At 39.2% G+C, this 123,132-nt stretch overlaps 2 protein-coding genes across 5 annotated transcripts; one reads left to right on the top strand and one right to left on the bottom strand.

Annotated features, from left to right (window-relative positions):
* Window positions 1-2,533: 2,533 nt before the first annotated feature.
* Window positions 2,534-67,353, bottom strand: ARPC4 (binding protein). 3 transcript variants are annotated; one of them, XM_010248933.2, is made up of 9 exons: window positions 67,206-67,353; window positions 67,042-67,085; window positions 66,647-66,712; window positions 65,390-65,442; window positions 61,723-61,750; window positions 45,878-45,952; window positions 24,373-24,477; window positions 13,126-13,215; window positions 2,534-2,886 (listed from the first exon to the last, which is right to left on the bottom strand). In XM_010248933.2, the coding sequence occupies exons 2-9, from the start codon at window positions 67,042-67,044 to the stop codon at window positions 2,797-2,799; spliced, it is 510 nt and encodes a 169-aa protein (XP_010247235.1). In that variant the 5' UTR covers window positions 67,045-67,085; window positions 67,206-67,353; the 3' UTR covers window positions 2,534-2,796. The 3 variants fall into 3 exon arrangements, 1 of the variants encoding a protein (XP_010247235.1); XR_016081453.1 differs by lacking the exons at window positions 2,534-2,886; window positions 45,878-45,952; window positions 61,723-61,750; ... (2 more) ...; window positions 67,042-67,085; window positions 67,206-67,353 and adding an exon at window positions 38,461-45,871 and having other exon boundaries at window positions 13,185-13,215; XR_016081454.1 differs by lacking the exons at window positions 2,534-2,886; window positions 13,126-13,215; window positions 24,373-24,477; ... (4 more) ...; window positions 67,042-67,085; window positions 67,206-67,353 and adding exons at window positions 33,728-33,764; window positions 33,999-34,096; window positions 38,461-45,871.
* A 38,208-nt stretch (window positions 67,354-105,561) lies between these two features.
* Window positions 105,562-112,764, top strand: LOC104590317 (RPM1-interacting protein 4-like). 2 transcript variants are annotated; one of them, XM_010248934.3, is made up of 4 exons: window positions 105,562-105,903; window positions 108,702-109,238; window positions 112,155-112,346; window positions 112,445-112,764. In XM_010248934.3, the coding sequence occupies exons 1-4, from the start codon at window positions 105,898-105,900 to the stop codon at window positions 112,475-112,477; spliced, it is 768 nt and encodes a 255-aa protein (XP_010247236.2). In that variant the 5' UTR covers window positions 105,562-105,897; the 3' UTR covers window positions 112,478-112,764. The 2 variants fall into 2 exon arrangements, with proteins under 2 accessions (XP_010247236.2, XP_088752907.1); XM_088896781.1 differs by lacking the exon at window positions 105,562-105,903 and adding an exon at window positions 106,165-106,304.
* Window positions 112,765-123,132: the final 10,368 nt, after the last annotated feature.

Here is a 123,132-nt window from a genome sequence, read left to right as displayed (position 1 = left end):
ACATAAGACGACTTTCACTGATTTTCTGTTATATAGTGAATTATTGATCACTTCGCAGCATAATGCATATTTTATTGATATTGGCCTTTTATTATTTATTGTATCATGAAATAACATGATTTTTATTGGTTTCCTTACATGCAATATATTGTTAATCTCTTTATGGTATAATACATTTTTAATAGTTGTTTTTTATTATTAATCGGATCATGGGATAACATGATTTTTACTGATTTTTCGGTATATAGTGGATTAATGATTGCATTATGGGATAACACATACTTTATTGATAGTTGTCTTTTATCATTAATCGCATCACAATATAACACAATGAATTATTTATCGCATCGCAATATATCACAAATTTTATCAATGATTGCTCTTCATTTTTAATCGCATCATAACAAAACATGATTTTCAGGAACGTAATTGATTGTTAATCGCATTGATAATTGCCTTTTATTATTAATCACATTATAGTATAACATGATTTTAGATGATTTTTTGACATACAATGGGTTGTTAATTGCATCACAGCATAACACATTTTATCGATATCTTTTATTGTCGATTAGGGGCGTATCGAGCGAATCGATACCTTTTTCTTTTTTTTTTTACTTTTTTTCTTTACTTTTTTCAAAACCGGTTCAGAGGGCCCGTTTAGGACTCCACCTCTTGAACCGATTAGACCCCGATACACCCACTATAGGGGCATATCGGAGGGATCCCGAATGATACGTATCGATCGATACGAGCCGATACTTTGAACCTTGGTGGCAACATTATTTATTGATCAATACCACTATAACAAACACCCCCAAGATTGCCAAGCGTGATTATAGTAGAATCTTCCACTAATAACTCTATGCAGTTCTTGCCATTGTCAAGCTTATCAAAATAATATAATGCATGAATTGTAACAATATGCTTTCATCATTTTGTTTACTACTTGTTTTTTTTTGTTGTTTACTAGTTACTTTGTATTAATTTTCTATTTGTTATTTTATGATTGTATCCGAGCATCACAAATTAATATTCAACTTGTACAAACCAATGCTCCATAATACAAACTGATATATGCACACACACACACATACATCGTAATTGGTCAAAATGAATGACATGTAGGGGTGTTCACAATTCGGTTAACTGAACAGTAGGGTGATTTTTTGGATCGAACCGATTTATTCGGTTTTTACATTTAATCGAACCAATGCAATCGGTTAACCGACTGACCGGTTAACTAGTGGACCGATTAACCACTGTTTGGTTTTTCGATTTTTTTTATGCTCTTAAAATAAATAAAAAAAGAAACTACAAGATAGAGAGAGTGGGAGACTGAGAGAATATTGCCGAAGCAAGAGGGGTCGCCTCTGATGTCGGAGGGCAGAGTGCCGAAGGCTGTTGGCGTCGGTCCATTGGGGAAGAACGAAGAGAATTGGGAGAGTGGGAGTCAAAGAGTGAGAATCCGAAAGAGAGAGTCAGCTGTTGTGGAAGCTAGAAGGATCGCCATTTGCTAGTGTTGCCAAAGGAGGGATCGCCGAAGGCCGTCGATGACTTGATCAGAGCGTCAAAGGCAGTCGCCCATTGGTCCATTGGGGAAGAACTAGGACTGGGAGAGACCAGAGAGTGGGAGTCTGAGAGAGACAGAGAGTGAGAGTCGAGAGAGCTCAGAGAGAGAGAGAGAGAGGAAAAGATTAACAAAGGAGATGGCTGTTTGGCTTCACCAGTCTAGCTGCCAGTTTACCACTGCCAAACTGGCAAACTGAAAATCTAATAAATGGCATCAAATGCAACCTAAAAAGTCTCAGTTCGCATTTATTAGATTTTCAAAAATAAAACAAATATATATTGTATATATCAGTCAGTTTGATTAACCGTTTTTTTAAATGGTTAACCAAAACTGAATCAAAACTGTCAGTTTGAAAATGTCAAACTGAAACCGAACCAACCGATTCGGTTAACCGATTTTTCAATTCGATTTTGGTTGGTTTTTTCGATTGGTTCAGTTTTTCGGTTTTTTTTTTGCTCACCCCTAATGACATGTGCTTAAGTTTTGACTTTCAAAGCCAATTTTATCAAAATTTTCTTATTAATATTATATCAATGAAAAATTAAAAGAGAAATAACTAATTGATCATTAAAATTAGTATTTTTTTTATTTAAGCCATATTTTAATCGCTACCATTTCCCAACATTTCCTTAGCTACCACTTCACATAAACTATTAAAACATATACATAGTTTTAATATGTGTATGTACCTTGTTTATATTTATTTGATACTAGATTTATTGATGTATTTTTGGGTTTTATTTAAGTTTCCTTAGCCCTTAGGCTATGTTTGGTTTGAAGGAAAAGGTAGGGAAAAGAAGGGAAAGGTAAGGAAACTCATACAAGGTTTGTAAAGGTTTCCCTACCTTTCCTTTCCTTTCCCTACCTTTTCCTTCAAACCAAACACAGCGTTAGGGTACCCATGCACACCTTACCTTTTCCACTGTATCCATGCATGTCCAAAGTATATTCCAATACATCTCTTAGAAATTTCCTTTCCAACACTTTTTGCATTTCAATACTTTAAAACTTGAATAGCCTACCCAAAATAAAAGTTAAAAAAAAAAACCATGAATACATCAACATGAGATAAATAACAACATATTCAAAAAATGTTGAATTGGGAAAATAATCCCTGAGATTTAAGGGTTGAGATGTTTATCTCCTCTTTACAGCTTCCTAGTTGACGCTGTTAACAGACGAATACCGTTGCTAATCCACACTGAGATTTGATCTTTTGGGTATCAGATGAACTGCTTTAAGAACTCTGTTGCCACAAGTCTTCCCCGTGTATTAACAGACAACTTCAACTCACTTATCTCTTTATCAATATCCTGCATTTTGGTAGATATATTTGTGAATCATTTATAGCAAGAAAAAATAATAATAGCAGATTAAATAACAAAACAACAGTAATAATTGCACAAGGACATCAAGAGCAGAAAAAATTTTTAGAGGGAAATCTATAAAGCATTAAGCATCTTTTTTTCTCTCTAAACACTATACATTAAGCATCTTTTCAACTCAGAAATCTCTAGGAGACTTGGTAAACCACACTAGCCTTCAAGAGCAGCAGCATATTGCATTCTATATCTTCTATCGAGTTTCATTGGATGTAAGAACCCTCCAAACCTAGACTACCAGATGATATTCAAATTGATGCTCAAAAGAGTAATGGTGCTCCTCTACATAGTGAGGATGCCATATTCTGCAAACCATCAAATTTTACCTTCTTCCCATGGGGAAATGCCCCCATTATGTGTTTTGGACAGAAAATCTAGAAGCATGCTTTGTTGTAGTAACTCTTATCCTCATGAATTAATTTCCTGGTGCTGTTTTGCAACTAAAGAAATTCAAATAAGAGATTCCTCTTTCTTGCTCAATGCCTTGGTTAGCAAGGGCACAAGCCTCTTTATAAACATGAGAGAGAGAGAGAGAGAGAGAGAGAGATTTCCCACTAATTTCCTGAAGGTAACTACCCCTTGCATTCTGAACTACACCTTACACCTCTAGGTAGTGGAATGCCTTGTGTGATGCTTCATGGAGACTGTTAGGTTCCCCACTTATATTTATAATCAGCTAATAAAAGATAAAATTACATCAAAGCCCCTCATAGGGGAGCTGCAGCTGAACTAAATAATAAGGCCCATTTAAGCTCATTAAGAAAAGAAAGAACGTGGACAAGCATAATAACTTGTAGTTTCAACTTGACTACTCTGTCAACATTCCCCTCAAGTTGGGAATAGAGATGCCCATTCCCAACTTGGCAAGAGCACTTTGAAGCTTCAACAAAAGTACCCCTTTAGTGAACATATCTGCTAATTGTTGATCCATCTTCAATCTCCACACATACAGGGGACAAAGTTCACCAATCATCACTCTCTCACTAATAAAGAATCAAAAGTTCCTCCAAGCAATCCCTAACTCACCAAGCAAGGACTACAACCACAAAGTCTCAGATAAATCATGTACCAAGGATTTCAGCCTCTACACTAGAACGAGCAACAACTAACTACTTCTTGCTCTTCCAAAGACTAAGTTGCCTTCTACAAGAACACAGAAATCAGATGTGGACCTATTGTTATCAATTGAAACAACCCAGCCAACATTAGTAAACACCAAACTGACCAAGTAAGCAATATCTAGTTGAGTCATGCACAAGTATAAAAGTTGGCCAAGCAACCTATAATTCATACCCCAATCAGATAGTAACTCCCCCTCTAATACAAGATTAGGAGGACTGTACCTAATCTTGATTCTATCATGGGAAAGCTTCTTAGAGAAGAAACAAAAATGATTACTTAGTCTACCATTGATGGGAAGCATGAAACTGGTGCTGAAACTGTCCTTGATAACAAGTCCAAACTCAAAAAGGGCTTCTCTCGGGTTCAGTGTTAAGGAATTTGGCCACATGGGTTCCCACTGCAAAAACAAGAATACTTGTACCTACTGTAAACAACAAGGACACATTATCACTGAGTGTCCCACTTGGCCAACTAAGGGACACACATCAGCCCCAAAGAAGAATCAACACAAAGTCTATCAATCTACTCTTGAGGGTCTAGATGATATACCTGTTTCTTCCCAATCTTTAGCTAAGGGAGAATCCTCTGGTGTTTTGACTGAGGAATAGATGCAGCAATTGGTATCTACTGCATTTTTTTGTGTTTTCAGCCATTGGTTTGTCTGGTAAGTCATTACATCATTGTCCTAACCCAAGCCTTCTTTTGATAATTGATTTAGGTGCCTCTAATCATATGACAGGAGCATATTCTGGTCAGTCTCTTAAACCTTTATCCTTTACTAAACACATTGTTATAGCCAATGGTGAAGAACTTGAAATCATTGGATGAAATGATTTGACTTTGCCAACATATGCTAGTTCTCATTTTCATCTCCATAAAACCTTTTTTGTCCCAAAACTTACTACTAATAATATCTGTTAGTTAATTAGTTGATGATGGTAACATTGTCTGTTTTTCTTCTGATGGTTGTTTAACCTGGGACCGGCACATTGGGAGTTTGGGACAGTGAAGCGGGAGGGGCTTGGATGGCTATTTGCTTTGGAAGTTGGGAGGACAAAGACACTATCTACCTCACCTTGTTTGCTTTCTAATGCTTCTAATTCTGATATTGTTTGCAAAAATAATGAGTGGCATCTTTGGCATAGACGTCTTGGCCATCCTTATCCTAAGAAACTAGAGTTTTTATTTTGTGATGGTTGCCTATCTTTTAAAGCTACTACTTTTGCTAATGTTGATAAGTCTTGTATTACATGTTGCTTGAGTAAGAGTCATGTATTGACATTTCCTTCTGTTGCTGAACATTCTACTGTTCCTTTCAAGTTAATACATAGGTTACAAATATTTTGTTCTTTTCACTGATGACTGCATTCAATTCACTTCGATCTATATTTTGAGAAAGAAATCAGATGTGCTTCCCTTATTTATATTTTTTCAGGCTTCTGTTAAGAATCAGTTTAATGCTACCATTGGTACTTTATGTTTAGATTCAGGGGGGAATACTATGTGGGGAGTTTGGAGAGTTTCAAACATATTTAAAAGAACAAGGAATAGTTTCTCAAAGGTCATGCCCACGAACTCCACAACTTGATGGGGTTGCAGAGCGTAAGAACGAACATATTTTGAGTGTTGTGAGAACCCTTCTCCAAGATTGTCATGTTCCTACGGCTAGCATTGTTGTGTACTTAATCAACTTACTCCCATCTTTTGTTCTTCACAACATCTCACCCTTTCAATGCTTATTTCATTGTCCACTAGACTTCTCTTCACCTTCCACCTCATGAACACACTAAGCTATCTTCTCAATCTATCTTATGTGCTTTTATGGGATATAATTCAAAACATAAGGGGTTCCTTTGCTATGATGCCTCTTCACATCGCATTCGCATCTCTAGGAATGTTATCTTTCTTGAGAATGTTTCTTACTTCCATCATATTGCAAAACTTCCTACTACTTCTATCTCTGTTTTGCATTCCTTTGATATTGTAGGTGCTTCCATCTCATATCCATCTATTCCTGCACATCTCCGACTTTATGCAAGAAGGCAAGCTACCATGCCTAAGCCTATCCTCTCCTCTTCTTTGCCTCTAGTTGTTGGTCCAGCACATCTTTCCACTGACACCATTTGTGCTCCACCTCCTCCACCTTGTGATTCCTTACTATCATCTCCTCCCCCTTTACGTAGCTCATCTCGTTTTTCCTAGCCTCATGATCACTATGGTTTCCCTACAGACCATTGTTCCTTTTCTACAATTTTGTCCCCTACAAATATTCCCTAAACTTATAATAGGCAGTGGTTGTTCTGCATTAAAAAGAAGCTATGGATACTGAGATACAGACTCTCCTTGAAAATGATACATGGGAGCTAGTTCCTACCCCTCCAGATGCTTCAATTATCGACAGTAAAAGGGTTTATTCAGTGAAGTTGAATTCTAATGGTAGGTACAAGGCCCGTTTAGTGGCTTAGGGATATAAGCAAGAATATGGGATGGACTATGAAGAAACATTTGATCTCGTGGTGAAGATGATAATTGTCCTTCTGATTTTGGCTATTTTTGCTATTAAATAGTGGAACATTCACCAAATGGCTATCAAGAATTCCTTCAAGGCCAATTGAAGGAAATAGTCTATATGAAGCCTTCACCCAGTTACTGTGATGATCCTAATCTAGTCTGTCATCTCAAGAGATCCTTATATGGTCTTAAGCAAGTGCCACGAGCCTAGTTTGAAAGGTTCCACAATGTTATTACTGATGCTGAATTTTCTCATAGTCCTTATGACTATTTAGTATTCCTCATGAAGCGGCCTCAAGGTCTCACACTTTTTCTTTTGTATGTTGATGACATTCTTATTACGTGGTATGACACTGAAGGAATTACTCTTCTAAAAAATATTCTGTGCCAGTCTTGTAATATGAAGGATCTTGGAAACCTCACATTTTCTGGGGTTGGAAGTCTCTCGCCTTCCTGTGGATACTTTATAAATCACCAAAAGTATGCCACAGATCTTGTGAAACTTGTCGGTTTAATTGATGACAAACAAGTTGATACTCCTCTTGAGGTGAACCTCTACATGATGCTACACTATATAGACAACTTGTTTGCAGTCCCATTTACTATGACCAGACAAGACATTTCCTATACTGTCCAAGTTGTTAGCCAATTTGTCTCCTCTCCCAGACATCCTCACATGACAGTTCTACGGATCATTTGTTATATACGGGGTTCCTTATCTCATGGACTGTTTTTCCCTTTTTCATCCCCCTTCCACTTGACTGCATATGCTAATGCTTATTGGGCCAGATGCCCTAACACTAGAAGGTCCATAAATGGGCTGTGTGTTTTCCTAAGAGATTCGCTCATTTCATGGAAGTGTAAGAAGCAACAGCCTGTTTCAAAATCTTCCATAGAAGCTGAATATCGAGCTGTCATTTGTGTGCAATGAAATGATCTGGCTCCATGCCAACAATGTTAGTGCCATCAAGATTGCCTCTAATCCATTCTTCCATGAGCACACCAAACACATAGAGGTTGATTACCACTTCATTAGAGACCAATTTCTTGCATGGCACATATCTCTTCCTCGTGTCACCTCCAGTCTTCAGCTGGCTGACCTTTTCACTAAGGCTATGTCTCGGGCTTTCCAACAATTCTTAGTTGACAAACTAATGCTTACCTCTTGGCATTAGTTGGAAGGGGGGGGGGGGGGGGGGGCTGTAGAGAGTGTATATCATAGGCTTAGGAGTATGGCTATATATTGTATTATAAGTATTGTATCATATGCAAGGTTCAAAGTTTCGAAACAGTCTGATATGCCAAATTGGGTGTATCGGACTTTGTATTGACACTCTTTTATATTTTTTTTTTAGTTTTTTTTTCAAAATATGTTCAGGGGGTCAGTTGAAGGTCTGGTTACCCCCTGAAACAGGTTGTACCCCGAAACTCCTTACATTTCATGTATCGGTGACCCACCTTATGCTATGTATCGGCCGATATGTAACGAAATTTTGAACCTTGATCATATGTAATGTTTTTGGTTTTATCTCCTTGTAACTTATGGAGTGCAGATTTGTCCTTTCAGCCTGTTGTAACACTTCAATATAAATACAATTTCTTTCTTGGGCGTGGCTGACACACACCCAAAAACCCTATTCTTATCTCTTTCAAATGGTTTTGACATCTCTATCACCCATGAGGAGTATGGGAGGCTTCACCATTCTACTGGTACTGCCATTGCTACACTAGTGAAATCAGGTATAACATGCCTTGTTTCTAGTTCCAAACCTTCACACTAGGTAATTGATTATGGAGCCTCAGACCATATAACTAGCTACTAAAGAAGTTTGGTGTCAACCAATTCCTCCAAAAATTAAGGCTTTTTATTGGGAAGTGGCTTATGGGAAAGTTAACACTCTACCTACAAAAGAAGAGGTCGTTTCTATGTATTTCCCTGAACTGGTGCACTCTATGTAAATCAGATGGTGAATTTTGTTTCTTACTAATCTCTTGCTCTTTTGTTACAGATAATTGGAAATGGTTTTTCCCTTTGTTTGGGTGCAGGTGGAACATCCAATGGAGATTAAGAGGTTGTTTGATCCACTAGAGCAGTAGCGATTTGGACCTTATGGAAGAAAAGAAATGCTTGGATTTTCCAAGAGAAGCAGAGAAGCAAACAAGAAATTATGGATTGTGTTTTGACTAGAGTTATACATTGGCTACTAACTTTGGATCTCTTTAGACAATTCTCCTTTGATGATATTTGGAGGAACTGGTTACCAGTGGCTTCTAGTTCAGTACAAAAGACAAAAACAAGGTTGTTATGGGCACCTCCCAGTGAAGGATTTTTGAAATTAAATTTTGATGGAAGTAGCCAAGGCAATCCAGGTTCATTTGGAATTGGAGGAGTCATAAGAGATAGGGAAGGAAACCTGATAGCACTTTTTCCAGGACCGGTGGGGAATGGAGACTCTATAAGGGCTTAAATGTTTGAAGGCCTACAAGGTGTTCAGATTGCAAAAGGGATGAACTTGGAAAACCTGGTGATTGAAGGGGATTCCAAGGTGGTGGTGGGCTGGTTAAAAGAGACCCAAATTCAGTGATATTGTCTTATCAAGACGAAATGAAGAAATTCAAATGGTTAACTCAGCAGATGAGCTTAATTATACAATGGATGGGAAGGGAGGCAAATGCTATGGATGATTCATTAGCCAAATAAGGGGTAACTAGGGATCAATTGTTTTGGACTTAGTTGTAATTTTTGTGCTGTCTTTTCTTTATGAGTGAGGATATATCTCGTGCCTCCATTGGGGAAGCTTGTAACAGTTGTTTATCTTTTCTGGTTTAATAAAATTTTAAAGAATCTTTTACTTATCGAAAAAAATACATAAGAAAGGTGATATCACCCAAGGGAAGCATACCACACTCTTGAGACAAAACAACTCTACAAGAACAACAATTGGTATTGAATCAAAGCAATCAAAACCGAAGGCCCCACTAATAAAAGTGAAAAAACATTCCAGCTCTTTTCTCCAACTTCAGCAAAAACGAACTTCCTGGGCTTACCCAAAAAGAAGAATTACTCCTCCCCATCTAACTCATCCTCCTATCCCTCCCCTTCATCCCAAACCTCTCCCCCTTCCCCTGTTACATGGTCCTTCAACCAACTTTCTTTTCCTGAGCACTAGGCTTGTAATGGAATCCCCTAAACTCCAATTCAAACTTCTCTCATGAACTGTATGCCCTCTTCAGTCTTGGATGGTGAGTCCCCTTTTTTCTATCTTGTTTCCTTCTAATTCTTTCTCCCTTCCTCCTCGTGTGTTTGGTTGTGTGTTTTGTTCACAAACTAAGTTTGGGTCATAATAAACTTGATTCTAAAGCTATCAAATGTGCTTTCCTTGGTTACTCTTGTACTCAAAAAGGATACAAATGCTATGATCATGTCCTTCGAAAAGCTTTGGTTGCTCCAGATGTTACATTGTTTGAGAGGTTAACCTATTTTTCTGCGCATGAACGATCCCCGTCTATTCCTCTTCCCTCTAACTCCAATGATGTATTTATTCCCATACCCACTACTGATGAGCCTCTCCAACCATCGATTCACATAATGTTCTCCAATCATGATCGACAGCCAAAATCATCAATGGCATTTGATTCAACTCCAACTTTTGACCAACCAAAGTCTTTGCCATTGACAGATCCACCACCATCAAATCTTGATCTCCCTATTGCTATGTGTAAGGGTAAGTGTGTTTGCACATATTATCCTCTTTCCAATGTGTCTCATTTGCTCACTTATCTCCTTCATATCAGCAATTTATCTCTCTTTTGTCCTCTATTTCTCCACTGTGTTCTATTCAAGAAGTCATCTCATGTCTTTATTGGAAGAATGCAATAGATGAAGAATTCCATGTTCAATCCAACAATACTTGGGATCTTACTTCCTTACCTCTTGGGAAGTAAGCAACTGATTGTCAATGGGTCTATACAATTAAACAAAGTTAAGATGGAAGTATTGAACAATTCAAAGCCTAGCATTTTGCTAAGGGGTATACACAAACTTATGGCATGGTTCATTCAAAGGCTTTCTCACCAATGGCTAAAATAGGCTTTGTACAGGTATCATCTCCTTATCCGCTCATTTTAATTGGCCCTTATTTCATCTTGAGAAGGTGTATATGGAGCACATGGAATTAGTGAGTTGAAACAATTCCTACAACAATATTTTCAAATTAAGGATCTGGAAACCTTCAAGTACACTTTGGGAATTGAGGTAACCAAATCAAAGTGGGGAATATCTGTCTCAGTAAAAGAATGCTCTAAACAAGTTAGATGAAACTGGGTTGTTAGGATCCAAGCCAATAGAAACACCCATGATCTCAATAGATGACTGATAGTCAAGGGAAGCCATTAGAAGACCCTACAAGATATAAGAAACTAGTAGGCAAGTTGATCTACCTCACTATCACTAGGCTTGACATCTCCTTTAGTGTTGAAGTCTTCAACCAATTCATGCATGTGATTATGAGGGTGTTAGGGGGATGTTGAATCATCCAAAAGGTGCTTTAGGTTGTAGGTTGTTGTATAAGATAGGGGAAGATTTATCCTTAGAAGGGTATTTAGATGCAGATTATTGGATAGGGTCTCCAATGGACAAGAAGTCTACCATAGGTTAGTGTACCTTCTTGTGTGGGAACCTTGTCATGTGGAAAAGCAAAAAGCAGAGTGTGGTCGCTAGGAGTACTGTTGAAGCATAATATAAAGCAATGGCCCATGCTACCTATGAGTTGATTTGGTTGAAGCATCTTGTTCAAGAGACGAACATCCCAGTTTGTCAACCCATTAAATTGTTTTGTGACAACCAAGCTACAACACATATTACCTCCAACCCAATGTTTCATGAAAGAACTAAACATATTGAAGTTGATTGTCATTTTGTGAGAAAGAAAGTGACAAGTGGATATATTAATGTTAAAAGACCAAGTAGTTGATATCTTTACCAAAAGTTTGGGCCATTCAAGGATGGAGTATATTTGTAGCACACTAGAACTTCAATGCTCCAGCTTGAGGGGGATTTATTAAAGTTAGTCGACCAGGACATTCTTGTCATTTTTTAGTTGTTATTTTCTCCCCTGTAACAGTTTTACTTGTCTACGGGCATTGTTGTAACTTTATCTGTTAATGAATAGTAATACATACCTGATTGACAATAAAGGGAGTCTTGTTCGACTTCTCTTAGTTGTTCTCCCTTTTCTTCTTCTCTTCTTGCTTCCTACCTTTTTCTACGGCTCTTCCCTCCGTATCCCCTCTTTTTCTTCCTTTTCTTTTATCTTTTTTAGGTCAGCACCATATTAATCAACCAAGACATCACCACTTGTAGTTGAGTTCCGCATCCACTTGTATTTCAAACACCACTAGTCTCCATCTACTCCACTGGTATTTCAAACACCACCAAGAGTCAAGAGAAATACTCTTGGAGTCACCAAAGTCACAAAACCAAACACTATAATCCTCCCAATAAGGGTTTTAGCAACCCAGAGAAGTAGGAAGGAATGGGAGCAACAAAGAGTTCTTGTCAACTAACCTCAAAAACCTAGGATAAACCAATCCCAAGAATAAATAAAAAATCCTCCATACATAAGAAATTCAATGATAGCAACCCTGAGTAGGTTGAACAGAAAAACCCTAATCCAAGAAGAAAAGAAACACCCCAAAAACCATATTGATCTCACCAGAAATGCCTACCAGAAGCAATCAATCTCTTCTAGGTATAGTTTAGATCCAAATGAAAACTCAAACCTTGCCAGAAATCTATAGATGGAAGGTACCCTTCAAGACAACACCTTGGGCTATACTTATTTACCAAAAACTCCAGCAACCAGCCCTCAAAACAGGGATTGAGCAGCCCTCTCTAATTCATTATGCAGTTGACTTGTCTAGAGACTGCATATGAATTACCCACAAGGGAAAAGAATAGGAAGATAGTTTCAGCAAGGTAGAAAAGAGGGACAAGACAGAAGAACAAGAGAAAGAGAGGTTTGGAGAAGAATAGATCATTAGAACAGTTAGGTTCCCCACTAATATTTATACTCTTGGCTAATAAAAGATAAATGCATCAAAGCCCTTCATAGGGTGGCTGAAACTGAACTACTAAATATAACATAGAAATAATAAGGCCCATTCAGGCCTATTAAGAAAAGAAAGAACATAAAGTAATAACAGGCCCGATAACTTGTAATTTTGGCCTTGCTACTTTCTCAACACTGATAAAAACATCTTCCAATCTATAAGGAAAAAAAAAAACTAAAAGACGATAGAGAATTCAGTTTTTGAGTGCTTTCAGTAACACAACACAAGGCATAGATCAGGGAAGATGCCATGAGGCATAGCAAACACCCAAAAAGCTAAAAGTGAAGTATAAAAAAACCTCCTTTTTTAGTATGGAATGTAACATTATGGCTAAATTTTAATATGAGAACTAAAAGGAGCAACTGATCTAGAATTAGGAGTGAAATATCAAAGGAAAGCATATATGTAAGTGAATATAACACTTGCCTCCATGAACTGTACAATAAAATCTATGAGCTTGTTCTTTTGCATATCCTCACAATGATAGTTTGTGATAAGAAAGCTAATATCATACCCCTGCAAAGTGAAAAAACAATAAGAATAGTAAGACATTAAATTATTAAATAATTAGCATATATCATCTGTTAGGGGGTAGTTCAAACATTTTTGAACAAACAACCAAGGATTTAATTAGGTCTCAAATAAAGAGAAAACAAATGATACAGGAAACTTCAATTATAAAATAATTACATGGTCTTCATGAGTATCAACCAATTAACTGAAACTGGAATTTCTCATTGCTGCTTGGCTTTTTTTGGTTGATAACTAAACATTTAATGAACAAAGAATAATAGGAATACACAGGTCAACAACCTATGGAAGTGAAACCAAGCTGCTTACATAGCCATCAAGACTGAAGAAAGGAGAAGGAAAGAGGGAAAAAGAAACACCAACACATCTCGTACCAACTCCACGATACATACACACAAACAGCAAAAAGAATCAGCCACTAACGCAAACTCAGCCGTCCTAAAAAGGCGACCCACACTGATGTACACCTCATTAATATCCTTCCCACTTCTGTCCTTGGAAATTCACTCCCTTTCACTCCTTGTTTCATTGTCCACCAAATCCGTCCATGCTTCATGTCTTTAGTTGTGTCTGCTTTGTCCATCTCCCTCCCCATAAACACACAAAGCTAACAGCCTAATCAACTATCTATGCATTCATGGGATATAGTATGGAACACAAGGGATTTCCTGCACCATCCTTTTCTATTCTGCATCGTTTTGACTCTACAGGTGATCCTACTCTCAGTCCTCAGCAACTTTAGGTTTATTTCAGGAAGCATCCAGCTCAATGCCTATGCCACATCACTACTGTAAGTTCCTCCTCTCATCCTGTTGACTTGCCTTCACCTGTTCCTTTGCGTATTTCTCACTCACCTGACTGCTATGGCTTCTTTTCTAGCCATAAGCTCCATTTCTACTGTTTTGTCCTCTATAGACATTCCTAAGTCTTACAACTCTGCTGTAGCAGCTAAGCATTAGAAATATGCCATGGACTCAGAGGTTCAGGCCTTATTGAAGAATGATACTTGGGAACTTGTCTCTCCTCCTCCAGATGCCTCCATCGTCGGTAGCTGATGGGTTTACTTAGTGAAACTCAAATCAGATTGTACTCTATACAGATATAAGGTCTGCTTGGTTGCTCAAGGCTACAAGCAAGAATATGGGATTGACTATGATGAAACTTTTGCTACAGTGGCTAAAATGGCATATGTTCGTTTACTTTTGGCCATCACTGCTCTTAGACAATGGATAGTTCATCAGATAGATGTCAAGAATGCCTTCCTCCATAGGCATCACCACCTCCTGGATACTGTGATACTCCTCTCTTGGTGTGTAAACTGAAGAAAACATTATATGGTCATAAACAAGCTCCACGAACTTGAAGCTCCTCCTAGTATATGAAGGGTTGACTCTCCTCCTAGTATATGTTGATGATATCCTTATCACCGGAGATGACGTGAATGGTATTAGTAACTTGAAGCTCCTTCTTAGCAACTCCTTCAAAATGAAAGATCTTGGGCCGATCACGTATTTTCTTGGCCTTGAAATTCAGTGATGTCCTCAAAGCTATTTTGTCAACCAACAGAAATATGCCTCTAATTTAGTTCCACTAACTCGCTTAACTGACTCCAAACAAGTTGATACACCTCTAGAGCTTAACCGTAAGCTAAGAAAGGGTGAGGGTGAGCTCTTTCCTGATGCTAATTTATAAACTTTAGTTTTAAAATAAAAGTTTTGAAAAACCTATTATCTAATATTAAAATACATAAATATAACATGTAAAGCATACTCAAATGAGAATTTGAAAATAAAATCAAATATATATAACATCTTCAAGCATATAAAACCTACAATCTCTTTTTTTTCTCAATTGCATTACTTCAAGTAGCTAATGTGATGTAAAACATATTACATTCCTGATTCTACGAGCCGCCTTTGTACCATGCCCCTCAAGGCAAGCCCAAACAAGTCCATGTTAGGTCTTAAATTCTTAGTTCTCACACAAAAAATAATGATTTTATAGTTTTAATTGCTTTTTAAGAAGACATTTTATTAGGATGAATGAATGAACAACATTACCAAATAGGGAGTTCTCGAAGCAAAAAAAGTGCACTAGTTTCAAAAGGCATACACTAGGGCTGAGGTGCAAATGTGCCTAGGACTTAGGCGAGGCGCCTACCCTGGATCTCTTCACCAAAGCTATGACCAAAGCCCGGCATAATTTTCTTATGGACAAATTGATGCTTGTGCCCCAGCATTAGCTTAAGGGGGAGTTTAGAGAAGATGGAGGGTAGTTCTGTAATTTTACTCTCTTTATTGTAAACTAGTAGGTGTGTATATTAGTGTTCTGTCTTGTACAACATTGTACCTTTATTTCTTTTGCAAGGACAATCTTGTCCATTCTCTTATTAATATAAATTCATATTTTTTGGGTTGATTCAATCATACTAATCAACCCTAACAGATACGAAGTCTCTTGGCTTTCTCTTAGCCTTCTCTCTCTCTCTCACATTCTAACACATATAAACAATCTCCTTCAGCTGACCGTGAAGGAAGGCAATATTATGAAGGAACTTTTGCTCCAGTTCACTAAGAGAACTCAAACTACGGTGATCTTAGCGGCTAGAGCAAAAGTTTCTTTATTATCATTGCCATGCTCCTGACTATAACCCTATGCAACTAAGCGGGCCTTATATCAATCAAGGGATCCATTAGGTTTTAGCTTGATGGTATAAACCAAACAGTTTCCAACGATAGAACCATCTAAAGGTACAAGCACAAGATTCAAGTGTCATTCTCATGAAGAGCCTTAATCTTGGCATCCATGGCTTCTCTCTAATGAGGACTCCTAATGGCTTGCTGGTAAGATCAAGGGATATCTTTAGAGGATAAAACAACAGATAATGAAGCATGGCTAGTAAAGAAACCATAACGATTAGGAGGTTGAGAAAAACGAGTAGAACAACGAAGAGGAATGGAAGAATAAACAGGTAGAATAGAGGTATTTGAGGAAGATATATCACTTATAGGGAGATCAGGGGGCTAATGTGTTGAACCAGTAGGAAGGGGGGCACAATTGTAGGGTCTGGAACACATAGCCATTTGCGAGCGAAGACAAGAAGATCCTTCCCAATAGATGAGGGAGGAACATCCTCTTAATCAAAATTCTACAAAATAGAGATGGAAGGAGCAAAGAAATAAATATGTTGAAGAAACATAATTTTTCATGAAATCCGAATACGATGAACAGTGGGATCATAACATAAGAAGCCCTTGTGATTGGGATTGTACCCAACAAAGGCACACATAATAGACTGAGTAGTTAGTTTGGTATGTTCATGAGAAGGAAGATGCACAAAGCACACACAACCAAAAACATGCAAATTAAACAAGTCAGGAAGACAACCAAAGAGCTTCTAAAACAGAGATACATTAGCAAGGACAGAAGGACGATGGTTGATTAAATACACAATTGTACTGGCTACTTCCACCCAAAAGGAAGGTGGAGCATGGGATTCTTGTAGAAGTGTCCTCACAACAATAAGGACATGGTTATTCTTGCGTTCTACTACATTCTGTTGAGGAGTGTTTGGACAGCTATGTTGAGACTAAATGCCATAACTCCTCAAATAAGCCTAAAAGTCTCCATTAGTATATCCACCCATGAGTCTGAGTAGAAAATACATATATAAGCCTTGAATTGAACTCGTACCATAGCATGAAACAACTTGAGTGTTGGTAAAACTTCTGATTTGTGCCGCATGATGTAAATTCATGTGTACCTAGTACAATCGTCAATAAATAGTACAAAGTATTTGTATCCTAACCGTGAGGAAACAAAAGCAGACCAAACATCATTGTGTCTAATCTCAAAAGGTGAAGTGGCATGCTCAGATTTGTGAAAAAAAAGGTAAAATATGACTTTTGCCAAGGCAACAGACAATACAAGAAGCATCAAAAGTACAAATAGGAGGACTCTTGTTCATGATTAAAATCTTGTTCATGATCAAAAGTACAAATAAGAGGAATCTTGTTCATGACTCAAAACAAAACTATATTCAGAAGCAGTGTTTTAAAAGCACAAGGCGCAGAAGTCAATTTGCACTTGAGGCGCAAGGCACAAGGTGAGGCGCACGCCTTTTTGAAGCAAGGCACCAAAATAAAAAAATGCTAAAAAATCAAAAAGAAATGTCAAAAAAATTAAAAATATTCAAAAAAAAATATTAAACATAATATTAATAAAAAATATAAACTTAAATTTTAAAATAAATGTTTTAAAAAACCTATTATCTAAAATTAAAATACATAAACATAAGATGTAAAGCATATTTAAATGAGAATTTAAAAATAAAATCAAACATATAAAACATTTTCAAGCATGTAAAACCTCTAATCTCTCTTTTCACTCAATTGCATTACTTCAAGTAGCTAATGTAATGTAAAACATATTATATTCCTGATTCTACAAGCCGCCTTTGTGCCATGCCCCTCGAGGCAAGCCCAAACAAGTCTATGTTAGGTGTTAAATTCTTAGTTCTCACACAAAAAATAATAAATTTATAACATTCATTGCCTTTTAATAAGATATTTTATTGCAATGAATGAATGAACAACATTAGCAAATAGAAGGTTCTCGGAGTGTCAATTTTTCAAAAGGCGTGTGCCTTTTGAAAGGGCTACACCTAGAACCTAGGCGAGGTGCATACCCTAAAATGCTCCTCATCTGTGCGCCTAGGCACGCCTTTCAATCACTGTTTAGAAGAACTAAAATAAGACAAGGATGATGTTGGTGTAGATTTCTCAAATTCCAATGCAAACATATGGCCCAACCTACGTCTCTTTCACCTTCCCAATGTGTCAATCCTAGACCAAACAACCATTATGAGAAAAAGTGAGAACATTTCCTGCACCAACAAATTGACCAACAGAAATTAAATTGGTAGTAAGATTGGGAACAAGGAAGGCCTTTGAAAGAGGGAAGGACATAGTGGATGAAAGTTTTAGAGACAGGTCATTACTACCAATGATGCTTAGCTTTTCACCATAGTAGTAAATATGTGTTTATCATGGGTTTTAGTAAGGTGACTTGGGTGATCAAGATAGGCATCAATCATATGGTTGGTGGCACCAAAATCAATAACCCAAACATGTGAGGGTGAAGAACAATAGGTAAAGGACTTACCAAACAAGCCAATGGCAGAAAAAGCAGAGGGTACCAATTGCCGAATCTTTTATTCATCCATTGATACGAATTATTCACCTTTAACAATAGAATCACTCTTGGTAGTAGTCATGTCAGAAGCCTTGCCCTTTGTAACTTGATATATCTGTTGTTGATTCTTCCTTTGAGCACCCTTAGTTGGTCGAACAAGACAATCAAGAAGAATGTGATCAAGTTGTTTACAATAAGTGCACATAATTTTCTTTTTACAGTGAGAAGCAATATGACCAAATCCTTTAAACTCAAAACACTGAATTTTTTTAGAAGTCCTTAGTAGTCGGCTTCTTATTCCCATGTGCAACAAAAGCAGTATCAGTCCCAAAATCCCTTAATTTTCCTTTAACTCCTGCAGTAGTCAAAAGTTGGATCTCCTCTCTCAAGAGTTCCCCTATTATTGAGTTCAAATCTAGAAAGGTAGCACAACTTAGAATGTTAGACCTAATTCCCATACTCATGTCTAGGCCTCATGAGAAACCGATTCACCTTTCGTTTCTCAAAGTGTTTCTGAAGATACTTAGCACATTCAAGAGGATCGGAAGGATCAGTGTGTACTAACTCGTATTCAGCCCACAAGTCCAAAAATCTAGCATAATATTCTTGTGTTTTCCTATCTCCTTGACAATAAGCAAAGATTTTAGATTCAATTTGGTACTGCCTAGACATGTTAGACCAGTAATAGACCTTCTTCAAATAAGCATACATGTCAAAAGCAGTTCTCATTCTTCTCATGGGTACAGCAATATGAGTTTCAATGGAACTTAGAATCCAAGACACCAATTTTCCATTGTCAACTTTCCATTGCTGAGAAGCCTTTGCTTCAGCTTCCTCTGGCCTGGTAACTAAAATGGAACTTCCACAGACTGTAGTTAGTTCTATCGAACTTCACAAGTATGACATCAACCTTATCAGCTAGCTATCTAGGTTAACAGTTTCCAGTCCAGAATGATAACAGGAATGAGTCTGAGTAGGAGCAGTGAGATGCAATTCTTCGGATAAAACTGATTGGAAAGTCTTCTAAACACCAAAACAAGTGTCTAATAGCCAAATAAATGTGATTCTCAAAAATAATAATCCAAACAACTAGGTTTTAGGATTGACACTCCAAAATGGAAGGTTGCAAGCCTACGAAACTGAACAAGGGATCAAAACACTTCTAGAACGAAGTAAATCTTCAAACCAATCAAGGAACATCTAATGTAGGTCAAGGCGACACAAACTTTAGAGTACAAGGCTGAACACAACAGCCAAATGGAAGAAAACACACACAAACACACACACACACACACAAAAAAAAAAAAAACTCACCTGGTATGTTGCTTAGAAAAAGTGACCCCTCTTGTTCAGACAAAAACTCCCTCAGGAAAAATCCAATCTTCACAAAATTTTACAAGTGTAATAAAGAGGTTAGGGCGACCCAAAAATGCAAAATCTCAGCCCAAACAGATAAGCCAATTAAGAGAGAGAGCAAGAACACTGATTTGAAGGGCGTTTTCCCAGAAAAGTAGTTCACCTTGTACTTATCAAAACAGTCACGAAAAGAAACCTTTAGTAGCTCCAACAGGTCGATTTGGACACCCAAATCATAGTCTTAATAATCAAGAATGAAACCTTTCTCTGATACCATATCAACTAGAGAGTTCGAACAAGAGGAAGACAAATGGTTTCAGGGTGTCAATGTAACAGTCAACTCCCACCCCAAAGAGCCTCTATTAGATTAATAAAATATGTACAATTACAAAAATGCCCATAAAGGGCTAAAAGAGAAAGGAACAAATACAAAGGCTATAAATTACATAAGTAATGTACAAAAGGGACAATGGTACATCATTCTTAGACTCTCCACAGCTATTAGATCTCTATAAACATGGGCCTAGATTCAACTGAGAATTTTGGTCCTTATCAAAAACCCACTCCTGTTGAGACCGTGTGCCATTAAATTACTAGACTTTTTTGATCAATAACAACAGATTTCATTAAATAGGAATAAACTTACAAAGAAAAGGAGCTAAGGTATCTTAACTCCCCAGAAGTTGGGTATGCACCCAAACTGATACAAAAAACAATTACAACTGAGTCCAGAACCCAGAAACCCTATTCACCCCTTGCCTAGCTAATCCATCAGCCAAGGAGTTTGCATTTCTCTTTACCCAAATACACTGAACTTCCATCTTCTTGATCAGCCATTTGAATTTTCTCTTTTCATTGCTGTAGCTCCAAAGCTTAGAAGTGTCTTCTTTTAGCCAGTTCACTACAACCACAGAATCTCCCTCTATAATCAGTTTCTTGATATTTAGGTCTTTAGCCCTTTGTACCCCTTCCAAAGCTGCTAACACCTCAGCCCTCAAAGAGTCTCTCACTCCAATTGGGCCAGAGAACATAGCTATTACATTACCCTTCTCATCTCTTAACACCCCCTCCCAATACCCGAGGGCCCTGGATTCCCATGCTACTGCCATCAAAATTTAGTTTGATAAAACCAGGAAGTAGAGGGTTCCATGTGGGATTCGAGGTCTTCTTAATTGAGACTGAACTTGCAATTTCTTTCCATTTTCTTAACATATCATCCATTGAAAAATCTGTGAACTCATCCATTGTTTTCAACCAGTCCATTAAATTACTAGACTTTGGAATCCATCGGACAAAGTCGTCACTAATGGAAGCGAAGGATACTTTTTCTTAGCAAGAAAAAAAAAAACATGTATATCAATTAAAAACAACAGTCAGATGCTGATCAATGAAAAAACAATCAGATGTTCAGTTGCAAGACTAATGAAAAGATAACAAAGAGAGAGGAGTTATAAGAAAAAAAAAGATTAGAATATGAGGATAAAACAGAGAGAACCAACTCATTCTTACACTCTGGTCAATCTGCTCCTCCTCATCACATCATCTAAGCCTTGTCACAACTATATAGGTTCAGATAATGATCTGGATGTACTAGTTCACCCTCCATAAGTTGTCTCATCTAATTAACAAAGGACATATGAGATGACCAAATTAGGGACCGTTTGATAACAGCTGAAGTGACTGAACTGAAAAGCTTATTGCTTTTTCTTTTAGTGCTTAAGTTTTTAAGGAGGTTGTAGGATCCTTAATTGCTGAAGCTGAAAGTCTTATAGATAATTATGGACTTGAATATTTTATTATTTAATCATTGTATCCACTAAAAGACAAAACAATAAGTCATTCAGGTCAACAGCTTCAGTTGTTATCAAAAGGCCCCTTAATATAACAATTTAGCTTACAAGACCAAGATTATAAAAGGATAACATAGTGAGGCAAAACACATAAAGACCAAGTCCAAGAGGCAAGTAGAACTTAAAGAGTAGTGAAACAAGCAAAATCAACACTCAAACATCATTGCATAATCCTTACAGACCAGTAGTCTTATAAACATGGCTGCAGCTCCATAACAAAGTGCAGTCAGAACTTTAGTTCCAAGTGAGGTAACATGGCATGATATTCACCACATAGGATTAGGGTTGCAAACGTATCAAATTGAATCAGAAATAGGTAGATCCAAATTTGCTTCATTTATATTTGAATTTGAATTGGAAATTATTGATCAGATTTATATTGAATTGTAATTGGATATTGAATAGTATAAATAAACTAAACTAAAAACTGATCAAAATATTATATATTAATAAATTGAACCAAAAATGACTTTGATATTGTGATTCATAAACAAACTGAATTGAAAATTACTTGTATGAACCTATGACAATTTGGTAAAAACACAACATTCAAACCAACTTTACTAATAGATACATACATTATAAATTTTAAGTATATGTGAGCATATTTAGGTCGAATCAAATTGGATTATATTTTATCGGATAAGGGTGGATACATATTTGATCCACCCCTATACATATACATCATCATCATCCATGCCTTATCTCAACTATACGGGGTTGGCTACATGGATCCTATTTCGCCAATCTGTTCTATTTAAAGCCATATCCACTGTTAAATATTTAGTGCTTAAATCATTTCTTACTACTACCCATGTCCTTTTTGGTCTACCCCGAGCTTTTCTAGCCTCTTCGAAGTGTAACAAATCACTTCTTCTAACTAGTCCAGTTAGTGGTCTTCTATGCACATGCTGAAACCATCTTAGTCTACTCCTCATTTCATCACCTATTGGAGCCACTCCTAGGTTCATATGGATAACTTCATTCCTAATCCTATACTTCATAGTTTTTCCACTCATCCATCTTATTGCCACATTCATTTTCTGGACATGTTTCTTGGCTGCCCAACAACACTCACCCCATACAACATGGTTGGCCTTACAACTATTTTATAGAATTTTCCTTTTAATCTAAGTGGTATTAATCTATCACATAAAAGTCTAGATCAACCTCTCCATTTTGTCCATCCTACACTAATTCTTTAGGTGACATCATCCTCAATCTCTCCCTTATTATGAATTATTGAACCAAGGTACTACAAATGGTCACATCAAGTCTAATAGTGTGATACACTTGTTTTAAGACATAATCTTTGTTCAATTATTCTCTCCCAAAGCTTAATAGTGTGGTTCATAAGTTTAATCCCCCGATAGCTATTACAACTTTGTACATCACCTTTGTTCTTAAATATAAGCACCATACCATTGTTTCTGCAATCATCGGGCATCTTCTTTTCTTTCACTATCTTATTGCATAGCTGTGTTAGCCATAACAAGCCTACCTCCCCCATACCTTTCCATACTTCTATTGGAATCCCATTAGGCCCTAATGCCTTTCCCTTCTTCATCTTATTTAGTGCCTCTTTTACTTCAGTAGGCCTAATTCTATGAAGGTATGCATTATTTTTAACACTGTTAGTATTGATAAATTCTCCTTAATTAGCACCCTCTCAGTGTTGTGTATTTAATAATCTTTCAAAATAGTTTTTCTATCTTTGTTTGATTTCCTAATCCTTACCAAGAATCTTTGATCTTCATCTTTAATGCACCTAACAAATCTCTGCCTTTCCTTTCTCAACTTTGCTAGTTTATACATTCGTTTTTCTCCCCCTTTAGTGTCTAATTTATGGTAAAGCTCATGATAAGCCTTACATTTAACTTCATTCAATTTCTTTTTAACTTCCTTTCTTATGGTTTCGTATTTTTCCTAGTTTTCTAGATGTCTAGCTTTTTGCCATTCTTTGTAGCATGCTTGTTTTAATCTAATAATATTTTGAACCTCTTCATTCTACCACCAAGTTTATTTAGTACCTTGCCACTTCCCTTCTATTATCAATCTGTTTCTAATTTGAGCAAGCTTTTTCCCTTTCAAGTTTTCCCACCTAATTTTTGGACACATGTTCTTCCGTATTTTTCTTCCATTTCCTAATGCACACATCTACGACCACTAGTCTATGTTGTGTTGTTAAACTTTCTCCTAGAATAACTTTGCAATACATCATTTGTTCTGTTCTCGTAAGGAAAAAATCCATTTGACTAACATATACCTTTGTATCACCAAAGGAAGAAAGGCCCAAGGTTACACACATCTATATCAGCCTATCAAGTTTAGCAAGTTCTTAACAAAAAGGTGACTATTGACATATAGTCCAATACGACCAATGGAAACCAATTACATGTTCAAGTAACTAGAATTTAGAACAAAGAAAACTGGCTAACAAATTCATCAAAAATAAAAGACTCTTTGCTAGTATGAGTGCAACATGGTTGAAACAGAAGACTTGGAAACTTAAATAATCACGCAAGGAAATAGAAGACTAGCATAGATCTTAAATTTAGACTCTCTAGCCATGAATACCAGGAACCAGATATTGAATTATAACATAGTTTAGCATGCCAATTCTGTAACCGTTTTCAGAAAATAATTTTAAACAGGAAGGTGAACAACAATCTGGCACTTAAACACTACAGCTAACAAGTCAACAAGTTTCAATATAGCAATAGATTATGAAAGAAGTATGCACCTGTACTGGCTTTCTCCTCAATACCTGGAATGCTTCTGCCCTCATTGACAAAAATCTAAGAAACTTTTTAGTTAGTATGTTTTCTAGCTCATCTGCCTGCTTTACCTACAGAAAAAGAAAAGAAAAAACATGCACATTTAAGGAAAAAATGATAAACAAATTTTAATCGGAAAGTCTGCATTCTTACATTATAAAACTTGATGAAAGTTGTAATAGAAATGGAATCATTGGCTGTGTTTAGTTGCTTCTTTTTCATTTTTATTTTTCTTATTTAGTTTATGAACTTTTTTTCAATAAGCAACATCAATTTCATTATTTTATGGTAAACAGAAAAAGTACAACAGGCTAGAAGATACCCCAGCAACCCAAAATGATTTCCCATACAATCCAATTAAGATTCAGCCCAAAACAATCGCTCCCTATGAACCCCTTGCTTAGCCAAGTAACCTGCCATTCTATTTGCCATCCTAATCCAATAAAAAATAGTTCCCACTTCCTTGGCTAATGACTCAATTTCCCTTAGTGTCTACCTATACGCTCAAGCTCAAGGAATATTGCTGCTTAACAAAGAGATGACCACCTAAGAATCTCTCTTCACCTCCAAGAGTTGGATTCCAAGTTTCTTAGCCATCCCCAGCCCTTGTAGCAACGACGTTTTTTTTTTTATTGGAAACGGTAACTTCATTAAATAACTTTCCAGATTTAAGTACAGCTGTCAACCCCTAAGTAGGTGCTGAGCCCCAGTTATCTTTCTTACAAAACTGCCCAGAACATACTCTCCCTCACAGTCCCTTGTTTAGCCAACGTGTCAGCTAAACCATTAGCTGATCTCCTTGTCCATTTGAAGCATGCATTGATCTCCCTTGTTGTATCATGGATTTCCCTTATGGGCTGTCTATAAATCCAGGCTCCCAACTTACCAGATTGCAGCCACTCGATCAACATTTAGAGTCTCCCACAATCTCAATTTGGTGTAACCCCAACTGTTTTGCATATCTTACACCTTGAAGCAAGGCCATCACCTCCGTTCTCAATGAGTCCCCCACTCCTATTGGTCCTGAAAACAAAGCCACAATTCTGCCATTTTCATCTCTGAAAACTCCTATACCTGAAGGGCCCGGGTTACCTCTTGAACTCCCATCAAAATTCAATTTCACTCTTTGTTGTGTTGGTGGGGACCACAATTCCGGAACAATAGGTTTCATGGAAGTTGTAGCAACAACGTTGTTTCTTCTTTGACAGAATTACCAAGTCTAATGGGGCCTGAATATAAAGCCTTGATAGCACATGTTGCATCTCTAATAACACCCATAATTCCTGCTGGTCCTTGTTGGTCGTTTCCATTCCATCACAGCCTTAACATTTTTTTTTTGATAAATGAAGAAATTTATTACAAAGTGTATAGAACAGGTACAAGTGTCCCGTGGAGAAGCACAAGCTGCGACCTCTCCAAGACATCAAAAACAAAAGCTTACTACAGAGATGCCCAATACAATTGTTCCCTGTTTGCCCCTTGCTTGGCTAAGCTATCATCCATAGCATTTGCTGATCTCCCCACCCAACATATTCTAATACACAGACTTCTTGTTATCCACTTGAATTTCTTAATTTCAATCCTAAAACACCACACCACCGACTCTGGTTCTATATCACCCCACAACCACCTTGGAATCTCCTATTATTAGCTGTTCCACTCCTAGCTGTACTGCCACCTGCACCCCTTGAAGGGCAGTTAATAATTCTGCCCTAGTAGAGCCCCCCACTCCTAAGGGGCCCGAGTATAATATAACCACATTTCCTCTTTCATTCCTTATAACCCCTCCCATCCCAAAGGGACCTGGATTGCCTTGGTTACTGGGGACAACTCAAACACAACCTATTCTTAAGGGAGGAGGAGCTTGCCACTTCTGCTCAACTCCTCCAAAGATCATCTAAGGAAAATTGATGAAAATGATCCAGAGATTTCAGCCACAAGATGGCTCTATACAAAACACACTCCTTTAGTTCTTGCAGGCTTCTCTCCTTCTCTTGGAAAATCCTTGTGTTGGCGAGCTGCTCTTGCACACCTCCACATCATTCTTCCTCTTCTATGTCGCCAAGCAAAGGTAGACAGATCAAAAAGTATGCTTACTTCTGCTGGCCTATTCCACCTGCACCCAAAAATCAAGAAAAGCCAATCCCACAATTCTGTAGTAAATGAACAAGAGATTAGTACATGATAACAGTCCTCACCATTCGATCTGTAAAGAGTACACCAGTTAGGAGAGATGCAGAGAAAAGGTCTTCTCTTTTGTAGATTATCTATTTATCCAAGGTGTTTACTTTCCCATAGAACACTTCCCAGCAAAAATATCGAAACCTTGGGGGGAATAGGCCTGCACCAGACCTCCTTATCGGGAAACATCTGATGGGAAGGAATCGACAAAGGGATTTAAAAAAAGAAGCGCAAGAGCAAAGACCGGAGAGCCAAGAAGTCCAGATTCTTTTGCCTGGTTTAGAGGGATCCAAACAAACTCTCACTCTCCTCATCCCTTAACCGTCTACGGAACCCAAAATCCCAAATCGGTGCCGCAGGAGTTTCCAAAGGGGAAAAGAATTTTGAAACCGACTCATTTGTGTAAAGAGAGACAGTATACAAGGATGGAAAAAGGTCTTTCAAAGGAGCCTCTCCAATCCAAGGATCTTCCCAAAAGCAAACCAAGTGACCACCACACACATCATACCTAACAAAGTTAAGGCATTGAGGAAGAATACTACTAATTGCCTTCCAAGGTGTTGCAAAAGTTGCCTGCCGAGATACTCCAACATCCCATCCATTCTCTGATTGACCATTGCACCTCTCCACTCCGGGACTAATAGGGCTTCTTGCACTATTCTTGGAATAGGGACATTAGCAACGGAAGTGAGATAGGACCTGTAGGGGAGAGATAGGCGATCATAGGACAAAAACTGGGAGATGCAGTGGGCTGTAGATGTGGTGCAATGCCGTTTTCCTTTACGGATGGCAATGGGAAGGTCAAGGTCATCTGCAGGGGGTGAGGTAGCAACAATGGAACAAGTCTCTATGGGCCCTAGGACTGTAATATCTGGACTTGGAGCCGCAGAAGAGGTTGGAGCTGGCCGGGACTACTGATGACCGGGATCAACCTGCCTGCATCGCCTGTGACAGACTCTCAACTCCCGATCCCCCTGACCACCTTCGCTACTGCAGACCTCATCACCCACTGGAATAGGTAAGGGAACAACCCCAAAAGTATTAACCCTGCCCTCACTGCACTCCCCATGAAGAAAAGGACCCAAATCTCCACGCTCACTACTCTCCCCCTGAGGAGAGACCCGAGAATAGTAAGGTGTCTCCTCAAAGAAAGTGACATCCATGGATACAAACCTCTTCCCTGAGACAGGATCATAGCAGCAATAACCCTTTTGAGTTTGTGCATAACCAAGAAAGATGCATTTGGAGGCCTTGGGTTCGAACTTGGAGTGATGGGGACCGAGAAGCTGAACAAAACAGGTACAACCAAATGTTTTGAGGGGAACAGTGAACAACTCCTCATCTGGGTATAGAAGGGAAAAAGGAGATGACATATCAAGAACCCGGGAAGGAACCCGATTAATAAGATATACCGCCGTGAGGATAGCATCACCCCAAAAGCGAATAAGGACATTGGAGGTAAACATAATGCTTCTAGCCACCTCCAAGATGTGCCTATTCTTCCTTTCTGCAACCCCATTCTGTTGAGGTGTATAAGAGCAAGTGCTCTAGTGAATAACCCCATGGGTAAGAAGGTAAGATGCCAATGGCTTAGCAAAGTATTCCTTTGCATTATCAGATCTAAGAACTTTGATCTTGGCATCAAATTGGGTTAGGATCATTTGGTGAAAGTTTTGGGTCAGGGTGGGAACCTCATCTCGTGAACGCATAAGATAAACCCAAGAAAATCGGGTATGGTCATCAACAAATAATAGAAAATATCTGTACCCACCCATGGAAGGAATGTGATATGGCCCCCAAACATCCATATGCACAAGATCAAAAGGACGATTGCTCCTTTTATTGCTCAACGAATAAGAGTGTCTACAATGTTTAGCAAACTCACAGCTTTCACATTGCAACTGGGACAACTCAACAGACTCAAACAAATTAGGAAACAGACTCCTTAAGGACCGAAAAGACAAATGACCCAATTGGTTGTGCCAAAGCATAACTGAACTCACACTCTGGGAAACAAGTGACTTCTTATCCCCTGGCTCTTTCTGACGAGAACTCTCCCCGAGCAGATAGATCCCATTCGTCTCACGGCCAGTCCCAATCACCTTCGTCTTCAGGTCCTGAAAAACACACCGGTCAGGGAAGAAGGTTACTGAGCAGTTCATGTGTTTGGTAATACTACTGACTGAAAGGAGGTTAGTATCAAGCTTAGGGACATGTAAGACAGAAGACAAGGAGATGGTATCTGATAGCTTGATGTCACCCTTGCCAGAAATGGAGACAAGAGAGCCATCAGCAATAGATACTTTATCCCTACCAGAAGATAAATGATAAGTGGTAAACAATGAAGGCAAGCTAGTCATATGGTCGGATGCACCTGAATCTATTACCCAACAGGGTTCAGTGGTACCTGGAGCTGAGGCATGGCAGGCTGAGGCTCGAGTACCTGAATTTGCGGAAGCAAATATGGCGGGGGCTAATGGTGACTGCGGTGACTGAGCTGAGTTCCCAACTTCCCCTTCCAATTGTATAAGAGCAGCCCGAAGGACCAAATAAGGATGTAGCTTCCAACATGTTTCTTTTGTGTGCTTGGGTTTCTTACAATGCCCACATACCACATAACTGTTGTTCCCAATACTGCCTTTTGCCTGATTCTTAAACTCCATTTCGGTCAAGAACCAGAAGTCCCAAAATTAGGGCTACTACAGTCAAAACCAGCACTTGGACTATCAACCACAATCACAAACTGATCTGAAATCAATAACCACACATAACAGCAACAATCCGAACTGTTTCCACCCCCTTAGAAGAGTTCGAAACCCCAAAAGAAAACTGAAAAACAGTTTGAAGAACAATCTGATATGCTGAAGCCGAATTGAGGTTTTAATCAGTCCTAAAAGCAAATTCTCAGCCGTACACTCCAGACAGTACCGTACGGATAAGGCTTGTAGTAGGGTTAATATGAAACCCTAAAACTGATCAATGTTGAGGAGAGAACTATTAGGGTATGCCGCAGTATTAAGACAAAACCCTAGAGAATAGAAAGATAAACCCTAGAGTGGTTTGGCCGCCCTTGCTAGATAGGTCCAACCTATCTTCTCTGATAATACTTCTCTCAAAAAATAAAAAACTTACAATAAGATGTTGTTCGCTGCCTTCCACGGTTACCCGAACCCTAGCCTTCTTTGATTGTTCCTGATCACCAACTCGCTGCAACTGTGGCAATTCTTCAAACAGCTGCTAATCCTCTGGAGATCTCCAAGAACCAGTCAACGAACTCTACTTTCTCAGCTTCCAGCCTTAGATGGTTCTCATGTGGTCAGATGGACTAGACTCACATGAGAAACCCTAGCTCTGATACCAAGTAGAAGTTCAGGACTGTTATCAGTCTTGAACCCTAATTGATTTCAGTTTCGAAAATAAGAAGAAAGGTAAAGAGAAAAGAGGAGGAAGAGGGAGGAGAAGCAGTAGAACACAAGAGTTGAAAAGGAGGAGTAGAAGCTTAATGTTCTGCCGCCGCCACTTTAATTAATATTTATAGGTTATGCTCATTACATGGAAAGGACAGATCTGCCCTTAAACTTTACATAACAAATAGAGCAAAAATAAGACTAAAATAATAACAACTGAAACAACTAAATGACCAATAGCTAACCCTAGGAAGACTAGAACACCTTCCACCCTACGAACACAGTGGGACCGTAGCTGTGGGGCCCACATCAGTGTTCTCTACATCTTCAAGAGGCTCTCCACCCTCTACACTGATCTTGTGATTCTGTTAAATAGGTGTGTCAGCAGGCTTTACACCCAACTTTCCAGTTTCTTCCAACAAGTCAAGAACATACTTTCTTTGAGAAACAAAAATCCCATGCTTGGATCTAGCTACCTCAATACCTAAAAAGTATCGTAGCTCTCCCAGATCTTTTACCTCAAACTCTTGATGAAGGAGTTGTTTAAGAGACTCAATCTCACAGTTATCACTCCCTGCTACTACAATATCGTCCACATACACAGCAAGCAAGGTTAAGGAAGAGTCCACTTTGAACAAGGTATGCTCTGATTGGGCCTACACATAACCGAATTTCTCAAGGGCTTGTCTAAATCTATCAAACCAATCTCTAGGGGATTGTTTTAGTCCATACAATGTTTTATTCAGCTGGCAAACTTTTTTTCCTGTTTTTGTATCATAAAATCCAGGAGACAACTGCATGTAAACTTCTTCCTGTAAGTCTCCGTTGAGGAAGGCATTTTTAACATCCATCTGGAACAAGGGCCAAGAGTAACTGGCTATAAGAGATAATAAGACTCTAATAGTGGTCATCTTTGCAACTGGTGCAAAAGTCTCTAAGTAGTCAATACCATATGTTTGAGTAAATGGAACCATCAGCATCATGTTTCACAGTATACACCCATCTACAACCAACGGGATTCTTCCCTGGGCTGATCAACTATCTCCCAGGTATGATTTCTAATAAGGCATCCATTTATACCTTCATTGCATCCTTCCACTCTGGAACTGACAAGGCTTCAGGCACTGTTCTGGGAATGGGGATATCATCAATGGATGCAATAAAGGACTTGTAAGAGGGGGACAAATGATCATAGGACAAGAACCAGGAAATGCGATGTGCTGTGGATGTATTGCAACGAAGTTTGCCTTTACAGACTGCAATGGGGAGGTCAAGGTCATCCAATGAAGGCGAAGGCTCAACAATGGAAGGTGAGAGCTCAACAGTAGAAGGTACATCATCTGTAATATCTGATAAAGAAATTGTAGTACCTGGATCTGGATCCGGAAAAGGAACTGGGGCTGGCCTGGATTGCTAATGACCAAAATCAACCTTCCTCCACCATTTGTGATAGACTCTCAAATCCCGGCACCTCTGACAACCCTCCCCATTACATCCCTCTTCACTCAATGGGACAGTTAAAGGAACTTCTTATGAGTTAATCCCAACCTCACTACTCTCCCCCTAAGGAGAAACCCTAGGATAATAGGGTACATCCTCAAAAAAGGTGACATCCATACAGAAAAATCTCTTCCTAGAAGTGGGTCCATAACAGCAATATCCTTTTTGAGTTTGTGCATAACCAAGGAATATACATTTTGAGGCCTTAGAATCAAATTTAGAACGATGAGGGCCAAGAATCTGAAGAAAACTAGTACAACCAAAGGTTTTGAGGGGAATGGTAAACAACTCTTTATCAAGATATAAAAGGGTAAATGGAGGTTTCATGTCAAGAACCCGCAAAGGAATTCAATTGATGAGATATACTGTTGGAAGAATAGCATCCCCCCAGAAACATATAGGCACATTGGAGTTAAACATAATGCTTCTGGCTACCTCCAATATGTGTCTATTCTTTCTTTCAGCAGCCCCATTCTGTTGTAGTGTATGAGGACAGGCACTCTGATGGATAATCCCATGGTCAAGCAAATAAGAGGCTAATGGGTTTGCAAAATATTCTTTCGCATTATCGAATCTAAAAATTTTGATTTTGACCCCAAATTGGGTAAAAATCATCTGATGAAAGATCTGAATCAATGTTGGAATCAAAACCTAAAGTGGATTAGGGAGGGAGGGAGGAATAAATATAAATGGGCCCATGGGGGGCAACCATTGGGTTAGGGAGTGGGGGAGGGGGAACATACATGGATAATTGTATTACTGGTGAGGGATTTCTAGACCATGGGGGGGCCATTGCTCCGCCCCTAGACACAACACTTAATAAAGTAGGAAAGAATGTTCAGCACAAACATGTTTATTACTAAGGTTTGCGTTATAGGAAACTTATCCTCAATATCGTCATTAGCATCTAAAGTGATAGATAATTTATGTCCTAACACTTGGAAAAAACTATGATGTTATTTGCTTTCAATGCAATCGTAATCATACATATCAATGTGGTTACCTCTCAATTTGCAACTCAACGAGCAAAGACAAGTAATCCGCTTTGTATTACTCACTGGCATAAACATGTTTAATCGTGTTCATGCAGCAACAAAAAAGCACACAACATCGAAATAAATAGTTACAAAGGACATGTTCTTCATTAATAACTTGTATCAATTACACAAGCTTTATGTTGTACAAAATATTGGCTTACAAACAAAAACTTCATAGAAACTTTAGAAAAAGAGAAGAAATAATAGCAAAGCTAACTGCAAAGCCATTCCACTGTTGTAGTTATCCTCTCGAGTATCTTCCTTCACTTACGCATACACTCCAAATGTGAAACCTTCTCATCGCATTCCTTGATATGAGCCACAAGCTTTTTTCCAGGTCCATTAATTGTAATGTTACACTTGTGATATTACCCTTAATTTTAGAAATCTCCTTATTTGAGTCTATGATGCTCATTTCCATAACTGACTTGCCAACGTCTCCAAAATAGGTGGCACCGTACATATCGTGCTTCAACAAGCAGTTGGCAATGTACACAACCCACTCTTTAATCAAATCAACCTCAAAACCCATGTTTTCGAACACATCACATGTCATCATCCAACAAGCACATTCAATCCAGCTGATCTCTTCATAGGCTTCATATCAATGCATTGCATGAGTGAAGCAAGGGTGTTTAGCGCAAACACCAACATTGACGTTGGAAGCTTGATTCTTGGTGTCCTCTTCTTGCAAAACAATGCTTAACATATTTCACAAGGGATAGCGAGATCTTGTGCTTTTCCCTCGCACACAAACCGTAAACTTCAATAAGATCCTCCACCTCAACTAGAAAGGAGATCATGTGGTGATCCATGTATTCTTTCTTCAGCCACTCTACCACTTGTTTATATTTTTCTTCCAACGCAACACCCTCCGCATTTACCATCGCATGATTAGCACCGCAGGGTTGCACATCATGTGTCTACACCAAAAACAGCTATAGCAAAAAAGCTTCGCATAGCCACAGAAGTAATGCGACCTGGCACAAACAACGGTTGTGTGACTAACTCCTTTTCCACTACCCTCGAGCACATAAGTCTTATTGGCTACACGATAAGCCGTTAGCCGTCTCCAAACTCGCTTCCCTATCACCAGACACTAAACCTCCAAGCGTAGATGTCACATCAACAGGTACTATTGACGAGTCAGCACTATGACCACAACGTGCAAAATAGCCAGGTGAACAACAAAACGAGGGACATTAGGCATCATGCTCTTTATTCATCGGAGACCTACGCATAAAAGGTAATAGTAAGTACCAATTCATTAACACAATAAAACCAAAGAAAAGAACAAGCTACACTCAAGTTAACATCCATTGCAGCACTGATGGTTGCATCCACTTCCATCACAATTGTGTGCTATGCTATGGGGACATCACTAGCACACACATGAAAGTGCACTACTGGTGAGGGAAAAAATTACACTTCCCCAATAAAACATACATTAAGACACTCAAACAGTACCAGGCCACTAGGAGTAGACGACTCATCCAAATTGTGCTCCAGTGCAGCTCCCAGCCCTGGCTCGTCACTATGAGTTCATCACATCTCATTTCAGTCCCCTGTGAACAGCAAAAAACAAATTAGCAAAAGCATTGACATATAAAACTTTAGTACTTTTTGCAAAATGAATCTTCACTTGAGGACGATATCACCTCTATGAGCCACACCTCAGCCCTCTAAATAGTTCTTGTGTCACTAGAGGCCCTCTCTACAATTGTCTCCACCCTAGTAGGGCAGGCCACACCTCAACCCTCTAAATAGTTCTTGTGTCACTAGAGGCCCTCTCTGCGATTGTCTCCACCCTAGTAGGGCAATCACAAATGCTCCCTAGAATCATGTTAGAGGCCCCATCATGAACACCACCTTCTACAACTTTCGTAGCAAAGGCCTTCCACTTCTACGCTTCCCCTTAAAAAGGGAAGCACCTTCAATATCAAGCGCCTTCTTCGATGCAAGCCTCTCTTTTATAGGCACCTTTGGTGCAGCAAGCTTACTTGACTCATCAACCCTGCATTGCGCAGATCCTTCATTGCCACCCTTTTTCTTTTGCACCCCTCCCCTTCTTCGTTGTGGCACCCTCTTGCGGAAATGCGGAGTAAAGACATGTTGAGGACGAGGCTCCTTTGCCAAGAACTCCTTCAACTCAACAAACTATTGTTGTAGACAAACAACTTCCTTTACTTGCATGTCCAATTGACAATCATATGCCACAAGTGGAATCTTGGTGTATTCTACAAAGGTGAATTTACAATTAAGATGACAAAACGCACCCTCTCCCTCTACGTTCAAAAACAAGGCCCCCATGGGATCGTACCAAAATTGCCTTTAGGAAACTTTTAGGCCGGTACACGACTTCACCATGCCCACGCTATCTAAAACATGCAACACCCCTAGCCAGCATGTAACAGCAACATTCTCCACTTTGGTATCATCACAGTCCACCCAGAACTCCTTCAATTGCTCACCCTCCTCAGTCTTCCTCCCAATACCATTATCCACTTCATACACATATGGACGGTAAATGAAGATGCCAATCCCACTATGGCATTTCTCAATGTCCGCCTTTTTGAATTGTGATGAAGCCTTATAATTCATCCAATGCTTGCCACGACATGGAAACACTTTTTCTTCTTATCTTCCCCCAATCCTCACAAGCACTAGATCAAATGGCTCCAATCCTCACAAGCACTATTTTTAAAATAAATGTTTTAAAAAACCTTTTATCTAAAATTAAAATACATAAACATAAAATGTAAACCATATTCAAATAAGAATCTAAAAATAAAATCAAACATATAAAACATTTTCAAGCATGTAAAACCCACAATCTCTTTTTTTCTCAATTGCATTACTTCAAGTTGCTAATGTGATATAAAACATATTACATTCTTGATTCTACAAGCTGCCTTTGTGCCATGCCCCTCGAGGCAAGCCCAAACAAGTCCATGTTAGGGTCTTAGATTCTTTGTTCTCACACAAAAAATAATGATTTTATAGTTTTAATTGCTTTTTAGGAAGATATTTTATTAGGATGAATGAATGAACATTACCAAATAAAGATCCCCTTAATCCTCCGACATCGATACCAGAGGGGATTACATATTGGGTTACTAATAAGCTCCGGAACTGGTATTTGATTAAGCTCGGGAAGGGAAGCCAAAAAAATTCCACACCCGATACACAAAAACGGTAAGAGTAATTGAAGAATATCAGACAAAGGTAGACCGCTATGGCTAGACGAAGATGCAAAACTAGGAGATAACTGCAAATCACGACACTTAACTAAACCCCGCGCCGCGCCCTGAAAATATGACCTAAACCCTTTTCGGGAGACCGAAGAAAATAGGGCCTTGACTGTCCTTGGGAGGCTGAAAGAAGACCATAAAGGCTATTGGTCCCCATCAAACCCTTGACGATTTGAATGGGTTTGCTCCCATTCCCGCGGATGAGTAGATTTTTCATCAGGTGCTGCTCGAGCTCCATTTCATTTCTTTTTCGAACAAGGATTTCCCTTTAGTCACGCTTGGCAACCTCGGAAAAGTCTCGCTGGTCCAACTACTTTTTCTGGGTACGGCCACATTGGTTGGCGGCATAGTCTTCCGTAAGCTAGGCGGGTTCCATGGTTGTTGCTCTGACTTTGTTTCACTCCCATGTCTAGCTGTCACCACTTTCATTAGCTTCTTGGACATAAAGGGAATCATGCGTAAATTAGTCTTTTGCTCTGTTTTTAACATCGGCAACTGTCGTATCCCGAAGAAACTTTGAAAGCGTCCTGGTGCGCTTCTTAAATCTATCTGTTTTAAATTTTTTGATGTAAACACGTATTGACTCAAGCAGAGGAGTCAGTGATTGCAACAAACACTCGGTGTTTGCCAGATTCGCTGAGTAAAATTTCCCTTAGGCTTAAAGCCAAAAGTGAGGATAGATCCTCTGCTGACAAACCAAACCAAACTCTCCAAAAGACCCCAAAAACATATGGGTCCAAGGGCACCAGTGCACTAGGAGAGGTTCCATGAATCCCACATTCCTAAATTTAGCCAAGTCTTTAAAGCAATCAACCACAAATAACAAGCCACTGGACTTAAGAAACTTAAAAGCACATTGGATGCTCTAATATCCCGCTTGCCCATTTGTTGTACTCCGTTCAATCCACTTTACAGCATCGAAATACAATGCCCTTCCCGAACACATCATAGAAACAGAGCATTTTATCTCCTATCGTACCATCCCTCTTCTCCAACTACTGCCAAAATAGCACGATGGAATGACTCTCCAATCTCCTTGGTCTTCATTTCCACAAACTTCTTCAACAGATGATTCAAATCCAGGTGCTCCAAATACAAGACAAAGGACAAGATGAGAGTAGACTCTGAAGAGGAAGTAGAAACAGACTAAGACATTCTTGATTAATAGGGTTAACGGGGAACAAAGAAGTTGCAAGCAAAACTCTGATAACAGATAAGAAGAGGGTGATGAACAGTGAGTTAAAATGCTTTTTTTTTATCAATAACAGTAACTTTTATTAAAAATATTGAAGAGAGATACAGTATAAAGGGAGAGGTAAAAACACTTAACCCTCCCTAACAATAAGGATTATATTACAACACAGCCCAAAAAAGATTTGCTCTTCCCACCCCTTTTTTGGCCAAAGAATTGGCACACCTCTTGGCCCACTGAACCTGAATTTGCATTTTTCGAGTAATCTGGTTAATTTACTTTTTTTCATTTGAGAACTTCCACAAACTAGAATCTTTCTCCTGCAACTAGTTAACTGCCAGCCTTGAATCTCCTTCCACCAACAAATTTTTGATGTTCAACTGCTTGGCTCTTTTGATCCCTTCCAATGTTGCCAAAATTTCAGCTCTCAATGAATCCCCCCAGCCTATAGGTGCTGACAACATGGCAATAATTCGACCTTCTTCATCCCGAAACACTCCACCAATACCTGAAGGACCTGGATTTCCTTCACTGCTACCATCAAAGTTTAATTTAATGTATCCCAAAGCTGGTTGAGTCCAAGTTGGATTGGGAGAGGAAGTCAAGGGAGCAGACCTAGCCACTTCTTCCGACTTTCGAATGATGTCTCCTGCTGAACAGCCTTCAAATATCTTCATAGACTTGACCCAATGAACCACCCAAACATATGTTAATTCAATGATGGCTTCCCTGCTTTTTCTTTCTCACGAAAAGTTCTTTGATTTCTTTCCTCCCACACACTCCAGCAAACAGCTGCTCTAGCACATCTCCACAAGGATTTACCTCTCTTTTTTAAACCCCTCACTGATGTAGTACTAAATAAGCCCTGCACACTTGGAGGGGGAGACCATCTGCAACCAAAAAGAGAGAAAAGCCAAACCCAGATTTCTGAAACAAAGGGGCAAGAAACTAATAAGTGATAATAGTTCTCACCATTCTTCTTGCATAAGATGCACCAGTGCGGGGATAAACACCAATTAGGCCTTTTCTTTTGAAGTAGGTCACAAGTGTTACACTTTTCTAGGATAGCTTCCCAACAAAAGGCACCTACTCTGGGAGGGATTGGTCTACCCTAAACTTCTGAGACTAGGAAAGGAGAACCAAGGATCGGATTGGACTGTGTTAATTTTTTGAAAAAAGAAGAGCAAGAGAAAGTACCCGACGGAACAAGAGACCACACCCTACTATCCACTCTAGAGGGGTCAATAACTACCTCCTCCAGAATCTTAAGCAAGTTAGAGATGGAGTCCAATTCAGAATCTCTGAGAGCCCTTCTAAAACCCAAATTCCAATTAACTGCAGAATCAGACAAAGTAAGAAAGGTAGCTATAGGCTCTTTTTAAAACTTGAGAGGGAAAACAGAGAGGGGAACTGCTCTTTCAAAGGAATGTCTCCCACCCAAATATGTTCCCAGAATCTCACAGACATACAAGAATAAAGATCATACCTGATAAAAGGAAGAAATGAAGGAAGGATGGCATGAATACAAGAATATGTTCCAAGGAGACGCCCTTGTAGCCCTAAATGAGATCCTCGTGTCCTAGTCGTTTGCCTCTTGCACGTGAATACTTAGGATTATTTTAGCCCACAAATTCCCCCTTTCTTTATTCAATCTCCATAACCATTTCCCCAAAGAGCTTCATTCTTCTTCTTTTAGTTACCCACACCCAGACCACCATCACTTTTGGCTTTTGTAACCAAGTCCCACCTAACTCTATGGTCCCTTTTCTCCTCCCCTAGTTCCCATAAGAAATCCCTCATTAACTTCTCCAAAATCCTACACACTCCCTCAGGAATTCTATACACAAACAGAAAGTAAACCGGGAGATTTGCCAAGGTTGACTTAATCAGAGTTGTCCTGCCACCCAAAGATAGGTAGTTTTTCTTCCAAGAGGCTAGCCTTTTTGTGAATCTATCAATCACCGGGTTCCAAAAGCTCCTCTTGGTAGGGTTATCCCCTAGTGGAAGCCCCAAATATTCCAATGGCCATTGAGCAATCTCACAACCCAAAACTTGGGCCCTTTCTTCCACCTCTCTGACACTCATATTAATGCCAACCACACAACTCTTATCAAAGTTTACTTTTAGGTTAGTCACTTGTTCAAACACCTTGATCACCATCTTTAAATTACTAACCCACCTAATCTCCTCCCCACCACAAAACATAATTGTGTCATCAGCAAATTGTAAATGAGTGACCGGAACCCTGTCCCTCCCAACTCTCCAACCATTTACCAATCCTCTAGCATCTGCTTTCTCAATAAGCCTCCCTAACACTTCAGCAATCAAGGTAAACAGGAAGGGGGAGAGGGGGTCCCCTTGCCTAATACCCCTAGTAGCTGGAAAATGATCTGTCACCCTACCATCCACTAGTATAGAATAGTGGCACATTTTCATACACCCTTTTATCCACTTGCACTACCTCTGCCCAAAACCAATGGACTCAAGTACTTCTTGCAATAAGGACCAATCAACCAAATCATAAGCCTTTTCCAAATCCAATCTGCATACCAGCCCTTTTCTTCCCTCTTCTTTTAAAATCCTCTACACTCTCATTTGCTATTAAGATTTGGTCTACAATTTGCCTATTCTTCACAAAAGCACCTTGATTAGGGGATATGATTGTGGGAAGCACCTCTCTAATTCTTCGGGATAGCACCTTAGCAATGATCTTATAGAGGCTATTTACCAAACTTATGGGTCTAAACTCTTTAGGGTGGCAAGCTCCCTCCTTTTCTGGAATCAAGGCAATAAAGGTCGAGTTCAGACCTAGATTTATCACCCCTCTTTCATAGAATTCCAAGAAAATGCTTTGGATATCAGCCGTAATTATCTCCCAACAATCTTGGTAAAAAGCCATCATAAAACCATCAGGGCCCGGGGCTTTAGATCTATCCATAGAAAAGATGGCCTCCCTTACTTCTTCCAAATCAAACTCTCTTTCCAATCACTCAATCAAATCATCGGGGAGCCTGGGCCAATCCAACCCATCGATCCTTAATCTCTTGTTTAGAGGCCTTTTGAATATAGATTTGAAGTATTCCACAAAGGCCCCAACAATCTCATTCTGTTGGGTTAAAATTGTACCATCAACCACCAACTTAGAAATGGAGTTTTTCTTTCTTCTGCCATTAGCTATAGCATGGAAGAATTTTGTATTCCTATCTCCCTCTTTCACCCATTTGTATCTAGATTTTTGCCTCCAACTAATTTCTTCTTTAAAAATTGTATCCTCCAGATTTTTCCTCAACTCCCACCTCACCTCTTTGTCCTTTTCCCCAAAACATCCCAGTTCTTCCTTTGCATCTAATTCCTTGATCTAGCTTATCAACCGTTGCTTCCTTTCTTCTATCCTCCCAAAGTGAAGAGTATACCACTCCTTAATTTTGACTTTCAGCTCTTTTAGTTTCCAGTGGAACTTCATTCCTGCCCAGTTTGCCCTCGGGTTAATTTCATTCCACCACTGCTTCACTTTCTCTTTAAAATCTGGATGCAAAAGCCACATATTCTCAAATCTAATGGGGGAAGGACCACTGTTTCCAAAATCTGCCTTGCTTAGCATAATTGGCCAATGGTCGGAGGTAACTCTCGGCAAGGCCCTTGACACCAAATCTCCCCAATGCTCTTCCCAATCTGTGGTAAATAAGAATCTGTCTAGTTTGGAGAAAATTGGATCAACTTGGAGATTAGACCAGGTGAAATTATAATGTGAGAGATTCAGTTCCTTGAGTTCAAAGGCATTGATAAACTCGTTAAACTTCCTCATACTTGTAGTACTCCTTTGTCTTACCTTATTGCACTCATCACTGAAGCTGATCACATTGAAGTCCCCTCCTAAACACCGAGGCCCATCCCACAGACCTCTAATGTCTTCCAACTCATCCCACAAATCATTCCTTTGCTTGTAGCCAGTAGGGCCATAGACATTAGTTAAGACCCAATCAAACCCATCTGTCACTGGCTTCAATTTGATAGAAACCGAGAATCTTCCAATTAATTCTTCCACTCCCTCCAACACTACATCCCTCCACAAAGTGACTATCCCTCCAGATGAGCCCCAAGATGGACTCATTACCCAACTCAATCCATTTGCTCTCCACACACTTCTAGCCCACTTTTTATCAAAAGTCATGAGTTTAGATTCCTGGATTAAAAAAATATCTGGGTTCTCTTTCCTTAGGACCTCCTTTATTAAAGCTCTCTTTCTTACATTCCCCAAGCCTCTCAAATTCCAACTTACAATCTTCATTTCTCCAATATAGTCTGCCCCTCCCTAAGCCTTCTTTCCTAAGAGCCTCCTTTTCTTCCCCTACCCTTCCTCTCACTAAATTCTTTATCCCCCTCCACATTCAATTTCAGCCTCTCAACTTCACTTAGCCTTCTTTTCCTCCTTTTCCCAGCTTCATTTTTAATCTTCAAATACCTTTTCAGCTCATTCAGATTTTTCACCTTGCACCCTAGCTTTTCAACAAATTCAGCTAGAGAGTCCTCTTCTTCATCTCCCTTCTTAGTCTGTATATTTACATCCTCTCTGTGCCTCTTGCTTTCCTTCTCCTGCTCCACCCTTCAACTATTCTGGATTCACTATTCTTCCTCTCTATCACCTCTTCCTGCTCCATTTCCACCCTAGTCAAATTATCCAGCTCTTTTATTATTAAGTTCCACTCCCTCAGCTCCCTCTCATCCCCCTCCTGTATCTCCCCACCAACACCACCTCTATCGGCTTATAATCCAAGGGTATTCAGCAAGGAAGCAGGACTGGAATCTGGGAGACAAACATCAAGAGAAGAGCGGGCGTTAGTAACCAAATCTGAAAACACAGCCATACCTGGGTCTGGAAGGATTGGACAATCAACAATCGATTGGGTTTGACCAGTCAGCACCAGAGGATGACTTTGCAGGCCACAACCTAGACTTAATTAACCCTTGTCAGTACTTCCGAGGCTCTGTCGTTCATCCCCACCTGATGTATCCATGTTTGAGATCTGGTGATTAACCGCTGTCTTCCGGCTAGTTCCTTGCCCCTCATTCATATTCTGGCTTGAATCCTTCTCACCTGAGGTTCAACTTTCCTACCTTGCATCCAGGTAGCACTCGGCTTCGTTAATCATCCGACTGTCTGTAGATGGTTTCAGCACTTCGGTAACATCTTCTGCCTTCTCAACGAAAAGAATAGCTGTGCTAAATGTGTCTTCCAGCTGTTCTTTACAGTCATCAGTCTGGATTCCTGCTTCCCAATCCATCTCTATGTCATCCTCTGATAGATCACAGCTTACCCAGCCGTCATCTTCTCCTTCAAATTCCTATCTACTATTCCTGGAGTATCTGGGATTTGGTTTGTCTTCTCCCCTCTTCTCTTGGTCGCCTTCTCTAGGTTTAACAATTCGAAGCCATCGCATGTTCTGCCTCAATGAGTTCTGTCCGCCATCAAACTGTACACTTGCAGCTGGTTTCGACACCTGTGGGGAAGAAGATAGACCCTTACTAAGGTTTACCAACTCCACCTTTGATATCCGACTCACGTGACCACTTAAAGAGTCACATGAGCTGCAAGTAACACCAATAGTCTTCTTGCGGTTTGACCCAGACCGACCCAGTATTAGTCCGGTTGGGTCAGAGCGGGTCGTATAGTGTTCCAAACCTGCTCTAAATCGGCCCCTCCCCTGGTTTGACCGAGTTCCCCATTTGACTAGTTCTGCATAGGACGGACCAGCTACAGTGTTTCGTTTATTTATAAAATTAAATTTATTTGAAACCTTCTTCATAAAAGATGCTCAGCTTCCCATACTTGACTTTTCAGCTTCCGAAGAAAATTTCTTCTCTTCTCTAGAAAAGGCTTCCTCCCCAGAAATGTTGACGTGTCCATACGTCTTCTCCTTCTTCTCGCCAAGTGTGACCCACCTCGCCACATCATCATCTTCTTCGAGCTTCTCCCTCCCATACCACTGTGACGCTTCAACTTCTGAGAGAACCCAGATCGTGCACCAGTAACCTGCGCACAAATGGAATGTTCTTGGCACGGCTTCCGGCTTCAAACCTGCTACCCTTAGATTGACTGCCCTCAAGTCTAAGGTCTTGCACGACAAGAGAACACCCCCCATTGCCAGAACTAACTTCTCCAGGATGGATTTTTGCCATAGATGAAAGGGTAGGCCCAACAGTTTCAGTTTGAAGCTCCCATCGACAGAGGTCACCTCATTAGCCAGAGGACACCAACTTTCGATTCTCATGATTCCTTCCTTTGTTTCCAAAATGGTAAATTCAACCGTTTCCTCTCCCACATCTAGTACTGCTTTCTTTTCACTGAAAGGTATTAGAATAATAGTTCAGTGAAGCCTGAGTTTCTTCGCCACCTCCTCTAATAACCCTTTCCAATCTTTGATCTCTTTCGTCGTAGAAAGGATTACTTTCTTCTCCCATGCTCCTTTCTCCCCTACCATTGAAATTTTTGGTTCTGACATTGTGAATGCCACCGTTGGGTTATCTTGACTTTCAGCTGGCACTTCTAAACCCAACTTTTCCAGCTTCTTCCTTCTTTCAATCATTTCCTCCTTGCTGCGTCCATCATCTACCTTCTCTGCCTGTGTCTTCACCGTCATCGACTCCTTATTGGCTAGTCTCATATGTAGTATGTTAGCCATCTTAGTCCATCCCTGCTTCTTGTCGCCTTCAGGAATAATGATGGTTTGCTTCTTCTTCTTCTCGAACTTTTCCTCCAACGTTACAAACCAGCCTTTGGCATGTTTCCTTCTCTCTGCAACATACTCTTTCCGTGGCTGTCTGAATGAAGCAATTCAGGACTCACACCAGCTTACATGGACTGCTCCATACAGAAAACTTTGAAACCAAGGCACAGCTTCGCCCACTAGCAGAATCGTTCCTCTCCTGCCTTTTCTTATCTTTATCATGAAATCCTTTTGGTAAAGATCTCCTCCATAAGTATCTCTTTCCTTTCCACTCTCAGAGTTTTTCTCCACTTACCGACCGGTGAGAAACCTTCGGACTCCATACCTTAGTGCATTGGCACCCCTTATGATCTCTGATTCAACAGCTCTAGATCTGATCACACCAGTGAGTTAAAATGCTTTGAAAATGCAAACGGTTACTTAACTGCCAAGCCTTAAATAAAAGAGATAGGGTACATGCACCACCACATGGCATAATGGGGTTAACCCCGTGTTATCCCAAAATGACTTATTCAGGTCGGTTTTAGTATTTGCACGTTGGTCCCTGGGAATCAAACCACTTGTCAAGCATTTAATGAGCGCGCGACTGATGCACCGCTGCAGTAATAGCTAATCATGCCATTTACATTAATTAGGAGTACTTTACAGCTCCAACTACTCTCCCCCACGTGTGCCAAAGAAGGCCAATTGAAATATCAGAAACTCAACCGTTACAGTTGCAATGCAATGCAATCCAAATTAAAAAGCACCCAGCGCAACACTACTCATCACACATGCTTATTGAACGAAATACTTCTATCACTCAGCAAGGGGGCTACCTCGAACTATGTAAACCACAAAACGATCAAACCTTTTTTTTTTCAATTAGCGTAGAAACTGACACTGCTTATAGACAAAATACTTTTGTCAATAAGCAGGTAGCTAATATAAGTACATGGGTTTAGACCCTACAAAGATAGCACCAAAGACATTCAAGTAAGCGACCACAGCGCACTCACATCGTACTCACAAACCCAAGCTCCTACATCTAAAAAACAAAGGAATTGCACTAAAGAACACCTAGCCACAACTGGCGTAGCCTGAAACTCCTTACAGTGTCTTGTTCAAGCCCTAAATCACAACAAATAAGCACACCCACAATAAGACATACTAAACTGTTGTCTCAACACAGAACATAAGTGGGCCTAATTCAAGGTGCATCATTGTTCTGCGACTTAACACATCATCATGGAAGTTCTCTACATTGCGACGACATATTACCTAGGTGCTGCAATGCAGTAGTAGTAAAACACATTGACAACATCTGCGCCAACAATTTAATTCATAAAGTGCTTCAACAAAAAAGCGACTAGGGCATGAGAGGCTTCTAGAAGGAGGGTTGTAGTTGAGCTCGTGTTCACCTGCAGATCTTGAGGATAAGGGCGGGAACCCAGAACTTGGGATCACCGCAGTGACATGTGGCAAACCCTATTTGTGGTTTCTCTACCTCAGATCTAATTAAACAATAGACTTTCCCGCTTTAGGGAAAGTTTCCTTTCTAATAATGTGACTTCCTATTCTGTTAAGGAGTTTTCTCTATAAATATAGGAGGCTCGAAGCTCTCCTCCCGCATCCAGATCATCCTTGTGCATAAGCTCTACTAGACTGAGTCCTCAATCCTCCCACAACCTCCATTAAAGCTTCCTCAAAGCTTTCTGTAACTTTTGCCTCTTTTCAAGCCATCTACTGTCTTTCAGGTAGATCCTTACTATTGCTTTGCCTCCCCACTCACACCGTCACTAAAAAATGGTCTCTTCTAATGCAAAAGAAATTTGTGATAGAAAACAATTTGGTTGGCCAACATAAAGAAAATTATCTCATTCAATATACTGCATAGATCATGATTACTATTACTTGCTGAATGATAAAGGAAATAATAACGTAATCATAAGAAAATGATAGCATCAATCAATTTGCACAGAAAACCTTAATCATATTTTTTTAAAACAAATGAAAAGATAAACTGATAAAAATCATCATGGCCTTTTCTATGAACATCTGAAGCAAAGGAATACATATGGCATACAAGTTGAAAAGTTTAGCTGGAGATGTTTATAGAGTACCATATAAAGAAAATCAAATGTTTTTTAGCATACAAGGACTGTAAGGAAATCAAAAAACTTAGTATTTTAGTTTCACCTTGATACTTATACGGAGGGAGTTAATAGATGTTTCTATCAAGCATCTCTCTGCCTCATTTCGACAGATCAAAACCTGACAAAATGATATCAAAAATAAACCCAGAATCTCTAAACAATAGCAAAATATCTTCAAATTCAAATGGATCTTGCAAATCAATTAACATAGCAATGGTACAACGCCATAGGTCCAATTTTCCAATTTCATCAATATCTCCAAAATATAAAATAAAATATAAGCATTTAACTACATAATGTAAATGCCTTATATAATAATAGAAATAAAATAGACAACTTAAACAAACTTACAAACCATGTTACAAGAACATGGATACCTATTTGGCATTTAATATTACTACTAATATGAGGTGAAAAAGACAACTTTGCAATTTATTTCATATCATATCAGAAAAATAAACATCTTGTGACCAAACTCATCCAAACAATCTTTGTAACCAGTCAATTCCTACCTCTTATCCAATAAGTCCCATCATTTTTTTATGAATGACTGAAAGAAGTTTTGTTCAAGCTCGCATTTTTCCAGTCTCTTGAACATTTTGCTATGGCAACTGAAACAAAGGTAGCAACAGAAGATGCCAAAGTTGATCTTTTTGAAGATGATGATGAATTTGAAGAATTTGAAATTGGTGAAGAGTGGTGAGTTTCAACGCAGGGGATCAATCATGTTTACCAGGCTTTTCGACAAAACCAAACAGAAAACCAATGCCCTTGCAACATTAGACAAGCTGAACGAGATCCGGGCCTATTTCCTATGGTTTTGGAAGATGGTGGGTCACTCCTGATGGTAGCGAGCTGATGGTGGCGGTTCACTTGCCAGAACGGTTTCCCGTTGTCGGTGAAACTCACAAGGGTGTGGTCTTCGTCTTTGAGATGTGGAACAAGCAAAAGCATTCGGAGGGCCCTCACTGGATTCAAGCTCTGATACAGAGATCATGTAAGAGGGGTGCTGGTCAGGTTAGCACGCTAAAGAAAGGAGGCACTGTGTACAGGAAAGGTAAAAGGGTCCTTTTTGCAAGGTCTCAAAAAGAATATTTGGACAATGGAGGACGAGGCAAAAGTGAGGGCTGGAAAGGAAGGTTGCTACACTGTTGCCAGCAAATCTGAAAGGTGAAGAAGATTAGAATTTCTAGAAGTGTGCTTAGTCAGCGCCGGTCAATTCATCCAAATCTCTGCTTGAAATGACAGACTGGGACTGCAGAGATGGGGAGTCAAAGGTGGACTGAGACTATGAAGACTTCCAAACTCGAATACTGTTCATTTTCACAAGCAACAAAAAAGCAAGAAGAGTTTGGATACTAGGAAGCAGAAATCTTGATGGAGATCTTCTTCATCTTGTTCTGTGGGACTTGGCAATTCTACAGTGAAGATAGGAAGAGAGAGGCATTTTGGGTTCAAATCTTTGGTTTGCCCCTACACCTCTGGAGTTCCAAGGTAGTAGAAAAAACTGATGATCTCCGTGGAGGTCACTTGGAGACAAACAACTCCATCCTTGCTAAAGAAACAGTAGAGTGGAATCAAATACAAGTGAGCTGGAAGGATACCCACCAAATAACCAAGCCCATGCTCTTTATCTTTCATCCTTCGGTTCTTAGTAACCCTAGATCATTGACCCAAAGACTAAGAACCACATGACTAGTAAGTCCTCCCTTTTCATATCTTCTTGAGTTCTTCCTAGTAGAGATAAGATGAAACTTGCTTATGGTTCTTTTTCCACTATTCCAAAGCAAGGAGTTGTCTCTCTACCCATGGGTCTCTGCTTGTCTGATAACCATTAACCTTCTCTCTAGTAGTTGTATTACAAAATCATTGAATTGTTCAACAAGTTTTTCCTCTGATTCGTGTGTCTCAGAATTTGACTTCAAGGAGCATGGCTGGTAGTAGGGGTGGCAACGAGCCGAGATTTTCACGAGCTGCTCGAGATCGGCTCATGAAAAGCTCGGCTCAGCTCGGTTTCAGCCGAGCTCGAGCCTAGTAGAGCTCGGCTCGTGAGGCTCGTGAGGCTCGCGAGCCGACTTGAATATATATATATATATAGATAGATAGATAGATATATATATATATAATAAAAATATTATAATTCTTAATTTTTTAAATATAAAATAAAAAAAAAACTTTTATATATAATTTTTATTTTTATAAAATATAAAACGAGCCGAGCTCGAGCTTATGTACTCTTGACTCGAGCCGAGCTTGAGCTCAAGGTTCTGGCTCGAACCGAGCTCGAGCCTGGTACTATTCGGCTCGACTCGGCTCGAATCCACCCCTAGTTGGTAGAGGGCACATGACTAATGGTCTCTACATCCTCGATTCAATGCTTTCTAATGCTTACAAAAACACAACTCTGTTAAGTCAATCGAGTCAACTTAAGTGTCATTGTGATAAAGACCAGATTAATCTCTGGCACTGTTGTTTGGGTCATTTATTTTTTGCTTCCTTAAGGTTATGTTTGGTTTGATGGAAAAGGTAGGGAAATCTATACAAGGTTTGTAAAGGTTTCCCTACCTTTCCCTACTTTTTCCTTGTAACCAAATATAGCCTAAAGGTCTTACTTCTAGATTTATTTAGGTCAATGCCTTTGTTCTCATTGAAGTGTTCTACTTGCAATTGAGTAAACATTGTAAAAATTCATATCTTTCTATTAATAAAAGATCCAATTTCCCTTTCCATATTATGCATCCTGATGTTTGTGTCCTATATTCAATTTTGGCAAGAGGATATAGATATTTCATCAGTTTTATTGATGGTTATTACTGTTACACTTGGATCTATATGCTACAATCAAGAAATGAAGTTCCAAAGGTTTTTTTTTTTTTTTTTGATCAGCAAGTAGAATGAAGTTCCAAAGATTGTAATAAACTTCCATGGTATGGTGTTCTTTTTTTTATGATAGATTTCCATGGTATGGTGTTTACACAATTCCACATTGTCATTCAAATTTTGCACTCCAAAAATGCCAAGGATTATTTCACTAAAGATGTCAATGTGTATCACAAGCAAAATGATATGTTTCATCAAAGTTCCTGCCCTCACACACCCAAGAAAATGGCATTGTGGAATGGAAGAATAGACATTTACTGGAGGTGGCTCATGGCTTGCTCTGACAAATGAATGTTTCAAGCACTTCCAGGTTGATGTTGTTCTCACTATGGCCTATCTAATTAACAGCATGCTTTCCAAACAGTTGCAGTTTAAGGCCCCACATCAATTGCTTTTTCCTTCATCCTCATTGGTCTCCATTACTATTCATGTGTTTGGGTGTCAATGTTTTGTGTAAAACCTCTCTCTCTTCTGGTAAGTTGGACCCTCGTGCCATCCTATGTATTTTTTTCATAAATAAAATCAAAATTCATTTAAAAAAAAAAAAGAAAAGAGAATACAAGAGGAAGGTGATAAGATATCACCCAAGAGAAACAATAGCTCCCAACAACAAAAAGAAAAAAACTTCCACATCGCCAATAGAAAAACCCCCACCCAAGCAAAACAAGCTCTGTCTTATGCCTAACTATTCCTCCCCATAGAGCCTCTTCTCTCCTCCTTCACCTAAAGTGGTCGGCTTTCGGTTCTCCTCCCTTTCTTTCTCTTCTTTTAAATTCTTCGAAGGCTCTCTAGGCAAAAGCTTCTCCACCTAAAAAAAGTAATCCCAACGCCATACCGACCTCCACATCCCTATCCGGAAGACTCTTCACACCCATACTTCTCCCAAAGTCTTCCACCACCATAGCCATTGGCTTGTCACCTATTCTCGAGGAATCGCAATCATTCACCTTTCTTTCTTCTTCCCCCAAAGATTCAAACTTCTCCACCACCCCTTCAATCAAAAATGACACAGGCTCCTTTAGGCTATGTTGGGTTTGAAGGAAAAGGTAAGGAAAGGAAGGGAAAGGTAGGGAAACCTATACAAGGTTTATAAAGGTTTTCCTATCTTTCCCTTCCTTTCCCTACTTTTTCCTTCAAACCAAACACAACCTTAGGCTATTGGAACAAGCCCCACCTTGAATTTGGCTACCCTTCCTGTTAAAAGGGTTATAAATGCTATGATCCTATGTCCAAGAAAGTATATATATCTATGATGTCACCTTCTTTGAAACCCATCCTTTCTTATAAGCATCACCTCAGGAAGACTCTTCACACCCATACTTCTCCCAAAGTCTTCCACCACCATAGCCATTGGCTTGTCACCTATTCTCGAGGAATCGCAATCATTCACCTTTCTTTCTTCTTCCCCCAAAGATTCAAACTTCTCCACCACCCCTTCAATCAAAAATGACACAGGCTCCTTTAGGCTATGTTTGGTTTGAAGGAAAAGGTAAGGAAAGGAAGGGAAAGGTAGGGAAACCTATACAAGGTTTATAAAGGTTTTCCTATCTTTCCTTTCCTTTCCCTACTTTTTCCTTCAAACCAAACACAACCTTAGGCTATTGGAACAAGCCCCACCTTGAATTTGGCTACCCTTCCTGTTAAAAGGGTTATAAATGCTATGATCCTATGTCCAAGAAAGTATATATATCTATGATGTCACCTTCTTTGAAACCCATCCTTTCTTATAAGCATCACCTCAGGGGGAGAACAGTAATGGTGAGGTGAGGCATTTACTCGCCATGCATATTCTTATTCATTCATTGCAGTTTCCTTCTCAAAAACAACTTTTGTAGTAGCCTCCTTGGATCTACTCTTGTCACACTTGGCACAACAAAGATCAATCATTACAGCCCTTGGATACGGGTGCGAACCGGATCTGGTGCCTCCAATGCCATCAAACTCTCATGAGGCAGATCCACACATAAGTCATCCTTTAGGTACTTCTGAACCCAATTCTAGTAATGTTGAACTTACTTCCAATGATATTGATCTACCTATAGCTCTCTGTAAGGGTGTAAGGTCTTCTACCAAACATCCTATTACCCACTTCACTTCAACTGCTTCCCTATCCCCTGCTTATCATGCCTTTATATCTGATATTTGTAGTGTTCCTATTCATGCATCTATATTTTCATCCCCCTAGAAAGGTGTTTTTCCTTTCTTCCTTTTTAAGATTTCAAAATGGTGAAACCTTCTGTTGTTAATGCCCTATTGGGGAAGACTTCACCATGTGGCTCTGCCAATGCCAAGTCATCATCTTCCAGCTCCAGCCCTTCCTCATTCAATCAAGCTCCTCCATGGAAACCAGTCTCACCAAGCATCTCAGACCGCCTGATAGGATCTCTGTTGCTCTTGGAATCATCTCTGATTTGTCTCCAACAACCCAAATTGTAGCAAACCCAGATTGGAGCAAAATAAGGATTTCTCATTGGTTTTCACATGTCCACAATAGAGTTCACCAATTCTTTTAAACATCTCCCGCTGACCAAAGATTGAAAGGTAAGCCAAAGATTCTGATCTCAATCAGATCTAGCAGTGGCTTTCTTTGCACTGGGTTGGAGACCAGACTCCATTTGGAGATCAGAATCATGGTCTCTTCCAAAGCTAAAATTATGGCTTCCAGCTTCAAAACTGAGAGGGGAAACCAGAGCCTTTGAAGTTTGAGAAGGGTCTCAAACCAACTGCTCTGTCCACCTGCAAACAAGTTTCTATCTCCTTCTCCAGTTTTTCCCAGTCAGCTACCCTCTGTTATGACAAGGTCATAAGCGTGTGTTTCATTTATCCCAATGCTATCCACCTCCACCAAGGAATGTACCCTTGTAACAAAAATAGGGCTCCAGTTCTTGAGTTCCTAGGGCCTCTTGTCTTCTCTCTCAATTGACTTCTATTGCTTTTTTTTGATAATTTTGACTTCTACTGCTTTGCTGTTATCTCTTCCTCTATCTGTTTTGTCTTTACTTGCTAACCTTTTCTTGTAGTAGGGAGGCAAAAGCTATCCACCCACTCAACCTTCTCCCTTGAGGAATACTTCACAAATTTTACTTGGAGCTTTAGGTGTTCCTTCCAATGTACACTATAATCAACATGAGTTGCACCATCAACGAACCCCTTATATCATTCGACCAAATTCAGACCCAAATAGATTGTTGCCTTCCCTACTTCCCTTATCTTCAACCAATGCTGATAGTGTCTCTGGACTTCCTCTAACATGAGTGTCTTGGCTTCAATCACACACGTCTTCCTCCAAGCTGCTGCAATCATCATCTATTTCTCCATCGTCATCCCACTAGTTGAATATACTTCACTGAAAGTGAGCTCTTAGTTCCTGCACCAGTTTTCTGGTTTCTCTCAACAAGTATCAGGTAAAGGGAGATAAGGGATCTCCCTATCTAATACCTCTTTTGGCAGTGAAAAATCCTTCACAATCCCATTTAATAAGACTGAGTAATGACAAGATTGAACACAACATAGAATGCACCTTCTCCTTTTCTCCCTGAAGCCACATCTTTTCTTAACTCAACCATTTCATTAGGAACTCTCTTTCCACTAGCTATAATCTGTAGGCATCAAAGATGAAGTAATAACTTGGCAAAAAGAACTAAATAAGTAAGGTAGCAGAGCTTTCTGTAAAGGCTATGTAATCTTTTTAAGTAAGATCCATATTTTCACAGTTACAATGACTTTATTGTAACTAATTATAATAAAGTTGTATGATATCTATGCATCCCACTAAATTAATTATAATACAGTAATCAAGACATCGAAACAGAAGGACCTCAAAAAAAGTCCATCCTCAAAAAATTACAATCAGAAGTATCCCCTTTAAATTCAGTAAGTATAGACAACCAACTTCTAACAAAACCTACAGCCAAATTGGTGACTTCAGCTGCAGTAGAGGTTTTAAGATCAAAGACCCTGCTATTCCTTTCTAACCACACCGCCCACGTTATTGCTAAGGGAATGGAAGACCAGCAAATTTTTCCTTTCTTAGTCATCCCTCGGATCTGCCAAGCCTCCATACAGGCTTTAACTGAGGCTGGCATACACCAACTTAACTTCAGATTTCTTAAGAAATGGCTCCAGATCTCTGAGGCAACAATGCAGTGTAAAAACAGATGGTTTACTAATTCTGTTTCCCCACCAAAGAAGCTACACCTCATGTCATTACAGTTAAAACCTTTTCTTACCAGCATCTCTTTGGTGAGACATTTCTCTAAGGCTGCCCCCCATACAAAAAAACATTACTTTAGAGGGAGCCACTGTCCCCCAAATGGCCCGGCTTGGGAAGGAGGTTTCAAAACCTCCCCTTATGGCATTGTAGAAGGATTTAACTGAGAACTCCCCACTTTTGTTCCCTTTCCATACTAGAGTATCCTCAGATTGCAGATTTAACACCTGGGACTGAAGCAAAACCAAGAGATTCCCCACCTTCTGAAACTCCCAATCATTGAAGTCCCTTCTAAAGGTAGAGGCCCAGCAAAAAGCATTCTCCCTTAACACAAATGTATCTGCTACCACTGCTTCTTTATCTTCAGCCACATTGAACAATGTAGGAAACATATCCTTTAGGGAATTCTCCCCCGTCCAGGTGTCCAACCAGAACTTAAATCCTTCTCCCATTCCCATCTTTAAATTTGACTTCCCTTCTGAACAGGTTGGAAGCTTTGCTTATACCTTTCCATAGACTGCAGCCATAGGTTGACATGGGTGGACCACTGCCCCAACCCCTTTCATCCAGCCCATATTTTTTCTGCTATGACTATTCTCCATAGGTTATCAGGTTCAGTAGCAAACCTCCAAAGCCAACTTCCTAGCAGAGCCAGATTGAAAGATTTTAATCTCCTTAACCCCAACCCCCCTTGAGATAGAGTTTTACTAATCTGTCCCCAATTAACAAGATGATATTTGGGAGAATCCTTCCACCCCACCCACAAAAAGTCTCAGCTTTTTTTCTTAACACCTCTGCCACTTCCGAAGGGATAGGAAATAGGGTCATGAAGTACGTTGGTAAGCTTGCTAGGGCACTCTTGATGAGTGCTACTTTTCCTCCTTTGGAGAGATACCTTGCTTTCCAAGTGGCCAATTTCTGATCCATTCTCTCTATTATTGGGTTCCAAATGGTTTTTGAATTGCATTTGGCTCCCAGAGGCAACCCTAAATAATTTGATGGCAGTTGACCAACCTTGCAGCCTAACAAGTCTGCCATACCCTGAATGTTAACATCACCCACAGCTATTATCTCACTTTTTGCAAGGTTTACTTTCAGACCTGAAATAATCTCAAGCCAGTAAAGAATTTACTTCAAATTCAGAACTTGCTCTTCTGAGGCCTTGCAAAAGAAGAGTGTGTCATCATCATATTGTAGAATTGGAATAGCAAAACCCTTAGTAAATCAGCTTTAAAGAGCTCCCAGAACTTCTTAAAAAACAGCATTGTGAAATCATCTAGGCCCGGTGCCTTCTCCCCTTCCAGCTCTTCAATAAACTTCTTTACCTCTTCTTCTGAGAAGAGTTTTTCCAGTTCTGAAACCAGCTCCTCAGTCAAGCAATTAAAGATCAAACATCCAGTCCTGGTCTTATCTTGCAAGGTTCCTTGAACAACTCTTTATGGAAATAAACAAAAGCATCTGCTATGTCTTTCTCTTCTTGAACAACCTTTCCTTCCACCTCCAGCTTTTGAATAGAATTAACTCTCTTTCTTGCATTGGCCACCTTGTGGAAAAAAGCAATATCATTGTCACCTGCTTTCGAGCCACATTGCCCAAGCTCTTTGCCTCCATTTGACTTCGGCTTGGTGCAACATAGTATCTAGAGTCTTCTTGGCAGTATGCCTTCTTCTCCTTTTCTCCTCCTCTAAAGATCCCCTCTCCTCCTCCGCATCAATGTTAGCTATTAATTTCAAACATTCTTCCCTTTTTTCTCCCTCACTCTTCAAAGTCACTTTCAACCATTCCAGTTTTTTGAAGAAGATGTGACTGGCTGAGCCTTCAAAGGAACAATCCAACCACCACCTTTTGATGTTTGTCACTAAATCCTCTGAGTCCAGCCAGCAGTGCTCCAACCTGAAGGGATGACTGGATGAGGGTTCTTTTTTAAGCCTCCCGTACTCAGGATCAAGGGGATGTGATCAGAAACTACCCTTGTCATTGCTTCCTGATTTGAGAAAGAAAATAAATCCTCCCATTCAGGCGAGATCAAAAATCTGTCCAATCTGACTAAAGAAGGGTTTTCCTGATTATTGGTCCATGTGTATTTTGCTCCTGCTAGTGGCAGAATTATCAGCTCCCACCTGTTGATAAAACCTCTAAAATTTCTCATGCCCCTACTCAGTCTATTACACCCCTTTTTGTTTGCAGGGCTAAGAATTTCATTAAAATCACCCCCTAACAACCATGGACCTTCCCATCTTCCTCTGACAGAATCTAATTCATCCCAAGAGCATTCTTGAAGTTATAGTCAACCAGCCCATACACCCCTGTCACTATGACTTGCATATTCTTAGCCTCCCAAAGCAACTTAGCAGAAATTGAAAAGGTCCCCACAAATTTGTCTATCAGTTTAAAAGTTCTAGCATTCCAGATCAGAGCTACACCCCCCTGCAGTGTTCACAGCAGGGATTTTGAGCCAGTCACGCGGATCGAAACCCCAAACACTTCTCACTACTCTAAAAGACAGCTTTTGAAGCTTTGTCTCCTGTATCAGCAGAGCATCCGCTTTCTTTACTTTCAGAAAGCCCCCAATTACCATTCTTCTTCTCACAGAGCTGAGGCCCTGGACATTCCAAGAAATTAATTTTAAACAATCCATTAAAAAGTTTTTGAAGAATTAAAACTTTTCCTCGCACTTCCCACGCTATCATTAGACCCCAAGCCAGTCTAAGCAATTCCTTAGACTGCTTTCTATTTTTCTTCCCCTTCTCAACTAAGAACCGGTTTTCAATGGGCACGAAGAGGGCTTTTGTTTCCTCTTCCAACCCCTTGAAAGAAACCCCCAAAAACTGCCCAAAACTGAAAAATTTAGACATAACCCAATTTGAGATTACACTGTCATCTGCACACCTTAAGTTCACCTGAAGGGAATGCGTTTGCTGGCCCTCCTTGGTTGGAAGAATAACAGCAAGTGGTTCAGGTGCCACCTGCAACTGTGTTTCTGCAAGAGATGGGAAGCCATCTAACTCTACTCTGGTTTCTGCCTCTTCAACTGTCACTGCCACCTCCAAATGACTGTCTGTGTCTTTGGGAGAGAGAACTGATGTGGGTGTCACCTAATTAAACTCTTCCACAGAGACCTGATTTGATGTTCCCACTCCGATTGCAGCAGGCACTGCTTCGGCTTCCATCTGACCCCCTGTATTTCAACTTGGCGAAAGTGAGGACTCTCCATCCCCGTAACTATCCTTCAACAAAGGAATTGGTTGAAATTATCAAAAAAAAAAAAAAAAAAAAACAAAGGTATTGGTTGTGCCTCATCCCCTGAGTGCCTCACTAAGCCCCTCTCAAAAGTCACATGCCCTTCTTCACCCCAAGCGTCCGGAAACTGGAGCTTTCCCCTTCTAGCGAGTCTTTGAATTCAGTCAAAGATTCGGATGAGACCTCCACTAGTGCCTTGCCCTTCCCTCAACCTTCTATCTAACCCAACTTCAGCCCACCGCCACCTCTCCTATCTAGGCTTTTAAACCACAATGGACCTGGTTTCTTTTGAGCTAAGAAGTGGGTCCTGCTTCTTTTACTGCACTCCTCTGAGCCCATTAGAGACCCGACCCGGTTCGGTTTTAACCTTAATGCAACCGCCTTGGCTAACTTATCTATAAGCACCACGTCGAATAGTTCGGAATTCGAGCCGTTTGAAATTTGAAATAAAGCTGCCCTCTGCCCCTCCTCTGACACAACCCCTTTCTAGCTGTTAGATTTTCCAGTCGATCTGTGGTTAGGAGGTCGTTTTCTACCTTTCCCTCGTTCGACTACAGCCCAGCCCCCCTCCTCAGAGGTTTTGGCAACTCGGGTTTCCATCACCTGCTTGCCTCCCTGCACAGTAACAGTACCCTCCGTTTTACCTTCTCTTGTAAAAATATCTGACTGGGATCTGCCTTCGCTTGCATGAGGTTTCCCTAACAACACCTGTTGCACAAACTGTTGGTCTATTAACATTGCCTCCTTGAAATTCGACGGTCTCTTCATCTTCTTCATCTTGATTTCAGACCAGATTGTGACCACGAACATTTCCCCCTCCACCACTAAATTAACCGCTTGAGGAGGCACTCTCATTCCACCTCACCTTGATTCTTACACATTCGAAGGACTCTCTGTAGATTTTATTATTATCCAATTTCACGAATCCCCCACATAGGTCCCCTATCCCTTTCACAATTTCTTTACAGCAAAGTTGCAACGACAACCCAAAAATTCTGATCCAAAGGAAACCTTAAATGTCCTCCTCTTTCTTCCACACTTCTGTTTCTTCTAACCATGGTTCCAGATGAAGTAGGGCTCCTCTACAGCAGCCCTTGTGTTCAAGATTGTTTTCACTTCCTCTTTAGAGGAACGGAAGAAAAGCCATCTGTCACCATCCAGCTTTCCTTCTTGGAAAAAGAATTACCTCTCTCTTGGTGGAAGGACACACAGATTAAGGCCACACTAGCAAATTTACCCGTTTATTTCCAGTCAGTATTCAAAATCCCAATGAAGGTTTCTAGTAGGTTGGAGAGGATGATGAGAGATTTCCTCTAAGAGCCGGGAGAGGAGAAGAGGGACCATAGAGTTAGCTGGGAGGTGGTGACCAGGAGAAAAAACTGTGGTGGTTTGGGGCTCGGGAACATTAGAAAAAGGAATATGGCTCTGTTGGGGAAGTGGTTGTGGAGATTTCCATTGGAGCGGGAGAAACTTTGGGCTAGAATAGTGGCAAGCATACATGGGCTGGAGCAAAATGGATGGGATGCTGGAATCAGAGCTAGGTCCACAAGCACTTCTCCTTGGAAAGCCATTCATGATCTGCTACCAGTTTTCACCTTTTTATCAGGTATGATTTGAATTCAGGTAACTCCATAAAGTTTTGGGAACAAACTTGGGTGGGGATGGCTCCCCTTAAAGACCAATTTCCTTCATTGTATGCTTTATCTGATTTTAAAATTGAGCCAATATGTTCTTTCATCACCCCTTCCCCCTTTCATTTCTGGGTCGAGGTGGAACCTAGGTCTGAGAAGGGCGGTGAGGGACTCAGACCTTGAGAGTATTTCGAGTCTCCTTGAACTTCTTGATAATGTCTTCTTAGACCCCACTAAAGTGGACTCTAGAATTTGGACCCCGACCCCCACTGGCTCTTTTTCTTGTGCTTCCTTCTTTAAACTCTTAAGCCAATCCACTAGTCTTGTTACCCCCCCCCCTTCCCTGCTAATGAGGTTTGGTGTAGACCAATTCCTCCCAGGGTTGGTAGTTTTTGTTGGGAAGCCTTTCTGGAAAGAATAAACACTGGTGATCTGCTCCAAAAGAAGAGACTCAATGCTTGCTTGTCACCTCATTGGTGTGTTCTTTGCAAAGCGGAGGGGGAAACTAGTTTCCACTTACTGGTGTCTTGCAAATTTGCAAAGTCTATTTGGGAGTGGGCCTTTTCTCTTTTTGGGTGTAGCTGGGACCCTCCATCAGACATGCAGTGTCTTTTCTCCCCTTCTTTTTCAGGTGGCATATGAAAAGGGGAAGGACTATGTAGAGGGGATTGAGGGCTACAGTATACTGGTCATTATGGGAAGAAAGAAATTCCAGGATCTTCTCAGAAGTGGAGAAAGGGGCTGAATAACTAAGGGCTATAATCCATATTAGGGTTGTCCAATGGCTGAAATCCTTAAAGCTATTTACAGATTACACAATAGATGACATGTTGAGGAAGTGGAGTGAGATTGCAAACTGTACACAGGCCAAATCAGTAATGAGTGTGCCTTGGACCCCACCACCTACTGGATTCATAAAATTAAACTTTGATGGGAATAGTAGGGGGAATCCCGAACAGTCAGGGATTGGGGGTGTCTTTAGGGATGAGAATGGGGTCATTTTTGCCTTGTTCTCAGGCCCAATTGGAGTGGGTGACTCCCTTAGAGCTGAGATTTTTGCAGTTATGGAAGGAATCCAGAAAGCTAGGGAGATGAAAATCAGAAAGCTTATAATTGAAGGGGACTCGGAGGTGGTGATATGGTGGCTGAATAAAGATAACAGTGGCTTATGGAATTACAGCAATGAGAGGAGAAAATTTAAGTGGCTGGTGTGGGAGATGGAAGTGAAGATGAATTGGGTTAAAATATCAGCTAATTCTTTAGCTGATGGAGTAGCTAAACAAGGGGTAGAAAGGGACTCAATGTTTTGGGCTAAATTGTAATTTTATTGTCTCTTCCTTTCCTTTTCTTTTCTTTTGAAGGCTTAATTTGTATTTGGAAGATAAGAGTGCTTGTCTTCCTCTTTGTAATTATTTTAATGATGAATTAATGAATTTGTTATTGATCAAAAAAAAGCTCTCAGCTGATGATGGAGATCTTTTGACTAATAGGGGACTGTTTTAGAGAATGTTGGGGAAACTTTTTTACCTCTGTATGACACGTCCAAACATTTCATATGTTGTGAGTGTAATTAACTAGTTCGTGCATGCCCTAGAGACACACATATGGCTGCTACAAAAATGGAGCTATATTATCTTAAGGGCACTCCCAAGAAGGGCATACTATTTGCCAAGCATGGTCATATTTAGTTAGAGGCCTTTATAGATGTTGATTGGGCAAGTAATACATATGATAGGAGATCCACATCAAGTTATTGTACTATGGTAGCTGGAAATATTGTTTCCTAGAGGAGTAAAAAGCAGTCAATAGTAGCTAGATCTTCAGTTGACGCAAAGTATAGGGCTATGGCCCATGGGGTTTCAAAGTTGTTATGGCTTAGATCTTTCCTAGATGAGATGGCTATTGCTTTTGATAAGCCCCTGATGTTATATTGTGTTAATCAGGCTATTATTAACATTACTCATAACCCGGTTCAGCATGGCAAAACTAAGCACATTGAAGTAGGCAAACACTTCATACGAGAGAAAGTGGCCTCAAGGGAAGTGTGTCTTCCTTTCATTGCTTAAGAAGAACAACTAGCAGAATTTTGACTAAGGGAGTTCCCAAGTCAAAGCTACAACATTATGTAAGCAAGATGGGCATGATTAACATCTATGCTTAGATTGAGGGGGAGTAGGGATGCAAAAGGATCGGACCGGATTTGAATTAAGGTATATCCGAATCCGATTCGATACTCTTAAGAGCATATCCAGTCTGATCCGAAGATCTGAAAGGATCTTACAAACATGGATTTTAATTCGAATCCGATGAGGAAGTCAAAATTTTGGATCTAATCTGATCTAATCCAATCCAATTTAATTTTTTAAATTAATAAATTATTAAAAGAAAAATAAAATATAACAGTGTAAATAAAGAAAAACACAAAATAAAAGTATCTTTTCAACTATTTTCATCATATATATACATGTTTTTTATAAAAATATAAATAATATAACAAATTTACAAAAATGCAATAAATAATATACTCATAAATAAATAAATAACACATACATGTGTTATATATATTTATATAAATAAATAACATATATATTCGATCGGATAGGGGTGATCTGAATTTGATCCAATTTCTGATTGGATCCTATTATCTGATCCGAAGATCCGAAATGGGGATATCCAAATCTGACAAAATAGGATCGAATCATGATTCAATCCATTTGCACCCCTAAGGGGGAGTGTAGAGAGATTGGGCCAAATGGGCCTTAGGCCAAGTTTGGGAGTGCTTATTCTAATAAGCACTTATGAGAGTTTGGTGAAAAAACACTTATTTTAAACAGGGGTAGTATAGGTATTCTTAAAATGACGTGGCAGGCCAAGATAGGCTAGAAAGAAAATGAGCCAAAAATTTGAGCTTCTCCAATAAGTGCTTATTTTCAAAATAAGCACTTATCTTCTACAGTGAGCCTTCTTTATGGACCTTAATACTTATTTCTTTATGTTTTTAGTCCACCTCCCAACTAAGGGCACCCATGTAACTTTACACATTGTTTATTTCAGCACATATTAAATAAAATTAGAGACAGAGAGAGGGGATCGAACAACTCTCTTCCTCTTCTCTTTTCTTCCATTCTCTTCTCTTCTTCTTAAAGCTTCTACTGAACTTCTTCTTCTCCTTCTTTTCTTTCTTTCTTTATTCTATTTTCAGATTTATTGCAGCTGTATTTTGCAACTAATATGAGCACCTTATCACCTGAGGATGCCTTGGTGCTATAAGTTAAGGCATCCAGGTGAGGCACCCAAGGGCATCTTGCCACCTAGGTGACTCCTTGACAACTATGAACAAATATTCAGGGGGGTGGAAAGATTGGCAAAGGATATAAATGCTGATTTCAGGTGGATCAGGAGAATGCAAACAGGTTAGCAGGTACTTTAGCCAAACAAGGGGCTGCAAGGCAGCATCTATATCAGGCCTCTTTGTAACTCTGGTTGTAGTTCTTGGGGATGACATTTGGGTCATCATCATGTACTTAACCCCATATATTTTTAATTAACAAATCAATCTTTATTGCTGATCAAGAAAATAACAGAGAACAGTTTGGATAGAAGCAAATAAAGATTTCTATTGACATTAAAGAAGTGGTTCTGAGGTCTATAATATTACAGGTCAATTACAAAGTTCTTTTTTTTATGAATATTATAAAGTTCATTTTTTTCATGCAAATATGACTACTGAATTTGTAAAATAGGTCATGGAAAATGAGTTAACAAGTTTAACTTCTATTCAATAATTGAAAACATACATTAAAAGACAAAATGAGAGATGGTGTAAAGACAATCCTGCCAATCCAATTATGTTATCTGATGTGCACATGACAGTACGTCTGTTCATAATATATATATATATATATATGAGAGAGAGAAGCTGCTTACAGGATTTAGCAGAAGTTCTGGGCTGGTCCTGGAAAAGCAAGAGAAATATTAGAACTCCAAAAATGCAAGAAAAATGTCAGAAAGAATATCTATACTAATGATCATGTGTTGACAGGAACTAATTGCACAGTTAACAGAAACAGGACCAGAGCCCAGAATGTGGAAACGACCATACAGGCATATCAGAATAACAAAAAATGAGCACTATACCATACAGTAGTATGAATTATGAATATATCCTTACTATAAAACAACACACTTTAAAAGATCAGATCTCTTTTTATTGAGTTCTGTCAATCTCATAAAAGGTATCTGTTTTGATCAGTAACAGCCAAAACTTTTTTTTTTTTTTTTGATAAATGAGTGCAGTTTTATTAAACAAAGGAAGAGTGTACAGTCAGCCTAAGAGGATGCATCAGGTGTTACCTCCCCTTGGAGCTAAACAATATGCAAATAAACACACACTAGCCTGAATTACAATTATAAGGTAGCCCAAAACAGGTCTCCCCTTGATACCCCTTAGCCAAAGAATCAGCCATTGCATTTGCCGATCTGCTAACCCACTGAAACCTAACTGCCTTATTTCTTGTCAGCTAGTTAACTTTCTTCAAAAGATCCCTGTAACCATAGTTGTCAAGGCAATGCCTAGGCAACAAGGCGCCCCTGGAGGCTCACCTCGCCCAGTCGCCAAGCAGTTTTGAATACTGTGTAATAAAAAATACTTTTATATTGTTATTTTTTTTAGATTATAATTATAAAATAGACATTATTAAAGAAAAATATTCATTTTTTGTTTTTATAAACTAATGTCTTTTTATTATTTTCTTATTTGTTAGGGTTTAATCAACACAAACATTTGCTAACTGCTGTATTGAACCCTCAATGACTTCAAAATCTGAACCAATAAGCAAGGGAAGAATTTAAGATTTTGTCTAATCAACACATTTCTTCTTCCACTTCTTTTCCTATAACAAAAATAGGGGTTCAGCCCCTATATTTTTTGAATTTTCTTTCCTTTCTTGTTTTTCTTCTCAAAAATATGTTGATTTTCTAGACTTAACATGAACTTTACAATTTTCTTATGAAAACTATGGATAGTTATTAAAGAAAGTTGGTTATGGAACCTAGGGAACTACCCTAGGATATGTGATTTTTACTTAAAAAAAATCCATCGCCTATGCACCTGCCTAGGCGACAAGGCACCCCCCCTGTCACCTAGCCCCGCCTTGGCGCCTTGAAAACTATGCCTGTAACCCCAAAAGACTGTGCCTGGATTTGTTAGCCAACCCACAACCACCTCGGAGTCCCCCTCAACTATCAATTTTTCCACTCCAAGTTGACTAGCAGCCTGTATTCCTCCACTGCTAGTATCTTGGCCATTATAGAATCACCAACACCTGCTGGTCCTGAGAATAATAAAGATAGGATGTTGCAGTCTTTATGTCTCAGAATCCCTCCTATGCCCGAGGGCCCTGGATTGCCTTGACTGCTTCCATCAAAATTCAATTTTACCATTCCTTCCAGAGGGGGTTTCCATTCTGCCTGCAGTCTGTTCTTTGTGGAGGCTGTGAATGCCACTGCTGCCCAATTTCTCCTTAAATCATCAAAAGAGTAATCCACAAACAAGTCTGAAGATTTCAGCCAAGAGGTAGACCTTGTCAATATACACTCCTTTACTTCAGCAAGCTAGCTGCTTTGTCAATCTCCCAAAGACAGACGGAATAAATAGCAGATTTACTTCAGAGGGCAAGTTCCACCTGCACCCAAATAACATAACCCAGTTCCAAATACTGGCAGTAAAAGAGCAAGATATTAGCAAATAATGACAGTCCTCACTCTTCACTTTACAAGAAACAAGTTACAAAGTAGAAATAGGGCAGCTAGCCTCAGCTAACCACCACCCCTGAACCCACTAATTAGTAATTACAAAAAACCTCTTAGACATAACCCCAAAACATTTGCTCTCTTATTGCTCCTTGTTTTGCCAAACTGTCTGGAAGACTATTGGTAGACCTGTATACCCAAAATGCATTTTTTTTATTCTACATTTTACATTACTGTCTTTCAATAAACAAATCTATACTTGTCTTTTAGAAATCCTCTTAAGAGTTTTAATTCCCAGTTAGCTGATTATGCTGCTTCCATGTGGCAGGATTATCTGGCCAACACATTACAAGTTTTAATTTCATAGTCAGGACAAGCAGGGACCTTCCCTAGACATCTTATTGCTGTCATGTTGAGGGATTATGTGGCCAACGGCCAAGCCTAAAAGTCCATCCAATAAGGGATCCTCACTCGCCCATATGTTCAATCTCATCATCCACATCAACCCCATGTGGTTTTCCCCAAATAATATTAGCCATTCAAGGTTTCAGTTTTTTAATTTAAAAACTGCCAAATAATGGGCTTATCTTAGACACATGGTTAGCTCTTTTCAGCTTAAACTTCTCCCATAAATAAGGATTTAGGAGACAAACATGTGGAATTCTATTTAGGCGAAACCTACATTGCCACATGTAAGATTCCTGAGATGTTTAGAGTTCTTATCTAAAGTGTTAGAGTCTTCGCACCGAATTGTTGTATTTTCTTGCTTTTCATGTATGATTTCTAAAAATTTTGAAAATAGAAGCAGGGGAACTATTATTGTGCTCCCCATTACATGTTAACATAATACAAAGGAGCAAAACCCTCCAAACTTGTTTATTATAATATTTATAATGAAATACTATGAATAGAAGTGTAAGTACCATTGCTTTGAATCCTTTGATTGATTTAAATGCCTTACATTCATTTGACTATGAGATGACATACTTGTTTATGTTAATATTGTGCAATTAATGGGAATTGTTAATTCTGAAAATTTGATTTGCAACTTTACAAGTGATCTATTGATGACAGATAACACTTGTATACTTCTTTGATTAATGAAATTATATTTCAATTATAAAAAAAAAAAAAAAAACAGATAACACTTATATAATTATGGATTATGACACTTCATGTGGAGATACTTCAATTTTATTGAATACAATGGTTTTATTATTAGAAGTTGCATATATGAAATTTCTATTTCTCAAATATCTTCTATTTTTTGGGGTACTTGCTATGTTTATTTATTTATTTATTTATCTATTTTTTGGGGTGCAAGTGACCTATTGATGACAGATAACACTTGCTTTTTGGGTCATGCCTCTGCATGTTAAAACATCCCACTCCACCACACACTAATTGTAACAGTGACAAGGCTCATTAAGGCTAGGTTAGAAAAGGAAAAAAATGAATACAAGTAATTTACTTCAAAGAATCGTTTTTATTCTGAATTAGTATGCATATGAAAATTTGCAATGAACTTTTCTTTCCCTGAATTACTTGCATGAATATGGAAAATTTAAATTTACAGAACACTTATTTATGGAAGATTGAATCTAAAGCCTAAGTTATAGAAAGTAAAACAAGCTTCTGAGCTGTCCGAGATTTCTTTTTCTTTCTTTATGCTTAATTGACAACTTCCTTGGTTTCTCCTTCAGTCCTGTCACTTTATCATGTCCTAGAGACGATGATTGAAACTTTATGAGTAGCAATACAATACAGATAAATGCCCTAATAAAAGTCCAATCACGACTTTTGATAAAAAAAAAAAATGTCGAATCACAACCAGAAAACTTACTTCAGCTCAACCTCTGGTTTGTTGTGCCTCTCAACTTCTTGACAGGGGAAGTTCTGCACCCAAACAGTATGAACCCATTCAGCTTTATAATGTTAAAAATCAAACTAAATGATTGTATGGGAGTTTCCATGAAACCAAATGTAGTAATGCAGTCATATTATCCAAAACCAACAGGCAGAGTAAAACAAAGTATCAAATCCAACTCTAAAGACGATATTTCTATCAAACCTTCTGTTAAATCTTTTCAAATCCCATGGCATACCATGAACAGCACCATTCTCCACAACAAAACCAATGGAGCACTACTACCCAAAAAATTCTAAAGCCAAAAAGGCAAAGGTATCATAAGATCATGCAAAAAATAACCAAAATATTTATCAATAGGTGAAAATGTTTTTTTTTTTTTTTGATAGATAAAAATCAATTGATTTCACTAGAAACAAATGATAAATAGTTCGTTACAAGCATCCCAATATGAGGCACGAGGTGCAGCCGCACTCATTGATACAGAAACATCACAAAAAAAAAAGTAAACAACAAGGAGCAAAATGGAAAGGATGCAAGAGGAGCCAAAGGATGCATAGAAAACAATGGAACAATCTTGACACTATACAACCAACTTGTAAGCCTCCTAAACACATGTTTTTGTGCCCATAGAACAAAGGATGCAATAGGGACCAAAGGATCCACTCCACTATAAGGACATTTTATGATTCCTTCTCTTAAATTCTATGGAAAAAAAGAAACACAATGAAGAATTCAAGGTTATGCAAAGATAGTGATCAAAGGCATTCACATTTGGCAAGTGCTAGGACACAACTAAGCAAACCTGATATGGTAAGTTTGATATAGTTGGAGCTATCCCACCCAACCAATTAACCAGAAAGAACTTCTAATGAGTCAACCAAAATCCATACCCAAATGAGGGTGGCAAAGAATTGTTTTCAGCATGTAAATGAGTAAATCAGTTCTAACCGAACTATAATCATGATTAACTCCAGTTATGATGGGTTAACCCAAATATGGCCAGATGGTGAGCTTGGCCGGTCATATATCCACGTTAACCCGTTCCGCCACCTCAAGCTAACATCATTTGGTTCCCCAACAAGAATTAAGTCAGCATTTCATATTCCAAACTAAACAGTAATGATCCAGCATATCTAGTTAACATTTTGGTGTCAAATGGAGGAAAACAAATGTCCCAGAACCAGATTCTTATTTTACAACCAACATCCGTAATTGCAAAATTATGCATACCTGCAAACACAGGGCAGCCTCTAGAGTGTTTCGTATGCATGTTAAGTAAGGCCTCAACGTATTTGCCTGGAATATCCACCCAAATGATAGAAGAAAAACAATAAAATCAAATAAAAATGGGCGTATATATTAAGTAATCCATATAAGATTATAATTATAAATTGGTAGCTCATAAAACGATAAAAAAAAAGGCATAGAATCAATTCTGGCTTCGGCATAGTGTAAGCCAAAGTACGATTATAGACTGGTGACATAAATGCAAGTAAACTACAGCAATATAGGTCATTTGTGACAAAGACTTCTATCAATGAAACCCTACATCCCAGGGTCTGATCGCATGAAACTCTCCCAAATAGAAGCAAAAGACGTGACACTTAAACCGAAAATCCGCTTACCATCAAGGGAGTTGAATATTTTTCGCGAGTGAGTACAACGTACGCTGCGAAGCCAAGAAGTAGAGACAGAAAGGAAGGAGAAAGCTTTATGAGGAATGAAAAAATAAAATCAAAAGGCATAGAAAGAAGAAAATCGATTACGAAAATAAAATAAGAACTCCGACCTGCCGGATTAGAAGCAGCGAAAAATCCAACTACAGTCCGCTCTACCAACTGATCGAGCTAAGGTCGGACGTTTTTCTGTTTTTGAATATGAGATTATAGAGCGGGTTGAAATGATCACACCTCCCGGCCTCCCTTCCTTACTAACCCCCCCCCCCCCCCCCCCCCCCCCCCCCCCCCCCCCCAAATCATGGTCATGGCGGGATTCGATCCCAACTCACCCTTACAACCAAGTAGCTAGATGTTACGCATAGAGCTGCTGCAGACCTGTTCACGGGCCGGGCCGGGCCGTGCCGAGATCAGGGTTTGTAACCCTACCTTTTCCTTCCTTTCCATGCATTTTCCTTCAAACCAAACATAATCTTACAGTTTGACCTGCAGTTATCAAAATTATCCTTACAAATTAGTAGGACATCTTTTAATATAATTCAAAATATCAGATTTGCCCTTCTAAACTTCACTAGATCTAACATTTTTATAAAGTAAATTATTTTATTCTTTTTAGTCAAACTCGAGGATTTTTTAATTAAAAGTGAAAAATTCTTTTAGAGGCATTTTTAGGGTTGAACAAATAGTTTATTTGGTTAAAAACCGAATCCAAATTTTTCAGTAATTTCAGTTAAAACAGAATTTTATCATTATATATTGTACATATTATATTTGTACAATATATTAAAAATATATTATACAATATATATAATAAATTATATATTTTTAATATATAATACAATACAATATAATATATATTATACATATTATATATGTATTATGTGCTAATTTATATATTATATAGATAATAAAGTTTAGTTTATTTGGCTTTTTCGGTTAACCAAATTTTCAAACCTGAAAATTGAAACCGAAACAGAACTTTTATAAAACCAAAATAGCCAAAATTCGTAAAAACCAAACCAAAAAACCAAAACCAAAATTTTTAGTTTGGTTTAAATCGGACAATGCTCACCCCTATGTATTTTAATTAATTTCCATATTAATTGATAGATATAAGGGTAAAATGGGTACTTTTGAAAAATTAATGCATTTGGCCAACATTTTTCTTCCATGACAATAAGAAAAGAACAGTAACTATTGAAGGAAGGTAGTATCCATCATATGGATGGTCGAACCATGATAGATGGGTGGGCGAAATTTCAAAAAAAAAAAATCTTTAACCTTTTGGGAATCGTATTCCCAATTTAAGAAAAACTGCATTTTTTATGATCGATCTTACACTGAAATCATACCAGATTTGAAACCAAACAAGAGGGAGATGTATACCTAATACGGATTCCACAAATGTATCTCCCAAAGGTGGTAGTTCACACACAAATCAAATCCCAAAACTAGCTTCCACTGAAATGGCGCAGCTTGGAGTGAAGTCGATTCAACAATGCAGTTTTCAGCAAAACTGCAATCCAACACCTTGGATCGAACTAGGGAGGTGAGCATGAGATTTCTCTGAATTTTTCTTACAAAAATCAGAGAGAAAGAATTGATCTTTATCAATCCCAAAGCTGTAGTCGAATTGGGAGAAAACAGGGAAACAAAAGGGTGCAGAGAGGACTATAAACTACAAAAAATATGAAGTTGTCTTGCACTAGTCTGCTCCCTCCTCTTTTATAAACTCTTATGGAGCTATCTCCTAATCAAATAAGGAGATAATCCAGATCTAAATCAGATATGGACTCTCTTTAAAGATAGACCTTATCTTCTTATAAAATTAGGTGCTCCATACCCAGATCCAAACCCAAATTCGCCCCATGTCACATGACTGCTTTAAGTTGTCATATGATATCTTGATTAATCACATTAATCATGGGCTTTAGAACCACTAGATGTATGGCTCACAACCCAAGAGCGTTGCTGGCCTATTTAGGTTTAATATGTATGGTGTGGGACCCCAACAATGACCTCACATAAGCCCACATGGGTTCGGCCCAACCTCTTTGAAAAGGCCTGGCCGAATTCACTACCAAATGTAGTGAACCCTTGATCTCATCACTATGGGCTCAAATGGGCCCAACATTTACTATTAAATTATCCTTGAATCCAACCATCCTATGAAGACCCAAATGATCAAACATTAATGGTCTCTTACACTTAACCTCTTAGCCCATAATGATCAAACACTATCAGACAAGAAAGGACCCCTCCCCTAACTGCAATGTGCAGTGTCATAGTCTCTGCTTGAATGGATCCTGGGATTTAAAACCTTTTGCAAACACTTTTTTTAAAACATAATATCACACACTCAAGTAAATTCTCAGACTGCCCCAACATACCAAGTTTTGACCCACAAAGGATCTTATTGATTGGCATATCAAAGGAAACCCAATTCAACACCCAGTGCAGTACCATAATCAAGTCTAGGGGTTATGTGTAACTTTCCAATTTTGCCCATCAATCTCCAAGGTCCAAGGCATAACTGGAAAATGGTCTAGGTCCAATGTTTTAAACAAACACACACTACATGTGCTTCGGGTACCCTAGCAGCTGAGACAAGTTGCTCCAACTTCTTTGGTAGCACATCAACGTCAACCTTGGCAGGATAAACTCCCCAAGTCTATCCAACGGTTGAGAACATTATAAACTAACACAAGTCTCATAAGTGTCTAGTTTAAGGGGTAATTTCACATAAGCATACCAATGGCAACATGAAACAATAATATACTTTAATTCATTTACAATAAATGTTTTCGTACATCAATTTGATTGGAACTAAGGGCATACACTGTTTAACAACTATAGGTTTTTTCAATATTACAATGAAGATTTTTGTAAAAATGAAACCTTAGGGGAGGTTTTTATGATTGTCAGAAACCATGAGGGAGGTTTTTATATTTTACCCTAAACAAAAAATGGCCAGGCCCAAATCCGAGCCTAGCTTGACCATCGGACCTAGATATTAAGTCTAAACCTAGCCTTATATAAAGCCTAAAGCCTAGGCCCGAATTGGAAACTCGATCTAGACTAGGGTTTTTCATGGCTTAACTTGATTCAATTATATATAATTTTGACAACCAAACTGAACATCTCAACTGCCATACCAATTGAAACCAACCAAAATGGAAAAAGAACCAACGTAGAATAGGAAGTCTCGGGTTATTGATTTGATCAGGTTATACCAAATTGGCAACTCCTTGGTCCTAATTTGATTTTGGCCAAGACCCAAGAAAATAAATCTGATGTAGCACGATCTGGTCACTCCTAGCTGGCAGGGGCCTCACTCCTAGCTAGCAAGGGACAGCACCTGAGAAGGAGAAGAAGACGAAGGATTCCCGAGGAGCTCGCCTGACAGGAACACTCCGATGGTTAAGTTAGAACTCGGTGGAGAGCTTAGAGATTGTAAAGGAAAATGAGCTAAGAGTGAAGATGTACACTTACTCAAAAAAAATTCCCCTCTGCCCCTTGGGAATCGGGGCCTTTATATATTGATGCTTTGTCAAATCGGGTGTAACCACCTCTGATTCTCTGCTATAGTCGTTATTCGCCAGGCTGATTCGATTGGTGTAGGTAACCGTCGTAGAGTATGATCCCGTTAGTTGAGAGACGTTATGCAGAGCTGGCGTGCACGCCGCAGCCTGACGTGAGACGTGGGCGCAGTCCTCTGGACTGGCAGGTGCTGCGCCACCAGACAAGAGATGTGGGAGCAGTCTAACGGGCACGGTCTTGTCAGATGAGAAATTTCCCGAAGACTCCGGGTTACTCAATAGCGAGCTGCCTTGCAGCAAACTGTTCTGTAGCGATCTGTTCAGCTGGGCTTTCAGCGAGCTCATTACGCCGAGTTGTAGCCAAGTTGTCATGCTAAGCTGTCACTTACGTCGAGTCATGTCCACGTGTCACCTGGTTAGGAGGTCGGGTCAAATCACCCTCCATCAATTGCCCCCCACTCCTCAGGCTAAGGGTCTTGCTCTAGCGTGGGGAGTTAATGAAATGATGGGTGGATTTGACTCGCAATTCAAAATACTTTGACCGACCGTGCGTGGTTTTCAGGTTTTTTGGGCGCCAAAAAACGTGCCAAAACTGTCTTCGGTTTCGGAAGATGTGTGGCCATCTTTATTGTGAGCCGTTGGATTCGCTTTAGTCGGAGTTGTTGGCTTTCGGGCACAGTGGCTATAAATAGGAGGTCGCGCCTTCACCTTGTTTGCTCGAGCTCTCCCCGTTCACGTCGCTTTCTCAGATCATTTTTTTTTGTGAGTCCCCTGTCTTGTCCAATAGTGTCTGGGTACCCATGGGACAGTAGCCAGGGCAAGGTCCTCTCGAGCTCGGGGGGAGCTTGGGGTTTCCCCGAAGGGCAGTCTTTGGAGGCTCGGGAAGCCTTCGGTAACTTGGCTTCCACTTCTCGGGGTCGGGACCCGGATAGCTTTGGCCCTTCGTCCATGTCTATGGAGAGACTTTAGGCCCCATTCTTTCATTACAACCTCCCCAGGGATCTTATTTACAGCCTCCCATTCGGCAACTATCCCTGAGAACACGATCACGACGAGATCGTGATTTTTGAAGACCAGCTTGTGGCTGGTCTCCGACTCCCTCTACACCCTCTGATAGTGGAGGTTCTTTCCCACTTCAATGTCACCATAGACAAATTGCATCCGAACTCTGTTAAGAACTTGGTGGGGACTATTTCCCTGTTCTTTGAGTACTATCTTCCTCTTTCCCTCGATACCTTTGCCTCTATCTTGTCAATTAAGAATGCCTCCCCCGGAGCCCCTCCAGAAAGGCGCTCTTATTACTTTTCCCCCGTCAAGGCATCAAGCTCCTCCACGAGCTGCCTAACAGGATCCCAGCCTAGAAGCGGGGTTATTTTGTAGTTCGCAAGCCCGAGGGGTGGCCCTTTCCAACCCACTGGAGGGCCGCCATTTAGGATCCGGGCGTTGACTTGGACTCGAAGGTTCGGGAAACGCTGCAGTCCTGGGCAGGGGTTGGCTTTCTCTGTTCGGATTACTTAGCTAAGGACAAGCTCGTGAAGGCCAGCCTGAGCCCCGGTAGGTTACCTTTAGGTCACCTTCTCTTTTTTTTTTTTTTTTTTGCGAGCTGGACTAATGCCTTGTGATTCTTGTAGCCAACATGTCTGGTGTGGATGCACGTCGCCTATTGTCGAGCAACTAGAAGCGTAGGGTGAAGAGGTCGCGCCCCGACCAAGCGTCCACTTTTGGGGCCGCCGAGTTCGAGGCGGCGGACCCAGCCTTTGTTCCGCCGCCAGAGGTCCCACCTGTGTCGTTCGAGGGAGTATCCGCGGGAGGCGGCAAAGAAGAAGAGGTCCCACCTCAGGAGCAGTACCCTCCGGCTGCACGGTCCGACCCCACCGTCTTCCCGCAGTTTCCTACCGAGGGGAGGGATGAAAGCATCACCAATTTCCTCGTGGCTCCAATACGAGCTCGACCAGGCCCGGGGTGAGGTCCTCCAGACTCAGAAGGGGAGCGAGGCCCAGGAGCTGCTCGTTAAGGACCAGTTTGTTATTATCCAGGCTCAGAAGGATGAGGTCCTCCATTTAAGGACTAGTAGAATAGAGGCCCACTTTGTTATTATCTCTGTTTTTTCTAATCTTTTAAAAGTGGGTGAAACGAGTAGAACAGAGGCCCACTTTGTTATTATCTCTATTTTTTTCTAATCTTTTAAAAGTGGGTGAAACGAGTAGAAAAGAGGCCCACTTTGTGGGGAAGCTCGGGATGCATGTATAAGACCAGACATAGGGATTTGGGTGGGGCAATCTCACTAAAAAAGAAGAAAGCAAAAGTGTAGGTGGATATTGAAGTAATGAAGAGAGAGAGAGAGAGAGACTATCACTTACGAATGAAAAACCCAAAAGAATCAGAAGGGTTTAGAGATAAAGTGTGAGAGAGCATACAATAACCTTCTTAGAAGAAAGAGTTATTCTTCGTACACACATTGACACATAAAGCACACTCATTGTACACAGCTTATCTCTCTCTCTCTCTCTCTTTCTCTCTCTTTGGTATATGTTTCTTCTAATACATGTGCTACATTTGCATATGTTTGGAATGGGAAGGGAGACGACATAGACAACAAGAAAAGCTCGAACAGATAAGTTGCAGTTGCAGAGGGAGCAGAACAAAAGCAGAAGCAAAAGCTCAAGCAGACGACGTAGACAATAAGAAAAGCTCGAGCAGATGAGTTGTAGTTGCAGAGGAAGCAGAAGCAAAAGCTCGAGTAGATGACACAAACAACAAGAAGAGTGGTAGCTGATTTGGAGGAAGAAGGAGGAGGAGGAGGAGGAGGAGGAGGAGGAGAAAGATGGTTGGCAGTGGTCTTACCTCATCAAAGATGAGGTTGACGGCGGCAACGACAACGAATAGTGTGGGGTTTTTTGTTCAAAAAGAAAAAAGGAAACTAAATAGCGGAATGGGAATCGCATTCCGAAGGAGGGGGTCGGGAATGGTCATTCCCCCATATGGGGGAATGGCATTGCGCCTACTCATTCCCATTCCAATCGACCAAACATCTGAAAACGGATTGACCCATTCCGATTCTGATTCCAAAGTTCTATTCCCTCGAACCAAACAGACCCTAAATTTCTTAGGAGCCTCCAGAGGAAGATCTTGAAAATGGGGGTATTTAGTTGAAACCAGTTTAGGGTAGGGAGAGTTGACATTTTCCCAAAGGACTTCATAGTACTTTTTAGTTGAAAAGCTTCCATTTGTTTCTCTAGTCCATAAGAAGGTACCCTACTGGTCATCAGAAATGGGTGTACTACAAATGGACTCAATGATGTGCGAGACGACAAATTGAATGCAAACTCTATTTCATTCTGTATTTTCTTGATCTATTAGATCCTTGATTTTTTAGGTGTTTGCAATCTCTTGGACTTGGGCCATAAGGAGCACTGAAATTGCCATTCGCTTGGATCCATTGATGGTCCCTAACTAGAAGATTAGAGTTTCTGCAAACTTTTACTCCCAAAGAGGGGTCAAGATGTTGCAAGGCTTCTACTATGCTTTTCCAGACCTTTGAGGCTGTGGGAGAAGAATTCCTAGGGATTGAGTCTTTTCTAGAGAGATATTTGCCTTTTAGGACTTTAACCTAGAGGGAGTTCAGCTTAATGATAAAGCGCCAGACCAGCTTAGCTAAGAGAGCTTTGTTCCTAAGGGCTAGATTCCCTAGACCTAGACCTCCTTTATTTTTTAGAGCATAGAGTTTATTCCAGGCCACTTATCTTAGGTGCCTCTATCTTTATTTTCATTCCACCAGAGTTGCCTCATTGATTTTTCTAGCTCATTTGCAGTTTTCTGCGGAAGTTTTGAGACACTCATAGCATAGATGGGTGTTGAATAGAAGACATATTGGATTAAGGTTTGTGTGACTACAAAGGAGATAGAATTTGCTTTCCATTTACCAGGGTGACTCTTGAATTTGTCTACTAAGAAATTAAATGATTGGCTTATTTTGCTTCCCGAAATGATAGGCATTCCCAAATATTTATTGGTCGAGTTAAGGGAAGCCATTTTTAATTGCCTCCTAAGGGTTCTAGAACCCTTACTAGGGGTATTTTTGCTAAAATACACTCCCGATTTCTGCCAATTTACTGTTAGGCCTGAGAGATCCTAGAATTGGGCTATGAGGTCTTTGAAGTCTACTGCTTCTTCCATAGATGCTCATCCTAAGAGGAGAACATCAATAGAAAACAGAAGATGTGAGATGCGGGGCATCTTTCCCCACTTTGACTCCTAGAAGTTTACCTTTAGCGCTTGCTCTAAGAGTTAATCTGGTTAGACCTTCCATGGAAAGGACAAACAAATAAGGAGATAGGGAGTCTCCTTGCCTAATACCTCTAATGGGGGAGAAGAAGCCTTCTGAGGTGCCATTTATGAGGATAGAGAAATGTCCTGAGGAGACACAGGCCTTGATTAAATCACACCAATTTTCTATGAAACGCAAAGACTTAAGGACCCGCCGAAGGTAGTCCCACTCTAGGGAGTCATAAGCTTTTGAGATGTCCTTTGAAAAGAATGATATTATCTTCGATGAGACGCCCTTTGACAAAAGTGGCCTAGTAGGGGAAGATGCATTTCTCTAAACATAGGTTTCATTCTATTGGCCAACAATGTTGCAATTATTTTGTAGATTACATTACATAGGCTAATTGGGCTGTACTGGTTGACTTTAGACAAGGATTTGGTTTTAGGAATGAGAGCTATGAAGGTGTAATTTATGTTGTCTACAAACTTATTGTTTTGGAAAAATTCGTAAACATAGTCATGAATTTTCTTCCCCATTGTCTCCCAAAACCTCTAACAGACTATGGCTGGGAATCCATCTAGTCCTGGAGCTTTCAAGCTACCTATTGAAAAGACTACTTCCTTGACCTCCTCTATGGTGGGGGTGCTTAATAGATTTAAATTTTCTTCATTTGTGATGATTTTATCAAAAAGACCATCTATTTCTGAGAGGTTGCTTTCTCTCCTACTCTAGAACTGATCTTCAAAGAAATCCACAAAAGTTTTGGCTATCCCTTCATGCACCAAGATCCAATTTCCTTCATTATTCTTGATCCAAGATATATGATTTCTCTTACGCCTAAAGTTTACTGCTTTTGTGGAAATAGCTTGTATTTCACTTCCCTTCCTTTAGCCAAAGTTGTATGGATTTCTGCCTCCAAAAGGATTCTTGTTGGAAGAGGAGTTTTTCCTTGGTCCTAGAAAGATCTCTTATTTTCTGGCTATTTACATCATTCTCCTTACATCATCACCAAAATGTTTTTTATTCCATATTCTTAGCTTTCTTTTGATTCTGTTGAGTTTCCTAGTGATTCTAAAGCTAACAAAGCTTGATATTTGATGTAACCACTCCTCCTGAATTATGCTCTTGCATTCATCTTCCAGAAGCCAATCTTTGAAGAATTTGAAAGTCTTGGGTTTCTTATTTGAATCAGGATTTATGGGCATTTGTATTGACTTGTGGTATAAACCTCATTTAGGACAGATATGAGCTTCCAGGGTATTAAATAGATTTATATAGTCAGCTGAAGTGAAAAGCCTATCCAATTTTTCTCCCTTCTACTGCTGCCTAGTTGCCCATTTGACAAAGTTTTGGTTCCCCCAACAATGTTTATTTCTTGAAGTTGAAAGAACTCTATGAAATTTTCAAAGTTCTTAGCTAATGAGGAACGTATGTAGGTATTGCTAATTACATCATCGTCATTACAATCAAAATTTAGGTCTATGTTGAAGTCCCCTACTATGGCTGGAGGAATGGTTTCATCAACAAGGGTGGATAGGTCATCTTTGAAAGTAGACTAGAAAACAACTTTAAGTTGTTCTCCACATAGGAAGCATATAACCCACGAGACCTCTAGAGGGTAGGATTTCAAACTGGCAATGATGTATCTATTAGTCATCTTCAAGATTTCTACACAAATACCCTCTTTCCAAAAGAGGCTTAAACCCCCTTCTAAGCCATTGGCTTTCTCAGTTTGGACTTTTGTTTCCAAGGGGAATATTAGGTTTGGGGAGGTTCTTTCCACACGAGTAACAAAATTTAATCTAAAAGTTTTCCTACATATTCCTCTACAGTTCCTAGAAAAAATGGAGAAATTATTAGGAGTAAAGAAATGGTGTACCTCATCATCCCTTCGGGTGTTGGGCTCAAACACACCTTCCATGATGACAAACATAACAACAACATTCTCAGTTTCTTGTTCATCATTCTCTAGACGTGTGGAGGCATTAGGGATTATCTCATTAGACAGACTGAGGGATCTAAGTTTACTGGAAGCGGGAGTACCTAGGATCTGAAGAGTAGATAAATCTTCCTCTAAGACTCTCCTTGGTCTTTTATGCCTGAGATTTGAACTTGGGATCCGAGTAGTGTTTCCATGCGGGCCTGGATCTCCTTCGGCATGGGTCTAGGTTGGGTATGCAGGTTGGCCACTGGTTGAGAGGGTTAATGGGATTAAAGATACTCCACTGGTGGCCCTTCTAAAACGCTTGAGGATTCTCTGAGTTTGAGCGAAGGGTTTCATGATTAGTGGCCACCATACCAGGGCTACCCAGTTCGAGGCTTCCAGGGCCTAGATCTCCTTCAGCATGGGTCTAGGTTGGGTACGTAGGTTGGCCACTGGTTGAGAGGTCGGGATCTCTCCCTATAAATAGGGGTCCATCTCATTTGCCCTAACCTTTAGCCTACCTCTTGCACTCAACTTTCCTTTGTCCTTCAAGGAGACCCTTGTACGTAGCCTAACCACCATACTCACATTAGAATCTCTGGTTATTCCCTGATCACAGAGGATGCCCGCATGCATGATCAACCTTCCTCCCATTCCTGAAGAACACAACAACAACCAAGGGGACATTAACCCAGAGACTGGAGATCAATTTGGTATGGAGTCGACCGAGTAGGTTGACATCGAAATACTCTCAAACAAGGTTTATGAGTTTGAGTCCTATTTCAATCGCATAGAGCAAATACAACAGGAGATGAGAGCCACTTTGCAACTTCTCCTCCAGTAGTCGACCAGGATCGAACAGTCCCATTTCACCCCAGTCGCTCCCCCTGCATCTATCCCCACCAATCACCAATCTGCCAATCAAAACTCTATTGTGCCAGAGAAACTTGCCAAGACCAACCCTACACCTACACAAACCAACTAATCCACCGTCGAACAGCCTTGGGTTACTTCTCAAACCAACCCGATGAAAGAGGCACCGCTCAACCACGATGAACTGAAGGAATACGTTCAAGGGCTGATGGTGGAGAATCATAATAGGGCCCAGGCTTCCCTCATCTTACAAAAGCCCTACTCTGACTAAATCCTTTACAAACCTTACCTTACTGGCTACGTCTCTCCCAAATAGTAGCCATAGTACGACAAGCAGAAGGGAAGCCCGCAAGAGCATGTAAACAAGTTTGAGGATGTTTTGGGATCTTTTGCTCTCGTCAAAGATCTGAAAGTCAGAGAGTTCCCCAAATCTTTGACTAGGCCAGCCCGCACCTGGTTCATCAACCTAACCGCGAGTAGCATTGACTCATGGGAAAAATTTGCAAAGAGGTTCCTATCAAAGTGGTTTACCCTAGAGCAGAGACTGACGATGGCAGACCTGCGCAACACAGAGTAGCATGCAGGGGAAGATCTCTTGGCTTATGTGATGAGATTTCAGAAGTTGACCCACTCGCTTTTCGACAAGCATGTCGCTGACAAGAGCTTCACCAAATAGTGCGTGCAAGGCATGTAGTCCACCTACAACATTGGCATAGAAAATGTAGAAATTGAGACTTTCAGCCAGTTGTGGAAGTGCACGGAGAGGATGACTCACATTGTTAAAAGCACTTCATCCCAATCCACATTAGCCTCATGACAATATGGGAAAAACGAGGCCTATGCTATCAATAGAAAGCCTCGCAATACTAAAGGGCCTTGGCAGGGGCCCTATTATTGCAATAGCGTCCAAGGCAGAAGAAATAATGCACCGATCCCTCCTCCTTTTTCTTGCACTAAAGAGGTGGTGATCATGATCATGAACAAGTTCGTTTGACCTAGAGAAGGAGAGGCACGAAGGAAGGTGGTGTAATTTTCACCAATCGCCGCACGACGACCTCATGGATTGTTTTTCATTGAGGCGACTGTTTATACAAAAAGTAAAACTTGATGATTTTGTAAAGAGGAAGCTAGCGCAAGTAGAGACAAACCCCCTCCCCGCGTACACCCAAGGAGAAAGCATCGACATGGTTGGAGCAATGGGCCATGACCACCCAAATATGTTGATTAAGAGATTTGAATAGAGCTCGGAGCTACAACAATTTTTTAGTAAGCAGGGGCCAACGCTTTGACAAAGAGACTCACCATCAGGGCACTAACAGAGTCGTTAAGAAGGCCGTTGGAGCCCCATCGGTCTAATAGGACGAGTGTGGAGTTCACTCAAGATGACATGTTGGCCACCAACCCCCACCACAACCGACCCTTATATATCACGACAAAGATAGGGGGCTTTGAGATGAGGCAATCCATGGTTGATCCAGGCAACTTTGTGAATCTGATATCCATCATCCACACCTTGAAGTTGATGAGCATCCAGAAGGAGACATTCAAGGGGTTACCCATGGAAGTGACAGACTTCAACTATAATGCATCCATCACGGAAGGATCAATTGAGCTACTGGTTGCGATCGGGCCATTCACCATCACCTAAGAATTCCAGGTGATCTCAGGGAGGACTATATACCATGCCATGCTAGGACATCCATTGATACATGGGTTGGCCTTAGTCCCTTCGACATACCATCAATGCATTAAGGCAAAACATTGGGGACGTGTGGTGAGGATCTTGGCAGCTCGCATCCCTTTTCATAAATTAGAGGCTCATCTACAAGATGCGATTTACTACATCGAATTGGCCGATGAGGGTGAGATGAGGGTAGCCAAGGTAGAAGGCATGCAGCTGCCAAACCTTGCGAATGAACCCCTTATCACACTAGAGAGGAAGAAGAGGATGAGGTGCATAAGAGTGACAAGCAGTAATAGGAAGAGCTACTACACCATCATAGAAGAATACGAGGATGGTGATGCACCAACAACTAAGAAAGCCATCCTGGAGGTATGACTTTACGATTAGTGTTTGTTACATATCTTGAAATGACCACTGTAGGCTATACTACCATCGCTAAAATTGAAATAACCAATATTCTTGATATTTATCATATATACATCATCAAAAGTTTGCTATACTGTGGTAATCAAGTTCAAGTCAACCACTATACATGCATCTTTTACTGAAATAAAATTTGCCACAAGCTCATCACTTGAACTATACATATAATATTCATATACCTCCATCATTGTATGCATGCACTCTGAATGGAAATGGTTATTGCAGTCTCCAATATGTGTATACCTCCATGCGCTCATTGTGAGTAATGTTTTAACCAAAACTATTTTGCCACATCATCTTTACAAATAGACATCACGATGATCTCATCACAAAAGGACAATGAACCATCTAAACAACGCTTATCAGAATCGAAGGTACAACACACCCAATAAATACACAATTAATAACGGAGCCAAAGATACTAAAATTTACTCGAAATAATAGGGATAAAGGAGGAGACTGTAGAACACGATGATGAGGTCCACGCACCTCCCAAACATATGTAAGATTCCATCGATATAGTGGAAGAACCGTTAGAAGAATAAACATGGCCACAGTAGGAGCAGAGAAAATGCCACTATACATTTCAGCCAAGCTAGGATCCGAGAAGAAACATAAGTTACTTAACCTACTGAAAGTTAAAAGAAACCCTTCCTCATTGCAAACGTTAGGCTTTTATTAGCAGTAAGACTGATTTGTGTTTTCTTTCACAGAGTTCTAGGATGTCTTCGCTTGGTCGTATGACTAGATGTCGGGCTTGGACTTGGACCTTGTCAAACATTCCTTGTGCATAGATCCAAGATTCAAACCAGTGAAACAACCACAGTGGATCTTCAAGCTGGAAGTAGCTCTGAAAATCAAGGAAGAGGTCGAATGACTTCTAAAAGTAGGATTCATCAAGCCCGTTGCACATCCGCAGTGGCTAGCTAACGTGGTTCTAGCTAAAAAGAAGAATGGACAACTCATGTTAGTATTCAAACTCTAACAACACAATTAACTTTTGGTTATCAGAACAAAATTAGCGCACTAACTTCACCCACCCCTACCTTAGGTGTTGTGTCAATTTTAGAGATTTGAGCAGAGCTTGTCCCAAAGATGAGTTCCCTTTACCAAACATGAATATCCTGATCAAGGTTCAAAGTATCAGAAACGGAATGCGTATCGGAAAGGCAAATTTAAGAGACATATCGGGATACGCCTTGGATATGCATGGATACAGACGAAAAATTAAGATACACATGGAAATGCTATAAATACTTCAATAAATCATAAATTAACATCAATATCATTAAATATAAGACATAAATAGGCTATTTATGCATAAAAATAACATGTTTTAGTGGTTTTTACGAAAAAACACATATTATAATCAATACACGGGAACAAAACATACTATCTAATAAAGTACTTAATACAGTTCCAATGTTCCAAGTTCCAACTTCAAAATTTCAATCTATTATAATTTACAAATTGAACATGTGAATCCCAATATGATGAAGTTAGAGGTTAAAACATATCTTGATGACTTTCATTAGATTCATGCCTTCATTAAACTGATGAATGGTAACAAAGTGATGGAGTTTATTCTCAACCTAAAAAAAAACATTATTAAAATTAGATAATAAATAAATAAAAATAATAAAAAATATAAAAATTGTCATGACTTGGCAATTTATTATCGTACCTAGAATTAGAAGTGATGACCATCAGTACCATAGAGAGTTACGTGCAGGTTGAAAGTCACTTATAACAACATTAAACTGATCTTTGACGTAAAACAATATTCATTCCAAGTCATCCTGGTTGAGTAAGAATTCACGTATGCTTGTCTAAAATATTCATATTGCTCTCAAGTGCATTGCTGATAATGAGTTTGAGACTAATAACTTGATCCATAATCATGTGAATCACATTGTTGTGTACTCTGTGTGCTGTATGAAAATGAATCATCAACTTGTCTATCATCATATCCTTCACTAAAAGGCATGTGGCCCATGCCATGTGGCCGATGCCATATCCATAATCTAGAGATGATCTCAAATTCATGCTACCCATGACTTGCATCATTTCATTCCTAGTTACCATACGCTTGACTCCACTCATTTTGTCTTTCATAACCATAATTGCCCATTAACTATGAATCCCTATGCCTACGACGGTTTTGTTCTTCACTAAAAGGCATTCAATCATAAATTGATGGTGTATATTTGAGATATTCACCACTTTGATCACCTTGATGTTGACCATCTTTAGAATTAGCACCTTAATTGTTTTTAGTGTTTCCGTCTCCATTTCCACCACCACCACCACCACCATCATTGTCATCATCATCATCATCACTATCAATAGTTGTATTTTTTTTATTTCTCCTATTCTTTGACCCACTGATCAACATTTACCCCCATTTGACTAGCAATAAAGGCATAAGGTCTTATTGGATCACCTGACTCATCTAACACCCTTGATGTATCTTCTTTCTCTACCAACCACAACAATACTGGATCATCTTCATCATATGTGTCATCAAGGTTAATCAGGTCAAAATAACCTTCTGCATGCCTCCTATCTCTAGTAAGATGTATAACCCTTAGTCTCATATTGTAATGCACATATACCAACTTTTCAAGAGTCTCATAGGATAGGTGGTTCCTCTGTTTTGTATGGATAATGCCAAAGGTATTTCAATTGCATTCACAACCACTAGATGAAGCAGTTTGTGGTACTACCTTTATTGTAATCTTTCGAAGATGTGGGGCATCTTGACCATACATCAACCACCATTCAACTAAAAAATATAAAATAAAAATATTTTAGTATCATATATTATTAAAATAAAAATTACTTAATAAAATATATTAGAAATTTAGAACTCCATCATACCTGGGTCAGTTTTATCTCTTGCTCTCTGTGCCAAACTATCTCCAAATCCTCCTAGTGCTTCATAGAATAATTTGACCTTATTGTTATTTGAAATAACAAGTATTAATATTATATGATCAAATCATCATAAAAACATATTATATAATTTATAAAAACTAATGAACAATAAATAAACATTTAATAACTAATAATTATATAAAAATTTACACTTAGGGAAGATCATTTTGAGGTGCTTAGGAAAGTATTTGATAGATGCAGAACATTCAACTTGAGACTTAGCCCTATGAAATGTGCATTCGGAGTACAGTCTAGTAAGTTCCTTGGTTACAGAGTAGGTCATACCGGGATTCATCCAGATGAGGTTAAGGTGAAAGCAGTCCTAGACCTTCCACCTCCCAACAATGAGTTTCAACTAAAGACCTTCCTAGGAAAAGTCTCCTACCTTATAAGGTTTATCCCTGGCCTAGCACACGTAGTGATGCCGCTACTGAAACTGACCAAGAAGTCTATAGAGTATAAGTGGTCAACAAGGATGCCTTCAACCAGTTGAAAAAGACTCTAGCCAAAGCCCCAACTATGTCACTACCTAAGAGTGGCCGAGAGTTCAAGGTGTACATCGCATCAAACTCGGAGGCTATAGGATGCTTGTTAGCCCAGGACAATAATGAGGGCATCGATTGTCCGATTTACCACACCAGCAGAACCCTAAAACCAGTTGAGAAGAATTATTTCCACATGGAACAACAGTGTTTTGGTGACACAGAAGTTCAAACATTACATCCTAGGCCAAAAGGTAAAGTTGATCGCAAGAAGCGATCCAATCAAGTACTTCATAGATAGACCTCCCCTCTCAAGATGATTAGTCAAGTTGATGATGTAGTTAAATAAGTATACAATTTATTACACCTAACAAAAAGCCATTAAGTGTCAGGCAATTGTAGATCTCTTAGCCACCTTTCCCATCATGATAGTTTCCTCATCTCTAAAGAGGTACTTGAGAACTACCTTTCATTGCAGTAGTTGAAGACGCGGAGTCGACCTTAACCTTCGACGGAAGAAGCATCAACACCTTAGCCGGAGCTAGAGTCACATTGACTTCGTTCACCGGCGATTCCTCGGCCTATTCCTTCAAACTGTAGTTCCCCTATTCACATAATATAGTTGAGTATGAGGCTTTAGTATTGTGACTGGTGGTAGAAAGGGACTCCGGATCCAAAAAGTTCAAAGTAGTAGGATTTTCGAAATTGGTGATTGAGCAGATGGACGACAACACCACCATTATGGAACTGACGATCTTGCCATATAAGACCTTGATCCAAAGATTAACCAGGGACTTGGAAGTAACCTACAAACACCAGAACAGAGCTAAAAATAGGTATGTTGATGCATTAGCCACTTTGGGATAAAAAATTCAGCCAAGTGAAAATCCAATCAACATTACCATCCAGATGCACTGTTAACCATCAACTGAGAGATTGGGACACTGGGTAGATAAAAAGGATGACATAACAACAGAGGATTGGAGATATAGTGTCATATAGAAGTTGAACAACCCAACAAAGGCGATGCAAGACTGCAAGACACTACTAAGGTTCCAATTGGTGAACGGTATGTTATACCATAGATTGGCGGATGGAGTTAGGACAATATGCTTAGGGCCCAATAAGGAAGAAGTAGTCTTGAACGAAACTCACAAAACCTACTTTGGAGACATAACCAACACATTATACAGAAGGTTGCAAAGGTTGGGCTACTACTGGTCAGAGACAAAAATAGATGCAGCCAAGGTACAGAATGACTGCGAGAAGTGCATCTCGGAAGCAGACAAGAATGAATGTCAGTTGGTGAGAGAGGCTAGAGAGCCATGTACATAGATTATATTGAGAACAACACCACACCTGCTGACCCAGTTATGAAGAGAAAACTCTTAGCCAAAGCCAAAAGATTTTACCTTCATGATAGAGTGCTCTACAAAAGATCTTACACTGGAAAACCTCTGTGATGCCTAGCTTGTGAGGAAATAGAAGAGGCCCTAGATGTAACCCACAGCTTTGAACCAGCCCCACACTAGGGACAATTAGCCTTACATAACCATATCTTGCACTTAGGCTTCTACTGGCCTACTGTGTTGGAAGACACCCAAAAGCATGTGCGAAGGTGCCACAAATGCCAAGTACATGCCAAAAGGATACATCGACTAGCCAATGACCTCCATCCCATCATTACACCATGGCCTTTCCGGACTTGGAGGGTAGATCTAATTGGAAAAATACACCCACCTTCCTGGGGATACTGTTTCATGATAGTGGCCACAAACTACTTCACTAAATGGGCAGAGGCCATACCCTTAAGAAGAATTTGTGCAGAGAACATTGCAAACTTCCTTAGGTAGTATATAGTTCATCGGTTTTGGGTCCCAATGAGAATTTTGATACATAATGGGTTATCCATAAAGAATCAGGAAGTCCGGGACATGTTGAGACAGTATGGGGCAAGACTAGGCACATCCACAACCTATTACCCACAAGGGAATGGGCAAGCAGAGGCAACCAACAAAACCCTGTTAAAAATGCTGAGTAAGATGGTAGCAAAAAAACCAGAAAAAGACTAGTAAGAAAATTTGTCTGAAACACTTTGGGCTTATCGGACAATTGTTAGGAAGAGCACACAAGCAACTCCCTATTCAGTGGTATATGGCTAGGAAGCTATTTTACCAGCAGAGATATAGACAGTGTCTGCCTGAGTAGCCTACGTAATGGGAAATCAGTTTCGAACAGAGGCTATGGATCATTTTCTCAATGACAAACTAGAATGCATAAAGGAAGAAAAAGAGAAGTCAATACAGAAACAAATGATGGCTTCTAACTTCAATAAGCTGGTAAAGCCTAGAAAATTTAAAGAAGGCGACAAGGTTCTTAAAAAAGCACTCCATGTCAGGCAAGTTAAATTTGTTGGGAAATTTGCACTTAGCTGGGTCGGACCATACATAATCCAAGAAAAGGTAAATCTGTTGACTGTGCAATCTTGAAAGAAAAGTTTGTCATATGTCCTTGTATATGAAAAGTAGGTTGTATTCAAAATAGAGCATGTCATAAATTCTTTGTATACATTCTTAGTCTTGAATAAAGGCACGCTACATTTTGAACATATTATTGCCCTCAAATTGTATGATAACTCTTTCCTAACTCTCTCTCTCTCTCTCTATATATATATATATATATATACTTTGGCAACCCCAGGAAGGCCCCGACAACCCTTGGCGTGCTTTTACATACCCTGGCCTGTCCAAGATTCTGCATGCTCCATGCGAAGACTCGGCAACCCCGGGGGAGGTTTGGCAACCTCGAACCGAATGACATACATACCTTGGTCTGCCCAAGATGCTGCGTGCTCCATGCGAAGACCTGGCAACCCCAAACCGGATGACATATTCCCTGCCCCACTTAGGATGCCGCATGCTCCATGTGAAGACTCGACAACCCTGGGGGAGGTTTGGCAACCCCAAACCAGATGACATATATTCCCTGGTCCGCCTAGGGTGCCGCATGTGCGATAATTCAATACTTGAACTTTCAAAATGTGTCAATCCAGTACCTATCATTAACCAATCCATTAACCATCTGTTAAGTGACATTTGGAAAGACACAAATGCCCTTTGAGTGTCATCTAATTTTCTTTATCAACCATCTACATGTTGATAAAAAATGAATAGTCTCAAATCCTTGCCTCTTCTATTCAAGAAAGTTGGGGTTACATTTCAGTGGGCATTTTGGTAAGCCCAAATTTCTTGAACAAAAGTGGCAAGGATTTGGGATTGTTCATTTTTTGTCAATGTTTGGATGATTGATAAAGAGAATTAAATGACACTTGAAGGGTATTTGTGTCTTTTCAAATGGTACTTAATGGATAGTTAATAGACTAGTTAATGGCAGGTACTAGATTGGCACAGTTTGAAAGTTCATGTACTAAATTGTCATGTTTTAAAGTTTGGGGACCAAAGTGGCACTAGACCCAAAGTACAAGGTATTAATATGGAATTTTCCCTTATTTAGGTTAAAATGGCATTTTTGTAATTTTCGTGTTTGAGTGGCAGTTTTATAATTTTGTCAAATCGAGTATAATCTCAATTTGATCAAGTCTAAGGGATTAAACTGTGATTCATGGGTGGATGGTTAAGATTTCTAGGCAAAACAAAAATGTGAAGGGTTGAAATGGGTTTGATCGACTGAGTTGGATTTGGTGTAAGCGGGCCAATAAGTTAGACCGAAATGGAGGATTTCTCGATGAGTGGGTAAATTGGGGTAGTTTTGGTTGAAATTTCATAGGGTAGGGTTTTTTGGTAGTCTAAGGTGATTGGTATGGTCAAATTGTGCCATTTGGCCCCGGATCGGGTGGGTTTGGAATAATAGTGGTTTGATCGATCTAAGGCTTCAAAATAGAATCTAGGTGCGATAGAGGGGCAAACAAAGGTAGTTTTGGGTGAAACTTTCACAGGGTAGGGTCTTTGGACAATCTGAGGTGATTAGTAGGGTTTGATTGGCCAGCTAGGCCTGGATAGGAAAGACTTGGAATCTAGTTAATCTAGAGTCTCGAAACCTAATCTAGGTACGATGAAGGGGCATACAAAGGTAGTTTTGGGTGAAACTTCACAAGGTAGGGTCTTTGAAAAGTTTGAGGTGATTGGTAGGGTTTGATCGGCCCAAATGGATCTGGATTAGGCTGATTTAGAAGGATAGTGGTTTGATTAATCTAAGCTTCAAAATGGAATCTCAGTATGATGAAGGAGAAAACAAAGGCATTTTGGGCTGCCATTTTATAGGTGGTATTTTAGGTTACCTGGGATCTTATGGTAATGTCCGATTGGTCTAGAGGGTTAAGATCATAAGAGTTTGGGGCAACGAAATGATCTGGAATAGAGTATTGGTTTGATGGAAGGGCAAATTAGGGAATCTTGGGTTGAAACTTTATGGGTATGTGTTTTGATGTATCTAGAGTTTAATGGTGCAGTTTGATCGGTTCAGATGTGTCAATATTAAGGGAACATTAATTTTGAGTGTTTAGGCTAACGAGAGACGTTGGAACGGAAACTCGGTTTTATGGAAGGGTAAACGAAGGAATTTTGAGTTGAAGTTTGCTGAATAGGTATTTTGGGAGGTCTTGAGTTTAATGGTGGTGTTTGATATGAGGATTGAGGTGTAAATGGAGATTGACTAGGGCCATTGGATTGGTATCGGATGGGTTTAATTGTGGATTTAGGGGCTTTGGACTAAAAGTTGGGATTTTTAGGTGTTTTAGAGAAATTGAGAGTGTCAAATCGAGCGTTTGGAGTGAATTAGAGGTTCAGGTGTCAGATCGAGCAAAAATCAGGTGCTAACGGTTTCCATCCGGGTCTGAATCTCCTTCTACATGGGTTTGGGTTGGGTACGCTGGTTGGCTACTGCCTGAAAAGGTTAATGGGCTAAAAATTACTCCACTCGTGGTCCTTCTGAAACGCTTAAGGATTCTCTGGGCCTGATGAAAGGGTTTCATGATTAGTGGCCGCCATACCAGGGTTGCCCAGTTCGAGGCTTCCAGATCTCTCCGAGTGAGGTAATTGGGTTTCTGTACCTAGTTTGCCTTGGCTACTATCTGCTCTAGTCCTAGTTGAGTTCCCTGAACTTGAGGACTCTCATCTTTCCCAATGGTGGTTACCCTATTCTTCCCTTATGGAGTTCTGGTCTCTACGTCTAACCACTTATTTTTATTTTTATATATAATAATAACGAGATTTTATAATTCTCAAATTTTTATATGTCAAATAAAAAAATTTTTTAGACTTGATCCGAACTCGAGTTCAAGTCTCTAGCTCGAATTGAGCTCAAGCCTCATACTTTATTGCAAGCTGATCTTGAATAGCTAGATATTCGGCTTGGCTTGGCTTGGCTCGGCTCGAATGCACCCTTAGAGAGAGAGAGAGAGAAGATAGACAAGGAGAGTGGAAAGAAGGATATCGAAAAAGAAAAGAGAGGGGAAGTGGTTTGAGAAGAGAGAGATGGAGAAGTATGGACATGTGTCATGTCATGCAATGAAAACATCTCATTGCATGTGTGAAACACGAGCACGTGAGTTTATAATAAGATTCTGTTTTGCACTTGGGAAAAATATCTCATTGCATGTGTGAAGACATTCCGTATGAATGTCCTTTAGGCCGAGGCCGATGTCACAAGTTGCTCTATAACTGTTGCCGAGGTCTCAGAACTTTTTGCCTTAGTGAAAAAATTCCCTTTGATTAGTGTGTCATTTTACGGGGGTTTTGCAACCGAGGCCATGAACAGTTGTCTTAGTGGAGAAATGCTTATTTACTTAGTGTGTTGTTCATCATGTTTTTTAGGTAATCCATTGACGTCAGCTCTTTGGCCTTCACAAAGACTCGCTTCTTTAAGGGTCTTTGAGGCCGAGGTTGTGGTTGTGAGCCATTTATCAATAGTTGTTGAGGTCTTGGAAGCTCCTGCTTTAGTCAAAGAAGGTCAAAAGGCAACTAGGTGTATGACTCACAAAGTGTCATATGCCTTGTGCTAATGTTTGGTATGAGAGTACAACCTTAAAGAAGGTCGTATGCTGTAACCATCGGTCCATGGGGCCGATGTTTGATCCAAGCGAATAACCTTAAGAAAGGTCATATGTTGCGGTCAGTTAGTCGAGGGGTCCTAGTGGCTGGAGGGGATGATATTGTTTACACAAAGAAAGATCTAAAGGGAGGGGAACTTGCACTTTTCATTTACAATTTTCCAATAAGGTATTTACATTTCTATTGATAATACATTCAAAGATTTTCAGAGTTCTAAGTATGAGGCACTCGTCTTCCACCCATGTACTCCGGCCGAAAGGTGCTAGGTCCTACTACCTACTTTATTCTATAAGGCCCTTCCCAGTTTGGGCCAAGCTTTTCGACGTCGGGCTCGGGAACCTTGACCTTTCTGAGGACGATGTCACCTTCTTTGAAGTGATGCCCTTTAACTCATGAGTTATAATATCTTGCAACTCTTTGTTTGTAGGTTACGACCCTGATTTGGGCTTGATTTCGAACACCTTCTAAGAGCTCAAGGTTGTTCGGTAACTCTTCACTGTCCTCAGCTTCTTGGTATGCCTCGATCCGAAGTGTCGGCTGGCCGATCTCTATTGGGATGACGTCCTTTGTTCCATATGTCAAGTTGAAGGGAATTTCACCCATGGTAGTCTGATGTGTCATTCAGTATGCCCATAAAAATGATGTACAGTTTGTCCACCCAAAGCCCTTTGGCTCTATCTAACCTTGCCTTCAATTCATCTTGGATCGTTCAATTGGTGACCTCGATAGCCCATTAGTTTGCGAGTAGCTGACCGAGGTGCACTACTATCTTATTCCTAGGCTTCTATACCATTTTCTAAACTTGGAGTCATTGAACTGTCAGCTGTTGTTGGTGACAAACATGTATGGGATGCCAAATCAGAAAATGATGTTCTTCCAGAATAATCTTCGAATTGTCGTAGCTGTAATGGTTGCCAAGGCCTCGGCTTCTACCCATTTGGTGAAGTAGTCTACTGCCACAACAAAGTGTCTCTTGTTCCCCGTGGCCAGGGCAAAGGTCTAAGGAGGTCCATTCCCCATTTTGCAAAGGGCCAAGGGTTATTGAGGGCCGAGAGGGTTGTCATAGGCCAACGGAGGATGTTGGAGTGCCTTTGGCATCGATCACACTTCTATACCAACTCAATAGCCTGCTTTTGGATGGTCGGATAGAAATATCCTTGTTTGAGTGATTTCTGTGCTAGGTCCCTACCCCTAGATGATTGTCGTAGATGCCTTCGTGAATTTCTTCTAGCACATACTCACCATCCTCTCAGTGAAGGCATATGAGATAGGGCATGGTGAAGGATCTTCTGTACAACTTGCCTTTTAGTATGGTGTACCATGCTGATTGTTGTTGGACTCTCCCTACCTCATTCTAGTCAGATTGAAGCTACTCATGTTGCAAGTATTCTAGAATGGGGTCCATCCAACAAGGTCCAGCCGATCCCAAATGGATTGCAAGTTTTGACAGGATGACAGCTTGTGTGTTCTCTCAGCCCATGGGACCTAGTGTAGAGCAAAGTGCTAGAAATGACCAGTTAACTCTTGGACCTTGGCTAAGTATTTGGCCATATTTGGATCCCTGACCTCATATTCCCCATTCACCTGGTTCACAACTAATTGCGAGTTGCTAAAGACTTCAATGTGCTTGGCTCTGAGGTCTTTTACAAGTTGGAGGTTGGCAAGCAAGGCCTCGTACTCGGCTTCGTTGCTGGAGGTAGGGAAACCGAACTACAACACATACTCCAGCTCATTATCATCTGGGTGAGAAGTACAAGGCTAGCTCCACTTCCTTTGGCGTTGGAGGATTCATCTACGAACAAGGTCCAAGTCGGCCGAGGCTCCTCTTCGTTCTCGGGGTCTTGGATGTGGCCGTGACTGAAAGGTGCATTCCACTAAGAAGTCTACCAATGCTTGCACCTTTATCGTGACCTCAACTGATAATGTAAGTCGAGCTCGGTAGCCATGGATTAAAGTATCAATACGATACACCCCATATCGGGCATATCGTATCGTATCTTTTGAAAAAGATACGCTCCAAAACACCTGTAAGAAAAGTATCTTGGAACCCCACCTCTTTTAATAAAAAAACTTATTTTTAGCTTCCCAAAAAACCAAAATTTGAAAAAAAACTAAAAAAAAAGAGTTTCGTGTGTTTCTAAGTACCGATACAATATTGCCGATATGCGTACCGTATCGATGCTTTGAACCTTGTCGACAACTCGATAGCCTACTTGGTTAGCCGATTTGAGGTCTTAGGCTTCGAGAGCATTGACTTGAGGGGCTGGTTGGTTAACACCTAGATGTTGTGGGCTTGAAAGTAAGGCCTCAGCTTCCTGGCCGAGATCACCAACGAAAAGGCTATTTTCTTTACTTCTGGGTATCTGGTCTTGGCCTCACAGAGGACCTTGCTGACATAATATTCGGCCTCTAAATTCCCTTATCTTCCCGAACAAGCACCGAGCTGAGTGCCTCGTCCCTAGCCAAGGGATACAAGAATAAGATTTCTCTTGGGATGGGCCATGTGAGCAATGGTGGCGACAGGAGATAGGACTTTAACTCTTTGAAGGCCTTTTGGCAATTTTCTGTCCATTGGAAATCCTTCAACTTCTTGATGGCCCGGAAGAATGGTATGCACCGGTCGGTCGACTTGGACATGAATCAGTTAAGGGTTGCAACCAAGTTGGTGAGCCTTTAGGTTTTTTTAATTGACCAAGGGGCCTCCATGTCTAGTATGGCTTGTATCTTCTTAAGGTTGGCCTCTATGTCTCGTTGGGTGACTACGAAGCCAAGGAGTTTTCCTGAGGTGACCTTGGAGGTGCATTTAGTGGGGTTCAGCTTCATGTTGTACTTCCTCCGTGCCCCAAATCTCTCGCCGAGCATGGTTTTCAAAGTCAGACTAGACCGGACGGTTGGACCAAAAAAACTAGGAACCGGTCAGGACTAGTTCCGTTTTTCCCCAAAATAGGAATTTTCCCCAAAACTGTTGATTTTGGTTAGCAAATCACTGACCCGGGTGGTTAACCATTTGAATGGTTTTGACTATTTTTTATTTTTTTATTTTTTTGTTAGAACGGGCCAACTATTCGGTTCGAACGGTTGGGCCATTTCAATTCGGGAACCGGGCCCCTGACCGGTTCAGTCTCCAGGTCCGTTTTAAAACCTTATCGCTGAGGTCCAAGATTTGTTGGCTAGCCCTAAGGCTCTTAACAACCATGTCCTCGACGTTCCTCCCCATCTGATCTTTGAAAATCCTGTTCACCAGTCTTTGGTAAGTGACCCTAGCGTTCTTCAGTCCAAAAGGCATTACCTTGTAGAAGTAGGTGTTGTGCTTGGTGATGAATGTTGTTTTCTCCTTGTCGGCTGGATGCATCTTTATCTAGTTATAGTTGGAGAAGGCATTAATGAATCTTAGTAACTCATACCCTATAGTGGCATCGATGAGGTGATCAATCCATGGCAAAGGAAAGATGTCTTTGGGACAAGCCTTGTTGAGATATGTGAAATCAATGCATATGTGCCATTTTCCATTATCTTTTTTAACCATGAAAATGCCAGATAACCATTTAGGGTAGTGTACCTCTCTTATGAAGTTGGCACCGAGTAGCTTGCCCACCTCCTTTTCGATAGTTTTCTAGCACTCCAGTTCAAAGTTCCCTTTCTTTTGTTGAACCAGCCTACAGCTTGGGTCCACACTCAGCCTACGAGTAATGATCGAGGGATCAATTCTTGGCATATAAGCAACGAAACAAGCAAACACGTCGGTATTAGCTTTGAGGAAGCTTACTGGTTCATAAAGTGTGTCCTGAGGGAGGCAAGACCCGACTTGTACCATTTTCTCAGGCTCGGCCTTGTCTAGGGGAATCGAGATGAGGTCCTTGGCTTGATGGTTCGACCCTAAGGTCAAGCCCCTCTAGTGGTAGGGCTTCCTTGTTCTTGCATTTTAGCGCCACAATGTAGCATTATCTGGTAGCTTGCTAGTTTCCCTTGACTGCTCCTACATCGCGCTCTGTGGGGAACATTATGAAGATGTGGTAAGATGAGATGACCGCCTTAAGTGTGTGAAGGGTCGGCCTCCCTATGATGGTGTTGAAAGGTGAGCCTATCTTCATGACCAAGAACTCAGTCATTTGAGAGACGTACCAAGGTTCAGTGCGTATAGTGACCGATAAGGTTATCTTCCCTTCAAGTCTAATTGTTTCTCTAGAAAACCCAACGAGCAACATGTCAATGGAACAAGATGTCATTTGAGGAGTTGTTGTCTATGAGGATCCTTTTCACCATATAGTTAGTGATGATCATTGACACCACTGGTGCGTCATCGTGGGGCACAAAAACCCCATGTAGGTCATCATTTGAGAAGAAGATGAGGTCCTCCGACCTCGGCCTCTTTGGTGCTTGGCCCTGAATGTTATACTACCGGGTGTATGCTTTTCGAGGCAAGGTAGATGCTTCCCCTGAGGCCGAGCCCCTAGCTATGACTTCAATGACTCTGGATAGGGGGCGATGGGTATGGAGCCCAGTCTGTGGTTGTTGCGATGATGACACCGATGCATCGCCTTCAACGTAATCTTTCATGTGCCCGCAACAGATGAGAGACTCGATCTCATTTTTGAGCTCGTAGTAGTCCTCGATGTCGTAGCCGGTGCTGCAGTGGCACTTGTAGTACTTCTTGGGGTTCCCCCTTCTTAGGTTTCTCTTCAACTTGGCTGGCCACTTCATGAAATCCTCCTTCCCTACTTGCATCAGTATGTTCATTCGGGAGGAGTTTAGTGGCGTGTACTTTCTAAAGGAAGGGGCTGGTGGCTTCTTCTCACCACCCTTTTTGGTGGGCGGTCTCTGCGGCCATCCCTTTCCTTCCTTTTCTTATCACTGCAGCTTGCTTTCAGGTCTTGGAGGCGTTTGTTGGCTTCAACCTCCTTAGCGGCGATGTACTTCTAGACCTTTTCTTCAAGAACTTGGTTTTAGTCTTGGGTGGAGTCTTGGAAATGGACCAGTTGAGGGGCCTTAGTCGAAGGCCACTGATGGCCGCATGCATGGAGACCGAGGGGTTGATGTCCTTGACCTCGAGTTCTTCGTTGAACCTCTTCATGTATGCCTGAAGGCTCTCCTTGCGCTTTTGCTTGATGGACATCAGGGAGATGACGGTTTTTTTACACCATAGTATTCTCACAAAGTGATCTAGGAAGAGGTTTACGAACTATTCCCAAGAATCGATGGAGTGTGGAGGTAGTGTCGAGAACCATTAATGTGTTGCTCCCTTGAATGTGGCTTAGAAGGCTCAACACATGAGGGCTCGGAGTACCCATGTAGAAGCATGAGGGCCCGGATGCTTTCAAGGTGGTCCTTGGGGTCTGTACTCTCATCATAGGTCTCCAGTGTTGGGGCCTTGAAATTCGGCGGGAAGGGCTCGAAGAGGAAGGAATCCTCGAAGGCCTCCATCTAGGTGAATGAGGCATGGCAACTGGTGGAGGCGTCACCTCAACCTTCCTTTTACTTACCAAATCTGATCTTGAATGGCACCAATTTGTGCCTGGATATCTCTGAGGCATTGGTTGATGTAAGGCATCGTCGCCTCGGTTTGGTCCTGGTTCTCTCTCATGCAGGACGAGTCGGCCCTATTCCCATAGTGATCGGATGTTGGCACGTCCTTGGCCTTGTAGGCACGACGATCGTTGAGGAGGTCATGAAGGTCAGAAACTGGAGGGGAAGTGGAACAACACTATCTCCCCCCCCCCCCCCCCCCCCCCCCCCCCCCTCTAGGAGGACTGTAGTGGCCCGAGCGCCCACCGTCGTTCCGGTTGGTCATTGCGCGATGATGCGTGGTACTTGCACTTGGTGTGGGACCTCACCGGGTTGCCCCTTCAACTAGGGAGCCAAGGGGTTTTGGAACGAGGTTTGCTTGCCCATTGGTTACTGTTGTTGGATTCTGAGGGGTCGGCCCCCTCCGAACCACCCAAGCGTTGGCTTAGCGGGGTATGGGCGGATCGCCCGCCATGTTGCTCGTGTCTTCTGACGGGGCAGCCATCTTGTGGGTGGCCTCTTGTCGGATGCCCTATGTTGTTCAACTGCTTGGACAGGTTGTCCAGCCTGTTCAGGACCAGCTCGAGCTGGTCGATTGTGACTATGTTCTGAGCATTAGGAATGGTGTCTCGCTTGTCAGCCATTTCGGAGATACTTGGTTGATTAGTTCAAGTTTGTTTTTCTTAGGGGAAGGACTTGAAGACGTTTCCCATAGACGCCAATTGTTGCTACCAAATACAGAGCTTAGGGCAACAATGTAATTTTTGGTATTCGAGGCCAACGGGTCCAACTTATTGAGAGAAAGAAGACGTTAAAGGCCTTAAGATTTATCACAGGGGCCTAAACTCCAATGGTCAAATTAATAGAAAACTATGAGGGATCGGACCAAGCAAAAGAAATAATTTAGAACTTAAGTCTATACATTTACCTCAATATGTGAGACCTTTTTATAGTCGGAATTGCCTTCGAAGAAGGAAAATTGGAAACAAGTGGTAGTGGTTGACAAATAATTGATGATGGATGGTCAGATATCCCTACATGAAAATACATCCAAACAGATGGCTAAAGGATACATTAATGGGAAATAAAATGGAAGTTAGAAGGTCATAAGATACTAAGATGGATTGAAAAGATGAACAAATAATCATCTTCGATTCGTTTTGTTTCGTCTTATCGGGCATGGAGGGACTTTGAATTAGCGTGTGGTGTGAACAAAGACTTTGACTGCATTTATTGTGATGAGATTTGCTTTCTTCCCCATTTTCCTTTTTGTGGCGTCTGGTTTGCTGGTTGAGTTGTATCGAGCAAAGTCTGCCTCCCCTATGCTTCGGATACTTGTCTTGATTTAGGTGCAAATCCTTCCATTAATTATCCTGTCATGGAGATGTTGAATTTACAATTATGCCCTTGTTATGAATGTAGAATTCGGATTTTCTACCCACCCCTGTTCACATTACACAATAGTGGCACATTAAAAATATCTCCACATGAATGATAATATATAAGCACGGGAGATTTTCCCGATGTACATTAAATACCCCCATTCTATACACTAATGTCTGCTCGTGAATTGGCATCAATTTTGAGTTAGTATCTACCCCAACTGTATTTTGAACCTAAGAATTCTGACCCTGAATTGAACGATCATTCTCCCATTTATTTTTGCTCTATAACAAATACAAAAAAAGGTTTGGAGGAGACAGTTGGTTGCTTTTGATAATTTATTGGCAAACCCTAATTTGAGAAATTTTGATTTTTTTTGAATTGTTTTTTCAGTGATGTTTCTAAAAGATGATTTGATGCTTGATAGAACCAAGCAATCAAACAAGATTAGTTTACATTGGCTCATATATGAGATTTTCTCATACCAACTAATGAGCCAAACAAGAAACAAAATAAGGAAGCATTACCTTTATCAAGATAAGAGAAAACATCTAGGTTAGATTGGACTACAACTTTGATTAGAGGACTTTGTTTCTTGTTTAAATTCAAGTTTCTTCTAAATTACGTTTGCTTATCTTGGGTCTGTTTATTATAATGTTGTCAGATTCGGATCTAATTAGGTGATTAATTTGTTCTGACCTTAAAAACTGTCAATTAACTGGGACCCGGATGGGTCATTAGGTTACTGGATCACCGGTCCAATCATCTGGTGGTCAGGTAAGGTAAATTACAGATTACTACACTGTACAGTCTGTACTTTTGGGGTAGTGGCAATTACCCCCCTCCTCCAACTTTCCTTTGCAATAGGTTCCCCTCAACTGAAAATTTAATTTATCAAAATACCCATTTGAGAAGTTTCATAAAATGGAAAATACAATAAAAAACCAAGCAACTTTTATGAAAATTTGGAATTGTAACAAATACAACAAACAATTAATATCAACTAAACCAATAATAAATAGAAATAAAAAAAAAACACTAAAATGAGCCTTAATACTCCTTTCAGAAAATTCTTGAAAAAGAAGATAATTTGGAAATTTACAAAATTTAAACAATCATATAAGAATCTTTGTTACAACCCCAAAGAACAAAATAGTAATATATGATTTACCTATGATAATATTATTTCTTCAATTAGGTATGAAGGAAGAGAAGAAATTAAACCCATTTGCGTTTGCTGGGACCAGCCATGGGAATTTACTGAAAGGGCGTCTCAATTTGAAAACATGGTGGTTTTGCTGCATAAATCAAATGGCTAGAATTGTAGCCGTGTAGGCCCACTTGGTGGGACCCATGCAAAGATGGGTCTTGACTCGGATCTTGATTCCCTGAAGTATTTGAACATCTGACCCGAGTCCTACTCCCTTAAATCCAAGAGCCAATACTGTCCCTTTCTTCACAGCAGAAACGGCATGCAGTTGGGGTGGGGGTCACCAACTTTTGTAATCTGGGTTGTGGGATCCAGTTGTCGCACCCCACACATTAATTTTGATGCCCCTTTTCACCATGTCGGTGTCCACTAGTTAGGCCCCGAGTGCACTCGTATTTGTGCTGGTTCTGATTTTGTTGGAAGAAACGTTAAGGCTGTGTTTGGTTCGAAGGAAAAGGTAGGAAAGGAAGGGAAAGGTAGATAAACCTATCCAAGGTTTATAAAGGTTCTTTTATCTTTTCCTTCTTTCCTTGTTTTTTCCTTTAAACCAAACACAACCTAAATGGATGCAGTTATTATTGCATCCTTTGAAAATTATCTGCCTTCCCTAATTCGTTTTGATGTGATCAAAAGCAAAGTTTTGAAGTCCTGAGGACTGTATTTGGTTGCAGTGCAAATTTATTTGTACTGATGCAAAATTATAGCAGTGTAAATAATTTAAATACAAATTCTAATTCATTTTTGTTTCAAAATATACTTTATTTTTGTTTAATTGCAGTACAAATGAAGTAAAACAAGACCTAAATAAAGTAAAATCCAAAATAAAATTAAACCAGAATTTGCACTCCCATGCATTTGTAATAGTGCAAAAAGAAAATTGTATTGCAACAAAACACAGCCAAAAGGGACAGAAAAAAAAATGAAATAGTTCAAGTTGAATATCACCCCTCCATTTTATGCTTGGATGCAGGGTTATGGATATGTATTGGATTTTGAACTCATACGATATACTAAATAGGGGTTTTTATAGTTCAGTGTTAGGATTTCTAGGGGTGGACTGAATCTTGCCCGTAGATTGATGCCAAATTCATGGGGATAGGGGGTCACCCTGTTTTAATCCCCTTTCAGATTTGAAAGAATTACAAGGGGTTCCATTCACCAGAATTCTATAGGAAATAGTGGTAACACACTCCATTATCCAATTTATTCATTTCTTTCCAAACTCTAAGCATTAGAGCACTTGTTTTAGAAAAGTCCATTCCACCCTATCATAAGCTTTACTCATGTCTAGAGCCCTAACTTAAATTTTCAATGGACCAGAGCCCTAACTTAAAATTTCAATGGACCAGAATATTATCTTGAATGAATCTTCCTAGAGTAAAAACACTCTGATGCTTACCAATTAATTTTTTTAACAATGGTTTCATCCTGTTTACTAGAATTTTTGAAATTATTTTATACACAGTGTTACAAGGACTTATTAGCCTGCAATGTGTTGGAAACTTCGGAGTTTTCACTTTCGGAATTAGAGCAATGAAGGTGTTATTCAGCTCTTTTAGAAGGTGACCCCTTTCAAAAAATTGCCTCACTGCATTCATCACATCCGGACCAACAATGTCCCAAAATTTCTGAAAGAAGAAATTTGGAAGTCCATCTAGTCTAGGGGCTTTTTTTAGGGCCATTTGGAATAAAACTGCCTTTACTTCTTCCTCTGTGACTGCTCTCTCCAGATCCCCCCTTACATCTTCATCTATTTTGGTTTCTAGACAGTTGAGGAACACTTCCATATTTGATTGGTATGTATGGCTTGGTTTTCTTCTAAGATTTATGGCAAGTTGTGTTGTTGTGGTGGTGTCTTCTTCAGGTGGGCAAAAATGGGGTTGTCAATGGCCCCAATCAACCTAATAGACCCCCACCTTGATAGGGTCTCAATCTTAAGTTGTGATTATAATTGGGTTGGGAGTTGTTTTACTTATTTTGGTTCGATTGAGATCTGAACCAATTGTGTATGCATAGACAACACATGGTAAAGATACCTCTAACATTGGGTATATATATATTGGTTTACTTATAATAACTTTGGGCTTATTTGGAAAATCTTCAATAAATCTTTCAGGTAGAGAGACTTGCGCCTCAGAAGGTTTGCAGAAGCTCAAAATGGTTAAAATGAAGCTTCTTGTCTTTTTGTGTTAGTTTAAAATCTTTCATTTAATAGCCTGATAGACCATGGTATACCAGGATATTTACCAAATGTCTTGATCTTTAGAGACAAGAATCTAAGGCTATGTTTGGTTTGAAGTAAATGTCTTGATCTTGTATAGGTTTCCCTACTCTTTCCTTCAAACCAAACATAACGTAAAATTTCAGTGTGTCTTTTGACAGTCTGAGCTAAGGAAGATTTTTCTAAAAAGACGTGACAAATGGTACCTGCATATAAGATGTCTTAAGTGTTGGACACGATTGAATCTTATCAATGAAACCTGGCATGCTTATAAATAGATGCACAACTTGGGCCAGGTTGAGATGGGAAATTGTTAAATTTTCAATGGACCAGAGCCTTAACTTAAACTCAATGTAGTTGTAAATCTTCAAATCAGGCAACCTGACTTGCAACCCTACTTACAAATCGGATAGGGTTTGGATCAATCCTGACCTAGCCCGGACCCGACCCATTAACAACCCTAAGGGAAAGATAGGGAAACTTTTACAAACCTTGTATTGATTACCTTGTCTTTCCCTTCCTTTCCCTACCTTTTCCTTTAAACCAAATATAGCATAAAGGTGATGAAAGTATACTGCTAAGAATACATAAAAACTGTTGAATAATAGAAGTCTCAATCTTAGGGCTTTAGCCGAAGGACAGCCTTCACTATCCACCTAGGGACTAGGGAGCACCCCATCACAACCATGAGCCATAGTAGTGATAGGAATAAGGGATGGCATATCCCAGATTCCACTATGACAACAGAAAAGCAGTCCTTCATGTGAGGTGCCCTAATATATTCTAATCAAAACTTTTTCTTCTTTACAGCTTGAAACATCTGAAACAAGTGTAAAGAAGTTGGAATTTTGGGATCTCATTCTCATCAAAGTGGCATTTTCGTACTCATAAAGGTAGATCCAAACAGGTCATATCCATAAAGTTGGTGAAAAGAAAGCTGAAAAGAACCGGTGAAAAGAACAAAGAACCAGAAGAAAAGGTATCTCTAAAATGGATTACAAGTTTTTCTTTCTTTTCCTTTGAATTTGTTTGTTGAACAAGCTTTGAATTAGTATAAAGTGTGAACATAGATTTTGACTGAATGGACCGATTCTTGACATGGGATTATCGCTCTCTGTCCCCCTAAATAATATTTTTCCGTGAGACCCGGTTTATTTGCAGACTAACATTAGACAAAGTCTACATGTATAAAAATACAGGTATAGGGAGTTGGGACGTCTGCATACACAAACAGGGAATTTGCACAAATTATATTGGGCTTTGTTTGGTGAAGAATCTCTCAACAACCAAATTAAAAACATGGTCTTTGGGGTTGTTTGATAATGGCTGGAGTTGCTGAACTGAATGACTTATTGCTTTGTCTGCTATGATAAAATAATTAAATAAAAAATATTTAAGGAGTTACAAAAGAAAAAACAAAAAAGTACCCAACTTCAACTTTAGCCATGAAGGAGTTAGCATCCTTAAAAACTTATTCAGACTGTGTTTGGTTTGAAAGAAAAGGTAAGGAAATAATGAATTTTTTTTTCAAACCAAACACAGCTTAAAAAACAAAACAATAAGCTTTTTTAATCCAGCCATTTCAGCTGTTTCCATAAAATTTGGATTGGCTGAATGCTTTAGCTGTTCAATAGGCTGTTGAATCAATGATGAATTTTTACGTCAATAATAAATTCATGGGCCTCACTATAAAGATGCGGGCTCCATGTATTTAAATACTGACATGGAATTTTGTCATTGGTTATACAACCCGTTGAACAGCTAAAGCGTTTTCGTTTTAATAGTCCAACGGCCCTTTAATTACCTGGGCTGATTTCATTTATGCTTCCACCAACCAGTTACAAACTGATCCTCGTGGGTGCCCATTTGGGAGGGCTAATCTGGCATTCTGGCTTTTCAAGGTGGGCCCAACATAGACGGCTTAAAGTTATGTTTGGTGAAAATTCCGGAGAGCCCATATCGTCTGTCAGTGGTCATTTTAAAGATCTGGCCCTTCTTCAGCCTCTTTTAATAGTTAATTCGGAGTGCTTCAAAGCAACCGAACCAGCCTAACTAAATCTTCAGTTCGACACTGCCAAACAAGCTCTCATCATGGTCATTGATTATTGTTAATTAAGGATTTATTAGTTTTAATAATCTTGGTTTGACAAAATGCCAATATTTTTCTTAATAATCAAGCATGGAGAGTGCCAAAAAAAAAAAAAAAAACTCAATATGGATTCCTCCATTCCATATAAAAAAATTCAATTTGGTCCCAAACATGTCTGTCGCTTGGTTAGCTTTCTTGTTTATTGGTCTAATCCAGTTTCGGTTCATCAAGGAAACATTAAGTATAAACAAATTCATTATTAAATTATTAAATTTATTATGGACAAATTTAAGACTTAGAATGACTCAACCAGACCCATCTGATCATGTTTGATCTGAGAAGTTGATCTCAGGGCCAATCAAATGGTTAGGTAGTTTCACAATCCTGTTCCTGTGTGCACCATAAACACCAAGTACATATAACATGATTAGGTTATTTTAAAATAGGGTTTAGTCTTAATGGTTGGATATGAAACAGTTATTACAGCCATTTGTATACAGACATGCTCTTAAGGTGAGAAGCATGTTCATTCTCTTGTTCTTCTGGCAAACTGTTTCTGACCAAATCAAATCATAAACAAAAAACAGTTTGATTCTGGACCCATCATTGGATAGCCTGTAATATTGATGCTGAAGATGATAGTAGGTCAATTTGAATAAAATTATACAGAGAAGGAAACAAAGATTGGTTTACTAATTATATATAATCACATAATTAATCAATTTACCAACTTCTTGCCTTCCCAATTGACAAAATACTTCCTTTCAAGATGTCATCATCATCATTATTAGACAAATTCGATGTATAAATAACATAGAAACCTTGCTTAACTTCTGTCTTTTTGTGATTAGCTGTGTTTATATATTTCTTCAAGCAAGAGAATAGGATCAGCTACTAGACAGGTTTGAATCACAAGGCATTTATGCTTTCCTACAAAGATTTGTCCACTTAGCCAATTGTCATTTTGATCATCATCAACATCATTGGCATCGTTGTCAGTGATTATTCCAATTTATTGTGTTACATATCCTTCAATCTTCAATTTCTGTTCTGCCATTCCATTCTATCTAGGCTATATCTTGGGTCAAAGTATATGCCTTCAGATCTGTTCTCATTGTACTTACTATTGATTTCTCATTAGAGGCTTTAATTTACATCAAAATATTTACTTTGACTTTCTTATAGAACCTTAACCTTCAAAGTTCAAACATTTATAAAATAATTGCATTGCATTCCAAAAGAATTAAGGCCCTGTTTGGTTTGCAGGAATAGGGGTCTGGAATCGGAATCGGAATGGGCTATTTTAATTCTAACTGTTTGATTGGGCGGAATCGGAATCTCATTTCCATTTTCTGTTGGAATGGTATTCCCCCATTTGAAGGAATGGCCATTCCCTGCCCCTTCCTTGGGAATGAAATCCCATTCCCGCTGATTTGAATTCTCGTTCCCATTCCTGCCAGACCCAAACAGATTATGGGAATGGACCATTCTGGTTCTGATTCCGAAGGATTTTATTTCCGATTCCAACTGTGAACCAAACGGACCCTAAATCTATCATGTAAAATTATCCTTTCTTTTAGTTTCTTTTATCATGTGAAGAGATGGTTTGGCATTTTGGCTACCTCCAAAGTCAAGAATGTTTATTTGAAAGGATGTGGATTGGGAAACTACATAATTATCAACACCTTTCTGTTAAGGGGGAAAATCAGAAATCAAGCAATGTAGCATTTAGACATCATTGGCCTTGCCATCTCAATAAATCCTTTACCAAGAGAAGAAGGTTGAGCCTGTTTCTTCAAGCAATCTGACCCCATGTAAATCATGATTCTTGAAGCCCCAAACCAAAATCTTAGGGAGAAAAACAAACCAAAACCAATAGAGGTTTGGGATGATGGATCGACTTTTGATAAATTGTTTATCTATTCCCTACTTGCCAAATTGATATAATTTCTTTCATGCTTCTTATCAAGAAAGTGTTAAGTCCGTTGAAGCAAAAATGAAATATTTTATAACCTATCTCTATATCTCCCTTTCATTCCCCACAGATTTGATATTAATGAGAGAAATATATCACATCACAAGAAAAAGAAACCTATGGAAATGTATAAATCACATCAAACAATCTCAATTTAATTTTAGGATTTCTTAATATTTAAATACATAAATTCACCTAAAATGGGTTAATAAAATAAAAAATGGAATCAATTTAGGATTTGAAAAAACGAATTTATTTCTAGTCTTGCCGTTTCCATGTGTACAAATGACATGGAAAATTAAGGCTGCGTTTGGAAACGATGCAAAAGGAGTGTAAATCTCGGTTCAGGATAAATTTGCACTTTGGTTCACTTTTGCCTGTATTTGGCAGCATTACATTTATGCACAGAAAACACATTTTTCAATGCATATTTATATTGATAATAAGATGTAAAAGTACATAAATAAAAAAGAATAAATTTGCATTCAAGTGACTTTTGATAAAAAAAAACATATACTTTATTGGAATTCGTATTTGCATCCATTGAAACTAAAAGTTTATTTGATAAGAAAATAAATTTATCAATGCAAAACTAACCCAACTTAACAATTTATATGAACCATTTTACACTATATATTTAGATTCACACTTATTTGAATCGTTTCCAAGTGCAACCGTGCAACCCATTTTTGATAATTGGGGCAGCCTCCTAATTAATAGGCCAAAACTACTTACTTTTATGATCAGAAAGAAGGCTTTGTCCTGCTTCATTGTAGACGTGACATTTTTATCACAAATTGGATGGTCCCAAATCAGCAACCGAACTATAATAACATGATTCCATTCCACAGGAATTCCAAGTGCCCAATAAATAAATATGAGGGTGCATAAGGTAGTAGGAGGGTAATAAAGTCTGCCATCAATACCTTGTACCCTACAAGTTGTAGGGCCTAATGCATAAAAAACCCACTTCCTACTTTGATGATTTCGGAAAGATGCAGACAGAAGTGGATGAGTATTAACCTTGCTGTAATTGACATTGAAGTCTTGAAATGTCAACCATCTTCTCATTCGCTAGAGCATGCTAGTTTGCTTTAGGAATTAAATTTTTAATAACCCAAACTCTAGAGTCAAAGGTAAGAAGCTATAGTTTAATGCAGGAAGTCAAAACTGATTCACAGCTATGCTGCAGTAAACTTGGTGGCTGAAAAGGTAGAATCAAATTTGCCTTTCAGATAAGTTCTGAGTATCAGAATTAGACTTTAGGTAAGGCCCAATGAGTACTGGAGGCTTCTTTGGAGGATTGTGATTTGTGTGTGCTTGTGTGAGTGGGGAGGTGTTGCAGCCAAAGTGGAGCCATGGCAATCTGCAACACTCTGCAACTTTGGGAGGAATGGGCCTTAAAAGATATATGTGGGACTTGAGTGTCTGGTAGCAATCAGAGCTTTGAAATGTAACTTGTGGACTAGCAACTTTGGGCTTAACTTTAGCAAACATTTATGACTCAGCTAGAATAAAATGGCTAATGATGTTGGCAATTCTCTTTTTTCAGTGAAGGTGTTTGTTGAAATATCTACATGCAATCAAGAAGACTTGCTAAAATTGTAATTTCTCTGTTTGTTTTGTAACTTTAAATGAACATCTTTCTTCAATGGAGATTACCCAACATGAAAGAAAGTTTTTTAAAAGAGGACTTTTCTTCTTTTATGTAAGGGTAGTTATTGCAATTTTATCGCCATATTGGGGGTAGTTTTGACTCAAAAATGTCGGAGGAAGGAACAGAAATAAATAATAAAAAGAAAAAAAAAAATCAGTTTTGATAGTGAGCCGCCATTAAACTGCACCAACCGTATACCAGACGTTTTTACAGTCAACGCTGAACAGCGGAGAGAGAGAGTAAATATAATACAGGGGAAATGTAGAGTAGTACATTTGCGGGTTTTGTTGAGAGGATTTTTTTTAATAAATGTCGATAGGAAATTTTGAAACATAGTTGAGAGACGGAGGGAGAAGTCTGAAAGGTCAAACAATACCGGTGGTGCCGGTCAATGGGTGACTGGTTTTGGCTCTCTTTTTCTATGGATCTTCGTGGGAATTGGTGAAGAAGCTGGGTATTTATGAATTTTCCGGCTGGTATTAGGAGGGTAGTCGAGGAGGAAGTTTGAATACTATTGAAGAATTCTTTGTCTGCCATTTCTGGGCTTTATTCAAAGCTTTCTGAAGAAAAAATGGCGGTGAGTTTTACTTTTTGTTTATCTTTTTCATCTGTAATTGAGGTTTCTTAATGTGGGTTTCCTGGGTTTTGATTACTGGCAATGATGGAATTTGATTATTGAATTCGATTCTGTTGCTTCCTTCTTTCTCTTATTTTTGTTTTTGGTAAGAATAGGAGTTATGTTTTTAAGTTTGGTTTGCTTGGATATGCTGGATATTCTCATTCTTTGTAGGGCTCGTTTTGTGAGGCAGTGAGGTTAATGTAATCGGGCTTCTATTGTTCGTATTGGTTGCCTGGTTTGGGGGTTTGGAATTTAGATGGTACTTGCTCATTCTTTATATGTTTTGACAGGGGAGAAGGAAATTGGGCAACTGGGTTTGATATTATTTCACGGTGAATGGAGTTTAGATTTATGGCTTGGTACGTGTCTTGGGTTGTTGCTATTTTGTGTGTGTGTGTGTTTTGATTTTTTTAAATTTTTTTGGGGCTTTGAAGGAGCCAAAGAAGGTTTTGGGTTGATTTAATGAATTGTGTTGATTTATAGCCGTTGGATTTGGTTTTTGCCAAATTCTTGATATTGAAGCTTGGCTGGACATTTCGCGAGAGTGGATTGTGTGTTTCTTCCTGATTATTGTTTGGGGTTGGGGTATCTAAATGAATTTATGTTTGTTAAAGGATTTGGTTGGGAACAAGACTACTACATTTATGCTTTCATCCAGGGATAATGCTGAAGGCTTATTTTGGAGTTTTCAGGCCATTTAGTCTTGAGACTGGAGTTGGAATGTTCAGATTGAGATTTCTCTGTTTCTTTTTCCGAATATTTCTCACTTTTCCGTTTCCAATTATTCAAATCAGTGCTGTTATTATCAAACTAATTATGATTTAAAATGTCTCAAGGTTATTCTTGAGGATCAGAAGTGCAGATGCCTCTAAATATATCACATTTTTATTTCACAAGTATTATTTGCAAGACAATGTATGCCTGTTTTATATAGTTTTTCAAATTCAGGCCAAGTAACTTTCACTACAGAAAGAATATGTTCCCCGTGCTCGTATCCCATTTGAATGTCATGTATGTGACTCTTTCTAAGAAAAAGCACCAGATTTTCATGTTCTTAATGAAATTACTGTTTGATGTCCTGGTCCTTGTTCAAAAGCTCAGATTGACCTCAAAACCTTTTTCCTTTCTCACCTCTTTTCTGTGCCAAACATGATTATTACCTTTTATACCTTTCTGTTCCTTTTGTTTCTAACTTTGTTGTTGCATTTTGGATTCTAGATTTTTTAAAGCTATTATATTTTGAGTTCCTTAGTGTACTTGAATAATTTATGTGATAAACAGATTCTAATGGATATAAGGGTTTAACAAAACATTTTTTTTCTTTTTTACATTTGTTAACAAAACAAATATTGCCTTACAAAAAAATTCATGTTAGAAATATTCCTCTCCGGGGGTTGTATGAGCTTTCAATCTCAAACCTATTTATGATCTAATAAAATTATCATCATTTATCAAAAAAAAAAATTCATGTTAGAAATGGCAAAACCTATACATGTTTATATTGCATGGAGAAAAAATAGGGAAAAAACATGAAGTGCTCAGGAATCTGGTGGGTTTTGACTCTAACATGTATATGTCAAAGTGGCAATGCAAAAGTAGGCAATAGGGTATGGCCTTGTTGCCTAAGTGCTTAGGCAAGGAACCACCTAGGTGCTGGATGGGTGGTGCTTTCTTGACAAATACGATCTATAGCTTATTTGGTATAGTGCATGTTGATAAATTCCATTTTTTTCCAATTCTTATTATTTTGTATTGAAAATACAAAATTTTTAGGATCCATATGAGGACACATTACATCTTCAACTTCATGAGGCAGTATCACTTTTAATTGTAAATCTTATTAACCATATACAATATAATCAATTCCATTCAGCAAAGTAGACACACATTTAAAATTATGTATTTAAATATATAACATTACCCCAAGCATATAAGCAAAGAACAAATCAATAGCATAATAAGTTATTGAATCCATGTGAATGAGCAAAGTAAAGCAAATTGAATCTGAGCAAGGAAGTATTAATTGAAGCTGATATGTAATGAAAAACATAATAGTGTTTACACTATGATCTTATGTGTCATTGGTCAAATAAAATACAACATGGTATACAGCATATGATGGGTGGCTGGTTTACCCTTGCCTAAGAAGGCACTGGACACATATGCAAAGAAAATATGATGTAAAAGCGCCCCCATAGATGCCTTGTTGCCTGTGCCTAAGAATAGCTGTGATAACTATAGCACATTTTGAAGCTGATAATTTGACCTCAATATGAGGTTCCTAGTATTTCTTTCTTTCTTTCTTTTTCCTCTATTTGACCAGTATGATGCCATTATCATTCCAGATGGATTAACATGTGAGCACTTTGATTCACTTCTTGCTTTTATCTTTATCTGGTCTCACATCCCAAGTCTATACTTATCCTTGGTCCAGTTTGCAATTTGTGTGCTTACAGTGGCCTTCCTGCTTCACAAAACTAGTTATAGTTTGTCTATATTTTGTCAATCATTTGAATATGTCTTAGTTCTTTTCTTGCTGTAACCCTGGATTATGAACTGGACTGGTATACCAACCTTTTTCTTTCTAGGTTGCATGCAAATTCCAGTTAGAGGTAACAATTTTGAATTTCCTCACTGGTAGGGTGTCATTGATGTTAACCCCTTGCACATGCTTCTCATTTTTAAAACACTGGTGATATTAGTCATTTTACTGGCTCTTGGTAGAAATAACAATGCTGATTGCAATCTTTTGACAGCAACGTTCACATGTACCAAAATTTGGTAATTGGGAAAGCGAAGAGAATGTACCTTACACAGCTTACTTCGAGAGGGCACGGAAAGGCAGAGGTACCGGGAAGATTATAAATCCAAATGACCCTCAAGAGAACCCAGATATGTTTTCTGATAATATACCAACACCACCAGTTCGAGCTCCTCCCTTCAGGACAGGAGCTGAACTGGAGGGGACAGGAGCTGGAAGGCCGAAGCATGAGCACCAATCAAGCAGGGAAGATGCTGATTTCAGGCGACTAACTGATTCTCCAGCACGCCATGACACTGGAGGTCGTAGAGTAAGTTCTGGTGAAACTGCCAAAAAGCCTGGTCGACCAGTTGGTACACCTGACCGGAGTGTTGAACACTCTCCACTCCATCCTCATTACCAGGCAAGAGTTGCAGGTAGAACTGGTGTAGCTTCTCCTTCCTGGGAAAGAAAGGGTTCATCTGATCATGGGCATGGTTTAGCTCCCTTGACCCCTGGAAGATCGCAACCTAGATCTCGAGGCGATGAAACTGTAAATTCTTCTTGATCCTATCAGCTAAGAAGCACATATACATAAGCACATAAAGTCACACACATATACATATATACATTGCATATATATGCATGCTCTGTATGGTGTGAATGCAATATTTGTTTTTCATTTGTTTCACTACTTTTCTATCAGTGAGAACAGCTCTTTATTAATTATAACAAGTGAATGGTTGCACAAGAAACTCTTTGCTTGTTTCACCAATAGGCCGTCATTGATGGTAAGGCTGCAATCAGATTGGATTCAGATCTGCACCTGCCTTATTGTGCTTAAAATGACAAAAACTAAAAAATTACTTTTAACTTGTACATGTATAATAAATGTATATAAATATAAAATATTAAATATATTAGAGCTAATGCATATTAGTTTTAGTTCTAAATTTTATATAATTTTGATATATATATATATATATATATATACACATACATACAGACACACTACCATTAAAAGTATGATATTTCTGGAACTTTTCTTGACTAAAATACCCCTACTTTTGAATTTGATCTCTATTTAATTGTGAGGATAAACATAATTTGAACTAATATTTCTTAATTCAATTGTCTCTCATTAAGTCCTATGTTTGAGGCATTAACTCCCATCCTCTCTCATTAAATATTGTATTTAAGAGATTTTCATTTATCACCAATAAATTCTACTAATTAAGTCTATAATATTAATCATATTGAAGAAAAAGAAGTGTGATTAACAAGAATTATTTTTATTGATGATGGAAATGAAATATAAAATCTAAAGCCCGCCCCAGAATAAAATTTTAACTAGAGACGGGTACTGAAGTGGATGATGTGAGTTGTGTTATATATTATGTGTGGCAGAAGTGAAGAACAGTAAACCATTTGTTGCTTCATTGTGATTTCTCTTATAGGATATGGACAAAAGTGCTGGAATTATTTGGGGTAGAGATGTATTTCCTGGGTGATATTAAGAGTTTTCTAGATGCATGGGTTCAAAAAGGTCTGAGTAAAGCTGGCAAAGTGGTATGGAGTATTATTCCATCAGCTGTTTTCTGGGAAGTATGGGAGGAGAGGAATGATGAGAGCCCAGTAGAGGAGGTTATTAAGAGGGTGATGGGCCTGATATTTTCTTGGTTGGTAAATCATAAATTATTTAAAGGAAAAAGGTGTAATACCTTTTTTTATGGGAATCTTATTATTGTGAAGTCTTAGAATGGAATTTCTGATGTATAGTCATATCTTGATAGCTGTTATCCTTTGTACAGAATCTCATTGTACAAGGGGAATCTTGTACTTTTGTTTTTTTTTTTTTTTTGGAATGAAATACTTTTCCTTACAGTTTAAAAAAAACAAAAAAAAAAAGATAAAAATATAGAAAATGGAGAAGTTTTATAGAAAATTTGGAGACATCTGTAATATTATAATCATCATATGAAACAAAAAATAAGTGTGAGAAAGAGTTATCTTTAGAAATGATTTAATATTTTATATTTTTCAATAAATTTTTAGATTGAAGGGAAATAAATCCATCGATACATCATGCTTCATACTTGTCTTTCTTACATGGGTTCTGGTGGGGAGACAAAAATTATTATTATTATCTGATGTGTAGGGATAAGGCTACGTACATCTCTGTAAGTGTAGGGAAATAAATCCATTGTGACCTGGGTGACCAGGGTTCAAATCTTGGAAACGGCCTTTCTGTGTGTGTAGGGATAAGGCTACGTACATCTGTCCCTCTCCAGATCCTGCATTGGCAGGAGCCTCGTGCACTGGGCTGCCCTTTTTTTTTTTATCCGAAATCGCTGTGTGTAATATGTAAGCTCTAACATCCAAATCCAGGATAATTGAATCGGAAGTCAAATTGGGTATCAGACTTTTGAAGTCCACTGACAATCCTTATTGGTGGATTATTGGACCTGTTTAGCCCTTTTTCTGTTCAATGTTCAGTTCAGTCTTGCTTTAATGACATAGCTTATATTGGTGATTAGTTTGGTTTAGTAACTTCATATCCATAGTTGTCAAGGTGGGTGTCTAGGCAACAAGATGTCAATGGAGGCGCCTCACTTAATCACCTACCTATTTTGCACATGATGTATGAATATTCTTGTATTCTTTATGTTTTTGTGTTTATAATAATAAACAGGCATTTTGTAGGTTATATAATAGGTTCTTGTTATTTCTTATTTGGTAGGGTTCAATCAACACGCATGTTGGTATATGCTGAATGCTGTGAACCCCCAAAGACTTTAGAACTTGAACCAATAAGCAAGGAGGAACTTAAAATTTTGCCTAATCAATTCATTCTTTATTTTCACCATCTTCACCATCTTTTCTTTTCTTTTTTTTTTCCTAGGAGAAAAACAGGGGGTCAGCCCCTATATTTTGTGATTTTTTTTTCTTTTGTTCATTTTCTTCTAAAAGGGCAGTCCAGAGCACGAAGTTCCCACCAATGTGGGGTCTGGGGAGGGCACAGATGTATGTAGACTTATCCCTGCACATACAGAGAGGCTGTTTCCAAGATTTGAACCCTGGTCATTCAGGTCACAGCGGAGCAACCCAACCATTGCGCCAAGGCCCACCCTCTGTTCATTTTCTTCTCATGAGTAATATTGGTTTTCTGTGTTTTAATATGAAACTTATACTTTTTTTATGAAGATTATAGATAATTATTAATTATAGATAGTTGCCGGTTGGAATGGAACCTAGGGAATTACCCTAGGGTTCATGTTTTGTTATTTAAAAAGTTCCATCGCCTAGGTGATGCCTAGGTGACTAGGTGACAAGACACTCCCTATCGCCTAGCCTCTCCTTGGCACCTTGAAAACTATGTTTGTGTCTTTCTTGTCTCAGTGATCTTGGAGACAATAAATGCTTCATATCAATTTTGTTTGAGAGTATAATGTAATTTCTTATGTGGCAGTTTGAAAGAGGTCCTGCTGTACCAAAATTTGGTGATTGGGATGAGAACAACCCTGCGTCAGCTGATGGTTATACTCACATCTTCAACAAAGTGAGGGAAGAGAAGCAGAGCGGAGCAGCAAAGGTACCAGTCATGCCAACTGAATCATCTTACACCAATGGTCAGAAGCAAAACAACAATTACAGTGATGTGGTAGGTTCTCTGTTCCCATCAATATCTCTTCTTTTTCTTCTTTTTTGGCCTTTTTATCTCTGTATGTCTTCTTACTACATTTGATTCTCTGTTTTCAGAGTTGTTGTGGCTGCTTTGGGGGCCGAAAATGATGTTTTGTGTCTATAGATGAAATATAAATTGTGTGGGACTTGTAAATAGCTCCTAGGGCTGTCTGTAGAGAGTTACTCTTCAGGAGTGCATTCTTTCACTCTCGTGCTTTCTGTGACAATAAACATGAAGTTTTGATGTGAAACATTTTGCTATTTTTCCTTTGGTTGTCTTCTTCTCTACTTTATTATTCTCTCCAATTTCCATTTTCCTATTTATATTTTGATGAAAGAAATACAGATCCATATTCATTTATTTCATTTCAATATTCCAATGTGTCCTTGGTCCTTTTGCTTGACTTCCTATGTTATATATGTTTTTTTTTTTCTACTCTAATTTTAACATTAAGAGGGTGATCTTTTAGATGAAACTTTCTATATACCTGATGCTTACATGAGCTCAGCTGGGCATATACCTGATAACCTGATGATTGCATGAGCTCAGCTGAGCAGGTAATAGATCTTTTTGATGCTTGTCCTGTTTTTACTCATGTCCCAGAATAACATACAGGTGCTGAAGGTGTTTTTAGTTTATGAACTTCATTCAGTAGTTAAAGCTGATTTATTATCAATTTATGGGTGGAAAAAAGAATTAAGATCACCAAGCAAACAGTCCATTATAATAAACATTATTCGTTAGGTGGCGATTCCTTCTTGAAACTTGAGGTTGGGACCCAACAACTCAATTCAACTCAACTTGACAAGGCCTTACCCCAATACAAATTTTGGAAGATCTGTGGACTTGATAGACAACCTCCATCTTAGTACTTTTTTCGCACACAAATTTGTCCTTACTTTAGCTACTACCTCCCTCTATCAAGTTCACACATCTTCCAAAACATTTCTGTTCTAATGTTTCATAAACAGAACCTGTTCTTTGAAAATAATTTGGTTTTTTAAGCAAAATTTTCAAAGAAGTAAAAGATGATTATTTCACACCTTCCAATAATTTGTTTTTTCAAACAGAACCTGTTCTTTAAATAATCATTATGTCTGTGGGATATAATGATTTCTCCAAAAATGAAACTAGACTTGAAAAATAAATACAAGGGTAGTTTTGTCTATCTAAAGAAAAATGAGACAAACAATCAAACATTATATGCTTGTCTGACGTTTTTCCTTGGAAGTTTAACAAGTTCGGCCCTTGAGAGCAAGATATTGGAAGAGCTGCCCTTCGAAACAATGATATGTTAGCAAACTTATCATGACCTTTCAGGTCATTTCCCCTAAAGGGGGCGTTCTTTTTTTGGATTTTGAGAGAGGGGAAAGTTGGTCAATGGGATTTTGATTCTCGTTGACTTAAAAACCCATGTTCATTTTTTCAGATTTATGTGAGGACCAGTGAAAGTTTATTTTCCTGATACCAATCTTATAGGTGGATAAATTGATTTTTCCATCTAGGGGAAAGTTGTCAATACTTGGATGGGACAAAAATGTCTCTTTTAATAATGGAATTTTTATGACTAAGATTGTCATTGCCTTATTTACATGGGAAATAAAAGAACATGGGTAAATGCACTTATCCGGGTACAGTACAGATAAGTGCATTTACCCAGGCAAGTGATTTACGGAAAAGAGAACGAGGCAAAAATGTTTTCAAGGTCTGAAATGGTTCCATTGCAACGAGGCTTTGTATTAGGATGCAAAATGGTATATGGGGTCTTCTAAAATAGGGGAAAGGGTGGCATTTAGTTGGTCACTCAGCATCCCTCCCTTTCAGGAGGAGAAGAGCAGTCTCCATGTCATAAATGCTTACTACCACCAACCTACTAACCTCGTGGTTGTGTTGGGACTTTTGTTTCTACCTGAAACGTTTGATTGGTGAGATATCTGCCGTGTCGTCATATCTTGTATGACAGTCACTTAAGCTACTGAAATGTCAATCTGGCATTCTACAAACAGCCTCCAGCACATGCATTGTTAAGGTATTCCTGTTTCAACTATACACAAGTTTAGATAGCACTTGTATGCCAATTTGTATTGAACAATTGATCAACTTAAAATGTTTTAGGTTAAAACAGTAATGATGCCAATACAATCTATCTAGGTCTAGCATATAGCACCCTAGCCTTAGGGTGCCCAAAGCCATCAGGGAAGAGCATGGAGATGTTGCGACAATGAGAGTCGGAAGCATTGTTAAGGAGTTAAATTGATACAGAAAATAGGACCAAATGGCATATTCTCTTGTGGTACAGGACATTGGCAATGTTAACCTGTGATTACTTAGAAAATGATACACAGTGGTGCGAGCAATAGATCCGGGCTCCATGTAACAAGCGAGTTTGGGTGGGGCAGAGCAGGGCACACATAGGTGCACCGGCCATACCGAGTTCGGCTTCAGTCAGTGCAAGCCCTGTTCGAACAGGCTTTACAGCCTTGCATTCGGAATAGCGTGCTTTATTTCATGGGGAGATATTCCCAATGCAAGCTGGCAAGAGGTTGTTCGAACAGTGTGAGCATGGGCTTGCACTGATCGAAGCCAAACTTGACCATACCATGGAGAGCTTCCAGTCTTGCTCTACTTGGAGGGGTGCCAAGTGACCATCTCGAGAACTAGGTCACCAGTCCTAAGACCCCTGATGATAAGGACAACTTTGAGTAGTGTCATTATTTTTGTCCACTAAAAGACACACGGACAAACAAGGTTCATGTAGGCAATATGAGATATAAAAATATATATAAAACAAAGTGTAGTTAATAAAATATTGGGCAAATTTTTTAAAATACCCTTATGGTTTAGTTAATTAACTAGTTCACCCTTACTGTTTACATATTGTTTTAAAGTACCTCTACTATTTCTAACGACAAATTTCTTAAACTACCCTTATGGTTTAGTTAATTAACTAATTCACCCTTACTGTTTACATATTGTTTTAAAGTACCTCTACTATTTCTAATAATTGTTTAAAACCTCCCTTGCCATTAACTTTCCGTCACACTTTGTTGACAAATGACATCACCTGACTGGTAATTCTTTTAAAAATTCCTAAAATACCCTTCCTATGAATTGTTCATCATCCTCAACCTGCCAACCCAACCAACTTTAACCAGCCTTCCAAGAAGAAAATTGGAGGCATTTATAGAGAGAAAACCAATGTTCAAAATATTGATATGTCGGTAGGGGCGTATCGGGCGAATCGGTACTTTTTTTTTACTTGTTTTATTTTTTCGAAATCGGTTCAGGGGGCCGATTTAGGGCTCCTCTACCCCTAAACCGGTCAGACCCCCGATACACCCAATATAAGGACATATCGGAGGGGTCCCAGAACGATACGTATCAGCTGATACGGGTCGATACATGTCGATACTTTGAACCTTGGAGAAAACCCTCTACCTATCAAAATTCAAAATGTTATAGACACTTCTTAAGTCCTAATAAGAACATTAAAAACCACGGGATTAGAACCCCAATTTTGATAAGTTGATATCAACGAATCTACAATTTCAACTCTTGAAACACCACTCTTTCGAACCAATCGAGGAACCAAAGGCTGTGCTTATGGAATTCTCCTACTCCTGACCAAAACGTGAATCATCTTACTCAATGAGTATGAAGAATGTCTAAAACTCGAAATTGTCCCTAGAAAATCTATAAATTTAATTATGACCCAATAGAAAATTTGAGCTACATTTGTATAGAACGTCAGCAATGATCGATGGATTCAAACAAAAAGACAGATGGTGTAAGGAATTCAAGTTTCCTTGTTTTAGGTTCAGAAAAACTTTTTCCATGGTTTTCAAAACCAGACCGGACCAGATGGTCGAACCAGAAAAACCAGGAACTGGTCACCTGACCGGTTCCGTTTTCCCCCAAAACCTCTTTTTTCCCCAAAATCGTTGATTTTGGTCAGCAAACCGCTGAACCGGCCAGTTAATCGTTCGAACCGTTCAAACGGTTTTGACCGTTTTTCAATTTTTTAATTTTTTGTCAAAACGGGCTGACCGTTCGAACCGGTAACCAGACCCCTGTTGGGACTTCAGCCCAACAGGTAGTCATGGTTTGGTTTTAAAAAACATGACTTTTTCTACAATGACGATATCCAAGGTAGATGTGGGTAAATCTACTGGGACTTCAGCCCTTTGTTAGTGTTTCTGGGACCATCTTTCAACTGCGAAAATAAATAGATTAATAAACTTAAAGAGCTTTGGGACTTCAGATCTGGGTAGAGATATGGTTTTGGGACTTCCGACATGTAGAGTTGTTAGGGCATATCTGTGCAGAGATCTGGTTAGGTTTCAGCAGCTCTAGGGTTAGGCTTTGACATAGAAGCGAAAGAGTGAGAGTGGCAGGAGTACATCAAGCGAGGAGCTATCATCTTGATGATGGTTTGGAATGAGAAACAAGACAGATTCCAGCCTCTTACTACTATTGAAACAAGGCTGAGCACTATTAAACCTCCCTGCTGACTAATGAGCATTGTCAAACTCCCCTATAAGGTTTTTAGTGTTGGGAATAAAAACTTGAAGAAAGCAGAGCATCAATCACAAAAGGGTATACCTCTAGACCATCAAAGAATGGCACAAGTCTGTGATGAACATAGGCCTTATAGCGGGAAAAGAAGATGGAAGGGAAGAGGGGAGGTCAAAATTTTCATCAGTTGGATTTTATTTTGAAAATTTGAGGAATAGTGGAGGGAAATTTTGACATTTTGTTTCTTTCCGTTACCATTTAATGATGAAGTCAATTGTCATAAACAGTAGGGGTACTTTAAGACAATATGTAAACAGTAAGAGTAGAGTTAGTCAATTAGCTAAACCATAAGGGTAGTTTAAGAATTTTGCCCCAAAACATTATAGAAAGCAATTTCATATTTTATTTGCTTTTATTAAAATTTCCAAAAATTAAGAACAAATACTAATCCAAAAATTGTGTTATATCTATGGAACTACTAAACACTCTATATATAGAAATATGCAAACTAATTAATTTGATAAATAATTCTGAAAACTATTTTATATTATTTATTTTTATTAGTATAAATTGAAAAATAAGAAAAAATAAGTTTTTGATGGAATTTACTAATGGATCTACTATCTAGTAGATATCCACACATCCATCACATGGTTCACTCCTAGTTGCTAGCATCTACTTCTTGAAAATCAAAAATTAAATCTACAAATTCACAAAGATCCAAAAAATAAATCGATAGATTCATGCATTAAGACATAATTACAAGTAAACCTGCTCAAATTTGTATTGTTCAAATGACAAAAAAAAAGTGCAGAGAAATACCTTTTAAGTTCATTACATCCCTTTTTAGATATAGAAAAACAGTCTTTTGGATTTTTTTTTATTTGTCTAAATGACTCTAAGGCCTGAACCGGCTTTTCTCAAGACCTCCCCCGCCAAGTTTCAAGACAAAGGGAGGTCATTTGATAGGGTTAGAAGTTGTCTTACAAAGTTATAGGCTACTTGTTCTATATCACTAGTTTAAATTAGTATTATGAGTGACAAGATCACAAGGCAAAAACCCTAAGAACACCCTACAAGCATGGCATCCAGTTTTACATTGGGAATATCTTTCCATGAATTTAAGATACTATAATGGGAGATATTCAAGATGTGCGGCTGGATTTTGTGTTCTTGAAGATTTTCTTTCGGAAGATCTGATTCTACTTATATTCTCAAGGAATCATTAAACTAAAAGCTTAAGCTGTTAAGTGACGTCACTAAATAGGTTTTTATTCTATAACACACCCCCTCATATGAAAACCTATTGGGCTTAAGTATGGACAAACACAGGCTGACTCATACCTTGTGTTGAAATTTAATTAATTACAATGGGGTGATGAGGATCAAACACTATACCAATGGGCCAAACGGCATCTCAAGTAACCGATCAACCTAAAAGCTTAATCTGTTAGGTGAGTGCCTGAATAAGTTATTATTATGTAACAAATATATGTGCATCACCTTGTATTGGCGGAAGTTCCATCTTATGCCAAAGTAAAATAATCAGTTCATTTGAGTTTTCAACATTTCTAAATCTCAACCTTAATAAGTAAACAAAATGAAGATCATTGTATTTCTAGACTTTCTTCTAAAAAACAATAGTGGGATAGGATTTCTGTAGACAACCCTAAAAGGTTGGAATGAAGGCCAGTGAAATTGACCGGTCCAGTTTCTTGAATTGGGGATTCCATTAAATCAATATTTTTCTATCATTAAATCAAAGATAAAAAATCAATCTAAAGATGCTTGGAATTTGTTAAATTTTCAATGAACCTGAACGTCAAATTGGGTTGGGAATATGTTAAATTTACAATGAACTTGAACCCTAACTCAAGCTCAATGTAATTGAATTTCTTCAAAGTCAAGCAACCCAACTTGCAGCCTTATTTCAACATTTCTAAATCTCAACCTTAATAAGTAAACAAAATGAAGATCATTGTATTTCTAGACTTTCTTCTAAAAAACAATAGTGGGATAGGATTTCTGTAGACAACCCTAAAAGGTTGGAATGAAGGCCAGTGAAATTGACCGGTCCAGTTTCTTGAATTGGGGATTCCATTAAATCAATATTTTTCTATCATTAAATCAAAGATAAAAAATCAATCTAAAGATGCTTGGAATTTGTTAAATTTTCAATGAACCTGAACGTCAAATTGGGTTGGGAATATGTTAAATTTACAATGAACTTGAACCCTAACTCAAGCTCAATGTAATTGAATTTCTTCAAAGTCAAGCAACCCAACTTGCAGCCTTATTCCTAGAAAGCTTTATTTTTGGTGTTTACATAAGCTGCAACCATAGTAAAGCATATTCTTGCAACCACCCAATGACAATGGATACACAAATAACCCAACCAAAAATCAAATCATCTAGTGGTTTGAATTTCAAATGAGGCAATATCCATGGTTGTGCATGTGCTTCATTGAGTAGTCACCATGAGCACAGGAAATGCAATCCCATATTTGGATCCTAGAGTCTAGGGGTCATCATTCCCAACCCAATATGCAAATTTCTAAGTTGTGTGTAGACGGTAGACCCAAGGTTCAAGACTTCAAGTATGGAGACACCTGATATGCATAAACTTGCTTATTGAGTGTTTCAAAGGCACATGACCAATACCCTTGAGGGCCAAGGGTGGGAGACATCATTTACCCATCAATAAGAACATGTGCATGAATTGTTATTGTTGTAGATGCCATTGCAACCCTTCTAGTAAATGTTTTAAATTTACTTATTTTTACTTTAGAAAGAAAAACTAGAGTAAGCCATTATTTACGGGTAGGATTGAATTGAATTACAGTCTAAATCATCATAAAAACAAGACTGACCCTTTCTTCCTCTTACTGCAGTTGATGATTTAGATATTCTTTAGTTCAAGGACAATGGATCACTAGAATCCTTGGTTGAGAGATGAACAAGTGATGAGAGAAGAATGGCATCGTCTGGTGTTTAGAACTTTGCTTTGAGACTGGTGGCTGTTGGTGTGGATAGAATTCATCCAAGGGTAGTTAGAGAATAAAGATGTTCACAAATAAATTCAAACCGACCAACCTAACCCGACCCAACCCAATTTGGCATGTTTTTCTTCACCACCAGTCGATTTCGGGTTGGAAAGATGGTAAACTGATAATTCGATTCGGTTTCAGTTTTCACACATGAAAACCGAAACCGAACCGAACCAAACCGAGTTATGTATAAATATATTCTCACTGAAATATTATATATAATATGCATATTCTGAAATATATATTTCAGTTTTAAATGTATTTCCAATAAATATATTCTCACTGAAATATTATAATATATATATATATATATATATATATATATATATATATAAAGCTGAAATATATATTTCGGAAATGTATATATTTAAACCAAAACTGACCTAAACCGATCAGGTCGGTTTTGCTTAATAGAGGGTTGGTTTCGATTTAATCTTTAGGTAACCCAAACAGGTCGGGTCGGTTGAAAAAAACTAGTTAACCGACCCAACCTGACCTGTGAACAACCCTATTAGAGAAGCTAGGTTCAGTCAGTTCGGGAGTCTTAGGGAGCTGGTTAGTTTTATTGGAGAGCAAGAGGGTCAAAGAACATAGGGCAATGAGGGCAGTAGTGCAATTTGGAGTCTTCTAGAGGAGTGGGAGGGGAAGAGGGTGATGTTGATATCAATGATAACCTGTTGGAGTTGGCAGAAAAAAGGCTTGACAAGGATGTGTAAAAGTTAAAAAGTGAATGTATGATATTGGATTTGAGACTCCCTCAACCAAGAGTGTCCATGAAAAACCAAAAAACCGAACCGCAAAATGCGGTTAACCGAGCCTATCGGTTCCTGTTTTCAATTAACCTATAAAAAATCGGTAGTTAACCAAACCGACTGGTATATATATTTATATGTATATTTTATATATATATTTAATATTTGTCACATATTTTCTATATACTATATATAAATATATACTTATATTATATTTATAATAATCTATTTATAAATATATTATATATTTATAAATATTTATAATATATTATATATCATTTATTATTTATAATATAATATTATACATATATTTATATAATATATAGTATAAATATAAAAAAAACCGAAGAACTGAACCAATCAAAAACCGAAACCGGCGAACTAGTTAACCTGTGGTACCGGTTCAGTTTCGATTTAAAGAAATGGAAAAATCGGTACCACCAGTTCGGTTTGCAAAATATGCCCACGGTTCGGTTAACCGAACCGTGGACACCCCTACCCTCAACTGCAGAGCAAGTTAGATTTAGGGGATGTTTGGTATGGCTTTTGTTTATTTAAAAAATATGTGTGTACTTGGTTTATCTTCAAAGTTGAGAAAATGTGGTTAATAAGCATTTAGTATTGTTTGACAGCTTGACTCTATTAGGCACCACATAAGAACAGTAAATAAACACCTTGGTGTTGGGTGAAACATTAAAATGAGAGTTCACATCTGCATTCCACATGCACATCTCAACGTGCATTAGAAATATCTCCTATACTTGTTATTAGGAGATGTTCCCAAAACACAATTGGGTTGTGGGGCACCAATGTCAACTCTTAAAATGAAGCTTCCCTCAATGGTTGGCTCACACAAATCAAGACAAATGTTTTTTTTTCAAATAAACGCCTACACGATGATGAACTGTCACCGTTTTCCAAAAAAATGGAAGCCATACCAAACACCATCATAGTTATTTGTAAATTGGACCCACCTGGGGAAAGGACAACGAGATTTATTTTGGGAAAGCACCAAAAATAGGACTCGAGTATTCAGGTCAATGAAGTAGGCGGAAATTTGAGTCATCAGGGACTAGAAACTTTGTTAGGTAAGGTTTTACATGAGGATAATGGTCTAAGTTATGGAGAATCCACCGTTGTTTGGTACTACTGTTAGCCTGATTATTTTATTTGCTTTCTAGTTTTTATTTTAATCCTTCTTTCTTTCTCTAGTTGTGGGAGGAGTGGAGCATGGTGTGCAAAGATTAGATGGGAGAATGACAACGATTGTTGAATATGCTCAAGTGAGTTAATATAGTTTTGACCCTTGTTTGGAAAGGACGGTGCTAGTTGATCCAAAACATGGGTCAAATGAGGATTTGTAGTTGGAACTAAGGTTCAAAAAATCGACATGTATTGGCCCATATTGGTCGATACGTATAGTATCGGGAGCACCCCAATACGCCCCTACAGAGGGTGTATCGGGGTTTTGAATGGTTCAGGGGTGGAGGAACCTTAAATCGGCCCCCCTGAACCGGATTTAAAAAAAAAAGTATCGTTTCTACCTGATACACCCCTACCGGTGTATCGTGCATATCAACATTTAGAACCTTGGATGGAACTGCCAGGGTGTAGCCAACCTTTGGTAATTCATGATTTAAGAGATTTAGTTTTTAGGTGGAGCAATCCCGGATGAAAAGGTTGCTTGTCAACACAAACCTATCAAGTATCCCCATTCAGTTGTTGTTCCCCTAATGGTCTTGTTAGTGGTAAACTTGTAACTTGGAAAATTGGTATTGGTGTTAATGTTATTTTTAAGTGTAACAACGGTATTATTTTAAAAGTTGATTATAGTCCTCCTTTCTCTTCTTGGTTGCTTGTTTGTTTATATTGTCAACCTAATAAGAATAAGCAAAATTCCTTCTAAACTCTGGATTTTAATTGGCATTATCCTTTTGTACTTATTAGTGACCAAACCTGAATGAATATGGTGTGGTTAATGAGGATGGGTCAATCTCTTCTTTTGGTCTAATTGAATCTATCAAATGCAAAGTGTCACAAGCTTTTGTCAATATAGTCAGGGATTTAGAGCTCCAAGAGGCTTGGCCATATAGGAGAAGACTTGTATGGCAAAAATTTATTAGAGGTAGAGGTAATCTAGCCCGACCCTTGGATGGAGTTTTGGCCACCCCCAAATTGGCTTTCCCTTTACCGTAATGCAGTTTTTGACTTAGGTCCTAGATGGGGGTCAGATCACCATGCTTTAATCCTAAACCCTTCTCGTCAAGAGGAGAATAGAACTAAGCCTTTTAGATTCTTCCAAATGTGGCTAACCAAGATAATTGTAAAGAAGCTTTTAAGCAAGGTTGTAATGTTTCTATCAATGTTTGATGCTTTTAGGATTGCTAAAAATTTGGGAATTTTAAATTTGGAACTCAAAAATTGGAATAAGAGCTACTTTGGGAATTT

Source organism: Nelumbo nucifera, chromosome 1 (assembly GCF_055504915.1).
Source record: "Nelumbo nucifera cultivar China Antique chromosome 1, China Antique-T2T, whole genome shotgun sequence".
NCBI lineage: Eukaryota > Viridiplantae > Streptophyta > Magnoliopsida > Proteales > Nelumbonaceae > Nelumbo > Nelumbo nucifera.
This window is presented reverse-complemented; position numbering and strand designations above follow the sequence as displayed.

What these genes read in the sequence shown, in the direction of transcription:
- LOC104590317 (XM_010248934.3), top strand. An exon ending in GATCTCGAGGCGATGAAACT is followed by an intron (nt 109,239 to 112,154) that starts GTAAATTCTTCT and finishes CTTATGTGGCAG; the next exon opens with TTTGAAAGAGGTCCTGCTGT. An exon ending in ACAACAATTACAGTGATGTG is followed by an intron (nt 112,347 to 112,444) that starts GTAGGTTCTCTG and finishes CTCTGTTTTCAG; the next exon opens with AGTTGTTGTGGCTGCTTTGG.
- ARPC4 (XM_010248933.2), bottom strand. An exon ending in AGGCTGCCCTGTGTTTGCAG is followed by an intron (nt 65,443 to 66,646) that starts GTATGCATAATT and finishes GTTTGGGTGCAG; the next exon opens with AACTTCCCCTGTCAAGAAGT. An exon ending in AAACCAGAGGTTGAGCTGAA is followed by an intron (nt 61,751 to 65,389) that starts GTAAGTTTTCTG and finishes TTGCTTTTCCAG; the next exon opens with GACCAGCCCAGAACTTCTGC.